The sequence below is a fragment of the Sphaerodactylus townsendi genome, linkage group LG07 (genome assembly GCF_021028975.2).
Source record: "Sphaerodactylus townsendi isolate TG3544 linkage group LG07, MPM_Stown_v2.3, whole genome shotgun sequence".
Classification (NCBI taxonomy): domain Eukaryota; kingdom Metazoa; phylum Chordata; class Lepidosauria; order Squamata; family Sphaerodactylidae; genus Sphaerodactylus; species Sphaerodactylus townsendi.
Genome location: NC_059431.1, coordinates 34,716,225 through 34,820,400, shown reverse-complemented (window position 1 = coordinate 34,820,400; position 104,176 = coordinate 34,716,225). Strand labels below are relative to the sequence as shown.

Sequence of the window (104,176 nt, the reverse complement as noted above, 5' to 3'; positions counted from 1 at the left end):
AGGTGGAACGCTGCCCTGAGGCAGGATGCTCCAGGAGCTGGGCGGAGCAGCGGCAATTGCACTAGCCATGTTCTGAGGCCTCCCTGTCGAATCACCACTTCCAGAGATGCCCTACAGAACCATGAGCGGGGTGGCAAAGAGTACAAATGCCGTGACTACGGTCCTGGCAGGGACACAGCATGGAATTTGGTCTCCTCTTTGGGTGTTAGTGCTAAGTGCTCCCTGGATGATGTTTCATGCCTTCTTTGAACCTCTCCTGCCACAAAAGTGCAACTTGGTGTACTTCAACTGTGCATGTTAGAGACCTGTGCTACAAGCCTTACCTAATGAAGTATGGCCGATCCTGACTGGGATTTATGTAGTGCTGGAGGGGCAGGGATTGGGTACCAGAGAAGGGGTTTGCTGCTGAGAAGAAAGGTGATTACCTGCAGCTGTAGCTGGCATCCTATGTGGGGGCATACATGGGCTATGGCAGCTTAGGGAGTTGACTAACTCCTGCCAGGTTTCTGGGTTGGCCCCTTTCCCTACTGGCATAGTCACTTGTGCTGCACCATTACCACCCGGGCACCTGGCAAGAGTGCAGCACTGCTGAGGCGCTCCATCAGCACATCTTGGAAATACACTGGTGTTGGCTTCCTGTGCACTTTTAGCCTCCCCAAATACCCCCCCCCCGGATTACATTATTAATGTATGAATATGGTATAAAGCTCATCATAGTAGTTAGGGTCCACGCTGCATTGGAAATGACTTGTTTCATGGAGTTTCATGGAGTTTCAAAATGGCTTACAATTCCCTCTTGCCCCCTCAAACAGGCACCTTGTGAGGTAGGTGGGGCTGAAAGAGTTCTGAGAGAACTGTGACTGACCCAAGGTCACCCAGCAAGCTTCATGTGGAGGAGTGGGGAATAAAACCCAGTTATCCAGATTAGAGTCTGCCACTCTTAACCTCTACACGATGACTCTCTCAACAGCCAGCAGTCCTAACAGGGAAGACATGCGATCCAAGTGTTTGATACTGATACAGTTACATGTGGGGGCATGACAGTTACATGTGGGGGCATGACAGTTACATATTAATGTGATGTGGGAAAGTTTGTTCACACCAGCAAATACACTGCCTCAATAACACATGAATTTCATCTGAGGCGTTTTCTAGCTTAAGTGCAAAATTATGAATTATCTATCTGTGTGGAAAAGGAATAGACCAGTAACTGGATCCTTGTACGCATGTGCACATTCTTTGCCAAACCCCATTTGTAGCTGGACGGCACCCAAGATTACCATTAGACTGCAGGCTTCAGATCTGATTCATCTGTTTAACCTGTCAGCAATGAACCTGCAGAAATGGTGGCTCAGAGTTGATGAATTAGTTTCAGATCAATCAGAAGAGCTGATGCATTTGCATGACATTGTACTGAATGTCTGCAGTCACAACAGACACCTTCTGGTGGCTGAGCGTGCATTTTATCAGAATACAGGCAGTGGCTTGTCCTGAGTTTGGACTCTTTTGGACTCTTCCTAGTCTTGTGAATTGTACTTTGCATTTTATTTCAGAGATATACACTGTGCAGCAGAAGGTGATTTTTGTTCCTTTAGAAATTCGCATTTAACTCTTCCTTCTTTCCTTGCATAAGATGCAGAGAGCTACATTTTTTAATCAAGAATGTGTAAACTCCTTACACTTAAATTATGTAGCTTGCAGCTTTGTTCTGATGGAATTGGAGTCACACCATCTAGTGAGAAATGTACATATTCTGCTCAAGGATATAGACTGGAATGAGGATTGCCAATCGCCAGGAGGCACCTGGAGATCTCCTGGAGTAACAACTGATCTCCAGACAACGGCGATCAATTCCCCTGGAGAAAATGGCCGCTTTGGAGGGTGGCCTCTATGCCATTAAACCTTGATGAGTTCCCTCTCCTCCTCAAGCACTGCCTTTCCCATGCTCTACTCTCAAATCTCCAGGAATTTCACAACCCTAAGTGGAATAGATAGCTCTTAAGGTCTCTCAGGTGGGACCTGGACATAGTTAGAGATATATTAACTACAAGGAATAGCTATCTGGCCTGTTTACTCCAGCCTTGGCATCCCTTCTGGATGGAAGTGTGACCTGTTGAAGGAATATCAAACTCATATCTTTCAGCAAGAAGATGTCATGAAAAGCAGAGATTCTAGGTGCCTGCTGGAGTGAGGGAGGAGTTTGGGGTACTTCTGTTTCATGCTGCTTCTCTGTGTGGCTTCTCCTGTCCTCACAACTGGACCTGGATTTTGCCATATACACTAGCTCGTGTTCCTTGAGGATGATGTGGATTATGGGTACAATTAATTGGTGACAACCCAGAACCTGATGTCCAGCCAGGCTACTTGGAACAGCCAAACACTATCTTGGAATACATAAACAGAAGACTGTGGAGAGAATTTAAGGAAACGTCACCCTGATGTAAGCTGCATAGAAGCTAGTCGGCATGACCTTGTTTATGCACAGTGCAGCTAGGAGAGTGTGTCTGGAAGGCATCGCATATGACTGCAGAACACAGTGCAAAATTAAAGATAATGCATAACTCAATTCTACAGGATATCTAAAGCCCAATGCCTTCTACCGCACTTAGAAAGCAAAAAGCAAACACAGTTCTTGGAGTACTAACGTAATAGGCACTGGTGTCATGTGGCACGCTCATGTTTGGCAGCTGCGGTCTTAAAAAATCCATTTTGCACATTTCCCTACCTTGGGTGTGATGGGAAAAGAAGCAGTTGTAGACCCTATCATTCCATTTCATTTGCAGGTCGAAATGCAATGCAAGCTCAGGGCTGTCCCAGTACAAATGACCTGAGCTATCACAAGACCCTTAGGGCATGCCAACTTTCTGCTCTGTTTCCTCTAGGTCACAAGTGCTTGGCGGTAATAATTAGCTCCAGCTTGAAATGGTCACCCACAGGGAGGGGTCATAGCTCAGTCTGTTTTGCATGCAGAAGGCCCCAGATTCAACCTCCAGCAAGCCCACTTAAAAGAATCAGGCAGTGAGTGACGTGAAAGATCTCTGCTGAGACCCTGGAGAGCCCCTGCCTAGAGAATGGTCTTTCTCAGAGTAAGGTAACTTCACTTGTTCACCCAGCCTCAGACTGCTGGGAAGAATTAAGTTTATCTGAAAAAAAAGTTGAACAAGAGAGAAGGCAAGTGCAGGAATACCCTGACTGACCTCCTTCAGTTGGAACTCAGTGAGCAGTAAAGTTAATAGGAGGTTTTATGTTTATATTCAGGTATATTCACACATGTAATAGCATTATGTATAATACACCTGCCTTAATGGTGTTAAGCATGAAGCTAAATCATGAACCATCAAAAGTTCCAGAAATAAGGCTTTACTGGTTGCAGGGGCTCGTGCCCCCTTGGTGTTTCTCTGTGGAACTCTGCCAACAGCAAGTCTTTTATACACTGAAACAAACAAGAATCAGGCTAATGCCTTTCCTTACATCCATTAGTTCATATCCATTCCAGTTGTACTGGACCTGCCCAGTTCTTCTTACAAGTTTTGCAATCTTCTGCTATGCATGTCTGCAGACGTGACTGTCCCACTCAGTACTTATGGATTCCTTAGCGAGCAAAGATTACACAAACTGAAGCCTTAATATATTCATTAAATATGATCCACAGGGGTCACTGTGGCTTAGTCTGTCCTACATGACAAAGGGGATGGTAATATGACTTAACAGCAGCAAGTATTCCTGTAATGGTGTGTGCAAGTGCCCACTGGGCCTGGAAAAGGTCAACGTGGCTGCTGGTTCCCACTCAGGATTCATCTGGACTGTAGCTCCAGCTAGCACTAAGGCAGGGGTGTCCAACTCTGGTCCTCCAGATGCTCATGGACTACAATTCCCATCAGCCCCTGCTCACATGGTTAATTGGCAGAGCTGACGGGAATTGTCGTCCATGAACATCTGGAGCACCATAGGTTGGCCACCCCTGCTCTAGACCAGCGGTGGCGAACTTATGGCACGGGTGCCAGAGGTGGCACTCAGAGCCCTTTCTGTGGGCACGCGTGCACGGAGTCCATCATGTGGAGGGGTGGAAAATCACCCCTCCCCCCCACACACACATCTAGGCTGACTTGGGCACAATAGTTTACCTGGGAGTAAGCTCAGTTGCTGGCAATGGGGCTTGCTTCCGAGTAAACCCTCCTAGGGTCGTGATTCACCCATTTGAAGCATTGCACGGTTGCTTCACCAAGCTTACTCCAGTGTAACGCGTTTCTAAACTGAAACCTCAGTATGGCACTTTGCGATAAATAGGGGGGTTTTGGGTAGCAATTTGGGCACTCGGTCTCGAAAAGGTTCGCCATCACTGCTCTAGACTGATCCTGCATTGAGAAGGGGGTTGAACTAAGTGGCCTATACGGTCACTTCCAATTCTATGGGCCTTTCCCCACGCTCTTGGATCCCCCCTATGCCGTGCGCTTCTCTCAGTGCGTGGCATTCCAGGCGCGCGCCCGAGTGTCCCCTTAAGAAGAACGCCTGGGATGCCACGCGCTGAGGGGGCGCGACAGCGGCAGCGTCGGGGCGGCTGCGCTGTCGCCACCCCTGTCGTGGGGAGTGCCGGGGGACCCCGCGCTAGTCTCCTCAAGTAGCGCGGGGCTTAAGGTAAGTGGGGAAAGGCCCTATGGTTCTGTAATTCTAAAATAAATGTCAGTTTAGGTGGTAAAGTGCCTTGATCCAGAGATCATGTATCTATACGCAGGAGTGGTCTTAACCAGTGGGCAACAGGGTAGCTGCGGGGGGACCTGACTGCCTCTGGCCCTGCACAACAATGGAGGGAGCAGACAGCCTGGGAGCAGCGGCTGCTTGCGCTTGTCCCATCCAAAGTTCAGAAGCAGGCTTCTGGTGGCAGCAGCAGTTTCCACCTGCTTCTCACGGGGAGAATCTCCCCTTGCTTGGCCCACGGCAGCAGGTACTAGGCTTGGTAGGGGATACCTGCTGCAGGGAGGGCAATGATTCTGTGGCCCCATCCTGGGTTTTTGCCCAGAACCCCAGAATTTATAAAACCACATGTTCTATATTCACATGCCCTATAATTCAGTTGGCCAGGTATATCTTTTGATACTAATGAGGATACCTAATGCCATTCAAGGTTTTGTTGGCTGCTCTGCCAGCAGTATTTTGTAGTTCTGGCTCAAGTTGATGTTGACTGTATTGGCCCTAGGAATCAGGTGGTGTTAGGACCCAGCAGAAAGTCTAAGGTGGCAGCCAAAGTTTGATGTTTCAACTTTCCATTGGTTCTATTTAAAGACTCTCCTGAGTCAGGAAGGTTGAGCGGCTGTAGATGACAAGTTTGCTTCGGGCAGCCCTGGGGAGGAGTGAGTAGAGGGGAGAAAACACAGCAAGGGACTGACCTGGGGACAAAAATGGACACTGACTGCAACTTGGAGTATGATGAATCCCCTGATATCTCTGTGGAAGGTGAAGAAGAGGATGAAGATGAGCCCCAAGAAAGAAACCCACTTTCTAACAGGTGTTGTACTTTCAAAAATGTGCAAGCACAGCATATGGGCTGCCTAAATGGCCTGCAAGGACCGGGTTGGGAGATGTGGCTTTGCTCAGTTCTAGCTTGGCATCAAATATATTAAAGTTTCAGAGAACAGGGGGACTTTTCTGATGAGTCTGAACTGCAGCTGGTTGTTATTTGGATAGAGCTTGATCTGTGTACCAGAGGCATGTTCTATTTAAAGCTCCTGCGTTGTACCCCTTGGACTGGCATCTCCTGCTGTTCCTGCCTTGCTGGCTGGCTGGCTCATCATTACATATCGATCTTCAGTTACTCTCAGGGGATGTGTGTGTGTGTGTGGCATGCGTGTGAGTTTAAGTGTGAAATTGTGGAGTCAGACAAGCAGGCTTTCCCCTTAGTTCCCTTAAAGTTGCTGTCATTCTCTGTGTGGTGTGGGGGAGAATTTAAAACTCAAGGGATACATCCCCTTTTGTAAAGGAAATGAGGTGGTTTTGTGTGGGTGTGGAGGCTGCAGGCCATTTGGTTTTAGGTATATTTTCTGCATGGTTAGTTTAGTCCAAATAGCATGTTCTCCCTAACCAAAAAATTTAAAATAAATAAGTCAGCCAATTATCTATTTCTTCCAAATCTTCTGGGTGAATGGAGGGGATCTAAATATAAGACAATCTCTGTATCTATGGATCATAATATTGGAAAAGGGAATCCTGCCTTGAAAAGTTTCAGGCACAAGTGGGTTATGCAATATTAACTGTGAAGGGTGGAGGGGAGTCTTTTCCACATCATTCCATGGTCCTGCTTGGTGGCCATAAAATATTATAATGTTTAGTACAAACAAAAAATAACCTTGAAATCCACATAGTCTGAGTAGGATGGTGCAAGAAGGTTAGCCCTGTAATATATTTACACTTGACCCCACTTACTATTTATTCCCTTGCAAAACTCCCCCCAAAACATCTAGATGTCATGATCTGGCCCTGTTCCAGCCCAATCCTGTCATATCTCCTGGCCAGGATGTGGGTTCCTCTCTCTGGGACTTCTGTCTCTTGCTTGCTCTCTAGTTCCACTTTTTGGCACAGACTAATCTGCTCATTAGGTACCTGCTGGCTTCTACAACTTCAACGGGTTGGGGAGAATGAATTGTTTTGCTCTGGTAAAGGGCGTACCTTCTCCTTCTCATGAGAATGGAGGAGTGCCATTCCCTCCCCTTCCTTGGGAATTAGTGCCGAAGGGTGGTGTCAAGCAACATAGAAGGTGGCGGGGCGGGGGAGGGGATGGAGTGAAGGTCTAATGGATGGTGCTTTGGCTTAATCCTTAGTTCTGTCAATGGAAGTCTGAATACTCAATCCTGTTTTCAATAAAGGAAATAGTTTGAATACGAAGTCTCGTTATTGAACAGTCCAGGGGTGCAACGCTAGATTCATAAAATCACACATTCCATTTTAAAAATAACAGCTTGCTTTTAGAGCACTAGTGGTGATCCTGAAAAGAAAAGGGGCAATGTCTTCTCCAAACTATCCACTTGAGCTGTCCAGTTCTGCTGATCCAAGATTCCCCTTGGCTAAGGAGGCTTTTCAAAATCACCCCCATCCATTTTTATGCTTTGAGTCAATGGGATTATGAATATGGTGGGGTGTATGAAGAAGGTAAAAGGTGAATTGAAGTAACAATGGTTTTATTTTATCCCTTACTAAACTCTGCATTAGTAGTCAGGAAAGTGGGGTTGCTGCTGAGGTCCATGGACCTGAGGGGGGCACACTGACTACCGGTGATGATGGATCAATCTGCCATTACTTAATGGTAGGAATGCTTGACAACCGCTGAATGTTGGGAGGACAGGGCTCCATCTCTTCTGCTGCCATTGGGTGACTTCTCCATTGGGAAACAGGAGATTGCCCCCAAGGCCACTCTGATGACATAATAAGCTTCTCAGAGCAGTTGAACAGGAAGTCTGGGCAGCCCTTGTGCTGCACTAAGAGCCAAACAGCTGAAGGAGTTGGGATGTAAACATCTTAAGTAAGTTTTACTTTGCTAGTCAGGATTACATTTCCGGAACAGATTCTTCTGGCACCCCAAAGCCAAGGGGAAATCCTGGAGAAAATCTGCCTCCAGAGTCTTTTTCCTCATTTTCTTCCTTGTCCTTTTCCTCATTTGGGCATGAGAACTGTTCAAGATAGCTTGTGATCAAGCAAACATATTAGGAAGCTCACAAGACAAGAGCACAAGAGTACAAAACGCTTATACAAATACAGAGGTATTTTTAATTGGGAAGGAAACCATTCTTGAAGCTTGGGGACCAAAGGGGTGTGCATTTGGCAAAAGCTGAACTGAAAACACACACACACACACACACACACACACACACACACACACACACACACACACACACACTACCTTATCAGGAGCCTGATGTTCAGCTTTCGAGTTTATGTTTAATAGACCTGAGAATTTTCAGCTCCCTTCCCCCCAACTGATATGAAAATTTGGCTTTTTTCAGGGTTTTCAAAACTTTCCAGGACTATTAAACCCAACCCCAAAAAATAACGGGGAAAATGGTGCACACCCAAACATCTAATATTTATACTTTTTGCTGTCTGCCAACTTCTTGAAAAAAATCACAGCACAGCAATGCAATGCTATCACTTCTCTCCTCACCCTGCTATCTCAATTTCACAGAACCCCTCAGGTTCTTTATGTCCATGGTTAAACAAATGGCAAATCAAGAATTTAAAATGTCAATTAAATTATGCAGTGTGTATTTTCCCTTCCTTGAATAGCTCATTAAAGCTTCTTCTCCAAGCCTATGATAATCTTCTTTATATGGGCAGGGGAAAACACATACCATTGTCAATATGTTGCTTCTCCTGTAGAAGATTTGATAACGAATTCCCCCGCCCAGTTAAGGCCATATAGTGGTACCCCATAGATGGAAAAATTCTGCAGTGAGATTCAAGAGTCTTTTATCATGTGCACAGTTGTAAAAAAGGAACTTGTCCCTTCCTCCAAGATAACCCTTATAGGGTTGGAGGGGGTCTCTTTCTAGGTTAAGGGGGCTTATCTTGATGTTACATTAGCCTCCCAAATATATACCAGATGGAGAATGCAGCCTCCCCAATCATGTTAAGGTAGGCAGAGTTTGCAGTGTAAAGTGTCTGGTGAAATGTAGTTCAAACATATTCACAATTGGTCCTTGCTGATCAGACAATATTTGAATGAATATAATATTAAGGGCATCTCGATTTTCATTAAATACATATGCAAACTTTAATTTGCAAAATGGATTCCCTTTTTGTGTCACTTATGTAAGCCAATGGGGACGTGATGAATGGTAATAATTAGTGTAGCCTGATCTGTACCTGGCACTTGTCTGGGAAAACACCTGAGTTATTCCTGTGTTCCTTTTCACAGTGAGAGCAGATGAGCTTTGTATTCTTGTTAGAAATTCATTTCCAAGATGATATCAGAGTGGGTTAGGGATGTGAGAGCAAAAAACATCAGACTATTTTGCAACTCATTCTACAAAAGCATATTTTGACCTTGTTGAATTGGCTGTTGTGCTGAGGATAGAGAGACTGCTGAGAGCAGTGCATTATCCCTCTATTGTTATATTATCCCACATCCCCCCAGTAATGAGTAGCAATAATTACTTGTTTTGTGACTACATGTAGTGGCTAATAGTGGTGGGAGGGGGAAAATGAAGTCACATTATAGGTAAATGCTACCTCAGATTCTGGGTAGGAAAGACATATGGGTATAGTTGATCCAGGAATGCCATTTTTGGTGCCACACCTGTTTGCGGGGAAATGAAGGGACGGAGTTTGTAAGCTACTTTGAGACTCCTTACAGGAGAGAAAAGTGGGATATAAATCCAAACTCTTCTTCTTCCTGTGTTGTAGTTCTATGAGCAGGCAAATTATGTTTCTTTGGTTCTTTCTTTTTGACTGGGTATTTTACTAGATGGCCTATTGGTGGTCATTCAGCTGTCTGGCATCTATATCCTGTATTATGTGGCTCTTCCAGTGAGCGGGAAACACTGTCTGTCCCACAGTGTCTCAAAACCCTGCTTTTCTCTTGATTGTTTGCCAGAGCTATAACTGGCCAGCCTGATATCATCCAACACTAGGAGGCTGGGTTCATTCAAAGAAAATGGAGAAGATACACCACTGAGGCATGAGACACTGATTGATTACAGCAGGGCTGGGCAATCTGTTTGGCACTGAACACCGCATTTAAAAAGTGCAAAGATTTGTTGCTATTACTGACCTTGGTCAATATTTCTTCTAGTTAAGTCAAAGCTCTTGTACTTGTGTATTGTGAGGGAAGAGAAGGAAGCTGCACTGGAGTGGAATGTTTCTGCTTATATTGCGGTACACATAATGATTCCTGCCAAAATGTTTATTTCAAATTTTAGGCTTTTTATTCAGGACCCTCAAGCAGATCTCCTTTCTCCCACAAATCAGGTTTCCTTCTCATTCAAACCACATTCCGGTTTGTATGTGAGTTAAAACCTCTCTGCTGGTGCCCTGTTAAACTAAAGCACAGTGTCCTTGGATTAATGCAGGTGGGTCTCTACAGGGCTTAAGGCTCGTCTGCAGCTTACGATTTTTAGCAAATTGCACAGACTAGAATAACCTTGCTCTTCCAAGGCACTCCATAAATCCACTCTCCTGCTCATGAATTTATGGCAGGCCATATATGTAAGTGTTTGCAGATTTTTGGAATGCCAGCTTCCTCTCTGGCTGCTTACATCCTGTAATAGCTCTGCAGCAAAGAGATTTTTGATAGCTGTGACTGTGGCTGCCATCAGTTTGTAATGATTAGAAAAGATGTAGCTGTGGTATTCAATCCTGACAATTCACTTTACAGGCAAAAATCTGTAGTCCCGGGACAGAGGTAAAATCTCTAACAAAAAGTTATTGTCAATACCAAGGCTGGTTCAAGGTTGCCCTGAACAAGGTACACCTATCCATAGCCTCCTCTTGTACTACTGTCAGTCTGGATCTGGCAGATACTGGCATGGGGCCAGAAGACAATAGCAATGTCTCCTGTGTTGCCAACAGCTGGAAGAAAACATAGGCCCTTACACACTGCAGCTCCAGGCAGACATTGAGGTAGCTTGGTCAGAGAATCATGCAGAAATTTTCTGAAGGAATTGTAACAGAAAAGATCTCAGTTGTTCTTGTATTGTGATTTCTATAGCAAGTGAGTTTGATCTGCCACACAAACCATTTTGCCAGGTATTTCATGTCAGCATCAGTCACTAGTTGTTTTTATTAGCTGTTTCTGTGAGTTCTATCCTTTGTGAATATATTTTGACAGAGCTCTATGATTTCTGCATGTATAACTACAAATGTAGTGGTAGGGTTAGTGACAGAATATCATGCTACCCTCCTTCAGCAACCCTGAATTGTCTCCTCAAGTGTAGAGAAAGTGGGGCCAGGGGCCGGGAGAGAATATATTTCAAACCGATATGGTCTTGTAAAAATGTTGAAAGAAAGAGTCAAGGAGGGAAAGGCCCTTAGCCCTCAGGTTGCAAAAGGCCCTTAGCCCTTGGGTTGCCCATCCTTACCCTTGACAAAGAACCTGCTGGAAGAAAGGAAGTACCATAGTGTCTTCCTTGCTGTTCCATCCAGCCTAACACCACCACAACTTGTCCTAGTGAAAATAACATCAAGTTGATATATGATGTCACATCTGCCCCAAATTCCCTATATACATGTGCTTTGGAGGATGGTCTGGTCATTCCTGAAAACTCCATGATATTTACCATGGAGTTTTCAGGAACACCCAGGGTATCACCCAACATGCTTATGCCACATATAGCGTTTTGGGCAGACATGATGTCATGAGTCACACAATGTCATTTCTACCCCTGGACTTTTCTTCCACTGGACACAGGTGGAAGAGATTTGGTAGTGCTTTTCACATAAGTGACTATGCATTTCACAAACCCTGAGTGACTCAGAGGTCACCCCAGCTATTTCGGGCTGAGGAAAGGGCTATCCTGGTCATCTGCTCACCAGTAAAGTCTTGGTGGTTATAATGGCCAAGTGGCCACTGCAATAAAGTAATGGTTTGGGCCCTCTCATTTGCCCTTAGTTTTTGTGAGAAAACAAAACAAAAGAAAACCCTACATATTGAAAATCCCAAGTCTAAAATTTTGGTGGGAGCAGCCCTTGAGTGTGGGGTACACTCCCTGAGAATTTCTTTCAGAGTAGCTGGGTGGTGAAAGTTACTCCAGAAATGTGTTTCCTTTCATGTCTGATATTCATGTATAAGAGTTCAGTTATAACATACCACTTCTTTCTCTGAATCTTCTGTTTTTGCACCTCCCAGATTCACAGTCAAATGTGACAGTAGCATAAAACACACCAACATGGGATGGAGAGGGATCAACCCAGCTCAGCCTACTCAGTTTTGAATATATACCGACAGATGTCCCTCCTTCAAAGTGTTAGAGTATTCTTCCTCTGTATTCTCTCCTCTCTCACTCTTCTTCTATCACTAGGGTTGGTCAATACTAAAAAAATTTGGTAAAATTCGGATTTGGGTATTTTGGGGCATAAAATGATTTGTATACCCAAATCCGAATCATAGCCGATTTGGATATGCCCGAAAATTCGGATAAATCCAAAAAATTTGGGTCCGTTTTATTATTTTTTTGAATTTTTGGTGTTTTTACACGTTTTGGCCTGCAGGGGATGCATTTTTAAAGCTAGCGGCACTAAACTTTCAGGATATCATCTGGAGACTGTCCTGATGATTCTCCCCAAGTTTGGTGCAGTTTGGTTCGGGGGGGGGCAAAGTTATTGACCCTCAAAAGGGGTGCCCCATCCCCCATTGTTTCCAATGGAAGCTAACAGGAGATGGGGGCTACACTTTTGAAGGTCCATAACTTTTGACCCCCTGAACCAAACTTCACCAAACTTGGGGAGTATCATAGGGACAGTACTTGTAAGATACCCTGAAATTTTGGTGACAGTAGCTCTAAAAGTGCACCCTTCACAGTCACCCAAAGAAATTTCCCCAGATTCTGTGCTCTGTAGTGGCTGGCTGGCTGGCTCCATTGCAGCCAATGGGAAATTTCTGTGGGAGGGCTGTGGAGTGCACATTTCTCATGGTAAACCCACAAAACTTTCAGGGTGTCTTCAGGAGAGTTGCTTCATGACACCATCCAGGTTTGGTGACCGTTGCTTCAAGGGGTTCAATGTTATGGGTAGGTTCCATCTCCCACTGCCCCCATAAGCAAAGTTCCTCAAACCTGGATGGTGTCATTCAGAGACTCTCCTGAAGATACCCTGAACATTTTGTGACTGTACCTTGATAAATGTGCACCCCACAGCCCTCCACCAGAAATTCCCCATTGACAGCAATGCAGAAGTCACTGCAGAAAAAAGAATATTGGGCAAATTTTGGGGGGTGCCTGTAGAGGCGCATTTTTAGACATATCAGCACCAAAATATCAGGGTATCATCAGGAGACTGTCCTGATGACACCCCCCAAGCTTGGTGCAATTTGGTTTAGGGGGGGGCAAAGTTATGGACCCTCAAAATGGTAGCCACCATCTCCTTAGCTCCCATTGGAAACAATGGGGGATAGGGGCCCCCTTTTGAGGGTCCATAACTTTGGCCCCCCTGAACCAAACTGCACCAAACTTGGGGGGTGTCATCAGGACAGTCTCCTGATGATACTCTGAAATTCGGTGCCACTAGCTTTAAAAATTCTGGTTTTCATGTTTCACCGCTCCTGCACATGAAGCCTGCTGGAGTGAGTGAGCGGTGAAACACGCAAACCAGCATTTTTAAAGCTAGTGACACCAAACTTTCAGGGTATCATCAGGAGACTGTCCTGATGATACCCCCACAGTTTGGTGCAGTTTGGTTCAGGGGAGCCAAAGTTATGGACTCTCAAAGGTGTAGCCCCCATCCCCTATCAGCTCCCATTGGAAACAATGGGGAATAGTTACACCCCTTTTGAGGGTCCATACCTGAACCAAACTGCACCAAACTTGGTGGGCAACATCAGGACAGTCACCTGATGATACCCTGATAATTTGGTGCCAATACATCTCAAAATGCGTCCCCTGCAGTCACCCCCAGAAATTTGCCCAAGATTCTTTGTTCTGCAGTGACTTAGCTGTATTGCTGTCAATGAGGAATTTCTGGTAGAGGGCTGTGAGGTGCACATTTCTGAAGGTATGGTCACAAAACTTTCAGGGTATCTTCAGGAGAGTCTCTGGATGATACCATCCAGGTTTGGGGAATTTTGCTTCAGGGGGTTTAATTCTATGGGACCCCAAAAGGGTAGGGCCCATCTCCCACTGCCCCCTGAAGTAAAGTTCCCCAAACCTAGATGGTGTCATCCAGAGACTCTCCTGAAGATACCCTGAAAGTTTTGTGGGTTTACCATGAAAAATGTGCACCTCACAGCCCTCTATCAGAAATTCCCTATTGACAGCAATGCAGCTACGTCACTGCAGAACAAAGAATCTTGTGCAAATTTCTGGGGGTGCCTGCAGGGGGTACATTTGTAGATGTATCAGTACCAATATTTCAGTGTATCATCAGGAGACTGTCCTGATGATGCCCTCCAAGTTTGGTGCAGTTTGGTTCAGGGGGGCCAAAGTTATGGACCCTCAAAAGGGTAGCCTCATCTCCTTAGTCCCCATTGGAAAGAATGGGGGATAGGGACACCCCTTTTGGGGGTCCATAACTTTGGCCCCCCTAGACCAAACTGCACCAAACTTGGAGGGTATCATCAGGACAGTCTCCTGATGATACCCTGAAATTTTGGTGCAGATGTGGTTAAAAATGCGCCCCCTGCAGGCCGAAACATGAAAAAACACCAAAAAATAAAAACGCAATTCGGCTGGTGATCCGAATCCCATGGATTCAGATCTGTTAGGATTCAGACAGCTCAGATTCGGACCCTGCTCGTCCGAATCTGTCCGAATCAGTGCAGATTCGGTAAAAATCCAAATTCGGACTGTCCGAATCTCCAACCCTATCTATCACTGCACATTCATGGCTCCAGCTTCAGTGCAGATTTCCATCCCACCTTTGGGTAGAATTTTGGGTGATGGGAGAATGACCTCATTACTCTGCCAAGGTTCAGCCAATGAATAGCAAGATGGGGAAGGAAGAAGGGGGAGACAGCTTTGTAATTTTCACAGGGGCTAGCCAGTTAGAGTCAATCTCTCTCAGAAAAAGGCAGAACTAGTTGCTTCTGCTGAGCTTAATTCCTTTGGGAAGTTTGTATGAGTGCCTAAAGAGGTATTATTGTGGTTCCACACTGAAGGTCTATATACCTGATTCAAAACCATCAAGGGAAAGGACAGTTCCCACACATCTGGTGACCCCTCCCCAACTCTCTCTCTCTCACACACACACACATACACATACTCCTTATTTCTGGCTCGGCACTGAGGTGACAAAGGAATATTTTCCAGACTTTAAATGTGATATTCATGAACAAGTTTAATAAGACTTATGTCCATAGTGTATTGACAGAAACATTGTTTTTAATCCTTTTATATTATTAAATAATGTAAAAGCCTGATAAGTTTTGAGATATTGTTATTTTTAAAAATATTTTAATACTTAATAAAATTTGAATATATAGATAGATAGATATAGATAGATAGATATAAAGAAACATTGTTTTTAATTATTTTTATAAAATCACATGTGTATTGAATGCTTTGATATATATATTAATCTTTAAGTTTTGGCTTCTTCGTTGAAGAAGGTCACAGTTTGTTTTACCATTTGTTTCCTTAGCAGTTTGAAAAACTTTAACCGGAACAGTGGAAGAAGGAAAACAATGTCACCGGATACAATCGACACTGTTCAAAGTGAAGACAATGGACTGACATGGGAGACCAGTTCAAGCCGATGTTCCACATCCCAAGCGTCAGAAACTAGTGCTACATCTGGTGTTTATAGTATGGACAACTCATACGTGGATTCTCCTCCGGGGAGAGTCATGGATGAAGGAAAGGCAGCACAGAAAACAAATAGCTCATTAGATCAGATGCCATCATTCCCAAACCAGAATTCAGGCATGGATAGTAAAGAATTTTCTATAAAGCACAACCAAGTAACAGCTCAAAGAAGAGAACTGGATCCTGCTGATCCACATTCGTGGCCCTTGCAAGTGCAACCATCAAAGATCAAAGACTATTTGATACAAATCACACAGGAAGTGGAGAGTGTGGTGTCAGAAGAAAAAGAAAATGCTTTGAAAAAAAAGGGGGAGCTACCAATCAAGGGGACAGTACGAGCACGGATCGAGCAGATCACCGCAGTGCTGGAAGAGAGAAATAAAAGGATTTTCAGGAGGGCAAATGAAAAAGATTTGCCTTCAGGTGGCACCAGGAAGCCAAAAGAACAACCAAAAATATTCCCCAGGCAAGGCATTTCTGTGTCTTTAAGACATGTGGAAAGAGATACAAGGGATAAGAATAATAAGAAGGAAATTATACGCTATAACCTCAAGCCTGTGCAGACAAACATTTCAAAGTCGGGGGTGTCTACTTCCTATAAAAAAGATGAGAAGAAAATGAGAAAATCTGTTCTGCCGGATGCTCTAAATAAAACTTCAGAGAAACCATCACCCATTCTGTCGCCCCTTGCTAACAAAGCAAACAAGCTGGATAATAACTCCTATTCACCTCTGACTCAAACATCAGCATCAGAACATGCAGAACTTGCTCCACCCGGTGATCAGGATGCAGTGGAGATTAAAGCAAAGCCACCTTTTCTCCCTGATGTGGCCAGTGTCATGTCAGAAAAGTCATTCAGTTCTGTTGAGGAACCAGGGAAGCCAATGTCAGAGCACCGTATTCCAGGGGCCACAGGAGTTCCTTGTACCTCAGATGCACCAGAGGGGCAAACAGCTCAACTGGACTCACCTATTTCTGCTGGGCCTCTTTCTCACTCTGCTAATGAAGAGGGGAACCAAGCTGAATCAGCTCCAGTTGTGTCATCAGAATCTGCAGCTTGGGATGTAAAGTATCAAAATGTTAGGCAGCCTGAAACTGTCCAGCACGAACATGAGCCTTCTCTTCTGGCTGAAAATGCAAGCCGAGATATTGAACTGCATCCTTCAGAACTGGAGAGCAAAGGTTTGGCTTTGCTGTGTTCTACTGAAGAAACTGGAAAGCAAATCATTCCTTCTTATTCACCTGCAGAGTCGTTGCCTGAAGAGGCAGAAGATGCACCACATTCTGTCACAGAAACAGAAAAGAAAGAAAGAAAGCAATTGGAAGTAGAATATTTAAAGACGGAAGATGCACAGAAACAACCAGGTGCAATGCTACCAACAGAGCCAAATCACCTTCCCGTGCCACCTTCAGCGGAAGAATCAGTGACTAGGGAGGCTGAAAAAGTATCTGCTTTCTCTTCCATAGGTCTTAGCACAGAAAAACAGGAATGCCTAAGTGGAGAAGAGCATTTTAGACTTCCAGAGCTCTCATGTCTTATGGGTGAAGCTGAGAAAAAAGAACAAGTGGAATTGAATTTAGACAAGCAGGGCATTCAGACACAAGCATCGGCCACAGCGTTGCAGGAGCCAGAATTTCAAGACGTATCTTATTCGAGAGATAAAGAAGAGACTCAGACAGTACAACTAGAATTTCAACATCTAGACACATCACTCCCTTTCCTCACTGCAGAGAGAAAAGTTCACCAAGATTCTGAATCAATAATACAGTCAGAAAATGAACAGCCAGTTATTTCTGAAGTCAGGAAGGTTGTGCAAGGATCAGGAGACGTAGAACCATCACATCTCAGAGATGTAGAAGTAAGTCCACACTTGTCTATTGAGAAAAGCAATGAGACTGCAGAACAACTACCGTCTGTTTCATCTCTTCTCACTGACATTGCAGAAAAGAAGGAAACTCAGTCACCTTCTCCAGCAGTACTTCAATCAGAGCAGCCAAACTCTGTTGTATCATATGTTACTGAACAAATCGAGAAACAAGACAATCTTCTATGTACTCCTGAGAAAACAATTTTGATCTCAGAAGTGCCGCTTCCTACAGTGGCTGTCCAAAATGCTGACATGACAAAATTAGACATTCAGCCTGACTCAACCACAAAAACTTCATCTAAAGAATTAGTGTCTATTTCAAGAGAGTCTGCTGCTGCTGCTGCTGCTGCTGAAGAGAAGACAATCTGGCCTGATTTGCCTCTGTCTGCTGAACCTCCTCCCAAAGCATCTGTTCAGCTACACGAAGCAGCAGACTTAGAAAATCATAACCCTCCATCTGTAAAAGCAAATCTGTATTCTGAAGATCAGGATGCCTCATTGTCTCACAGTAGAGATGACAGTCAGCAAGAAGTCCACCATTTATTTGGAACAGCACAGCTTGAGACGAAACATTCAGTTACACCTGAAATAAAAAAGCAAAATACAAATGAGTCCACGCAGTCCCAGCTGGAGATGGAAGCAATAGTTGCATTAAGTTCTGCAGATGAAGCAGATACTAAAATTATGGAAAACTCCTTCACTGAACCTTCACATCCAGATTCACTGGATGTTGTGCATGTGCCAGAAAAGGAAGAGACAGTACAGGTGGAGACAGGACAAACTCCTCAACGGCTACCATCCACAAGTCTACAAAAGGTGGAGTCAAATGTATCACAGTCAGTGGAAGAAACGGTGATAAACGGAATCCAGGTTTGTTTGCCTGCAACTGCAAAAGATTCATCTGAATCAATTTGTTCAACAGAACTACAAGATAATGGTGACTTTTCAACAGGACTAGCAGCCCCAGATTCTGGATTGTTAAATATACAAAACTCTACAGCTCAAGCAATGGCACGTGACATTACGGCATCTAAATCAGGCCATGTGGCAAAGCAACCTAGACAGGCTGCAACTGCAGAATTGGAGCCAGACTATGTATCATCCATGCCTGAATCAAGAATGCATCTTGATACATCTTTCCCAGTGATGAATGCTGAGGAAGGAGACAGAGGTGTGACTCCATGGTCAGACCATGAAGGTCTAATTTTATCAGAAGCAGAGGGGAAAGTCACTGAGCATGATTCAGCCATAACTCCAGCATCTTCTGCTGCTCCAGAATCACAAGAAATTCAAAGCTGTTCATCTAATGAGGCATCCGAAAAATCTCAGAAGATTTCATCATTATCTCTAGGTGACACAAAGTCTCTAGAAAATTCTGTGCCAGCTCCAGGGCAATCAGATTTTCTTTTGTCAGATCATAACAACAAACCACAGAAAGAAGAAAATCAGTGCCTTTTGCCCCAGAAATCAGAATCAGTGCCGGAGGAGCAGCTGTCCCTTGCAGCCTTCCTCATGGGTGAATGTAGGGAACAGACCCTTCATTTATCTAGGGCTGTAAAAATTGCACCTGAAGAATCAAAGTTCATTCCAGAAGATGTAACTTCTGAAGCAGTAAAAGAAATAGCTCCTTCTTTTTCACCTGTTCCTGAAGAACACATTTCCAAAGAAACTTTTTCATCATTTGTTGTTGATGGAGGGGAGGAACAGTCAAATCATCTGACTGCTGAGAAAGCAGATGTACAAGATGATCAGTCTCATTTATTTGCCACTGCACAGTTTGAAAGAAGGAATAAGGATGTTGAGCTATATTGCCCTGTAACAGCACCGTCGGAACTAGAAGACAGGACAGCATTGAATACTACTGAAGAGATAAGCAAGCAGGAGATGCCTCAAAATTTATTTTCCGCTGTTCAACCAGCACCCACACGCCAGGGATTATTGCATTGCACAGAAAAAAGAGATAACCAAGAGAGCACACCTTTGGCATCTCTACAGTCACCAGTCTTGCAAAAGGAGGCAGAACATGTGGATTTACTGCCACCAATTAAAGAACAGAAGATGGAAGTCATTCAGCCTTATTCATCTGCAGCTGTTCAAGATTTATGTCAGCCTCTGGGCTACTTGCCTGACAATGCAGAAGTGGATTTTGGAGTTTCAAAGTCATCAGAATCTATGGATGAAGCAGAGAAAAAAGAAATCCAGCCACCAAAGTATGAAGCTGAAAAGTTAGAATATAAACAGCCAGCTTCATCTCTTCTCACTGAGATAGTGGGAAAGCATGGGGTTTGCTCATATTCACCAGAAGCCTCCATACCAGCAGTATTGGGACAAGCAAACTTTGCTTTGATGGATTTTACTGAAGAAGCTAAAAAGCCAGAAGTCCAGCCTTGTTCTCCTGAAACCGTGGTGCCAGAAGAGCCCTTGTCCATTGCTGCATTCCTCCTTTCTGAGGCAAAAGAAATGCAAACATTTTTTCCAAAGACTGTGGAGAAAGAGAGCCTAGATGTTCAACTTCCGTTTGAAGAACCCAATTTGTTGATAGAAGGATCCACAAATGGTTCAGCTTCGCCTTCTGAGATTGATGAAGCAATTAAGAGGGAAATCCAACCTTCTGCAACATATTTTGAAACAGAACAGCTTTCTCATGAATTTCAAGCAGAGGCTATTGACCAAAATAGAGAAAATATCTGTAATAGCCCCACAATATCTAACTTAATTTTGAATGAGTCTTCTGATACTGTCCTATCAGAACATATGAGAGACACTCAGCTAGGGTCAGCAAACTCCGATAAAACTAGCAATAAGGCTATTTTAATTAGCAGTGAAACTGTTTCAGGAACAGAAGACATAAAGAATTTACCTCATACAGACATAACCTGGAAACAAACTGAAAACTACTTAGAAAAAGAGAAAGAATTAAAAGACAATGAAAAGCCAAGACAAAAAGCCATAGCTACCCCTGAACTTGATCAAGGTAAAAACGCATCCATGAATTCTGAATATCATGAGACAGTGAATATTCATGTCCCTCCACCTGTTCCTGCCGTTGATAAAGAAGATATGCACATACCAGAGAAAGTAAAATATTTGGAAGCAGTTTCCTTCCCGAAAACCCAACCATTTCATCTTGTTGAAGATTTGGTTGCTGACCAAAAACCCCTGATGCATAAATTGGGTTCAAAAACTTCAGAGAGCCTAAAAATAGACAACTTTGAAAATAAAGAAAATGAATTAAAAGGACTTGTTAAAGAAAAAGATGTCCAGGGTAGTATAAAAAATGAAAAGGAAAAATTAACTATTCCAGAAAACAAAAATGATGGAATTGTAAATGTCACTGGTTTGGATAATTTTGGAAAAGATACCTTGACTGATGACAGCTCCTTCACCCAAACAGGGAAAGAGCAGTCTGTTCAGGTAGTGCAGGGGCCATTGAAAGAGACAAAGGAAAATGCTGAGAAATCCACACCTCCAGCTGCAAGCTTGGAAAATATTTTGGAGTTTTCTTTACTAGAAAGCAAAATGGACGAAACTTTTCATGGAGTGGAAAAGAAAGAAAATGCAACAACTATCCACCAAGATATCCCAAAGGTATTAAATAGAGACAAACAAGTTGATGTTGTCAGGACAAATGATAAAAATAAGGAGGAGATAAACTTAGTAGGTGCATTTTTATTTCACGCAGAAAATGATACGTTATCCCAAACTCCATTAATTCCCTTGCCAGATGAGACAGTTAACCCTGAGCTGATAGCAGGGCAGCCTGCTCTGGCATCTTGGAACAGGGATCTGTGTGAAAAAGAAGAGATGGAATCCGAAGAAGATAGTTATAAACATCTATCTGATGAAAACATTAAGGATACTGATGTGCCTTTGCATGGAGAACATGGTGCCCCAGATGATGAAATTACAGTTTTCTTTCAAAGAGGCAGTCCTAAACATGGTAGTCCAAATAACTTGGAGGATTCTAAAAGGGAACAAGTTCTGAAGCACCAGAATGTTACTGATGAGCCACCAGTCTTGCAAGATGCATATGAATCAAATGAAAAGGAATGTGAGTCTGTTTATATTCCATCTAAAGTAACTGAAATGGTTAATGATGCATTGATAGATGAGCCAGCAGAAATCATAAGTGATGTAAAAGTTCAGATTTGTCTACCAACACATGCAATACCCTTTGGAAGCAGGTTCTATCATTCAGGTGCAACCAGTGATGATGGCAGTCAGAACAGAGTAGAAGAATCCTCATCTTCTGAAACAAGTCAGATGTTGCCAGAGGAAACAAGCGATGAAGAGTCTTGTCCAATACTGGATTATGCAGCAACTGTTTATCAAAAGGAATCATCAGTGCAAGATGAATCAACTTGTCTTGTAACTGACCAAACACAACAATCTGAAATAACAGAAGTTGATAAAGTAGATAATGATGTGGCAAGGGAACCTTTGGAAGAAGGTGCTCTGTTTCCGGAAACATTCCACCATGAGGGACAATTAGAACAACATTCTGTTGAAGGCCCTGAGCCTGTGGCGCAGGGTGTGTACGCTTTAGACCATGAACATCTTCCATCTTGGGATTTTGAGGGTCAAACATATGAAAAAAGAGTTAATGAAAATATTTCCAGTGATCTAGTTAAGCTCAACAGAGATGATACAAACCAACAACTTTCAGCATCTGAGGCAAAATCTGACAAAGTGTTTGGGGAACTTGACTTCTCTCTTTTGTCACACGATTTTGAATCATATTCATTATACCCAATAAAAGAAGAAGAATACAGTGATGATGAAGATCTAGCTGAGCTCATGGGATATGAAACAGTGACACGAGATGATGTTTTTCAAGAAGAAACAGTCTCAGAGCTAGCTTGCGAAGAGCTACTATTTGATGACAGGAAATCTTTAGATCGCATTAGTGATGGCTATGAATTTATAAATGAAAAAGAAGCCAGTACATATACAGAAGAAGGGGAGTTGATGGGTCTTGAGAAACTCCCAGAGAAAGTTCCAGAAAGCGAGGTTCCACAGAGAGAAACAGAACTGGCACAATTAGATACTTATTGCTCTGAGTGCAAGTGTCTCATATCAGCAAATGACAAGCTTTGGGGAGAGCATAAAGACCACAGTGTGGCAAACCTGGACACAGGTGTGATTGAGTTAAAGGTAAGTTGCAAACTGTAGAATTTCTCTATAGCATTCACACTGGAATTGCCATTCTTAGGTTGTCATTTGACATTGATATTCAGTTGAGGATGTTTCAATGGAATATATGCAAGGTTAAGAGAAAGGCAAATAAGGCCTGGGATGTGACATGAAATTTAGGCCCAATTGGGGCTCAGAGTGGTTTATACCACCCTTTCTCCATTTTATCCTGAGAACAACAAACCTAAGTTTAATCTTAAAGACAATGGGCCTTTCCCCACTTTTCCTTCTGCTGCCGTCGCTGCGCCCTGCTTTCAGCGTGCGGCATCCCTGGCGCGCATCCAGGCGTCCCCACGACCCCGCGCTCTGCGTGGGGTAATCAAAAGGCGCCGTTTTCTTCAGCGCCAGGGATGCCACGCGCTGAGGGGGCGGGACAGCGGCAGAGTCGGGGCGGCCGCCCCTGCCGTGGGGAGTGCAGTGGGACCCCGCGCTACTTGAGCAGAGTAGCGTGGGGCTTAAGGTAAGTGGGGAAAGGCCCAGTGACTTGCCCAAGCTATACTGGTAAGTTTCTATGGATTTGAAGCCAGATTCAAGTCCACCATTCTACTAAACCCTGCTGAAAAGACTATTACCTGTTTTTTAAAATCTGTTGAGTATGTTCGCTGTAGCTCTTTTGACAGGATAGTAAGCATCATTTTAATAGTCACACTTGGTTATAATCCTATGAATTCCAACCATGTTAAGTCAGTTGCAGCAAAAAAGAAATAGAAATCTTGTGGCCTCTTAAAAAGTTTTTTTGAGTGATTCCAGCATAGGTTTTTGCAAAATAGAGCCCAGTTATTCAGATGCTCTCTATGGATCTTCAGTATATGCTCTTTTAGTATGAAAGAAATAAACAATAACATCAAAGGGCCATGGAATGCAGGAAGTAGGGGTTGACTAATTACCCACTGGCAGCGTTTCCTGGCCTCTGCCTGCTCTGGCGTGAAAAGTCGTGCTAGAAGTGCTCTCACTTTCCCCAGGGAAAGCAAGAAGCATGTGCAGGGCAAGAGGAAGCTCTTTGGGACCAGAAATCTTGCCCCAACGTGCCCCCCCTCTCAGCGCACCGCAAACAGGAAGCGCATCAGGACAAGATTTCTTGCCCTGATGTACTTCCTGTCCCACCACACACCAGAGCGCTGGTGGATAATTGGCCATTGAAATTTTACACTGTAAAAGTCAATTTTGATCAAGAAAAGTACAAAGATGCTAAGTTAGTTTACATATGTAAACAGAAAGAAATCCTAAGCATATTTATTTACTTGGATGTAGTCCTATTGAAAATCAGTTCTGCTATAAGTCCCATTTAATTTTAAAAGGCATGCTAAGCTTTCTCTTGGCAGTATGCTATTAATTCCACTTTAAAAGATTGCACATGCTTCATTTATTGAAATAATTTATTTAGTAATTATGGTGCCTCTCCAGGGAACCTGCCTGAGGTGGCTTACAAAATAAAACATAATAAAACTTCCCTTTAGTGAATTTTTGCATTAGAAACACAGAAAAAGAGAGCAGGAACAAATCTCAAGGGTCATCTAGTCCAACCCCCAACACAAAGCAGGAGATTCGCAACTATCCACTCAGTCCTCCAGTGACCCCATCTTTATGCCCAGAGGAAGGCAAAAAATCTCAAGAATCTCTGTCCAATCTGGTCTGGTGGAAAATTACTTCCGGACCCCTTCCTGGTGGTCGGCATTACCCTGGGTGTATAAGAGGGGCCATGAGAGCTGAGAACTGACTCAATTGCTTCCTGCCTTCTCTATCATGATCTCCCTAGATTTACAGAATCAGCATTGTAGCCAAATGGCCATTTAGCCTCTGCTTCAAAACTTCCAAGGAACGAGAGTCCACCACCTCCCATGGAACCCTGTACCACTGAGGAACCACTCTAGCTTTCAGTTAAGTTATTCCTAATTTTTAGCCAAAAACTCTTCTGATTTAATTTCAACCCATTGATTCTGGTCGGACCTTCTGGGGAAATGGAAAACAACTCTACTTCATCCTCTGTATGACAGAGGTTATATGACGATGGCTATCCTATCACCTCTAAGTAGTCTACTCTCCAGGCTAAACATACACAGCTCCTTCAACTTTTCCTCATACAGCCTATCTCATCTATCACCATCTTTGTCACTCTCCTCTGGATACATTCCAGCTTGTCAACATCCTCCTTTAAAAATTATGGTGCCCAAAACTGAACAGAGTACTCCATGTGAGGTCTAACCAGAGCAGAGTAAATTGATACCATCACTTTGTGTGATATGGACAGAGTGCTTTAAAAAGCAGCATGCACCCCCACACCCAGCCTCCACCTGAACTCCCCTGCCCTCTGCCACACACCCCAAACTCCCCCTGCCTGACCCGCAAAAAATTCAACAAACCTTTCTTTGAGCCGAGTGCCCTGAGGCCGGCAATTCACTGAAGGCAGGGACAAGGCCAGGGAGGGCACACTTCCTGTGTGTTGCCAGCTTCGGTGATACTTGGATGGAAGAAAGTAAGGTGAATTTCAAAGGCATAATTCCTTTAAAATTCACCTTACTTTCCTCTGTGTGAGTGGCACCAAGGCTGGTGACATCCTGGGGATGGTGTGCTCCTTCCCTGGCCTTGTCTCCACCCCCAGCGTGTTGCCGGCCTTGGCGCACTTGAAAAAGAGTTTGCCTGGCCTGGGCTGTATGGGGGTGGGGGTTTTCAAAATGTGCCCCCATGTGACTCAGGCAAATGGCACCTGGGTCGTCTGCCCCTTCTGTTCCTCCCCTTGAACACATTTTAAATAGTTCCTTGACCCCAGATTATCGCTAAATTGATGAGATTTATCTGGTAACAAAACATGTCATAAATAAACCTTGAAAATATGTACAAAACTAAATTTACAAAACATACTTTGCATTCATATTGTGATTTCTTAGCCCATAAAGCATTTCATCTTCATTCGTTGACAAACAATCCTTACAATAATCCAGCAAAACCAGATCAGGCCAGGCTAAGTATAGGATAGGATAGGATAGGATAGGATAGGATAGGATAGGATAGGATAGGATGGTATATGGTGTGGTGTAGCGTAGCGTAGCGTAGCACAGCATAGCATAGTGTAGTGTAGGTGCTGGATATGTAGGCTGAAGAAATATGAAGACTATGAACTAGAGATATCCTAGCTCACAGCCATTACACTATTGTGTATTATTCCCATGAGCGACTTTTAAAATATGAACTGGATTCCCATGAATGTCACTCTAAATGTCCCATTGATTTTTAATAGTTTTGATGACTTCTCAGTGACTAGGCCTTTAAGTCTGTGAGTGGTAATCAGTTACTAAGAATATAAATCATGTGCTTCAGTTTCATCCCTGGAGTGGATTCTTCAAAGTCCAAGGACTTGCTCCAAGGATGATCATGTCCCATGACATCATCTCTTGGCTCTGTGACTTGCAGAGAGAGCCAGAAATGAAATCTAGCTATGAAGTTCTCCATGTGACTTTCACTCAGCACACTTTTTTTTTCTGTACTGTTTTCTGCTATTCCTATGTTGTGCTTCTTTAGGAGGCACCCAGATAATTCTGGCTTCAGCACTGCCAGCAGTGTAATATGCTTAATGGATATTTATGTGTGTGTATGTGTGTGGTTAACATTTCCCTGCACAACACAAGTTCACCTTGGAAATGCAGAATGATTCTTCCTTCAAGTCTATATGTGCTCTCTCAATTTAATGTTGCAGTTTAGCATGACTTTTTATAATCCATAGATGTCATCAATGCTAATTTCCAGCCTTGTTTTTTAACCTTTCATTTTAGGTGTATAGAAATCTGATTAATGCAAGGGTGTTTATGAAACACAAACAGCTTATGAACAGATGGCAAAGTGTTCTAGAAGAAGGTCAAGGAGGCCTACTGCATAACTCATGACTGTTGTCTCCATTATTTGAGGAGCCCTGTCTCCTCTAATTTTTGAAGAGCAAGGGGGTCAGGATAACTAGGAAAGAAAAGGTCTATCTACAGATCAAAGATTTTAAACTACGGTGTTAACACATTGAATGCTCTTTCAGAGAGTCCCTTTCAGACAAGGTTGTTTATTCATTAATTTATTTCAATACCATACTTTTCTTCCTAGTGAGGACCCAAGTGGCTTACAACATTCTCCCCTTCTCCATTTTATTTTCACAACAAACCTGTGAGGGTAGGTTAGGCTGGGAGCGTGTGTCTGGACTGAGGTCACCCAGCAGGCTTCTGTGACAGGGTGGGGATTCAAACCTGGGTCTTCCAGATCCTAGTCTGAGGCCCCTTCCACACATTTAGAATAATGTACCTTCAATCCACTTTCACAGTTGTTTGCAAGTGGATTTTGCTTATTCCGCACAGTAAAATCCAGCGTCAAAGTGCATTGAAAGTGGATTGAAAGTGCATTATTCTGCATGTGCAGGAGGGGCCTACCATTCTGACCGCTACACCATAGTGAATGTCAATTGAACTGATAGAGTAGAGGAGCAAGGAGCTGGTTCAAATGATAATGGCTGCATGTGAACTGTGGATTTCTTTTTATGAGCCCTTTGCACCCTGCATACGCCACGACCCCTGAAAAACCACTCCTGAAGATAAGTGGATCCTGTGGAGCTTATAGCCAGAATGGAAGGGAGATTTGCTAATAAAGAAAAATTGCCCTGCCCTTTAATGAATGTTTAATGGGGTTGTATGAACCAGGTGATGTCATTTACCTCCATGCCATGAAAAGTTTCACTTGATCATTTCCACAAATTAAGCCTCTATTAGAGGGCCAGGACAATTTTTCTGCAGCTGTATGGAAACCGTATAACCTGCTTTCTTACTACTATAAACCTTGCACACATGCTTATGCTGTTTGGGATTCTGATCTTAGCTTTAAATAAATTGACTGATTGCTTTGTGACATATTGTGGCAGGCCTTTTCTCCCAAATGAGGGAACCCAGACAGCTTCTTATGATTTTGGAGAACCATGTTTATAAATCTTCTCCTCAGTTACCAGATGTTCTTTAGGTAGCAAGTATCAAGGCATTTCATTTGTGGCCATGAGGTAGGTTTTGTGGTGAGTAAGTAGAATACAGATTAACTGTGGCAGGAGTTGTATAGAAATAACAAAGAAAATTTATTTATTTACTGGTTGGTTTCAAAGAATAGATCAGCAGCAGAGTTTCCTGGTAAAAAGAGAAACTTGGTTGAGGCACATAAGATTTAGCTCATTATGGCTTCAGAGTGTAATTTGAATTCTCTAACAGTGCTCTATCTTTCCTCTGAAGATGCCAGCCACAGATGCAGGCGAAACATCAGGAGAAAATGCTACTGGAACACGGCCATACAGCCCAGAAACCCCACAACACCCCAGTGCTTTTACAGTCTTTTTCTGCGCAGCACAAATAAAACATTTTCAGGACAGAAAAAAGTGTTTGGGGGTGGAATTTGGCAGAGTTTCCCCACTAAAAAATGTTTGAAAATGTTTTATTTGTGCTCAAAATGTTTTTTTAATGCTAAGCTAGCTTTTTTCCCCTGAGACATTTTGAAAACGTTTCCTGCTTGCTATGCAGAAAACAGGAAATGTTTTATTTTTCCCGCCCAACTTTAAAGTTTCCACTTTCATTTTGTCTGCAGCTTGCGCCCACCATTTGCTGGTTGTTTCCTATGGAAGGTAGCTTCAAAGACACCTAATTGAAATGAACAATAAAAAAGGGAAAACAACACGTTCAAGTAATCACCAGGCAACTAAGTTTAGTCATGTACTTTAAACACTGAAATAGCAGGCAGCCACAATGCCAGCTGAGGAAACATCTGTGGGAAATACTCAACAAATGGTGGGCAGCATGTAGGATCCCTGAAATGGCAGAAAATGGTGGGGAAAATAACCATTTTCACTAGAAACACTGAATTTTTCCACACCACGGCCCCTTCCGCACATGCAGAATAATGCACTTTCAATCCACTTTCAATGAACTTTGCAGCTGGATTTTACTATGCGGAATAGCAAAATCCACTGGCAAACAAATGTGAAAGTGGATTGAAAGTGCGTTATTTTGCAAGTGCAGAAGGGGTCTATGTGAACAAAAAAAGGTCAAAACAGTTATTTTTAAAATGTTTTAAATGGTCTGCGCAGAAAAAGCCACTGACTAGCCACTAGACTGGATCCTCTCTTACACACAGGATTCCACCCACACCAGTCTGCTCTTTCTCAAGACTCAGGCTAAATGGTACAAGGGTGACACATTACGAGAGACAGGTATAACAATCAGGTACTGTATTCTCTCCCAGAGGTAGAGCTAAACTACTCTGCGACATTAGCAGGTAGAGCTACCCTTCTGTTTGACCTTTTACTAAGGTATACCCCAAATTATCACTGCATTTTTAAAGATGCAGATCCAAGTGTCCTCTGTTGTGCCTCCCAGCCAGCCGGTGTGCTACGCAGTTTTTCCATTGTCATACATATGAATAAATGTGCACCTTATCAAAATGTTGTTGGGGTTTTAATAAACAAAAGCTACTGCTCATTGTTGGAAGAAAAATACTAATTTTCAGGTTTTATTTTCTCTTTCTATTAACGCAATGTGCTACCAGGCAAGATGGCTTTTTTAAAAAGTGCATCTTTCACACCCCTCTAATTTATAATCACTTCCGGCTATTACCCAAATACATGATTACTGAATTAATCAGATCAAATCATTGGAAGTTTTAATTGCTGAATAAAATTTAGCTTGGAATTGTAGAAAAATTTAGCAGTGCCTCCCATTTTAATGGAATGTGCTAACCCTTTTAGGGCCCTGTCGGTACTTCCCCCCAATCCTGCCTTGTGGTTTATGTTCCAATGAATCTTCCTCAATTGAATCTCAACGTCGGTTACGATGTACTGCATTGATCCCCAGTTCAGAGGTTTTTGGATCCTGGTAGGCCTAACCTTGTATTGTGGAAATGCTGAGACACAGGATTGCTTTGTGAGGTGTTTTAAATTATAGATTGTACAATTATAGATTGTAAATATTTAAAAAATATTTAACAATTCAAAATTGTAGGGTCAGTTGGATGGATTCCTAGATATTTTACAAGAAAGGTCTTTGAAGATTGAAGGCTACGTCAGTGAAATAGAGGCCCTTTTCAATACCCTTGAGGTGAGTGTGATATCTACATTTTCTGCTCATTTAATTTCATTTGCTGTCTGAGGGTGGATCTCTTTTGTGCGAGGCCCTTTACCAATAATACACAGTACTCCAATGTTGGAGAAGCGTGAGGCTAAGCATGGGTCTGGATCTGGTCATACGGGTCATACGTGCTACAGCTCAGCAGGGCAGGTGCCCTGTCCCGAGTTTTGTTCTACTGTGGGGCTCTGCCAGGAGGACGCTCCTGGCCAGAGATGTTCCCCTTCAGCCCAGTTCGGCAGGGGCGGTCACCTCTTGCCGCTGTTCCCATTCCCTAGGGGAAGTCATAGCTCCCTAGCTCCCTTCCCCTTGCCCTTCCAAAGCCATACCCATGCGCCAAACCGCCAAGTATCTGGGCTATGACAAAATGAGCATGCATTAACATAGAAAATTAGGGAGAGGTGGGTGGGCAAATTGTCAGCCGGCGAGCACATGGCCTGGACAAAGGAGGGCGAGCCCCTTTAAGGTCTCGGCTCGCCCCTCCTTTCTTCCAGTGACGCTAGCCCTTCCTAGCTTGGCTCCCCTTCCCCTTCCACCCTTACTGGGCCGGCATCAGCTGTTCTCGCTTTTCCCCAACCCTGAGCAGCAACCGCGCCTCATGGTGATTCACAAGCGTCTTTCTTTCAAAGTTTATGTCTGAACGTTCATTACTTTTAAGAACAGAAAGGAGCTTAGGCTTTCTCTCTACGCAAGATGGTTTTAACTATTTTCCATTTACCCAGTATTAAAATATTTCTCATGAATGACTTTTTGAGAAACCAAAGCAGAAACTGGATGACATTAGTGAACTATGGACTGAAGGGGAATCAACTTATACACACACTTTAAATCAAAGTTTTTAACTTGGATTTTTGCAACACTGATATCAGCACCATGCTCCATGATCCAATATGAATGAATACTGAAATTATTATGAATTATTTTTCTGCCAAGGACGTGTGGAGATGGATCAGAATGTGTATAAATTTATGTATTTAATCAAGGAGGATTAATTCAAATGAAACAAGGATTTAAGAATCAAAATGGAGTGTCTCTGTATAGTGACCAGCAAAAGCCTGCAGTTTGTAACAGGTCAAAGGAATGTAGGCTTGTCAGTGAATATGCAGGCCAGCAAGATAACATCTTTTGGTATCTTGGCATAGAGGGCCTACGTGAAAGAAGACAAGATGCAATTTTATTACCTTGTTTTTGTGGGTAGGACCCGCAATATGGGAGAGTTAAATCAATGTGATTAATTAGATTGCAAAGTATTCTATATAGTTAAATGAACACATAAATGATAAGGAGTGATTCATATTCACATGTATTAGTATTTCACTATAATTCTATTGTTGTTAGAATCATCGTATAATTGTTAGAATCATTTCAAACTGTTGGGAGACGTTTTATGACCCTATAGAATGCTGCATAGCCTAGCTGCATGGCCTGAGGACATTGGCTTTCTCTGAGAGCCAACCAAGAATAACGGGTTTTTCTTGTAGACAGTAAGCCAACTTTATGGCTGTAGTTCTTTGCATATGGGCAAGGATGGCCATAAGCTCACAGCGTGCAGTTTGAATTACAGAAAGCGTGTGACGTAGAATAAGGGGTTTGTCTTTATTCGTGACCAAAGACAGATCTGACCAATGGAGTTTGAACATATATGGATGATAATACGTAGAGTAAAGGGGATGGACTGTGTGACGTCTTTGCAGCTACAAAAACTCAGGTTTTCCTATACGGGGTGTGCCTCTCACTTGAGAGCACCAAGGCCCCTCCTTCGGGAGAGGTCATCTCCTGTAACATTCTAAACATTGGATTGGGGTGTGCCTCCTTAGGGAGAAGGTCACCTTTTGTAACTTATCTGTATTCTGTAACGTTCTGAATTCAGTGTCTATCACTCGAGGGCACTGGGGAGTGTTCACATTCTGTAACTTGCTATATTCTGCTAAGTAAACTGTCTGTTTGTTTTTCTAAATTTCAGATGCCTTTTGCTTTTATTTCTAACTTAGTTTTTCTTAAAACTAACCCAGCTGTGTAGGACCAGAGAGGCGGCTCTGGCCCCACAGACGTGTAATAACAAAAGGGAGTTGTGCTGAAAGATTAAACCTGAGAAAAGCAGCAATGAAATCCCTAGTGATTTGAAGTTTTACCAATTAAAATTATGCTTACAAAATGTGAAAAAACAATGTATTTTTATTTAGGATAACTGCAAGGGAAAGGAACAGCTTTTGGAAGAACAACATGAAAACATTGTCAAAACTGTACTAGGACATCATGATCAAAAGGCGCAGAGGTTTGAAGAAATAAAGAACACAAAAATGGAGTACCTCTATGAACAGATGGTTACTTTTCAAGAATATATTGATACAGCAAAAGAAAACTTGGAGACTATTGTAAAGGAAACTGAAGAAATGGATGATTTTGTTTTCCTAAGGGTAAGTACAAAAACATAAACGCTGGTAAAATGTTTCATAGAATTTTGTAGTTGAGAGGGAAAAGTTTATTTTTAGTTCATATTTCCATGCTGATCACAGAATCCAATCCTGTCATAATATACAATGTGGCCAAGTTTTGCGTAGTAGCACTTGAAGTACACCACAGAATAATCTGTGCAATAAAATAGACTCAACAATTTGATTTGATAGCCACAGACTTCAAACTACCAATTTTATTGTTTGTCTATCCCTCTTTCTTTAGTATTTATACTTTTATTTTGTTTCCTTTATATTCCCACACTTTTTGTGCCCCCAACTTCCTTTTACCAGTAGGTTTTGCTTTTATTCCTTTTAGATACATATCTACTGATTTAATATGTTTTAACCTGTAATATGTGTTATCCTGTTCTTTATTTACCTTACGCTGGGACTGTAATAAAGATTGCCTTGACTTATTCTCTTTATCAATAACTGTGATAAAATGACATAAAAATTCATACGGCCCAACATTTTCCTCAGTTATTTATAAGAGTGAATGAATGAATAAATAAAATATTTGACCTTGTAAACTACCTAAAAATAGACTAGGGGTCATCCGGTGTCAACGGTCCATAATTTAATGGTGGGGAGAGGGAAAAAAGGAGTGATTGCAGTGATCTTTGAAATATATTTGACTACAAAGACCATTACCAAATTTCCACTAGGAGATTAACTGTGCAATCCAAAGTGGGGGAGGGGCTGAAGCCGCATTAGAAACAGCAGAAGGGTTGCACAGAGATGCTGCCAGTGAGGGGCTTACCTAGTGACCGGCTACCACAGCATCCAAACCTGCAACAGCTAGCCACCACGACAAATAACCACACCAGCATGGCGGGGGAGTTTGGAGGTGTTTCCAGAGGTGGATATCGAAGAGATAGAAAAAGTGCAGAGAAGGGCAATTTATTTATTTATTTTATTTATTTATTTATTTTATATTTTAGACTTGTAGGCCGCCTCTTCCCCGAAGGGCTCGAGGCGGCTCCCAACATGGCTGTTTCCAACAGCAACTCAAAAACAATATAACTTAACAAATTTAAAATTCCAGCAGCAATCAGACATAATTTAAAACAGCTCAACAATATAACTGTTCAAACACTTCAAACCGTTCAAACCGCACAGTCTAACAGTTTAAAACAGTTCAAAACAGTTTAACAGTTTAAAACAGTTTAAAACAGCAGCAATCAGACAATGAGGATGATTGATGGATTGGAGCACCTTCCTTATTAGGAGAGGCTGCAGCGTTTGGGACTCTTTAGTTTGGAGAGGAGTCGTCTGAGGGGGGATATGATTGAAGTCTATAAAATTATGCATGGCGTAGAAAATGTTGACAGAGAGAAATTTTTCTCTCTTTCTCACAATACTAGAACCAGGGGGCATACATTGAAAATGCTGGGGGGAAGAATAAGGACTAATAAAAGGAAACACTTCTTCACACAACGTGTGATTGGTGTTTGGAATATGCTGCCACAGGAAGTGGTGATGGCCACTAACCTGGATAGCTTTAAAAAGGGCTTGGACAGATTTATGGAGGAGAAGTCGATCTATGGCAGGGGTAGGGAACCTGCGGCTCTCCAGATGTTCAGGAACTACAATTCCCATCAGCCCCTGTCAGCATGGCCAACTTCCCAATTGGCCATGCTGGCTGGGGCTGATGGGAATTGTAGTTCCTGAACATCTGGAGAGCCGCAGGTTCCCTACGCCTGATCTATGGCTACAATCTTGATCCTCCTTGATCTCAGATTTCAAATGCCTCAGCACCAGATGCTCAGGAGCAGCAGCAGCAGAAGGGCATTGCTTTCACCTCCTGCATGTGAGCTCCCAAAGGCACCTGGTGAGCCACTACGAGTAGCAGAGTGCTGGACTAGATGGACTCTGGTCTGATCCAGCAGGGTAGTTCTTATGTGGAGCCAACTTTAGCCAGCTTCCAAAGGACTTTTGGTCTGGGAAAGCCCCCCTTCAGCAGCACAGACTTACGTCACCAAAAAAGGTGGTGTAAATCCTTTTCCACTATGGGCTTTACCTGTGGAGAAAGGAGTTTCTCCTCCTCCCCTGGTGCTTCGTTGCCAATTGCGTCTTTGAAGTCAATGCGGCAGCACCATCCCTGGCAGCTGCTCTGCTCTTCCCACTTTTAGACTGGGCTGTCCAACATTCAGATCAATAATATGGATACCCCAGGTGCGGTAGAATAGCATAGTCTTAAGTCTATAGACATTCTTCTGAATCTAGACATCATACAGTATATAAAATTGTGATTAATTTTAACTGATTAATTTTATATGATCAATCAATTATATTTAAATATATGTAATATTATAAAGAATATATATAGCTATTTTGTATTTTTAGTATACAGCGACGTATTTGGTTCATACCCAGCCATATGTAGTAGGCAAGAGAATTAAATGGGATTAAATGTTTTCTGAGCCACTCACTTACTAGATGGCCTTAGTCAAGTCATTTCAAGTCATTTCTCAGCAGTGGCGTAGGAGGTTAAGAGCTTGTGTATCTAATCTGGAGGAACTGGGTTTGATTCCCAGCTCTGCCGCCTGAGCTGTGGAGGCTTATCTGGGGAATTCAGATTAGCCTGTGCACTCCAACACACGCCAGCTGGGTGACCTTGGGCTAGTCACAGCTTCTCGGAGCTCTCTCAGCCCCATCTACCTCACTGGGTGTTTGTTGTGAGGGGGGAAGGGCAAGGAGATTGTAAGCTCCTTTGAGTCTCCTGCAGGAGAGAAAGGGGGGATATAAATCCAAACTCCTCCTCCTCCTCCTCCTCCTCCTTCTTCTTCTTCTTCTTTGTTCACACTTCCCATCTTTAGTTTATATTATTGACTTGTGGCAACCCCAGCAAGGGGCTTTCAAGGCAAGTGAGAAGCAAAAAGTGATTTGCCATTATCTGTCATAGACAGGCCCTTACCAAGCAGAGTCAAAAACTGGATCAGCAGCTTAATGGAATCAAGCACCAAGTATAGAAGGATGAAACAGAACCAAGTCCAGAGTCCAAAGCAATAGCAAAAGCAGGTCCAGGCACCAGAAACATAAACAGTGGCTTGCAACTCAGCTTGACTATCCCACCCCCCAGTGCAAACACTTCGTTTGGCTGTGTTACTGCAGTTTGGCTCCTGCAAAGACTTTTTGCCAAGCCCAGCTTGCCCCAGAGCTGCTACTCTGCTGCTGCATCTTCTTCCATGCAAACTGGCGTGCAGCTTCCTCCACAACTCTCCTGAGGCTCTGGCGACAATGGGGGTGAGAGGGCTGGCGAGAGGGCTCCCCTGGTTTGGGGTCAGGAGGCTGGCGAATCTCAGAGCTGGGGCCTGGCTGTGGCTCCCAGGCCCCAGTTGGAGCCTCTGGAACTGGACCTGCAGAGACTACTGAAGGTTCTGCCTGAACCTCTGGGCCAGGTCCTGCAGGTCTTGCAGGAGGCTCAGGCTCAGAGCCTGCATGCTTTACCTGGGACTCTGGGGCCAAAGCTGTGCTCTCTTCCCCATCTGATTCCGAGGGGTCCATAGACATACTGGACTGGGCCCGAACATTGCCTTCCTTTGCGGAGCCTTCCATGGTGGCCTTCCTTTCAAGTAATGATCATGTTTAGCTTCCAAGATCTGATGAGATCGGGCTTTACCATGTGTCCTTCCCTCCCTTCCCATTAACTTCTATTAAAGAGGCAGAACATATTTCCACATGCCAGTTGGCAGAACTACTGCATGACAGTGCATTTGAAGCACTTTTAATAATGAAATCATTATGTTAATGCTATGTACTATTATGTACAGATGTTTTTTCTGAGGTATTGCAGAAATTCAATAAACCAAATTTATCACTCATTTTATTTTATTATTTGTGCTCTAACACTGTAAAACAGTCACATCGATTACATTGTGTGACTTTAATTTGCAGCCCCACTGGTCAATATTGGGCTGTACTAATTAACCAACTAAAACCTCAGTCCAAAATAAGTTCTTTATTCTTTATTCCCATTGAAGTTGGTCCAAGTTGGTCATGACAATTTAAACCTTCTTGATTTAGTGGGATCTAAACTCAATTAACATTCTCTGGGATTGGGACCAAATGTTTTTGCTGATTAATCTTCAGATTAAACCTCACAGCCCTAATGTAAGCATTAAAAATATCTACACTAGCTATCTTCACTTTATTGTGAATGAAGTTTTTAAAAATGTTTAGGTATGTGACAAAAGAAATCAGATTAAATACAGTTGCATATGGTGTCATTCACAGAAATAGCTTGACATAGCTCTAGGAGAGTGTTTGTGAAGTAATCCGATTGGGTGTGGGACCCCCTCCTGTGTCCAGAGTATAATAGTTTTAAGTGGCTTGCAGATTCTCTGGAGTTCCTGTGCACCTGATTTATTTTTATGTATTTATTTTCAAATTTATATCCGTCCTATCCCAGCAGGGCTCAGGGCGGGTAACAATTAATTACAATATTTAAAACAAAAAATCATACTAAAATTAAAAGAACAATACTATACCTACCCGATAATAACTGTACAATACTAAGTTGTAACAGAGAACAGATGGCAAAAACTTAGTCCTGTCCAGATGTCTCATTTGGATTGACTGCAGTACACATGGAGAAGAAGTTCAGGCTTACCCCGCCCTTCAAACACACACATACAATTTTCCTGATTTAAAATGATTGAGTGATGCGTTATTATATTTAGCCTGTTGAGGAAACCCTTGAATGTGTCCATGGATTTCTCCAATGGGTCATGTAGCATACCCAAAGACCTTTGCATAGGAAAAAAATGTGCTGTATAGCAGTAGGAGGGTGAGGTTCATAGAGAATGGAGAATCAGCCATAATCGCCCTCCACCTCACAGAGCTGAAGCTTGTACCGAAGGGAAGCAGAGCAGTTTTGGCCAATTCTTGTGGCCAATTCTTGTGGCCAATTCTTCTCCTGCATGACATCTTGCCCTCAGAAGCAGCTTTTGGGAAGCTGCTCATGGCTGCTGGAAAAAGGCAGGAAAGATCTGCTCTCATGACCTCATCCATTTGCCAACATACACAATCGTCCGGAGGTATTCAGGCATCACAGCCTTTTCGGGTTGATACAACATTGGGCCACGCATTGTACATTAATGACATCTTGTAACTTTCATGTCATGTATCTTTTATAACAGGCATTAATCTGTTCCTTCCCTCCCTTTCCCTCCCTTAGTCATCAGAGGAAATAAACAAAAGGTATACGAAATGGAGCTTTGTTGCATTGTTAGTAGTAGGAACAGCATGTTTGAATGTTTTAATACTCTGAAATGCTGTACAAAGCATGCTGCCAAAATAAATGCCTCCTTTCAGAAATGCCCAAGTAGGTACCAAGGAGTCAATTGTGTGGTGCAGCTGCAAATGTTTGAAATGTTTTGCATGCATTCATAACTACAATATTAATACCTATAGCATTATTGAAATCTAGCCCTTTTGCAGTGCCATCTGCATAGTTGTTTTTACTCAGGTGTTTGTCGTGGTTGTGTAAAACCATTTTAAGATTCGAAACACATTTTGTTAAATGCAATATTTGAGAATGTTCATGGTTTGCTGAATTAACTTCCCTGTTAGATGAAATGTTAATAAAAGTGATTTTCAGTGGCAGCTTGTTGGGTTGGGCTAAATGTAGATCATAGCAAGTGAATGCTGCAAAGTCCCCGCCCCCACCATGAAGTTTGCATTTATCTTGTTTATTTTGTTTCTTTTTTGCATGAAAGGTTTGTGGTTGCTTTTGGAAGGACTCCTCCCAAAGTAAGAATGAGTTGATCTAAGGACCATTGTGGTTTTTTTGGCTTTGAAAAGGACCTTTGGTTTGAGATAATCAATCTGTAGTTGAAAGTGGTATGAGAGAACTATTGTTTTCCATTATTTTACACACATATTTCTCTTGTATTAAAAAGCAGTGTACATGCAGCATAAGTACTGATCTCAGAAGAACCTATTGTCCATTTCCAGCCTGTTTCTCTATCCTGTGGGATCACTGCTTTTGCTTATGCAGAGCCACCCTTCCTGGTAGGTCAGATGATACCAGTTAAGGATGCCAGCCTCCAGGTGGGACCAGAGAGCCCCCAGAATCATCTCTAGACTATGGAAGTCAGCTCACCTGGAGAAAATTGATGCATTGGAAGGTGGACTTTGTGGCATTGTACCTCATTGAGATAGATCACTTTCCGCCCCAGGCTTCATCTTCCGAGTCTTCAGGAGTTTCCCAACCTAGATCTGGCAGCCCTACCTCTTCATCTCCCAACAGGGATCAGGGAGGCCCTGGCAAACCTAAACCCATTCAACTTATTCATTCAAATATTTTAACACACCTCCTCTCCTAAAAGGTGACCTACAACTACAACAACAAAAACAATAAGACATAAAATCATGATATATGTGCCATCCAGCAGCAACTGGCTTACAACAACCCCCAGCACGGGGGTTTCAAGTCAGGTGAGGAGAAGTGGTTTGCCATTGCCTCACTCTGCAGAGTTTTACTTAGTGGTCTCCTCTTATCCAAGTACTGACTCTTCTTAGCTTCTGAGATCTGATAACATCTGTCTATACCAGTGGTCTGCAACCTGCAGCTCTCCAGATGTTCATGGACTACAAACCCCATCAGCCCCTGCCAGCATGGCCAATTGGGATTTGTAGTCCATGACCATCTGGAGAGCCGCAGGTTGCAAACCCCTGGTCTATACCATACCATTCTACTCCCCCATGATATAATACACAAATAACAAGTATGATATAAAGAATATAATAAAATTATATAAATATAATGAAAATCCAAAGTCACTGCTAATCAAATGCAGTCACCAACCCCCAGCAAAATTCTAGCTTGAATCCACCAGATTTTTTTTTTCTGACAGAAGGTATTTTGATCAGCAAAGAACGTCTCCCACTGCAGCCCATTATGCCCTCCTAAGGAACAGGGCACCCCCAGGAACATTAGGACATTAAGAATGGGGTTTTTTTTACAGCAAAGGTAATTCAGCAGTAGAATCAGCTGCCCGGGGAGATGGAACCTGCCCCTCTCTGGCAGTCTTTCGAAAAAGACTGGATGAACATTTGTCAGGGATGCTATAGGCTGAGCCTACATTGAGCAGCGGGTTAGACTAGATGACCTGTGTGGCTCTTTCCAACTTTGTGAATCTATGAATAGTATAAATGAGGATTTCGAGGTCTGAACTGCCTCTCCATTCTTTTCAGCAGGAATCCTCAGTTGCATCCAAACTAAGCTATTCAGCCTCAGCTGTGGAAAACCCTCTCAGATAACACAGCTATACACACTTCTCTGAAAGCTGGCAGGGAAGAGATCCTCCTAATCTCTTCTGCAAGATCATGTCATAGCTATCATTGAAAGAAGTCAAACCTGTCCTTGAAAGAAGTAAAAAATAAAACTATACCAAAGCTATAGCCAAAAAAACCCCCTTCAATTGTTTACACAAATATATAAAGTATAAAAGTGCTATATGTTTTTAATACTTCTGTGCAAGAGTGTCTGCTGAAGCGCAGAAACTGAAAAATAGTTATGAACATATTACTCAAGAATCTCCAGAAGTTCACCATAAACATTCAGGTGGACTATGCCTAATTCTCACATGGCGTCCTCTAGGAGAGAGGCCCTTTCCCCACTCTAGGAGAGAGGCCCTTTCCCAGTGCGCGCAATTCCTGGCTTCCCCACGACCTGGCTTCCCCACGACCTGGTCATCAAAAGGCGCCATTTGAAAAGGCGCCAGGAATTACGCACGCTAAGGGGGCGGGAGAGAGGCTCTTGTCCGGGCGAGGTAGCTCGCGTTCGCTGTAGCCCTGAAGTAGAAGTGCAAGCTGGACCCAGCTACTTTAAGGAGAGAGTAGCGCGGGGCTTAAGGTAAGTGGGGAAAGGGCCATTGTCACAATGTCCGCCATTCAGAAACAGTCCATAACATTAAATTCAAAGACAAGCTTCCTGGTTTTATGCCTGTTTTGTGAAACAAAATCACTTCATCGGCATGTTACATCTTGCCTGTGTGTTTAGGGAGACACTATTCTTCTGCCTATCAGTTATATCTCTAAAGCTATATCTACAAGTAATAAATTACTTAAATAAGAATATTAAATGTATACATTCAAAAATTAAAATAATATAAGATGCATAATGCCAGCTATAAAAAGTTCAACATAATGCAAAAGTTAACAGCAATAGTCGAGCAGCCTCATCTTAGGGACCAGGAGCTGACTGTGGCACTGCGGGTGTGCTGCCCTGCCACTCCCATAGAGGCTTCCCAGTGTGTGTGTGTGTGGGGGGGGGGGGGCTTGAATTGTGAAAAAGCCTCCCCACCACTGAGAAGCCCCCATTGGGCTTAGTAGACTTACATCACCTTTTGGGTGCCATAAGTATAGAATCATTGAGTTGGAAAGAGACCACAAGGGCCATCAAGTCCAACCCCCTGAAGTCTAAAGTCTAAAGCCCTGGCCACTGGTATAACAGGGCTAATGGCTGGCTCCTCCCCTAGCCGTGCTATCTAAGATCATAATTAATTATACAGCAGCAGGAGTGCAATGAGCAATATTGTTTTCACCCTTATAAAATAATTCCATTTTGCAATTTTAGAATCATATAATCCTTTGCAATTGTTTACACCTCCTAACAGACACAAAAATTTTAATTTCCATAATTAAGTGTGTAAATGCTGCTGCTGGTTCGTAGGCATTTCATTTTTTCAGCCTGTCTCCTGGAAACTTTGAATAATTTCCAAACTTGGTAAAACAAAGCATATTGAAAGGCAAAAATGTAAGAAAGGAGGGCTGAGGCATCATCGGCATGTTTATTTACTTCATTTATAGGTCATCTTTCTCACTGAGACTCAAAGTGAATTGCAAAATACAGGAAACTATTTGATTAGACAGTATAAAATATCCAATAAAATGCAGTAAGACTAGGATTACAGAACTGGAAAATAATGCAAGCAAAACAAAAGCACAAAGTGTGAGGTATGACACGATACTAGAACCAGGGGGCATACATTGAAAATGCTGGGGGCAAGAATAAGGACTAATAAAAGGAAACACTTTTTCACGCAACGTGTGATTGGTGTTTGGAATATGCTGCCACAGGAGATGGTGATGGCCACTAACCTGGATAGCTTTAAAAAGGGCTTGGACAGGTTTATGGAGGAGAAGTCAATCTATGGCTACCAATCTTGATCCTCCTTGATCTCAGATTGCAAATGCCTTAGCAGACCAGGTGCTCAGGAGCAACAGCCGCAGAGTGCCATTGCTTTCACATCCTGCATGTGAGCTCCCAAAGGCACCTGGTGGGCCACTGTGAGTAGCAGAGTGCTGGACTAGATGGACTCTGGTCTGATCCAGCATGCTCTTTCTTATGTTCTTGTGTTCTGTGACATGCCATGATGCAGAAAGTGGGCTACTGAGGTTGAAGACAATGCAGTAAAGGCAAGGCGATACATAAAATAGTCATTGCAATAGACTACAATCCTATTGCCTTATAAAAGCCACCTACCAAGCTGTTCTATTATGTTACAGTACTAATCTCTTTTTTGTAATCTGGAGATCTCTTTATAAATATGCCCTTATGAACATTTCTGACTCGTACATTCTGTGGAGGAGGCCTTCCTGACCTCCTCAGGCATGCTATTCCACAAGATGGGAGGTGGGACATAGAGATCTCCTGGAATTACAACTGATCTCCAGATTACAAAAAATCAATTTCTCTGAAGAAAATGGCACCTTCCGAGAATAGTCTCTATGGCATTACTCCCCACTGATGCCCTTTCCCAACCCAAATCCTGATGTCTGCAGACTTAGATATCCAGATATTACTAGATAGGTATTTCCTAACCCAGTTGGCAACCCTAGAGCCTTGCCCCTCCCCCAAGAAATGTGTGTGAATTGAGAGTTCCTCAGTCTCACCAAAGTAGCAATTCTGTACATTGAGTGGGGAAGCAGCTGGGCATATAGCACACCTGAATGATAAATACAGTATGAATGATATAGGCAAATGCATGATACTTACCCCTCAAATCTATGTGTGGAATCTAAAGAAAGTTAAGACTCCACTTTCTTTTTTCCTGTTCATGACCTCAAAGTTTGAAGACCGGCTCTGGATTTTACGTAACATGTGCTTTGCAAAGTCATTGTATTGTGCTTTCTAAATAAAGATCGCTGTGATATGTGTATTTTAAAAGATGATACAGCATTCTTTTGCATTAAAATCTTTTCAGACCCTTTGATATATTTTCTGTATCTGGGTTAAAAATATATTCTCTTCTCTCTCTGTAATGAGCTCTGCAGTAGGAGCTAATTACTTCTAATCTATTTTGCTTTCATTTTTTCCTTCCTTTTATGTGTGTGTGCGCACATAGTGTTATTAAATTTTTAACAACAGCTGTGCTATGTCTTTAGAACCCCTCAGTTTTCTTTAAGCTAAATGATCTGTTGTGTTTAAAAATACTTCAAAGGATATTATTGAGACCTTTTAATTTTTGAGTATTTACTGAGTACTCTTTAGGGTTCCCGGGCCTGGCCTGGAAAACAGCAGGAGTCTGGGGAGGGAGGGGAAAAACATCACTTCTCGGGAAAAACCAGAAGTGACATCAGTCCTCTCTAAGAATCACTGGGAAGTATATGGTTTTATTTATTTTATTAAGTTACTAGTAGACCCGGCCACGCTTTGCTGTGGCTCAGCCGACCTTCGCAGTTCTCGACGGGGCGACTGGCTCCCTCCTTCCGCCCCTCCGTTGGTGGCGTTCTCCGGTGGCATGGGCCTGACCATCTGCCCCCCCCCCCGTCCCATCCCGGCCCGGCCCCACTGCTCTTGATGGCGAGACTGGGCGCAATCAGCTGGCCGTCCGCATGTTTCGGCGGATTCCGGCTGGCTTCGTCATTCAGACCCTCCGCTTGTGCTGTCCTCTCGTGCCAGCGCATGGGCTGCGTGCAACAGCTGTGAAGTGATATGCATGAGCCCCGGATCGCAGCCCTGTCGCTCGTGTTTACCTGGCTCAGGTGTGTTCCCTGAGCCTTTTCAGGGGCGGAAAACACTCTTGGCCGGGTGAGCAGCGTTTCCTGAAAATTTCAGGGCGTTTGCTCCAGTGGTTCGTGAGTTAGACCGTGAGGAACAAACGCATGGTTAGTTTTATATATAGATATAGATAGGTCACCATTCCCTGTTGGTTAGGCTCAGGGTGGCTTACATCAATGAAAACACATCTTAAAACATGGGTTCCCTACAAAGTTCCAGCACCTTAATTTCTATTGTAGAATTTCCAGCAATTTCTAGAGAGGCTTGATGGAGAGGCTCCCCTCACTTGCATGCCACCCCTCACTCACTCACTCACTCACTCACTCACTCACTCACTCACTCACTCACTCACTCACTCACTCACTCACTCACTCACTCAAAGTATGTTACGACATCACTGATGGCTCATGGCTGCCCCTATATCCCTGCCCCCAAGGTCTCCTAGTCGCTACCCATCTAGCCTTCTTTTCTTCTTATAAAGATAGAGGCAGGATTATCAGGCTAAGACCTGGAAGGCAGCCATGTTTTCAAAGTGTGCCCTGCTTGATTTTAACAGTTGTTCCTTTTTCATATGGGACAAGGTAGACATGACAAGAGAGATCTATGATTAGGGTCTTCTTCAGCTTTTAAAAGTAAAATTAACTAACAGCCCAATGTGATTACTTTGAAGATTGGGGAAAGACTGTCATGCCTAACACCAACGGCTTTCCCCTTCTTTGAAGCTGTAACTCATCAAGTGCCTTGCATCATGTCAAGCCACACCATATTACATTTGTAAATAAACCTTCCTGTATAGCCATCAATCAATTCAGATAGGTAGTACAAGCTCATTTAATTAAAACCACCTTTCTGTTTTGATTTTCCCCCACATGTGCTCACCAATTAGGGAAAAAGGCTGAAAAGTACTTTAAATGTCCTGATTGGATTCAGCCTTAGTTTTTTAAAAAAAGAATCTTGGAAAATCCTAATCGCAGATCATATAGGTCACATTTACTTTGACCTGTAGTCTATTCTAGACATGCTTCCATCTCCTTATGGTAGGTTTGCCAACCTCCAGGTAGTGGCTGTAGTTCTCTTGGAATTAAATCTCCACACCAGAGACCTGTTAACCTGGGGAAAATGGCCGCTTCAGAGGGTGGACTCTATGGAATCATATCCCTGCTGCCCTCCTTCTCCTTCTCAAGCTCTGGTCTCTCCTGGCTTCAAATCTTCAGACGTTTCCCAATCTTGAGTGGCCTCACATAACCCACTAAATGAAAATTAACTCACTAATCTTGAGGACTTCCACCTACTCCCATATGAACCTACCTAGTCATTATGGTCCTCTTGAAGTGCCCCATCATCTGAATCTAGCTGGGAAGCAACTAGACAACCAGTGGAAGACCAGGGAGTAGGGACATGGGGGTGAGCAGCCATCAGTGACAGTGTGACATCTCTGCCAGGAAAAAACTGGAACTGACATCATGTCTCTTTAGGAATCACTGGGAATTCTGTGGTAAAATCATGTGAAATAACTTCTGAGTTTTACCATAGAGTTTCTCACAATTCTTAGAAAGCTTCCTTGCTTTTCTTAGGAGAGATAGCACACAGTTGACCTTATGGCTATGGACAGCCCTATCCAAGAGGCCAGTCTCCCACAGAGGCTGCCAGGTGGCGTGGGGAGGTTCGAAAAAGTCTCCTTGTTACTGAGATGCCCCCTTTGCACTTCATAGACTTATGCCACCTTTTTTGGTGCCATAAATCTAAATTTTCAGCCTGCAGCTAATGACCAGGAGGAAGCCGACTAACATCGGCTCTTCTCCTGGCCCACCCCCGCTACATCAACAGGGATGCATTGCAGGGGTTGGACTCGATGGTCCTTGGTGTCTCTTCCAACACTATAATTCGATTCTATGATGACACTGGTACCATGTCCCAGCAATGGGGAGGGCCATGATGGCAACATGCTGCTCCCATGGGTGAATTTACCCTCTCCCCTTTGGATGGGGCCAGCAATCGTTTTTTCTTCTATTGCAGCTTGGAGCAGTGGCAGGAAACAAGTAGGGATGGGGCAGTCCTAATGGCAACCAGTTAAAGGTCTATGTAATTCTCTCCTCTGGAAGATTAACCTGTTCCCCTTGGTCATTGTCTTTCTCCAGCAAGTGGACACCTTGCTGTTTTGCTTGATGTTTCCTCACTGACCCTTCCTTCCTGCAAATGTGTTGACGGGGTTTTGTTTAATTGTTTTAGTACATGTATTTTAAAGCTAATTTTAATGTTTTTTTGTGCTTGTTTGCCACCGTGGGGCTCCTAAAATGTGCTTGTTTGCCACCGTGGGGCTCCTGAATTGGGTTGAATGCATCATAAAATGTTTTAAATGAAATTATATTAGAATTAAAAGCCATTCCACATCCTTCAGTCTGATGAAGGCTATAAAATGAGAAACTCTGTTGGAACACTGGGGAGGGGTGCTGTCATGCGTGGTTTGGTGGGGCACAGATAGTAAAGAACTTGAGTTAGGCCCCTTCCGCACACACAAAATAATGCGTTTTCAAACCACTTTCACAACTGTTTGCAAGTGGATTTTGCCATTCCACACAGCTTCAAAGAGCACTGAAAGCAGTTTGAAAGTGCATTATTCTGCATGTGCGGAATGAGCCTCTGGGAACTGCAAATCTTGGATTTTTCAGCATTAGCTTTGGCAACTGGATATTATTAGTATGTACTTCAATGAGTATGTATTTGTCGTTGTATAGGCTACTTTCTGCTGTGGAGGATATTCAGACTCTGGAAAAAATTCCCACTGCGTTTTCGCATTTTGAACATTTTGCAGGCAACTCAGCAAGTGGCAACTGGGCCTTAGAGCACATGTCTGGTAAGAATCTGCATGAGCATTTGCTGGAAGGCTTAAAAATGTATCAAAACCTAAAAAAAAAGGAATGTGCTTGAGAAAGGAAATTTGGTGTTGGGAGATGGTACATATAATTAGTAATCAGCTGAGTTTGAAGTGAAGCCTGATTGTAAGTTGTTTGGATTATGGTGCAGGAAACGAGAAAAAGCAACTAACATGTCTTGTTTGAACTGAAAAGGGAAGTCAGCTGCAGGTCTGGATTAATCACTATGTTAAGTGAACTGAAGAAAGAATCTAGCAGTAATGAGACCGTGCCAAAAAAGGAAACACAGTCTCGTGATTCCAGAATAATGCGCAAAAGGAAGAAGTTGTGCCTTTCCCCTGTGATCTGGTACATCATGAATCCCCACAGCACAAGTCTTTTTCTTCACGTGTATCCTCAAGATATTCATAAAATGATAAAATAGATAACAAAAACAGGAGTCCAATTTTTAAAAAATGAAGTCAATGCGGGACCGGTTTTGAACGTTTCACTGAGTAAAAGGCAATACAATGAAATCCTAAACTTCGTATCCACGTATCCACATATCCACAACCGCATAGGGTTGTTCTGTGCATGCTCGCAGAGACGTGGATCCGTCAGTTTGAAAATGAAAAAAATTCCCGCCCCATCACAACGCAGCAGCCAATCAGGATAGCCCCTGAGCAGATCACACGTTTGATCCACCGACAGTGGGTACTCCTGCCTGGCTGCTGCGTTGCTGCCACTTATGGGGCAGAAGTTGTAGTGGGCACCTTGAAACCGTGCTCAAAAGGCATGTGCTCAAACCAACCCAGTTTGTATCTAGTTTCATTTTTGAAGTGCGGAATCGACCAGTCTTGTCAGTAAAAGCACACAACCAAGCCAACATGTCCCAATCAGGTTTTGGCAGACCCATAAGCTTGTCAAGATGACATGGGCTTCACCCAAACATCCTTCTGGAGGGCATTCCACAATCTTGGTGCCACCACTCAAAAGGATCTGGCAACATATTGTCGAAGGCTTTCACGGCCGGAATCACTTGGGTGCTGTGTGGTTTCCGGGCTGTATGGCCGTGTTCTAGCAGCATTCTCTCCTGACGTTTCGCCTGCATCTGTGGCTGGCATCTTCCCTCTGAAGATGCCAGCCACAGATGCAGGCGAAACGTCAAATGCTACTAAATGCACTACAACTTCGAAACTAGATCTGGCAACATATTGCTACCTACTTTACTTCACATCGTGAGGTTGCAAACAGAGGATGACCTTTTGGAGGAGGTTCATTTGGCAGAAGCTGCTGCCTCTTATCCTGTTCCCATGCCCTTTACAACTAAAGTTCAGAGCTAGCATTCTATGAATATGAAGCGGTCTTCCAGATGGAAGAGATGTGATGGAGAGAGCAGCCAATTTCACTACTTCTCCCTCCCCCCAAATCTTATGAACAAATACATTGAAAATTGCTCTGGGAGATAAAACTCCATCAGCCACATGGGAATGGTTTGTGGTAGAGAACACAGATGGGCATGAAGCATGCTCACTTTGAAGCACACAAGCAAACAAAAATCAAAATGCCATTATTATGTAAATTTCAAAGCCAAGGTCTGATTTCTGTGTAGAGTAAATATAAGACAGTGGTAGAAGTTGGCTTTTCCCACCTCAACCTTCGTTCAGTAGCAACCTCTTACAGCAGCCCAAAATGCCCACCAAACCCTGTTGCCTAGGGAGATAGGACTGCTAGGAACAGAATTTCGGAGGATATTTCAGGTTGCTGTGGGAGGGGAAGATGAAGGAAGATCATGTGCCCACAGAAGCAGTGCAGTGATTTTAGTGCACACAACACTAGCAATTTCCACAGGGAATTAGTTGATTCTCACTAGCTGTACAGTTCTAAAGAGAGTGACTGACAGCCTTCTAAATCTGTTGAAGTCAATGACCTTAGAAATGTGTAACTCCACTTTCAATTACACTATAATTCAAATATCAAACTGAGGGATTTACAGGGGTCAGTATTAATAGCTTAAAGTTCAAGCTTGACGAGATATTGGAGTTTTGTGCTTGGCAGTCAACAAGAATTGGGGTACAGCCGTGGGGAAGAAAAAAGTTAACTTTTTCTCTATGCTCTGTTTTCCCAGTACAAAAAAATGTCCCATTTCTGCCAATTGTAAAACCAGTACCTGTCTTTTCCTTACTGAGCTTACAAGTAACCAACAGGAGCAATTTTCAATTCAGAAAATGAGGTGTGTATTTTTTGGGGAGGGAGAAATTAAAACCCTCTTTTTCATTGCTGCAACTCTAATCTCGCGGCCAAAACAGATATCAAGAGATTTGGCTATGGAACTCCATTGACACATTCAGTCAAAATGTGGGATTCCCATTCAAAACTCTGTGCTGTAAACCTTTTTTGTGGCCAGTTGTACTATCTGCATTTCCAGTTTAGCATTACATTGCACAACTGAATGTGTGGAAAACTTCTCAACTGACAAGTTGTCTGCTGGATAGGCGCTTCTCTGAAAATCCTCCAGCTTTTAGCCCAGTTAACTACTACAAACTTCAACAAGACCAGTGCTTGGCCTGTATAGACTTTAATGAAATCACATTCAACATGAAACAGGGTGTTGGTTTTAGCCCTATGAGATGCTGATAAATATTGCAAATTTGCTTCATCCTCTGTCTCTTCTTTTATTATTTATTATTATTTTTTATACCACACTTTTCCCCCAATGGGGATCCAACAGCCTTCAAAAGTAGGTTAAGCTGAGAGAGAATGACTGGACCAAGCTTCCATGGGATTTGAACCTCTTAGATCCTAGTTCAACAATCCAACCACAGAAAGCCCAAATGTATTTTGTGTGAGGTAATTTTGTCATAACGTTTGTCCCTGTTCAGTAGTGTGCCCCTTTGCTGGGTGCAAGCACTGAAAAAAAAGTCTGGAAGCAGACAGTAATAGGATGGAGGCATTGGTAGCTATGATGTGTACCAATTTATTTATTTTGAGCTGTTTGTTTCTTCTCTTCAAACTGGTTTTGCAAGTTTCTTAAGCTTTACAAAGATCTGTTTACCAGAAATGACTATGGGACCAGCAAGCACTGTACAGTCTATGGTGCTTCTTGCATTCTCTCTTCAATGCTCTGAAATAATTAAGTCTGTCTCCAGCCTGAGTAAATAACAAAATAATCTAGTTTGTGTTCAGTGATGGGAAGGATGAATGTTTCGAATGACAGGCAGTTCTTTTTCTTCATCATATGAAAACTGCCAGCATCAGCATTTTGAGTTTTTCCCCTCTGCCACAGCAATTCATGACTGCCTCTGAAAATAACTGAAAAACAGAAGGTGGGGGAAGGGGGACATTTTCTGTGTTGATCTTAATACTCACACAGAATAAAGAATCTGAGAGGCAAAGCACAAACAGGAGAGAAGGATGAGGGATTTTGTTTGTTCTACCAAATCATTGTTCTATCAAACAGGGATATGTTTTTGATCCTTCTTTTGAAGGCATCCCACTTTTACAGTACAATCCTAAGTAAACTTACATGCTTCTAAGGTCCCGGATTTCAATGGGCTTAGAGGGCAGAACTCTGCTCAGGCTGGCACTATTTGTGAGTTTTGTTTGAAATCAGTAGCTCTGGTGTTTGCATGCATTGCTGGAATGGATTAATAATGGGTTAATAATGCTATTACAGCACTGCAAAAGATCTCCATGAATCAGCTTTCTGAGAAGCTCAGGCTCATTCCGCATATGCAGAATAATGCACTTTCAAACTGCTTTCAATGCTCTTTGAAGCTGTGCAGAATAGCAAAATCCACTTGCAAATGTTTGTGAAAGTGGTTTGAAAATGCATTATTTTGCATGTGCGGAAGGGGCCTCAGACTCTCTAGTAGTGGGAAGTTTTAAGAATTATGCCCTTTTTGCTGGACAAGGAAGTATATGAATTGTTCTCGCTTAACAAGAGTCTACTTCCTGGACACTTTGCTTCCGAATGTCATTATAATCTCCCTACTAGAGAATTCTCAGCAGTCTCATCAAACTACAATCCTCAGAATTCTTTGGAGGAAGCCATGTTAGTTAAACTGGTGTAACAATTATGCTGTTTTCTGCACAGCACAAATAAAATGTCTTGAGGACATGAAAAGAAGCATTTTGGAGAGGAAAGGAAGTTCACACAGCTTTTCCCCCTAAGATATTCTAAGGATGTTTTATGTCTACTCAACACAACTTATTTTGAAAACGCTAAACTGGTGATCTGTTTCCCCAAGATAGGCTGAATAGAAATAGGAGATAAACTCTTGTTATACAGTGGAACCTCGGTTTTCATTGCCTTCGGTTTTCATCGGTTTCGGTTTTCATCGATTTTTTCAGTGAAAAATTTGTCTCAGTTTTCATTGATTTGCCTCGGTTTTCATCAATTTGCAGTAAGGTGCAGGGGTTCGTGAAGAAAAATCACCCAGACAAAGCTGCGGCAGGCCGTGTCTGCAACTGGTTTAATGACAATGTCTTGCCCCATTTCAGACAAATCTTAAAGAGGCGTCAGAAACAGACCTCTTTGGACAGCTTTCTGGTGCGACATTGGTCCACTGGCTCTGAAGCTGGTCCTAGTGTTATTGTTTGTTACTGTTTTCAGCATTAAACACTAATGTTTATTCACCAAAAATGTGTTTTTGGTATGTTTTTTTGGAGTGCCTAGAATGGTTGAATTGGATATACATTGATTCCTATGGAAAAGTTTGCCTCGGTTTTCATCGGTTTCGATTTTCATCGATTCTTTTCAGACAAGTTCTTTCAAGGAGGTAGTTTTGTCAGTCCTTTTAAAACTTGCCCATCTGCATGCTGATCATTGCATGTCCAAAAGATCAGAAGCATCAGCTTATACCAGTCTGTGACTTGACTGATAAACCATCAAGGTGCCTCTTCTTTTCAACAACTTCATTTCAGATTGAAGCCACAAGAGCTGTAGCTGTGCGCTTTGCTTGACAACTGCCTGTATGTTTTCTAGTTCCACAGACCCCCAAATTGCAACCTCAGGAACCAAACTCAGCAACAAGCACCTCAATTGCCGTTTACTGGACTGTGAGTGAAGATGATGTCATTGATTTCTTCCAAGTCTATTGTATGGAGGAACACCAAGGAAGGCAAGAACAAAGTGGTATGTGAATGGGTAAGGGTGGAGCAGGACTGAATGGAGATGAAGTTTCTAAAATAACACACATTTTGAATGACTGATTTTAAAAGTGTAAATATGATATCAGTAACTTAGTAGGGACAGTTTTTGTGTGTAAGCTGTGACAGAAAATTGTGCATCACAATCTGTGATCCATGTAATTTCCCTTTCCTGGAATAATGTTCACAAAAACGAGATTACTTGAATGACATAACAAAATAATTCAAAAAATCACTCCTTTCAAACCTGCAACAAAAGAACCAACCTCATTTAAACTTCCCCAAAGGCTTGAAAACCTGCCTGTCAGAATTGTTTGTGAAACTTGTCCCCAGTCATTGAGAGAAAGGGTTACTGTCAGTTCCAAGGGGAAGTTTTGAAATACAGGAGGCAATGTCACCTGTCTAGATGCTACTTCATTCTTCCCATGGGATTTTTTGTCAGGAAGAAAATCCTTCTTTGAGTGATAGAAAAATGAAATTTCATGCTCACATATCACTAAGAAGGCAATTTGAGTCTGACTAAAATCACAGGTGTATTATAAAAGGCAGAAAGGTTAAAAGGTGAATGTTAATCAACTTTCCTTCATGACTGTCAGTGGGTTCATAAACCTAGCATGCATGTGCTTAAAACTACCTGTCTTAGGCATGCCCGTGAAAAGCAGGATGGGACAGAAAAAGTGTTTTAATTGGCTTGTGGAAATTTTGTCTTAAGGGTAGGGCGTCAGATAAGTCAGATCTGGCCCAATTCACTGACAATTTTGAAATTCAGCTAATGAACTAAATTCTTTGATGTCAGTCTCCTGCATTTTGACAAGCTTAGTGCCCATTCATTGTGTCTAATGGGTGTCCAGTTAGCTTCTGCATTTATTATTGGGGGTCAGAGGCAGCTTCAGATACCAGAAAGAGAATAATAGGGGAAAGATAAAGATTACCAATGGGATTGTGAGTGATGAAGCACAATTAAGTGAAATCTGGCAAAAAGTGTGGTCTGAATACAATTTTAGGGAAATAAAAATTGCATATGAGGGAGGTGTCATATTGTTGCTTATCTATATGCCAAGTCACACTTGAGACCTCCTTCTAATGTGCCACTGTACAAGTCAGTGTCAGCGAGGTGGCAATAATGCAGTAAATATGTCCCAATGTGCTGTTCCCAAGAAACTGAGGAACAGGAGGGGGGGGGGGAGGTCTTCCCCAATGACACTCTAGAAATTTCCCCTGGTCTCGGTGGTAAAGACTGTACAGATTGGGGGCAGCCTGAAGTGTCACTGTGAAATGACATCACATCCTCCGCAAACCCTGCCCGCCCTTAGACATTAACCCAAAATCTCCTGACATTTGCTGGACCAGCCCTCAGATTATGGGCACCCAACTACGTCTGAAGTCATACTGGTGTTTTCAAGATTTCGATTTCATTGCGTCTACTGGCACCTGACAGAATACATCAGAAAAAATATCTGGTTATATAACACAAGGAACACATTCACTTTGCTCATCCCAGTCCCAAAATTTGAACAAACGTGTTATTAATTCAGGTAAATGCTTTTGTGTGTGGGAGTGGTGGGGGTGGGTTAGACATGTTCTTGCAAAGGTTGGTGGTTAACTCCTGAGCATATGTTAGAGGAACATATAAAATGTAAAAAAAGGTTTCCATTAGAGAAGCCTATTTGTCATCGCCTTCTGTGCATGAGGACCTATGCATGTATTTGTTTCCTTGCTGTAGGGTTAGTAGAAGAATATCGTGTTACTGTGAAGGAGAGCAACTGCATTTTGGAAGACTTGGAACCTGGCCATTCCTATAATGTGTGGATTATGGCTGTAAACTACGCAGGATGTAGCTTTCCCAGTGAGAAATCCACATTTAGAACTGGTAAGTAGTTTGCATTTAGGAAGGCAATTTTCTTAATATTGACAGTATTTCTATTTAAAGAACAGAAGAGATACTACAGAATGATAGAAGAAACAGTCTCAGCTAGGCGATGTATCTCAGCTAGGTGAATCTTTGTCACGTATACTTTTAGGGATGGTTCATATAACTGGAAAATCTCAGCTGTCTGTGCAGTAGGTTGGTTCATACATATAACTTAATCACTCAGGCTGACAGTGTATGAACTGAAGCTTTCACTACTGTCGCTTCGTGATTACCTTGCAGCTAGTCATATTTGATGCTTTTGTGTGATTGGTCCATTGCACTATTGAGTTTGTTTCCCCCCTCTGAAATGTATCTGGGCACACAATGGCAGAATGCTGACAGTCCTGCCTGGGCAGTTATGACAGTCCGTCGGGGTTGATTTTTAACTGTATAAATAGCTTTTGCCAGGACCTGGATAGCTCCAGGCTAGCCTGATCTTATCAGATCTCAGAAGATAAGCAGATTAATTAATTACTTAATTACCTGATTAATGTTTGGATGAGCAGCCTCCAAGGAATATTATGTCCTTACACTAGGGCCTCTTCCACACATGCAGAATAATTCACTTTCAATCCGCTTTCACAATTGTTTGCAAGTGGATTTTGCTATTCTGCACAGTAAAATCCAGCTTCAAAGTGTACTGAAAGTGGATTGAGAGTGCAGTATTTTGCATGTGTGGAAGGGGCCAAAGACAGGCAATAGTAAACCACCTCCCAATGCTATGTTGGCTCTGAGTTGATGGCAGAAAAAAAAAAACACCACCCAGCTGTCGGAGGGAACAAATCAGAGATTCTGGGGGTGGAGGGTTTAGTTAAAAGCTGGTGGCAGGGAAGGCTGAAACAGGCTTTATGAGTGAGCAGATGTAGTAGAAACAGAAGTTCTGCATTCTAGAGCAAGAAACAATGGGACAAATTGGAAACTTACCTATCTCTGTAATCTAAACTTGGAATTTTGACATTTCCAAACCTACCAGAATTGAGCAGTTAAAGGGTACTGGTGACACTGGGAGAAATGTAAGCATGTGCGTAGCTCTGTTACTGAAACAAATGGGACTTAAAAAGGGCTTAATGCAGCTTGGCTTGTGCCAGATACTTTCTTATATCACGACTTTACATTACTACATTGATATTCACGCTATAGGGCTGCTGTTAAGTCTTTCTGGAAATGTTTAATAGATTTGAGCCGACTCACAGGTTGCCATTATTCTATTCTGAAATGGATAAGATCACAGAAGGAAGCATAGGACGGAAACTAAATTACCTTCCGCCTAGGATTACGGGCTATTCAAAGTCCCCATTTCACATTGTTTGCACCTGGTGTCCTTCTGCATGTGTATTTTTCCTCTGCCCGTTTCATATGGTCCCTTGAGCTTAGGTGTAATAAGCCACAAAACAGCAGAATTGAATTTGAAGCACCTCTGTTGTGAAGATAAGCTGGGAATAGTTAGGAGCCCAGCCATACATACTATTAAGATGTGCTTCCACCCCCACCCCCCGTTGTTCATTCAGAGGCTGCAAAGGACAGAATTCCGATAAGTTTGCTACATAATGTATCCCAGCGTCATTCCTCAGAGCAGAACACAAATTAGCACAAATGTGTTGGGGACAAAGAAGTGAAGCCTGGGAAGGAGATAAAACAAATAATCATGTTTGGCTTGCTAAGTAATTCCAGATGCAGTGGAATAGATATATATGATACTATTCTCTTGTCAGGAGGGAGAGTATGAAAGGGCAGCTCTCTGCCAAGAAACAACATGCTTTCTACTCATGCTGCAAGAGCAGACCACAATTTACCTTCTATTTATGTTGTAGCATTTTGTACTGCTTCAAGGCAGCATTCAAACAAGATTTTACAAGCATCATGCTGCAAACCACCTAGAAATCTGTTTGCTTTAGTACCTTGTGAGACTAGTGTTTCCTGTCCCAGACACTACCTTGAGATGCCCAAATAAACTTGGGTTTAAAATTCATTCTTTGATCAAAACCCAGATTAGGTGTGAATCTAGATGGTCCCGCATACCAGAGTTTGCTGGATATCACCAATCTGGGATTTCAGACTTAAATTTCGATTTGGCTTGTTTAACACAGCTGATGTTTTTGTGGTGATGCTGAGATTCACCAATTACGTTTTTGTTGAGTAGCACTGTCCTTCGTAGTTGCCCGGTTGCAGGGAATACAGTATACTATAAAGAAGATGTACTCTGAGCTGTTGGTGGGTGGGGAAAAGGCAAGAAACAATAACTGAAGTATATACACAAACTAAGATTTGTTATTGATACCTTACAAGGTAAACTGAAGTTCATTGAAAACTCCGGTTTGTACAAGCCATGGTTTATCATGACATCTGAATACAATCATAAACTAGTGAATAGAAGCTGTACCTTCCTAAGCCCATTTTCTTGAAGATATACCTTCTCCACTAGGACACCCATCCACCATTAAAACAATAGATTATTTCACCTTAGTCTATTGTGATCATGATATAGGTAACGTTGCCATTTTCAAAAACAAAAGGATGTTTTGTGGCATTTGAACAACCAGTTATGTTTATTGTAGAAGACGCTTAGGATGCACTTCATCAGATGCAAGAAATGAATTTTCAGCTGGCTGCTATACCCACTCTTAGACCCCTTCCGCACACGCAAAATAATACGTTTTCAAACCACTGTCACAACTGTTTGCAAGTGGATTTTGCTATTCCACACAGCTTCAAAGATATTTTGCATATGCGGAATGAGCCAGAGATGGAGAAAATTGTGAACAGTTGTTTCATTAAATACAAGAGGTATAATCTGTTAAACGTCTATGTAAACCTCCAAAGGAATGCAAGACCCTCATTTAGGTGGAGTTGTTCAGAGGGCCCATGGCTCAGTGTTAGAGCATCTGTTCTGCATGCAGAAGGTCTCAGGTTCAATACCTTGCACCTCAAGTTAAGGAAACAAGGTGCTGTAAGAGATCTCAGGTAACAGGCCCCATAGAGCCACTGCCAATCAGAATGACAATACTGCCCTTGATAGATAGGGTTGCCAGCTCTGGATTGGGAAATACCAGGACACTTGGGGGGATGGAGTTTCGAGGAGAGCAAGGTGTTCAAAGGGAAAGGAGGTCAGCAGGATATAATGCCAAAGAATCCACCTTTCAAAGCAGCCACTTTCTTCAATTGTAACAGTGGGAGAATTCCAGGTACCACCTGTTCTGGATGGTCACTGTGCTTATGTTGTACATTCTGTAGCTTGACACAGAAATGTCACAGATATAATTTTGTGCATTTTGTGATTCCGGGCCCCCCATATGTATTTCCGCTGACTGAGGATTCACTTTGTGCACCCGACACAAGCTGCTCCCCTACATTGTTGGATAAATGTTGGATAATGCTCGCTCTCAAAACACTGTTTTGAGCTCTAGGCCTACAAACGCTTATGCTTCCATAGATCTATTGTTGTAGCAGACTGCTGTGGCTACCCTGGAACTGAGCTTTTCATTTATTCCGAATTGTGCCTATTGTAGCTTTTATGGCATTCTTGGCAGTACAGCTAACATCCCACTGTATCCGCAGCTCCCCCAACCCCTGTAATGAAGGCTGAAGACTGCACTGTGTGCTGGGATACTGCCACCATTCGCTGGTGCACCGGCCATTCAGAAGCAACAGACTCTTTCACACTCGAGTACTGCAGGCAATATTCTCCAGAAGGTGAAGGCCTCAGGTCAGTATGCTTTGAAATGCAGATGCAGTGGAATGGGAAGGGTGTGTGTGCGTTAAAAAAGAGTTTTCCCAAACTAAGATTATTTAGGAGAAAGATGATTGTGTTGGCCTGGATGTTCCAAAGGGAGATACCAGCTTTTGCTTTTGTGATTAATATTTGTGCCAGATGCTAATCTCTGAGATTATACTCAGAAATACCTTTAATTTGTGCTAGTAAAAGTTGAGACTAAACACCAAAGCCTTATTTGGGTCCCATCCAAGCTATCCTGAGCTGGATTTACAGACCCAGGGCACTAGAGCATCAGCATCCTCTCTGATGTGTTTTCTCTCCTGAAAGTACAAATGCAGCCCTGATGTGTTTTATCTCCAAATGCAAATGTGTTTTATCTCCAAGTCCAAATGCAGCCATCTTCCTCACTGCTATCCGCCCTCTGTGCTGGGTCAAGCAAAATCAGGGCTGAGAACCCTGTTTGGGCATGGCGCTCACCATGTGGGTTTAAGGAATAACCTCATGTATATTGACTGCTCTGAGCTTCTTGTATAACAGCTGGTCACTGTCCTTTTTTCTCAGACAGCAAGTGCTGTGTAGCTGTGGGGAAAAGGGAGCCAGGCCTGGGCAATCTGGACCCGACGTTAAAAATCCTATTCTGCAGTTTGGCCCTTTGAAAGTGTGAAATATCCCTGTTTAAAGTAGAAAATTTGCTATTGTGTGCCAAAAGCCTGTGACGCTGTCTGGTTGCATCCATCCCTCCACCGCTGGAAACTGAACGTTCGTTGTTCTGTTAACCACCTTTTCAACTAGGTTGGTTGGTCCAACCTAGTTAATCCAATTGCAAATGATTGTTGCGCAACAATAGTGCAATTTCCAATGATGTGTGGGTCAAGAGTTTCTCTTTCATTTTGGTCCTGATGTATGTCTTACTGAGCAAAAATGTTATATTGCTTATGGTAAGCATTAGTAATACTCAAGTGGGTGGGAGTTAGAGTCTCATCTGGGAGAGGGGGGGAAGGTGAATCCGCAAGTGGAAGTGGCACACAGCAGCTCTTGTGGATTTGCCCTCTCCGAGGCACTTATCCCGGGGAGCTGAAATAATTCGGCTCCCTCCCAGCCATTTGTCCCGTTACGCTGGTGGCTGAGAATTGAGACTGAAGTCATCCTTTTGAGTGACGTAAGCCTATTAAGCCCCAGAGAGGCTTCTCGACTGTGGGGAGGCATTTTCATGTTTCAAGCCTCCCCACCTCATTGGGAAGACTCTTTTGAAGCAGCAGCCAGGTATGATTGTGGTTCTGCGCTCGGGCGCCCAGCTTGTGCCTGGGCCTGCTTGTCATTGAAGAACATCATTATATATTCCTGAATTCCTGAATATGTAGAGGAAGACAGTGAAAGATGTACTTTTCACACATCATAAGAAGTACTTTGTGAGGTTTTTCACGACTGTTAGAAAGAGGGCTTACTTTTGCTTGTTTCCCCTGGGTTTATTTATTTGTATTTATTATAATTTTGAGTAGCTGTGGACTGACAGCTTTGCATATTACTTTGCATTGCATTTCCATATCGTTAACATTATATATTGTTTCCCGAGTTGCAGTTACAGTAACTTTCAGTCCCTGCGCTATAAAAAACCTGCTCCTTGGCTAAGATATTTGTTTCATCTTGTTGCAAGCAGCTTTTGAGAAAATTCACTTTCTTATTACTTGTCTTGCTGCTTTTATGTGTTGAAAGGAAAATAGATATTTACACAAAGGGAGGGAATTCTGAATCTTTTGCCCCACCTTATCAGAGAGTCTCTCTCTCTCTCTCTCTATTTATTTATTTAGAATTGGGACTAGTTCACTTGCTATTTGTAGAATAAAGAACATCGTGGACTTTGGTGAATTATCATAGATGGGGTTTCCGGTGGGAGGATTTACAGTGTGTTGAAGCCTTTGCTAATTGCGGAGGAGCTTCATGGAAAGAATACCAGCTGGTAGGTATAAATCACCAGCTGAGTAATCACTCTGAATAAGGAGTGATGGTTACCCCACAATGCCTTAAGAAGCTCTCCTCATGAGTAATTCATGGAAACGGAGGTTTCTATGACTCAGTGCGGGGTTGAGGACTGGAGGCTGGATTGACGATCAACAGCTCATATGGGATGTAGCTGGACTTTAAATATGGCCTTCTATTTCTTTACTCCTGGAGGATAATCAGTGATTAAAAGGGATTTTGTCTGTTCTGAGAACAGATTTGGAAGAGGGGAACAAGTCTGAACCAAAGCGGGAGAGCTGCCTTGATTATCAACCTCTACAAAACTAACCTGTCAGGTCTGAAACCCAACATCATTTCCCAAATATATAGGAGAAGCTACAACCAAATCTGTTTCCCTGTTCATCCCTACTAATTCAAGGATTTATGCTGCAAACAGCAAACGTCACTTTACTGAACACTAGAAAGATTTAGTGAATACATGAAGTTGCCTTATAGGAGTTCTGTTCACAAATGACAATGATTGTATGCAGGATCTGTGTATTTGATTTTTCTTTAAACACCTGTTGAATGTGTAATTGAAACTGCACATTTACCCAGAGACTAATTTCTAGTTTCAGATGCAAAGTGAACACATGTTAGGTCTTTCTTACAGGATGTATGTGCAATCACTGTAATATGATCAGAGAATTTCATGCGTCCACTGAGACTTTTGTACACCTCTACTAAGTCAGTTCATTGGTCTATCCTGATCAGTATTGCCTAGTCCAGTGGTATTAATTCCACGATTCGAAGAGAGCCACATTTACAATTATCACCAACCAAAAGAGTCACACCAACCAAAAGAGTACCATAAGCTTTATGTGCCACCCCATAGTACATGCACATACAGTAATATAAGACATAAACATTAAATATATAACTTAACTGGATTAATTGCCAGACTCCTTTTGAACATGCAAGGTTTCCGCCACCACTATCTGCTAAATTTTAGCCGGCCCGTGTTTCTGTTGTGAGGGGAAGAACGTTTTACTCTTCTTTCCTGCTCTCTCCTCAGTGGGAGGCATTAGCAGCTCAGAAAAAGGAATAAAAATGTTCCAGAAGAACGCAAGTTGGCTGGCGGAAAAGGGGAATAAAATGACCACCACCTGCCCCATCACTGTGTCCAGCTGGCTCGTTCCCTGGGTGGCTGCTGTGGCAATCTCTCTGCTGTGACCAGCTGGCTCTTCTCTCGACAGTTGCCCAGGAGCTGGGATGAGAGAAGAGTCTGTGGAGAAGAATATGAATTTACTGGGGAGGACAGGCCCTTTACTTCCATCACTGGTACAAAGCCTGCCATTTAGGGAAACTTGCATCTTACCCATCTTCCAGACCCAATGGTGGCAGTTTGTTTCCAAGTGGGAACTATCTGCCAACCACAAGCCTCTCTGAGAAACAGTCGTGCTCTCAAGATAACATGGGCTGGTGACACACTGTGGACTCAGTACTCAGAAGAGTCACAATAGCATGCCAAAGAGCCACATGCAGCCACTAAGCCACTAAGCAAGTATCCTCACTGGTCCACTCTGACCAGAAGTAGCTCTCCAAGGTTCAAGGTCAAGATTTGACATATTATCTACTACCTGGTCTCTTCAATGGTGGGGGCAGTGCTGGGATTCAAATAATTTAACAACCGGTTCCAGTGGTGGGATTCGAATAATTCAACAACTGGTTGTTTAAAAGCACCATTTTAACAACCGGTTCTACTGAAGCGGTGTGAACCTGATGAATCTCACCACTGGATGGGGGTGCTGTGGATTGAAATAGACCTATTATGCATGCAAAGCAGTACTGTACCACTGAGCCACAGCCTTTCTTCTGAGTAGTTCACAGTTGTTCAGGTGGATTAAAAGGGAAAAAAAGATAGGTTAGATGACAACAGAGGTGACTTAATCCTCACCAGATGCCTTAGGAATCATTAACCGAGGGGTTGAGATAGAAATATTATGAATGCATAAACAAAGAAGTCCTGCTACTGATGGGTCATAACCCAAAGCAATGGGAATTAATTTCCCACACGTAGAAAAAGGCAGGAGTCGCGTATTCTTGGGCAGATGCTATTTTAGAGCAGAACTATTTTTTAAAGAATCAAATGTATTTTGCCCCTTTCATTGACAAACCCAAATACTTCCCTGTAGAAACAGCATGAACAAAAGGAAACATCTTGAAAAGGTGCCAGGATCCATCACACTGTCCTCAAACAATGGAGCGATTATCTTTCCAGCACCACGGAAAGCGTGTCACTGTGTTTCATGGAGTCTGCTTTGTAGATCATCCGTAACAGTCAGCATATTTTTCAAGATTGATTTCCCCCTCCCTTTCTTTCATGATAGAAATTATATGGTTCAACAGTTCATGATAGCGGGAGATACTTTAAACGCTCACGTTGATCACGGAGTCTGAGAAACGAATTAACCCTTTCTCTTTGTCATGATCAATATCTGGTAGATTATCTACTTTCTTCCATAGCAGTGTTATAGTTATGCTAGCGAAAGGTCTGCTGACTCTGGTGGGCAGGGAACCTAATCTTCTCCCCTCACTTTGACCCTCCCCCTAGTTCGGGCTTAAATTTGCTACCACAGACACATCTTGGGCATTCCCAAACCTAGATCTGCCCTATATTTTCCTTGCTCTTCTCTCGACAGTTGCCCAGGAGCTGGGTTGAGAGAAGAGTCTGTGGAGAAGAATATGCATTTTCTGAGAACGTAGCCTGAGAAGGAAAGACAGGCTACTGCCCTCCCCCTTTTTCATGGGTTGTGGGAGAAATACTTGTCTGATATGCTGTTACCACTTGGGTTTGGGGCTAGAGGAGCAGATTCCTGCTGAGCAGACCATGGTGAAGAACAGTTGGTCTCCAGAGTGAGACTTTTGAGGTTTGGAGCTAGCTGAGGAAAAAATGATTATCTAGCCATAGAATCCAACAGTACAGTTATGCTCTGAGATGGGAGAGAAGATGCCCCTGTTCCTTAAAAAGAAAAAAAGGGTAATATAGGTATTGCTGGGGCACTCCTGACCATTGGCAAGGAGTCTATTGTCAGTATTTTCCCTCATTTGCTGCAGATTCAGGCATTAATCTTGGCAGTGGGCTGTCTGCATATGAGTTTTGTGTACATGTTTGTCCATCAGCTGCCATTTCTCCTGACTTTTAAGAACATAAGAACATAAGAACAAGCCAGCTGGATCAGACCAGAGTCCATCTAGTCCAGCTCTCTGCTACTCGCAGTGGCCCACCAGGTGCCTTTGGGAGTTCACATGTAGGATGTGAAAGCAATGGCCTTCTGCGGCTGTTGCTCCCGAGCACCTGGACTGTTAAGGCATTTGCAATCTCAGATCAAAGAGGATCAAGATTGGTAGCCATAGATCGACTTCTCCTCCATCAATCTGTCCAAGCCCCTTTTAAAGCTATCCAGGTTAGTGGCCATCACCACCTCCTGTGGCAGCATATTCCAAACACCAATCACACGTTGCGTGAAGAAGTGTTTCCTTTTATTAGTTCTAATTTTCCCCCCCAGCATTTTCAATGAATGCCCCCTGGTTCTAGTATTGTGAGAAAGAGAGAAAAATTTCTCTCTGTCAACATTTTCTACCCCATGCATAATTTTATAGACTTCAATCATATCCCCCCTCAGACGTCTCCTCACCAAACTAAAAGAGGTCCCAAAGCGGCTGCAGCCTTTCCTCATAAAGGAAGGTTAGCTCCAGTCCCTCAATCATCCTCGTTGCCCTTCTCTGCACTTTTTTCTATCTCTTCTTAATATCCTTTTTTGAGATGTTGGTGACCAGAGACTTCCAGACACAGTTACTCAGGGTGTATTGGTGCAGCACCACTTGTGTGTGTGTGCTTTATATAAGGGGGCATGACAATCTTTGCAGTTTTATTATCCAATTCCTTTCCTGATTATCCCCAGCATAGAGTTGCCTTTTCACAGCTGCCATACATTGAGTTGACATTCCCATGGAACTATCAATTAAGGCGCCCAAATCCCTTTCCTGGTCTGTGACTGATAGCACTGACCCCTGTAGCATCGGCAATGTTGAAGTTTGGATTTTTTTTGCCCCTATGTTGCATCACTTTGCATTTTTGCTACATTGAACTGCATTTTGCCATTTCTTAGCCCACTCACCTAATTTATCAAAGGTCAGCTTGGGAGCTCCCTCGCTTAATCGCTTTGTGGTTCTCACCACCCTACATAATTTGGTATCATCTGCAAAACTTGGCCTCCACGCTACCCACCCTACTTCCAGGTCATTTTATGAATAGGTTAAAGAGCACTGGTCTATCCAATACGGATCCTTGGGGACTTTCCACTCCCCACATCTCTTCATTGTGAGAATTTCCCATTTACACCCTCTTTGCTTCCTGTTTCTCAACCAGTTTTTTAATCCATAGAAAGGACTTCCCCTCTTATTCCCCTTCATTGCTGAGTTTTCTCCAATAATAGTCTCCTGGTGAGGAACTTTTGTCCAAAAGCTTCTTTTGGAAATCCAAGTAGAACCAATGTCCACCTGGTTCCCCCTTATCCACATGCCTATTTACATCCTCAAAGAACTCTAGTAAGGATTTGTAAGACAGGATTTGCCTCTGCAAAGAAAGCCATGCTGACTCTTTCTCAGCAGGTTTTGCTTTTGTTTTATGTTTTATAATTTTATTGTTAATGACAGATAAAACTAGTTTACCAGAAACAGATGTCAAACTGAATAGAATGTAATTTCCCAGGACCCCCCTAGATCCTTTCTTAAAGAGATTGGTTGTGACATTGGCCATCTTCAGTAGTCTTCTTCAGGGGATGGAGCCTGATTTCAGAAGGATAAGTTGCATATTAAAAGGTGAGAACATCAGCAATTTCATGCTTGAGCTCTTTAAGAACTCTTGGGTTGAGAATGCAATCTGGGCCAGGGGATTTGGTAGCATTTAGTTTATCAATGGCTGCCAAGAACTTCTTCGCTTGTCTACCACTATCTTCGTTAGTTCCTCGGATTCACCTCCTAAGAAGCTTGGTTCAGGTGCAGGAATTTTCCTCACCTCCTCTTGGGTGAAGACAGATGCAAAGAATTCATTCAACTTTTCTGCCCAATCTCCCTGTCATCTTTTAGCACACCCTTTTGTTCCTTTGTCATCCTAACGGGCCTACCGCTTCCCCTTGCTGGCTTCCACTGCTTTTGATGTACTTGAAGAACTGTTTGTTGCTGGTTTTGATGTTCCACAGCCATGCATTCCCCTCATAATCCTTTTTTGCCTCCCACTTACAGCTAACTTGCTTCTCTTTTGCCACCATTTTGTGGTTCTCTCTGAGGTTATTCTTTATCAGTTAAGTTGGACTTCCATTTTTCTAAAAGACATCTTTTTTTCCCTAATAATTTCCCTCAAGCGTCCCTTGTTAACCATGGTGGCTTTCTTTTTTGGACTGGGCGCTGCCTTTCCTAACCTGTGGAACACACATTTCCAGTTGAGCTTTTAAGACTGTGTTTTTTAAATAACCTCAAGCATCTTGGACATTTTTTGACTCTCTTGATTTTTCCCTTTCAGCTTCCTAAGCACTATCCCCCTCATCTTTGAAATTTCTACCCTTTCTGTGGCCGAATGTAACTACATTAGTAGTTGTCACTTGTTAAGCATGCAGAATGCACTGAAATCTGACTTTAGCATTGTGGAAATTAAGCTGTTCCCTATCGACTCAACAACACTGACTTCCTGCACCAGGTCCTGGGTCCCACATAGAGAATTAGATCTAGGATCACATCTCCCCTGGTTGGTTCACCACAACCATCTGCTCTAAGCCACAGTCATTTAGCATATCCAGGAATGTTCTCTCCCCTTACTATGACCTGAACATGCATTTTTCCAGTTTATATGGGGGGATAGTTAAATAATCGCCCATTACCACAACATTTTTGCTTTTGTTGGCCTCTCTAATTTCTTTTCCATCTCAGAATCCTCTTGTTAGCTTTGGTCAGGGGGACGATAATATATTCCCTAATGTTAAACTATGCTTCACCCCTGGGTATTGATATCCCACAGTGCTTCTGTGAAGGAATCAGCTCCCCACTGCATTTGTCTATTTTATGTGAGGCACTATGCTCTCTTTGATGTAGAGGGCCACCCCACCCCCAATACGCCCTGTCCTATCCTTCCTGTAGAGCCTGTAACCTGGGATAACAGCATCCCACTGGTTCTCCTCATTCCACCATGTCTCTGTGATGCCCACTATATCAATGTCCTCCTTCAAAACTCTGTACTCCAGCTCCCCCATTTTAGGTCGAATGCTTCTACTATTAGCATAGAGACACTTGTATACTCTGTCTCTGTCCCTAACGTGGGATTTATGTGTTTTGCCCTCTAGCCTTTTGTAGACACTATCACTTATCACATTGCTATGTTCCTCACTTGTATGTGGTTGATTTTCTACTCCCCATGCCACCAGAAGCCTTTTGAGGACCTTTAAAAATCAATAATTGCTATTGCACTATTGTGAAATAACTGTACGACAATGTAATGGTATGATCTACTAATTCCTCCAAATTTCCAACTTTCATTTTTTTTAAAGTAAAAAGAATAATTTAATGAAATTGTTACCTTCACACTTCTCTGCAACCACTGAGGAGGTTTTCCTGTGCCACTAGCAGTTCTGTTTCTATCGCGTTTCCGTGAAATACATTAATCTTAAGCATGTGCAAGGGCTGGTGCTAGAAAGCAAATGCCATAGCAGAGGAAAGCCTCCTCAGCAGCACAGAAAACCATGAGGGGAAAGTTGTCATAGGATCCAAGACATAGTCTTCAGCCATTTTTATTGCTGAGATACAAGCACAGAATATGGAGGAGGACACCCACGAATATTAGAGTTATAATAAGCACCAGTTCTGGTACATTTCACGTTAGAAATTAAATTCTAGGTATTGAGAGTGAGATTTATTTCTCTCAACTGGTTTTCATCTTGGGGAAAGAGGGCTTGCAGTGCCATGGTTTAAATTTTGAACTATCTTGCCCCCAAGTGACTTGCAGCATTAGCCTGAGTCTGTATGTGTAATATGATTGCTGCAGTCTGTTTGTAGAGTCTGCTAGTTTGTTTTCCTATGCATGTAACTGCATATGCTGGCACTTCCTTGAAGAACTGGAACAGCCTGCCTTTGCCAGCATTTGTTATGTGAAAATAGTGTATGCATGTTGATAGTGGGTAGGAAGGCACTGATAACAGACTTGCCAGGATTTATCATTTATTATGATGACTTATTATGGATATAGAGCAGTGGTGGGATCCAAAAATTTTAGCAACAGGTTCCCGTGGTGGTGGGATTCAAACTCTGGCGTAGCGCCAATGGGGCTTGGCGGGGCACGACAGGGGCGTGGCCGGGCATTCTGGGGATGGGGCATTCCTGGGCAGGGCTGTGGCAAGGACGCAGCCACTGCGCCGGTCCTTGGGCGGGAAACGAATGCACGCAGGCGCAGGCTGCCATGCACGCTGGTGCACCTCCTGCTACACTGCTTCAAGTTCTGCGCCCTACTGCTGAGAGGAGGGGTGTAACTAAGGCAAAAATCACATGGCAAAATCACCAATTAGTAACCCCCTCTCGGCACACACAAATAATTAGTAACCTACTCTCGGGAACCTGTGAGAACCTGCTGGATCCCACCTCTGATATAGAGTTATGAATGTACTTGATGATTAATAGAAGACAAAAAACAGATAGATTCCAGCCACACGAAGCTTACAATCTAGCATTGCACATATAACTGCTCTTATCGTAATTAGAGACAAGCTGAAGATTCTCTAGTATTGATTATATGTACTCAAAATGACCCAGCCAAAAAAAATACATCTTCAGACACTTGCGTGGTTTCAGTACCGTTTGCTGCCTCTTATTCTTTGGGCTGCTGTTTTTCTCACTTTCATGTTTCTTTGCCTTCATTGTCCTTGGCGCAGTTGCCTTTGGTGGTGGAAAGGGCCATTGAATCATAGCTGACCTATGACTACCCCATAAGGCTTTCAATGTGGTTTGCCATTGCCTGCCTCTACATGGGCTGAGAGAGTTCTGAGAGAACTGTGACTGGCCCAAGGCCACCCAGCAGGCTTCATGTGGAAGAGCGGGGAATTGACCCCAGTTCTCCAGAGTAGAGTCCACCTCTCTTGACCCCTACACCATGTTGGCTCACCAGTTGCCTTTACTGCTTTTTAATATGATTAACTGTGGTAAATCTGTGTACGAAATTCTGTAATATCGGTGCAGCAGGCATGGTGTGAAAGTATCATGTGAGTTGCTGTAGCTAGTCATTTTAAATAGCAGTGAGGGTTAAGGGAAACAATGAAAATATCTGACAGTTGTCAAAATTAGTCTGATGCTTGAAACCTAATGGGATGGTGAGTGACTTCTGAGTGTCTTCTTAGTACTGGTTTAGTTCCAAATATGTCCCTGCATAACTGGAAAGCACATCATTTTGAGGAAAGGGGTTCTCACTACCCTCTGAATGCCTGTAGCAACTAGAGCATAGGTGTCAAACTCGCAGCCCTCCAGATGTTATGGATGATGGGAACTGTAGTCCATAACATCTGGAGGGCTGTGAGTTTGACACCTGTGAACTAGAGCCCTGTCCTTCACATCTTACAGCTACTTTTCTGGGGGTGCAGAGGGATGAGGGAAAGACTGAATGAAGGTTTGAAAGGAAAGGAAGGCAAAGGAGACTGAAACCAGAAGAAAAAGGAGAAAAATGAAAATAGCGCAGAGAAGAGCAGTATTGAAACAACATTAATAGGTTCGTAAGGAGTGTTGAAAAATCACTTAAGCCAGGAGGAGCTTTTCAGCACTCACAAGCGAGGTTGAAATAAGCAGTTGCACGTCACTTCTAGTCTTAATTAATGTGCCTGCAGCTTTGCAGAAGTCTGGGATTATGGGGGTTGTAAATTAAAGTCTGTCTTCCTGTGACAGTGTTTCAGTGCATTTATCTGACTAATTTGCTTTTTAAAGTGTCTTTCTTAGCACTTCCATTAAAATGAGGAACCAAAGCACTATCAAAGACAACATCGACAACCAATAACAAACCAAAAATAAATATACCAAAAGTATAGAAATTTTTAGAAATATCATTTTTTCTGTTTTGTAATATGCTGAAGGAGTCTATTGTCAATTTAGTATTCTAGCATTACGTATTCAGTGATCTGTCTCCAAAGTCCATTTGATACTTGAAGCATAACCAAGTAGGTGGGTTTCCTTCTAAATACTGGCTGGGATTCAGATGTTGTGTTTAAGAGCAGCACACTCTAATCTGGAGAACCAGGTTTGATTCCCCCCTCCTCCGCATGAAGCCTGCTGGGTGACCTTGGGCCAGTCACAGTTCTCTCTGAACATCTCTTGCCTTGAAAACCCTAAGGGGTCAACATAAGTCAGTTCTTCTTAAAGGAAACTCCCCGTTTTCACTCATTACCCACATCCTGCTTCAACCTTGTGCCCCAGGAACAGCTATTCTGATGGTCCCAGGGTGAGTGAAATAGCCACTGTGAGCAGACTGCAGTTAGAATCAAAACCATTGTCATTTTTACTAATGCAATGAACTGCTAAACCATCATTAATCATGCCTTTTTCCGAAATGTTTCCAGGATATCGTCTCTATTTGTGTTCTATCCTTTCTTCCAGGAAGTACATTTACCATTCATATTAGACATGTGCCTTATGGCATTAGAGAATATTGCCACTGACATGCTATTACAGTCTTAATTCAATTGGATTATAGATAGATAGATAGATAGATAGATAGAGAGAGAGATGTATTGATTCTAATGTGGGAATAATCAATCATCAAAGGGGATCAGCTCCATTCAGAACAAAAGGACCTTAGAACCTTTGAAATCTGCTACAGCTGGATAAAAAATCAGTATATTTGAAGTTTTTATGTTGTAAATAGGAGTCATAAAAGATATCAAAGTGGTTAGTCCTTTAACCTCTCTGATGCAGAATGGTGTGCACATTAAGTGGCTACCCTTTCAGCATAAAGAATAAGAGAATTTTTACTATACTTCATAAAAAAAGATGCTTAAAAAGATTATAAACATCAGCAACTATGAAGACTGATTATTCCTCAGTTTCTAGCACTCTCTGGTGGTAGATTGATGAAAAACAGTTTTGAAGGATGGAGTTAGGTGATGCTTTTAAAAAGAGCTGAAAGTGTTAGGATGTATAAACAATTGAAAGAGTTGCCATGTTGGCCTGCTGTGCAACAGGTAGATTTGAGTCCAGTAGCACCTTAGAATCCAACAAGATTTTCAGGGTATAAGCTTTTGAGAGACAAAGCTCCCTTCATCAGACATGAGTAGAACTTGAGATCTCTGAGTCCTTCTATCCTTGACAGAAGGTGGGAGGGGTGTTGCAAAGAATGCTTGTAAAGGGTGCAAAGGTACAATGCATATTGTAATCAGCTTGGCTAGAGCAGAAGGAAAATGCTTGGGGCAGAAAAGTAGCATCTGCAGTGAAATACAAATCCTAAGACTGTATTCAGCAGTGAGAGTCCATTGTTCTGAACTTGTGAATGCACAAGTTCAGCAATCTCACATTGTCATCTCCTCTTGAAGTTTCTTTATTTAAGGACTACCACTCTTAGGCCATCAATGGAAGATTAAAATGTTTTCTCACTGGTTCGTGTGTGTTGTAGTTTTTAATGTTGGGTTTATGTCTATGATGTTTCTCACATAACTGGGGGCTTTGATGGCATCATGTATAGAGTAGCATCCATGTATCAAGACAGCCTATGCCTCAGACAATAGAATATACTGGGTTGCTGGGCTTTTGTATTTTGGGCAAAAGATTTTTTTTAAGTGCCTGGTCGAGGTTCTTATGGTGTATCTGAATAGATTTGTTCCTATAAGTGTGTGGTTAATTCCTTCATAAATTTGTTTCATTCTTTTTGGTATTCTTCAGTGAGGTCTGAGGAGATTCACTTGTAGAAAGTGGTATTAGTGATACTGGAGGCACTGTTGCCTGTGTGGAGTTTCTTGCTTCTTCCTATTGTTTTTGGTCAAGTAGGGATTTCAGGCTTTTGAAGCAGTGCAGAAACTTGCAAAATCTGTTTTCTCAAAGTGAAAGCAAGATGTGTGCCTATCGCAAGCAGACTGTCTTCAAGGGTCAGTGACTGGCTTGTGATTCAGATCAGGAGAACTATACAGTGGGTTGGTTGTGCCTCTCAAAACCACCACCACCAGATTCCTTTGTTATTAGCCTGTCTTTGTTCCCTTCTCTGTAGGGATGAGTAAAGGTTGGTTTCACTTGCTAAAATGGTATCCAAATTGGGATCTAGCATATGCTACTCCAAATTTAAAACTGTTAGGAAGGTGCATTCATGGCTCTTCTAGCATCATTCCTGTTTGGACCTGACCTCTTTCTGTGCAGGGGAAAATCCTGTTGTCTGTTTCTAGTTTAATGGGATGTTCTATAAGTAAGGCGGAGGGGAAAAATAAAAAGCAGGTGGGAGGGGGGGAGAGTGAAGTGGGATGGATGAGGGAAAAGAAAGAAAAGAGGAGAAAGGGAGTGGCAGAGAGGAAAGGGGGAAAGAAGGTGGAAGGGGTGAGGGGGAAGAACAGGAGAGTGAGTGAGTGAGTGAGTGAGTGAGTGAGTGAGTGAGTGAGTGAGTGAGTGAGTGAGTGAGTGAGTGAGTGAGTGAGTGAGTGGAAAAGGAGGGGGAAGGAATGAGGGAGGGAGGGAGGGAGGGAGAGGAGGGGGCAGACAGGGGAGGGGAGGGAGAGCTGTGGAAGGAGGTTGGGTACGTGGCTGAACTAGCGGGTGGCGAGGAGACGGCAGAGGCAATTTGCCTCCACAGTCTCCCTTCGGTCTGCCCCCACCCCCGCTCCCCATGCTCTAGAGGCGCATGACTGCAGCTGGTGTGAAAGAGCTGCCTGGATGGAGAAGGGCCGGCACTGCTGCTTTCACGCTCTCATTCTTTCTCCTCCACCCATTTACCAGCCCGTCTGGTACATTGCCGAGCTAAAGTCAGTCAGGAGTTGTCACTGAGCCGCTTCGTTCTTTATCTCTCTCTTTCACGCACACATTTCTTGAAGTCAGTGTATGGACCTGGGGAGGGGAGGGAGCAGGGATGAGGGGGTCGATTTGCCGCCCCCCATGACTAAATGACCTCTGTCCAGGGACATTTGACCCCACATGTCCCCATGGGTGGTACACCCTGTCAAACTACTTTTTGTGTATCCTAGAGCTTGCAAACATAACCAGTTTGGACTTTTGTGCTTTCCCTGTTGAATAGTCCGCCATTGTATCACGATTGACTTCTGAAATCCCTGAATGTCAAAAGTTGTTCATATAAAGAGAGCCAATTGATGTTCGAAAAATACAAGCCCAATAGTCCACCAGCCTTCAAGTGAAGACCAAGTGTGGTGAAGTCTTGAGTGTGTTGGACAAGGAGATTCAGATTCTGACCCCTACTCATGAAACTCCTTGCGCTTTTGGTCAGTCATATTCTCTCAGCCTAATTTTCCTCAGAGGGTTGTGTGATTATAAAAGGGAGGAAAATTGGAACCCCAGTGGAACCTAAAAGATTGTCTTTAAGGTGGCATTGGACCTCTGTGCAGTTTTGTTGCAACAGACTAACGTAGTTGTTGTGAGTTTAGAGAGAAACACATCTTACTGTGACATGCCTCTGAAAATGTCAGCCATACATGCGAAATGTTAGGAGCAAAAACTGCCAGACCACAGCCACGCAACCCAGAAAACTCACAACAGCCAGTTGATTCCAGTCATGAAAGCCCTTGACAATAATAGACTAACACAGCTTCCTCTCCAGATTTATAAAATGGAGGAGGTTGACTTGAGCTACATGGTGGTAACATATTAGGTAAATAGAATCTAGTTTCTTTCTCCTCCTTGCCAAACTATATTTCAGTTTTCTTAATATGGTTGTGGCTCATTCACAGCCTGTCAGCCTCTGGGATGAAAGCACTCTAGTGATGTCACTTTAACAGAACATGTACTCTTTGGTGGGAGGGGATGAAAAAAGTCTAATGCAGGATTTAATCTTTGTTTACTTTTATAAATTATTGCCTTTTCAGGTCTCTGGCTGGAATTAAAAGAACTGAACTGAAAGTGAATCTAGAACCAAATATAAATTATTTCTTCTATGTGAGAGCTGTTAATGTCTTTGGGATGAGCGAACAGAGCGAAGCGGCCCTCGTCTCGACAAAAGGTAGATATCCATACTTTCTGATGCTAACTAGCAGGAAAGCTGTGGAAGAGGGAAAACAGGCACAGACATTAAATGAATTCCAGAGAATTCATTATTAGATTCCATGTCTTGGTGTCTAATGAAGGCCCAGTAGTGGCATTGACTGACATTTGTAGAAGTCAGATATAATTCACCATATCGTTGAAAATGTGCTAGTGGACAACTGGTATAGAATCAAACTCAATGAGACCGATCTATTTTTTCAGTGTTTTGCAAGGTAGGCATCTTTCAAATGATTTATATTTGGTTGGTATTGCCTGTAGCCTCCTGGGAGTATTTCAGATGCCAGTCCAGTGGACTTGTGACCTGCCCAGGATTGTGTGGAAACATAGAAAAGCAATATAAGAACCACATGATTGGCTTCATTTTTGTACTGAAGAACAGATTCTCGAGAATGTAATATACTCCTAATAGAAACTCGCTGCCTTGAGGGAAGCCGTGTGCGGATTGTGTGCAACAATGCAAAACAAATTGCATTCTTGGCACATAAACACAATTGTGCAGAAAGGGCTTCCAAGAACCACTAAGAAGGAACAAATATACACCAGAGAGCCTCCAAACTGCATACACTAACTTGTCCATCCGGATTGGCTTTAATTCCAGCATTTTTTTAGTCCTCGCAGATGAACTGAGAAATGGATAGATAATGTATGTATCGGCATGCTGCAGCTTTGAAGAGCTGACCCTTGACTCCCCATTCAAGCTACTAATGGTTGCACTCTGAAAGGAAAGCAAGCTGATTGGGAAGAAAGAGGAATAAATTCACCTTCCCAACACTGTGGACAACTTGCTTTTACCCTGCATGGTCGCTGTGTGACAATGATGGCCATCTCCCTCTCTCCTCTGCGACCAGTGTGCCCTCTTTCCTGACGCCCAGATGCTGGAATAAGAATCCAGAGGCCACAGAGAAGGGTGGGTGTAGGGCAATTGGAGAAGACAGCATGAGGCTCGCAGCTTACCTGTCCTTGCAGTTGTGGGTGTTTCAAGGTTGGAACCACCTGCAAACCACAACCCATAAGGCAATGGTCTTACCCAGTTTCCTAAAACTTGAGATGGGTGCCACATTGGGCAACAGAAGAGCCAGAGGTGGCTTGTCAAAGAGCCCTATATGGCTCCCAAGCTCTCAGTGACTATCATTGCTTTAGTACAAAATGTAAAGCAACTCTTCTGCTAGCAGCAAACATCTTCACGTATGGAAGGGCACATTTGAATTCTTTCCACACATGGAAGGATAAAGTGGGCTAAAAGCTATTGATGCAGTATTCCTACGTGCTGATTCAGCGCTTGGCAGTGGGTGTATAATTCTTTGTTATCCATTAGAGAAAGAGAATGGATCAAAGTTGGTGAAAATGCCATCAAGTTGCAGATGACCTATGGTGACCTCATAGGGTTTTCAAGGCAAGAGATGAACAGAGGTGGTTTGTCATTACCTGCCTCTACACAGCATCTCGTCTTTCTTGGTGGACTCCAATCTGAGCACTAACCAAGGCCAACACTACTTCTCTTCCAAGATTGGACATGATCGGGCTAGCTTGGACCATACAAGTCAGGGCAGATCAAAGTTGCTCAGCTGAAGTAGAATCGACCAGTGCAGGGAAAAACTGAAATTCACACACAAACCCATGGATTGCGTTTCGCTATGTTGACCTAAGCTTCTCCCTCAACCATACATCCCTCCTTTGCTTTGTACCAAGCTGACCACATACACACATGAATCTGCCAAATACTGAATCCAACCACGGGTCTATCAAAATCTAGATTTTCTATTCTGATTGGCAGTGGCTCTCTAGCATCCCAGGCAGAGATCTTTCAAATCACCTACTACTTGATCCTTTACTTATTTTGATTCATCCCATCCCCATATGGGCTCAAGTTATCCTACAACATCAATATGATAAAATACAATAAATATTCATACACTCTCATCAGTACCAGCAGTATAAAATCCAGCCAAGAGAAGGGTAATTGAAATAGACTGTCCCCGAACTCGCTCATACTGATCTAAAGGGGGGGAAGGGCAGGGGAAAAGGAAAGAAGAAGAAGAGTTTGGATTTATACCCCCCCCCTTTCTCTCTTGTAAGGAGACTCAAAGGGGCTTACAATGTCCTTTCCCTTCCCCCCTCACAACAAACACCCTGTGAGGTGGGTTGGGCTGAGAGAGCTCCAAAGAACTGTGACTAGCCCAAGGTTACCCAGCTGACATGTGTTGGATGGCACAAGCTAATCTAGTTCACTAGATAAGCCTCCACAGCTCAAGTGGCAGAGCGGGAAATCAAACCTGGTTCCCAGATTGGAGTGCACCTGCTCTTAACCAGTACACCACACTGGCTCTAATGCTGAAGAACAGGGAAGGAGGGGAAGCCAAACAGATGGGAAACAGTTGCTGTCCTCCAACCATAGGCCTGGTGGAATAGCACTGACGTTTGCCACACAACACAGGACAAAATAAAGCATTTCCAGCAACAGTGGTTCTTTCAATTTTTAAATTTTCTGTGAGGTATCTTCAAAGCTTTGGAAGTATGAGGAGTCGATTCTCACATCTTGTCTCCATAGCTTCGAAGATAGCTCACCAAAACTTTGAAAATGGAAAAACAACATATCTGCGTAATCAGCTGGCAATAGTTTATTCATGTACTTAAATCACTGGCATGGCAAGGAGCTGGGATGCCCGCTGAGGATACATTTATAGGAAACATTCAGCAAATGGCAACATCAGGGAGAATCCTGAAATGGCAGAAAATGGTGGGTGCAAGCAGCGGAGAAAACGGAAGTGAGAACTTTAAACTCAGGTGGGAAAAATAAAATGTTTCTTGCTCCCAGTACAGCAAGCAGGAAACATCTTAAAACAGTCTTTGGGGGGAAAGTCGCTAGTTTAGCATTTTCAAATAATACTGTCTTGGGCTGAAATAGACAGTTTTCAAGACATTTTGGCGGAAAAGCTGTGCAGAGGGACTCCCCAAGACCTCAGTCCTCAAGTTTCAGTCCTCAAGACGTTTTATTTGTGTTGTGCAGAAAAAGTCTCCGTCTTGCAGGCCCCGCGGAATTGTGCTAAATCCCTCAGGACCCTGGTCTCATTCGACAGAACATGGCAATGCCATGGCGTGAATCTGGGACCTTCCCTGTGAAAGACAGATATTACACAACTGAGCATGGCCCCTTCACCAAGTTTGGAACAACTTCTGCATCTAAATGAGCATTACATTTTTGACATGATGTAGACTCATATCCTGTATCCCCATAAGTGAACATCAAGAGAAAGCTTTGATAGAAACACTAATACTTTGCAGTAAATTCTCTGGTGCGTTGTCTCAATAACAACACTTGCTACAGTCATCCCTTAAGTGGTATTCATTCTTCACCTCTGAAATACAACAGGAACTAGATTTCACATCATGAAAGAAACAGCTCACCCGGCATTGCAAGTGTCTCCAAGTGGAACTATAATATGCCTTCCCAAAGAAACTCAAACCATTGGGTAAGTACAACCCTTATGTAGTCCTATGTATGATTTAGAATTTTTCCTGCCAATTAGATGTTAGAAATTGTACAGTTACTGGAAAATGTATTAATTGGTTTCCTTAACTCAGAAAAAGCAGAGGTGAAGGAAAATGCACTGTGTTGCTTTCCCTTTTTCTTTTTGATTTTTTTCTTCCTTCATGGCACTTAAGTTGTAAATTCACAAAATGAGGCCAGCAAATTGTCAGTTGCAAAACTGTCGGTTCTACCTTATTCTTTGTGGCTAGAGGACTTGGATTTACAAAGAACAACAATCTCACACTGAATATTGGTAACCTTTCGTTTGCATACATTTGAATGCACTAAAATACGCTGTTGATATTTTTCTGTTGAGAAAGTGAACTGTCATTGTGCTTTGTGGAGTGCAGAGTACACAAGCTGCGATCCTAAAAACACTTTTCTGGCAGTAAGCCCAAAGAATTAAATGGGAATTTCTTCTGAGCAGACTTTTTTTAGGATTGCTCCCTTGGCCCTTTTGATGTTCATGCTTTGAAGTATTCTTGACTAGTCATTATCTGAAAATACCAAATTTGCCTCTCTCTGTGCATGTAGAATCTCACCGGTTTTGGGAGAGCTTTTGTCTTCTCGAGGATGGCATTACTGGGAAGTAACTGTGACTGGCTCTGAGACTTACAAGATTGGGATCTGCTACTCCGGTGTTCCACCTGACAGTACCCTGGGGCAGAACAATTCTTCCTGGTGCTTGTATTGTTCTAGCAAAACCAGGTACCCAAAACAATTCAGTCCTGAAACAAAATGGCTGTGAAACGATAGGCTTCTTGACTGAATTCTATTCATTCCCCAAGAGCAGCTGAGAATTGCAGCAACAGACCAAATAATGTAATCTTGACCTCTCGCAACCGGCAAGAGCCTCCCTGTATTAAAAGACAGTGAGAATTATTTGATTATTCTAATATTTTCCCTTTTCCATTCCTTATTCTTTTGATGTCATGCAGACCATAATCAGGGCTGCTGTTGGTTTCCTCATACCCCATTTAACTGAGCACTGGGCATTCTCTAAGATTAAATCAATTAATAATAATGTAGATTTGGACCTTCCAGGAAACAGAAGGGACAATATGCAGCACTGGTGGTGAAAATATGCAACCTTTGCCTGTAGATTTTATACTAGTAAAGTGGAATATGGAGACACATGATTCACTGTGCAGCTACATGATGCTGTGGACTGTGACTTGAGTTCTTTTTTATACAACCTTTGATACACAAAGTGGTTTTCTGCCCTTTTTTTGAGCTTGCCTTCACAATATCCTTACTTCAGTTTTATTGATGGGGTGTAAAGGACAGCAGAAATTTGAGAGTCGGGATTTTTATTTTTTATCTTTTGCTGCGATAATGAATACTCCATCCACAAAGTCCACCTGTCCTTTCCCAGGGCTGATTTTACAGTATAAATGATACATTCCTGCCATAGCAGTTTCACTGGAGGCCAGGCCAATGATTTAGCTAGACAGCAAGCAGGTGGAGGAGGCTTTTTTTTTGGAGTGAATCCAGAACTTTGAGACACTCGGGATGATTGGTGGCTGGGAAGAGTGCTCAAATGATAGACTCTCTGTCCTTCGTGTTGGCAGCTAAGGTTACACTGTGGTACTTGGGAGCCTTCCACGTTTCATAATCCTATCAGGAGTTTTAGTGTAGCATGGAACAGTCATAATCATCACCACAGCAGGTGGTGGCTAATGCTGGTCGGGTTGCTCTGTGTGTCTGGCCTGCTTCCTGAAATACAGCCATAGGAATATTTAACATTTATGCTGCATATTTCAAGTGGTCAAAACACACTGCTTACATTTGATGAATAATCCATTCAACAACTCTGTAAGGTAGGCTGGCACTGTTGGCCTTGTGGAGCAGTTTATTTCCATGTTAGCACATAAAATGAAGGACCTAGCCACTCGCCTAGACACTTACATTTGTTCACATGGACATGCTTAGATTATATGTGCATGAGTGATTCTCTGCAAAAACGGAGGATTAGGATTTCAGAAGCAAACACAGAGCTTCTTGATCCCTGTCGGGAACCTGTATGGAGATAAACAAATGCAGGTCAAAGTTGCAGTCAGCAAACATAAATCCTTGCTTTAATTACTACATGGAAACAAATGAATGCACAGGACTATAGGATTTTAAAGCTGAAGCTGAGAAAATGGTGTTTATTTGGGACTAGGAACAGGAATAAAAGACCACGCACAGCGGCCAGGCACTTGTGTTCTCTTAGAGATGATGTCTTAGTTGATGAATCATATGACTTTTAATCAAGAACACTGAAATAAGTAAGCAGAGGATTTTGCTGGGGAAAAAAATCCTCTACCAATATAAAGTGAAAACAGTGCACAGGCTATAAAACAGTCCCAGCAGAAGAGAGAGAGATTGAGACTGACGTTTGGGGAAAACAGACATAATAAAGGGATGGGGAGGGTAAATAGGGAAAACAGAAATGTTTTGTTTCTCACAATTAACCCTTTCCCCTTGAAGAGTCCACAAGCCTCCTGAAACAGAGTTTGTTTTATTTTGTTTGCTCTGTAGTGCAGAGAGAAGAACATCCATGCTCCCCCTCCCCCCCCACTCTATCACCAGTTCCAGGTTGCTCCAGTATCCTAAATGAGATAATAGCCTGGCCACCAACTTCCTTGTTTTTGCCTCCAATCCCCAGCAAAGTCTCTCCCAGATCTTGGGAGTAGAGGAAGGTGATGAAATAAAGTCCAGCACAAGGAGCAGCTGGCGAAAGAGCTCTTCCCAATGGTGGGCTTGAGCCAGGCACAGCCTGGCCCCAGCCCAACTGCAATAACAAGAGCTTCAGCTACTGCTTCCTCCATCCCAGAGATTCACCCTGTGCTTCCCTCCTCATAGAATAGGCAGTGGGGCATCAAAAGAAATACCCAGCTTCCTGGCACTGAGGTGTTCAGCACAGATGATATTGCGCCAGGCAAGGTGGGGAAGGGAGCAGCCATCTTGATCCCCATATCAACAGGGAAGAATGGGGGTGCTGCCTTGGGGGCAAAGATGATACGGCCTCCGTCTGGAGCCTGTCAAGACAAGAGAGTACAATGGCTTGCATGACCCCACCTACTTTCTGAGAACTTACAGTAGAGTTGTCAATCTCCAAACGATAGATGGAGATCTCCCATCTGTCTCCATAGGACAGAAATCCATTCACCTGGAGAAAATGGCCACTTTGGAAGGTGGACTGTGTAGCATTATATCCCACTGAGGTCCCTCTGCTCCCCAAACTTCAGGCTCCACCCTCAGAATTGCCAGGTATTTCCCAACTCAGAGCTGGCAATCCCACTTGACAGGCACCAGGAAATTGGTCCACAGTTAATGATCTGGAAAACACAGACAAATAAATAAAACTTTCTGACCTGCTTCCAAAGGCTTTGCAACCTACTTTTGGTTGAGAAACACTCCTGTAGAGTACCCTTGCAATGGTAACCATCGGCCAGTAAGATACAGTAGAAAATGCTGCAGTGGATGACATCTTATTTACTTTACATTTTCTATTCTGTGCAGTCTCATCTATACAGTTCTCCACAACAGCAAGATGAGTGACGTTATTGTGACAGAACATCCTGCCCGGATTGGCATTCTGCTGGACTATAACACTGGAAGACTTTTATTTTTCAATGCAGAACGAGGACAATGCCTCTTTGCCATCAGGCAGAAGTTCACTGCTTCAGCACACCCTGTCTTTGGTTTGGAACAGCCAGGAATCCTTCAACTGCACACAGGCATGGAGCTTCCAGAATTTGTGAAGAATAGCTAAAAGTTTTCTTTCTGTCTACCTGCAAGACAAACCATAAGAATTTCATTTTTAAAAAGGCTTAGGATGATCTTTTTCACCTCTTTAATATATACGGTGGTAGAACAAGACTGCTTTGATATGCAGGTTCTATTCTACCCTGCCCTCTCCCAGGGGTTCCCAACTCCTCCTGGAGAGGCTTCTGCCCCACCTCTCAATAGGGCTACTGCTACACCACCTGACCTTTGTAGAAATTTCCCACTGAGGATGGTCAGGACCCCGCCCCACGCTTCCTTTTCAACTTGCCTCTATGTCTTCTGCTTCCCCCTTTCTGGGCACCACAGAGATAATTTACTGCCTAGTACACCCTGGAGGAATAGCTGCTTTCCAACTGCCAGCCTTCCACCCTCCTGGCACCTTCTTCATAAAATAGCGTTTCCAAGACAGCGGAAGTCTGTAATACAGAGAACTGCTACCAGGATCCAACCTATTTGATGGTCCCAGCCAGTAGAGCTCCCAAGAGTCTTATCAGTTCCCAGTCCCCACCCCTTGACCTGGTCAGTCTGGATCAAGGAAGCTTTTTCTGCTAGGTATTCTCATCCTGAGGTCATTCTATCCTTTTGAGACCTCCTAATCTGTAATACCTGCTTGGAGAAACGGGGTGGGGGGGTGGGGGGGAGAGAGACTTAACCCATCCCATTGTCTCTCGCTACCTGTATTGGCATTTCTAAGAAGGTGGCTGGGTGAGGTGGCTGAAGCCTCCTGCCCCAGGGGGTGGGGGGAAATGCATAAACATTCCCTTCAAACCTCAAGGGAAGGGGAACCATTTCTTCACATATGCTATCCACAAGAAGCTTAATGACCTAATGGGCCTGCACCATCTTTCCCCCTTCTAAGAGCAGCTTCCTTGCTGCAGAACCTTCCAGAATGTTTTTAAATGGGAGGATGCTTTAGAAGCAATTTGCAGCACATGTCAAAGAAGCTCCCCTTGACAATGATAATTAAGAAAAGACCTGCAGATCCCAACCGATGGTCCAGCTAAGCAGCAGTCTGTTTTCCACAAGAACCTACCAGGTGTTGTTATCCAAACCAGTTGCCATGTCATGAAGAGCACCCCCTTAACATGAAGAACTAGAACAGGAGTACATGGTAAATGGGGAGACCTTGAAGTTTGTTTCTATACTGCTCCCAGTTTGACACAGTGAAGCTTCCAGTGAGGGAAAGGTGGAAGTGAGACAGGTATTTAACCAGAAAGTGTTATTATCCTCAACAAAATACACACTGGAAAATGAGAAATCAGTACAAAAGAACAGACAAGCAAGTGATTACATCACAGACACCAATAAAACTCACTTTGCACAAACTTAATGTGTAGCTGTGTTCCTTGAAATTAAATATCCAATTAAAGTTGCTTTTAGTCCAAATTATGTTCCTCTCATATGGCTAGCCCAGAGAAAACCAACCATAAATGCATACAAGAGAAACATAAGAGGGAGTAGATAGGGAAATGTGGAGAGTAAATTCCAGAAAGGGAAAAAATGAGGGAAGGAAAATCATACTTCAATGATTTCATTCTCATGAACTTATGCACCCAAGTTTATCTGGATGACAATGGAAGAAGGTTGCTATTGGCCCAGTTTTGAGAAGATGGTAGAACTGAGTTACCTAGTGGCAGCATTTGAGCTGTATCCTGACTGACTCAGTTTTAGACTCTGGGACTCCTGAGTCAAGGACTCAGGCCACAATAGGAGGGTTTATCCTACTATTGTAGAATGAGGTACTTTTTGTAGAATGGGGTACTCCTAAGAAATGAACTGGGAGGAATACTTGAAGTGATTCTGATTGTAAGTGACTGAATTAGAATGGTGAACAATTTTTGCCCCCCTAATATTCTGGAGATGGCTGGTGGCCCTTCCTGGGTTTATGAATCTGTCACTCATTGTCACTTGTGAAGCAGCTTTTGAAAGCTTTGGTTATTGGCCAATGGAAATGGGCTGTCCCAAAGGAACCAGGTACTCTGGGAGTTTAAACAAAAGAGCTTGATTGCTGTCCCCCTGTAGTAATCAGGAGCTGGCTGCTTCTTCTTGAAAGAGCTTGAGGGACTTTAATATTAAATGGGGTGCTTTTCCCTTTATCACTCTGAGGGCAGGAGTTATATATAAGAAACACAGCCAAGAATAATGACTGAGGTTGATGGGATATTGTGAAACTTCTCACTAATCAGAGCATGGACGGCTAAGAATTAATCATGTGGTAAACAAAAAAACATAGCTGAAAGGGAAAGTTCTACATCAATCCATATAAATTTTCTTTAAAACTTTTTTCCAGAACCAAAATATTGGTGTTCACTTAGTGGTCAACTCATATTATGTATGGATGTCAATGTTGGACAGGGAAGAATGTTGATTCATTTGAAATATGAGGCTGGAGGAGAGTTTTATGGATACTGTGGACTGCCAAAAAGTCAAATAAGTAGATTCTAGATCAATTCAAGCCTGAACTTTCTCTAGAAGCTAAAATGACTAAAGAGGTTTTTTAATAATTTAGTCACTTTATCCATCCATCCATCCATCCATCCATCCATCCATCCATCCATCCATCCATCCATCCATCCATCCATCCATCCATCCATCCATCCATCTGATATGGACATATAGTTTATAATGTTTTAAGCCATTGTATTTAATCATACAAGTTATATGAGAGTAATTTACGGGGCACCAAGCACTTCAAAAATTTACTTTCATTGGAAGAAACGAAACTCATAGAGCAGCCTGACACTGAGCTTTGATTTGGGAAAACAGGGCCCCTCAGTAGAGATAAGAAGTTAGCAGAAGCTCGCAAATACAGATAAAGATGAAGTAAAATCTTAGTTGATATAGCAACCAAGGTCTCTGAACGGGGCAAGATGACATAAAGAATACACGTAATTGCTTGTGGGAAAGCAAAGATTAAACTTTTGAGAGGAGTGGAAATTCAAATGTGTGCTTGTGTATGCATTATTCCAAATCTAGCCAATGGTCAGAAGACAAGGAGGGATGTTTGTAAGAGGGTATAAATTATGTTACACAAGCAACAGCCCCTTTGAACCTCCTCCCTGTTGCTAACAGAGGAGAGTTCCCTCTTCTGGGCAGACTTGAAAGAAAACAATAAATCTCTGAACAAAGAAGCTTTTGGATGGTTATTTTTGTAACCAGTCAGAGCTTTTGCTCTGTGGACAAGGCCTTTGCCCTTGTGCCTATCACATCCTTTTATTTATGTCCTGCCCTTCCCAACAGGGCTCAGGGTGGCAACAACATAGAAACCAATACAAAATAAAATATGCTTAATTATTATTATTTATTAAATTTCATAGACCGCCCAATCCCCGAAGGGAATTAAACATTAAAACAGTAAAAACCAACCATAGATGGCGTGAACCCGCCCCCCCCCCCCCATGCACACATGGGAGGCCAGTGATAGTAATGGTCAGGCCGGCTGGCTAGATGAGAATGCCTGGTGGAAAAGCTCCATCTTGTAGGCCCTGCAGAACTCATTCAAGTCCCGCAGGGCCCTGATTTCACTATGGAGCTTATTCCACCAGGTGGGGGCCATGGCTGAAAAGGCCCTGGTCCTTGTGGAAGCCAGCCAAACCTCCTTTGGGCCAGGGACCTCCTTTGGGCCAGGGATCTAGTGGGGCAGTACGGGGAGAGGCAGTCCCTTAGGTATGCAGATCCAAGACCACTGAAGGTTATCACCAACACTTTGAATATGGCCCAGTACTCAATCAGCAGCCAGTGAAGTTTATATTAAGAAAAGGCAAGGCTTGCTAGAAAAGGCAATAATGCTAGGAAAAGTTGAAGGCAATGAGATAACAAGACCCAACATGAGAACATGACTGAAGATGGCTCCCAGTTCCTGGTTCTGAAGTTTGTGAATGTTTGTAAATCCAGCCACAAACATTGAGAATAATTTTAAAAATCTGAACCTCAAAATAAGGCTTGGAGAACCATACATCATACATCCAGATTCAGGGAACAGTACCCTCCAAGGCAGGTTGCCTTGTAGTCCATGAATATCTGGAGAGCCACAGGTGGCATACCCCTGCTCCAAGGGGATGTAAACTATTTCCTAGTCCAAACCCCAGTCCTCCAAAGTAGGACAAATGCACATGCAAACACTGGGGTAAGTATGATGGTGACTCAGGATCTATCTATTGGTATTCAGTACTGAAAAATCCTTAGCCACTGTCCTTTTAATGAACAAACCTTTTATTTTACATCACTACATCCTAGTGGCAATTATTTGGCAGATGAAAGGCTTTAGCTAAATAATGTGTTTTGCACAAAACCATGTAGTGAGTTCAAAGTCAAGGAATAGGCATGAATGTCAAGAAACTACCTGATTTATAACTTGGATAAAACTACATCTGCCTGAAGAGTAGATGTACTTGCAAAAGGCTGCAGACTAATGTACCATTTGCAGAGATTTCCCCACATTATGCCATTTGACATGATTGATGGCATAGGCCAGAAGTCCCCAACATGGTGTTCGTGATCCTCCTTGGTGTTCGTGATCCTCCAGATCCTCCTTGATCTGAGATTGCAAATGCCTTAACAGACCAGGTGCTCGGGAGCAAGAGCCGCAGAAGGCCATTGCGTTCACATCCTACATGTGAGCTCCCAAAGGCACCTGGTGGGCCACTGCGAGTAGCAGAGAGCTGGACTAGATGGACTTTGGTCTGATCCAGCTGGCTTGTTCTTATGTTCTTATGTGAGTCCCATGGCTTCTGATTGGCCATTGGCCATTTGACTGGCTGTGAAGTTTTTAAAAAAATGTTGTTTTGGCAGCAGCTGCCACCACAGCTCAAGGATCTTCACTGTTTAAGTGAAGGTAAGCTGTAGCAGCCATTGTGTGTGTGTGGTCACCACACTGTCAGAATTTCAAGGAGCCTGCAGGCTCCAATAGATTGGGGACTCCGACCCTAAATTCTAGCCAATAGACTTCCACAGCAGCCATATAAAGATCTTCTCAGAGGTTTTCTCCAGTTCAGCAAGAATCAAACTGAAAAAGTGCAAAACTGGTTTATTCAAACCCAACTAAAGGACAGGAGAAATCTGTTTGGATTGCAAACAGCAATGGAATTATTAGCCTCTGTCTATCCCTTTACATATCTGACTGCAGTCAGTGCTCTGAATTCCTAGAAAACTCGAATATCCCTTTAAAGAAGGATATCTGGGCTAACCTTATTTTTTTGTACTGCCAGTTTCTCTATTGTAAGGTAATTGCTTCTAGTTGAAGCAGTAGGCATCAGAAGCTCTATTGAAGTCAGTGGAAAGCCAGACTTCAATAGGCTTGGATTGACCTCAGTAATCCTTAGGTCCTGAGTGGGAAATCCAAGGGAGAAGCATTAATTTCTGCTGTCAAGAGAGAGCTGAACCAGAATCTTAGCAGTATAGATGCATCGATCTGCAAATGACACTTTGAGCTTCATGTTTTAGTTCACTGTCATGTACATGTTTTAGTTCACTGTCATGCACATTTTCATGCACTGTATATCAAATAGAGCCATGTTTTGCAACTGCATTGCATAGTATATGCTGATGGATGGGTAATTTCCCCCCCTGCTCCACTACAGACAGTGGGATGATACATTTAAAACAAAAGCTTTATTTCTACCTCATTTCTCCAAACTAACATTTCTAATCATGTTAACAGCCTCTATAAAAGAAGGATGTACTTTAAAATAATAATAATAATTGTTGTTATTATTATTATTATTTATTAAGACATCACATCCATTGATAGACAAAGTCACAATGTATAAGAATAAACAACTTCTGATTTCTTCTGCACCAATTACAGTTTGCACCAAATATAATTGATCTACGGTATTTGATATATTTCTTCTGCACCAAAGGTAGTTGATTTTAATATAGTTGAGATATAGTTTACCACTTGCACCTTAATTACAACTAAATAAAACATTAAATCTTAATTGCTAACCTTGAAAAGATTCACACCTTTTCCTAGTAGAACCAAATCCTTAATTTTTACTCCTCAAAACCATAAGTCATCAGTTCATTCTTTTCTTTCTTATGCAAAATTCCATCAAAGGTTTCCAATTGTCAATAAATGTAGATAGATGCTTTTCTCTAATTAGAAAAGTGAGTTTTGCTATCTCTGCCAATTTGCTATCTCTGACTTCATCGCTGGGAGTTAGCCCAGCAATCCTCTCCAGTCAGAAGGCTCCCTCCCATTCCTTTTGTTCCTCTGCGCCCCCTCCCCCGCTTCTCTCAAACTTTTCTCTGCCGTGCGCTGACCCTATCTTCTGACCCCGTCCCGCTGCTTGACCCAACTTTTGGCTCCTCGCCCCTTCTTGTCCCTTTCCCGCACAGCTGAAGTCTTGCTTGTGGGGAGGTGAAACCCATCCCTGCGAGCCACCTTCCCACCACGCCAAGTTCAAGTTGGCTGACTCCCAGGGCCTCGAGAGGAAGGCACACCATGCGTAGGTGGCACCAGAGAGGGGAAGGAGGAGGGGTGTGGGGGCAATTTTCCGCCCCCCCCACATGACCAAATGGTTGCCGTCAGGAGGCATTTGACCCCACATGTCCCTGTGGGAGGTACGACCCTGCATCCGTGCAATGCCTCTTGTGGTAAGAGTCACACAGGTGTTTTTAGACATAGATCTGTGGTGGCTTATATGTATTCCACATTCTCAGAATGGCACACCTAATATCATTATTATTAAAATTAAATTCCTGCTTTCATTAAGCACTCCTCCCACTTTTATGGAAATCGTTAGCAACCAAATAAGAGAAAGGCAGAAGGTTGTTGATTCAAGGCAACTGATGATTTACAATTAATTGGGGAAGTCCTGCACATTAGCACACTTTTCCTTTAATGAAAACTATATTGATTTTGCGTTAAGTGCCTTGATATGATCTTCTACAGTTTAAAACAGAAATAAACCCAGTTCTTAGCAACTGAGATGAGGATTAATTGTACTGCTTACAAAGGGTAAGAAAGGGGTGGTTAATTTGACTGTATTATCTGTGTTATGTATACCTGTATAGCACAGGCACGTCTGATCTTGTCAGATCTCAGAAGTTAAGCAGAGTTGACCCTGGCAGAGTTGACCCTGGATGAGAGTCCTCCAAGGAATATCAGGGTCATGACACAGAGGCATGCAACGGTGAACCACCTGAACCGTCCCTTGCCTTGAAAAATCCTGCCAGGGGTTGCCCTAAATCAGATGTGATTTGATGCTCCCCCCCCCCCCTAATCTGTATTATGGAATACAATAAAAACCAGCTTTTTACCCCTTTGGTTGATGTTGGCATACCCTGTTTATACCTGGGAAGTAGAAGAGAACTTGGATAATACACTTGTCTGTATGTGGCCCATATTGCCTGTTCTGCAATTTGAATCCAAGCTGTGCCTACCTGCAGTCCAAGGATAATGGAGAGGATTAATGGCTGCAGAGTAATACACATAAGGGAAGCTATTGCAGACAGGTATTTTAATGAGACACCAGCAAGGAGGCATTATGGGATGGGAGGCTAATAATAATAAGAAAAGTTGGATTTATATCCCCCCCTTTCTCTCCTGTAAGGAGACTCAAAGTGGATAACAAACTCCTTTCCCTCCCCCCTCCCCCACAACAAACACCTTGTGAGGTAGGTGGGGCTGAGAGAGCTCAGAAGAATTGTTCTGCTTAGAAAACCTTCTGTTTAGGAATCCCTCTCAAGTTACCAGACACTACCCTTCTAGTTGAAATCCTCCAGCAAAGTCTACTCATTCTAAAAGTCATCATGAGCTGACAGCATGGCTAGCCCATAAAGCAGGTTCAAAATCAGAAGGTCCAAGGTTGGATCAAGGAGCCATAAGTAAAGCATTAAAAGCAAAGCTAGACTGAAAATGTTGAATGTTAAGGACAAGGGTCTGAGTTGGCCTGAGCTCATTTGCCCAATCAGATCTCTGGCTGGTGATGTCAGAATGAGATAGAATGCTGGGAGCTTGGCTGTAGACAAGTCCTCTCATGTCTCTCAGGTATCAGGGATCATGATTCATTTTTGCTAATTGCATGGAATGTGGCTCGATACTCGACCTGAGAGACTTAGGCCCCTTCCACACATGCAGAATAATACACTTTCAATTCACTTTCACAGTTGTTTGCAAGTGGATTTTGCTATTCCACACAGCTGCAAAGTGCATTGAAAGTGGATTGAAAGTGTATTATTCTGCATGTGTGGAAGGGGCCTGAAAGGGGAGTTGGGGTAGAAACTGCCTCCTCCCAGTACTTGGGTTCTTATTTCAGTTGTCAAAGGTCACAGCTTTGCTTAATTTCAAGCAACAGCCCAGGTATTTCCCAACAATGTTTCTATTGTAGTCCTGAATCCTGAACCAATGAATAAGAGAACAAGAAACTGCATTAAGGGACAAAGATGTTTGTTGTTTATTTATTTTAAACATTTGTTAGCCACCTTTCTACCTTGTAGAACTCAATGTGGCTTACAATATAAATAAAACATTATTAAAAAAAACACAATAAAACAACAATTATAAAACCCATCAAAACCACAGTTCAAAAACTCCAAATAGGATGTTAAATAATAAAAGCAAAATCAATCAAAATGTAGTCCTAAATAAAACTGGTTAGTTACATGTATCTTTATCACTTAATGGGAAATCAATGGAGAACTCTCAATAAACAATAGACACACACTGTGTACAATGATTCACCCTGCTTCTAAATTTCTGTAGTATTTTTTTCTAACAAAAAAATTTCTATAGTATTTTTTGCTAACAAAAAAATTTCTATAGTATTTTTTGCTAACAAAAAAGGAGCCCTAATAAGAATAAACTGTTGTCAGCAGCTTTTGCAATTCCAAAGGATTTCCATTATTAGGTCATTTAAAAAAAAACTGAGGAAGGGGCAGTCTGGAAGAAAAGAACAACTAATTCAATTGTGCTTGCTATATTTATAGTTGCCTTTGAAAAAATAAGAACTATGACATATTTCACTTTCTAAAACAGCTTGCTAAAAATGCTCAGTTAATCTGTTTTATTTCCTTGCTCCGAATTGAGTCTTTATTCATGGTATTTGATACATGGCTGTAGGGTCGTCAACCATCAGAAAGAAAAATGTCCCATCCATTTAATAGAAGCGTAATTTGTACAAATGGGCAGGTAAACCATGATACAGAGGTAAATAAAATCACCTGATACATCCTTATAAGCCTTTATTAAGGGAGCAGGACAATTTCCCCAGGTTGTTGGTTTAACTAGTTGCTGCTGGCTTAATTTTAAAAATCTTTCTAGATAACATGGAATATTTAAAAGAGATATATCAGGGCTCAAGACTGTGTTGAACTTGAAGGCCCCTTTTTCTAATCTCAAGTGCAAGGTAGGGAAGGAGGGCTACTTTTGTTTATTTTATCTTCAAATTCTCAAAGCCAAGCTCTTCTTCACAGGTTATATATCTGTATACCAGAGATGGGATCCAACCAGTTCTCACCACTTCTCTAGAAGTGGTTACTTCTAGAGTTTTTCTGAGTGCCGAGAAGGGGTTACTAAAGCAACCTCCCTGCCCAATAGGGACTGGAGGCGCCACTGTTTGAATCCCACCACCATCGGAACCTGTTATTAAAATTGTTTGATCCCACCACTGCATGCTGGCCTCAGGGTTAAGAGACAGCCCCAGTTTACAACAGATCTTCCATGGAGAACTATAGTGAGTTTTAGGAGTGGTTTTAAAGCAAAGTGTGCAAATTTTTCTAAGCCCCCCCTCATCTCCTTTTCATGCTAAGAAACAAAGCTTCAGGAGTTTTCAAGCTATGCAGTGGGGCTGTCACAGTTCAGTGTCTAAGCTCTCATTTGTGCACACAGAAGGTGCTGGGTTTAATCCTGGCATCTCCCCTGTGAAAAGATCTCAAGTAGCAGACACTAATGCATGAGTGCTGCTACCAATCAGGCTAAGTAGTGCTAATGATGTGACTCAATGTTAGGCAATTTTGTATATTCACATGCAGAAATTCCTTTAACCCCCCCCCCCCCCCGAAAATGAGAACAAGATGAGGGATACTTGAAAATCAATACACTCTTCACATTTCCAGATTATTACATACTGCAGAGAGTTGTAAGCGACTATGTGTGTATCAGAACTGCCTGTAGTTATTCACTTATGCACCTGATATGAACCCTTAAATATATGGTGGTTTCTGTCCATATCTATAGGACAAGTGAGAAGCCACTAAGAGTTCTTCCAGAATGAAGGTCAATTCTTCTTTAACTTTGGAGTTCCTTAAAAAGGTAGTACACTGCAGTATCCCTAGGGACATGAATCAGTTTCAGTTGGACCATCTAGTACCTGTGAATCATAGCCCTCTACAGACACTCCCATCGTGTATAATTGACTCATGACACAGGGAGGGAGAGCTAACACAAGCATACTAGCTCTGCTTCTACCTAGTTAATGTGAGGAATTGAATCATCTGTACTGAGCTTCTGGGTTTCTGGCAAAGAATATAAGGCGATGCTCATCTTCTCCTCTGATTCACTAAGTTTTTAATTTTTTAAAGTGTCAGGATTTGTTATAGTTATGTGTTGCCTTGTAAATTTAAGAACCCCTTAGTGGATTGTGCAGTTGCTAGAAAAACAAAATTAAAAGATGGAAAACTTAAGTCCCACCACTGTCTCAAAGGAGACTAGCCCCACCTGCTGACAATTAATGAAGACACGACTTTTAAAGCTAGGGTAATAGAATTCACATAGCCACCTTTTTAAAAAAATGAAAAACCACGCAGAGAACTCTTGTGTGCAGGGATTTCAGTTACTGCCTCAAGTAAAAAGACAGTCAGCCATTTTCTCTTCTTGATGTATATATTAGAAGTATTTTAATACAAGTGGATTCAGAATCCAGACAGTCAACAACAGGATATGTTTTGTGTGTGGAGAAACTGTACTTCAGAAGTTCCGCTCTTATTTGGCTGACCAATTCCAGAAGGTAGTGCTGACAAACTGCTACTTAGCCACATGACATTTATCCCCCATGAAACTGCTATAAAAGACTGTCCAGGGATTTAGAGTGAGTTGCTGTCAGTATTGATGGCTGTAGCTGGCGTATCAGCCAGCGTTGATGAAAGATGCCTTCTCCATCCTCAGGCTACTTTGCCATTGACTAGTAGCACCTCAGCCTTGTCTAGATTGAGTTTCAGCTTATTGGCTTCAACTATCTATAACAGTGATGGCGAACCTATGGCACAGGTGCCAGAAGTGGCACTCAGAGCCCTCTCTCTGGGCACGCATAGAGTCACACCCCCCCACACACACATCTAGGCTGGTCTGGCCGCTGGGATCGATTATTAGCATTAAACCTAAGACCTAGTTTTGGGGAAGTAGTGTAGGTAACCCTGTTAAGCGCTGTTAAGTCCCGCTGATTTTCATGCGAAGAACTAAAGCGCGATCCTTTACCTGGGAGTAAGCTCGGTTGCTGGCAATGGGGCTTGCTTCTGAGTAAACCCTCCTAGGGTCGTGATTCACCCATTGGAAGAGTTGCACAGTTGCTTCAAAGCAAAGCCACCGACTACCACCAAGCTTACTCCTGAGTAATGCATGCCTCAGAGCCAACTAAACTAAAATCTCAGTATTCAGGTTAAATTGCCTTGTTGGCACTTTGCGATAAATAAGTGGGTTTTGGGTTGCAATTTGGGCACTTGGTCTCGAAAAGGTTCGCTTTCACTGATCTATAACCTTCTCCAGACTTCTTTTCAGGACTTCTACAGACCCACCTCAATAATCTGCTAAGGAGAAATACAGCTCAGTATCAGCCCTTGATGGAAAGATTTGTACTGGCTGCTCATCTGTTTCTGGGGAAAGTGCTGGTCCTATAAGGTTTGGAGCTAAGGTACTTGAAGGAACATCTCCTCCCATGCTTCCTACCAGTTCATATCTTCCTGCTTCTTATGCCCTTGCCCACTGATTACTCTGAGGTAATCAGAGGCAAGGTTTTTTCACCAGGCATATATCCTGCTCTTTTCCAGGCACCGTGCCAAAACATTTCATTTCAACTAGAGTTTTAACTAAGGGATTGATCTTTTAAAATTGTTTTCGTGGTCTGTAGTAGCCCAAGCACTTTCTTCTGTGTTTAACGGTGTGTTTTTGTGCTCTGGCATATTTTATTGCATTTTTAATGTTTTGTCTTATTTTCAAAGTTTGTTTTAATGGCTGTATGGTTTTATTGTATTATTTTCATTGTGAGCCACTTGAACAGGTCTCTGAAGAGGTCACATAAAAGTTTTAAAATAAGTAAATAATGATTACACCACACTGGTTGAGGTATATCATACAGAAAGGCATGTTTAGAACTGTGCATACTTGGAAGAGAAAATAGAAAATCACATTATATCTACTGAACTCGTCTATCCATCCCCCTTATTTTAGTATTTGGGTAACTTCTGGTCAATTTGTTTATTTAGCATCTTCTTCAATGCGCCAGCCAATTGGTATGGTCAGTAGTGTAGCGCCAAGGGGGTGGGGCAGAATGCACCGTGTGGGGGCATGAGGGGCATGGCGGGGCATGGCGGGGTGGAGCAGGGCAGGCAAGGGCGTGGCAGGGGCACAGGACACAGGCATGCCCCAGGTGCAGTTCCCCCTTGCTCCACCCCTGGGTATGGTGGCTATACCAATTTCTACCCACACTTTATGGCATTTCCAGGTTAGGACGTCAGAGAAACTGATGTAATGCTTTATGAGTCACACAGAAAATCCCACACATTTCATATAGTCACAGGTACTTTAGGTTAGTGACATGAAGAAATTTCATGATGTTCTTTCAAGTCTTTTGCTGGGGTAAAGGTGATTCCTCTTTACTATGGAACAAAGTATGAGTCTCGATATGTAGTCCCTGTGGATGGAATTTCATTGATGCCGACTTTCTTTTCCTTTTAAAACCTCCCCCAACTAATGAAACACACACAGGTCGTTTTTGCATGGTCCAAATATCCCAGGTTGAGCAAGGGAAATATCCTGGTCTGGCCAAGAAGTTTGCACGGTTCCCGGTCCTAAAGCAGGTTTGTCCTGCAATATTTCCCTCATCCTGGGATTTTCAAAAATCCCGTGCTTGAACCTGTTACCGTGCAAACACCATGGGAGCAGAACCAGTTTATTTTTCCTGCCCAGCCACCTGATCTTCCTGTCCCACTGCCCGCCCCCCTGATCTCCCCACCTGCCGTGTTGAGGATTGTGCCCAGCCTTATCCAGAACTGGGAAAGGGGGGTGCTTTGTTTTCCCCTGCTCACTGTGGGTCAACCAATCAGAAGTGCAGCCTTTTTATGGGGGTGGCAATGGCCCAAAATGGACCCTGAGCAGGAAACGGCCAGTTTGAGTTCAGTGTTTGCAAATGCAAGGATACACTTATGGTATAATTACAAAAGACCTGGCTCGTGCGAAACATACGAGTATTTCCTCCCAGTCTTCACTCGATTCCTTCACAGAAACGGGCAGCCATGCGATGGGAGAAACTGGGATAAAATAGACCCAGATTGTAAGATACCAACTGTAACCCGGTATAATTGTGCCATGCGGAAACAGCCATAAACACCTTCAGCTGAATGATAAGTTTAATTGCAATATTTTGGATAAATCAAACTCAAGAATTTTGCAGGTCTGATGCCCACATAGTTACTCAAGCAGCCTGCTTAGCAACCAACAGCAACTTCCGGAACAGAAAATAGTCTACTTTTCTGTATCATTATCTAGTAGGTGTACAGAAATAATTATTTCAGATGAACATTTCGGTCCCAACCCCCATGAAAATGTTTGCTAGCCAAAATTTCATTTTACCCAGTTTATTTGCTGAAAGTTTCTAGCATATGAAGATAATAAAATTACACATTCGATAGAAACATGCATGAAGTTTCAGGTGTGCATTAAATATTGTTGGGTATTTGTTCAGTAGATTCTCCTGCTTTGTGACTGGTAATTACAATATACTTATTCTTTCTAGAGTGTAACCCATCCATTAAGATCATCCTCACAGGCTTTGCTCTTGGTGCCTCCACTTGCAAAGGTGAGGCAGGTGCAACCAGAGGCAGGGATTTTCCAGTAGTGGCACCTTGCTTGTGGAATGCTCTTTCCCTTGAGATTTGCCTTGCCCCTATCTTTCCTCTGTTAGGCCAAAACATTTCTTTCTATCAGCCTTTTAATTTAGGAGTGGATCTTTTAAAGTGGCTTTTATAGTCAGCTTTATGAGACTTACTGAAGCTGCAAAATGCTTTATTTTTTATGCTCTGACTGGGATCGTAATACTTGGTTTTTAAAATTTAACAATTTTTATGCTGTTTTATTTCCCCCTCCACCATCCTCTATATAGTAAACCACCTCAAGCAGTTTATATGGAGAAGTAGCATAGACAGACGGACGGACGGACAGATGGATAGATGGATGGATAGATGGATAGATGGATAGATGGATAGATGGATGTTTGATGGGTCATTCTTCACTATAGGTGTATACACAGAGAAAGCTGTATGCATACACAAAAGCATCTGAGACTTGGTCGTTGCTGGAAAGGGATATAAACACACAAGAATTGCTTGAAGGACCAAAGAAACATTGAATTTTTCTTCTTTCCTGAGCACCATGGTACTGATTCACTTAATCTCATCCCACACATCTCTAGCTGAGTCAACCACCAAAGACCAAGAGAAATCATAATCGTCGTTCGGAAAGAGGATTCAAAGAGGATAATGATTCTGCATAGGTTGCAAGAGCAGAATGATTCAGAAAAGCAAGTCTGAAAGAAAGCAAACACAGGAAGTATTAAAAGTGGAATGGACTTAAAAATAGAAAAACAAAACTGCAGGGGGGAAAAGAGTGGAAAAACCAGGGGGCTCCAAAGATTATTCAGAAGTAAGACAAGAATAAATACTATGTGGGACAAAACTGGGACAAAAGTTATATTTTTGCATTCGCAGAACTATGCGAGGTGGGATATATTTCTGACTAAAATGGGGTGTGGACATTGTAAGGTTTTTTCTGTTTTACTGATTTTGAATAAGTCCTTATATAAACATGGCTTTAGGATTTGGGTGGGAGGAGAAAAAGATTGATTTATGTGACACAGGATGTTCTATATGGAAATTCTTATTTATTTAGAAAATGTACATAGTGCTTCTCCAAAGGACCTGCTCAAGGTGACTTATGAAGTGAAACATCGCAAAATTTTAAAATATCTAAAGCCCTTTCCGCACGGGCCAAAAAAGGCGGCCTGGGGATGGCAAAAACGCCATCCCCAGGCCGCTGTTCGCACAGGTGGTGCTGGTGAAACGCAGCAGCGCTGACCTGGCTCCCTTTCCCCTCCCTCAGGGCGGCGTCAGGCCGCCCTCAAAAACACCCGTTTAAAGGGTAGGGCAGCGTGGGCGGGGGCTTAGGAGGCCAGCAGGGCGACGACAGCAACAAGGTAAGTGGGAGAGGGACGGGGAAGAGGCGGCTCCGTGCGGAGCCGCCTCTCCTGCGCCGGCCTCTGCTGGGGCCGCTAGCACGCTTGCGTGCGAACGGCCTCCACCCCCACGCCGGCAGAATTCTTGCCGGTGTGAGGGCGCATAGAGGCCCGTGCAGAAAGGGCCACAGTTTGTAAAATAAGTAGACAGCAAAAATCTCAGGATATAGTAGCAGTCTGTGAATTGCCAAGGAAAGGTCCACCTGAGTCCATCTTGTCACTACATACCTTCCTCTCCAAATGACCTTTGGCTGCCCCTGAGTTAAACATCAAAATAAGTAGAACTGTATTACGTTTCTCATCCCCTGAAGTACCGGCATTATAAGAATGGAAATATTTCTAAGAAGACTTTAGGATTGTCGGGCACAGCCTGGCAATCAATGGGAGACTGGGGGATGGTGACATGGGGGATGGCCATTAGAGATGGCATGACATTGATTCCAGGGAAAACCCCAAAGTGATGCCGTGCCTCACTAGGAGTCACTGGAGACTATGGTAAAACCGTAGAGTTTCCAGTGATTCCCATAGAGACATTGCTTCCAAGGAAAGCCCATAATATGTGTCAAACTGTTGGACCAGTAGCCATTTTTTTTTCTCCTACCACTGCTGATGCCAGCAGAGTAGCAATAGCAGTGGAAAAAAGTAGCTGGGAGGTTTACAACCCGGAAAAGCAGGTAGACAGCTGTCTTTTCAGAGTTAGTGACCGACAGGAAAAAGTAAATAGGAAAGACGCACTGTTTCATACACTTTGTGGGGGGGGGGGGGGGGGGTGTGTGGAAAATCAATATGGAATTGTTTCTGCAGTTAATATATTCCAGAAAGCAGTTAAAAATATCCATAGTTGGAAATAAGCCAGTATGATTCAAAGCATTTTTATGGAGGATCATGTTGTAGTTCCCTAATGTTTTAAACTCTGCCTTTCCTATTGGTAATAGGTGTATGGAAAAAAGGTGAGATTTTATTGTGAGCCCCACACTCCAATTCTACAGTGGCACAGTGACAGAACATAAAGCATGACTTGAGGAAAGCTGAGGGCCATGTTGTGCCAATGAGAATTCCAGATACTGCATGACGTTAGAAATATATATATTGTGTTCAGGTTCAAAGCAAGCAGCAGTTTTAAAGTCTGGATTTCCTTTCAGCTCCCATGATTTTATTGACATAACACTCAATGGAAAATATTCAGAAGTAACCAAGACTGGGATCTGGAGTTATGAGGAGTTTTAGCTTAAATTTATCCTATTTCTTGGTAAAAACAGCAGATGTTTCATTCCTGAAATGTGTATTCATTGTCAGCTAGGGCTACTGTTAACTCTGTGGTGTTTGTTTCTCTTACCATATTAGATTGCAGTATACATGACAGAGTGCTTCCTATTTTCAGAATCACCAGAAAAGATGGCTTTGACCACAGCTACTGCAGCTTTCACCCACCAATAAAAATCATTGTGCAGGGTTGTAATGTAGCTTATTGGCTTGTTACTTAGAACATACCACTGCAAAACAACTGCTATTGAATCACAAATTATATTTTTATGGGTTCAGTTTATTACCATTGTAAAAAGATCTTGCCCTGGTTAAACCTCAGAATGCTCAAATCATTATGTTATACACATTTCTGAATTTTCCCCATGCTTATTTTTAGAAAAAAATGCTGGTTTACATTACATAGCAATAGTTTTTCAAACTGAAATGTATTTCAAGGTGTTTCTGTTTTTAAAAAACTAGAATATATAAATATATATGAATTGGTTGATATTAACGAACTCATCCTTAAAGCTGTAAAGCTTCTAATAGTGCCTTATTCGAAGCTGGCTAGAGCAAGCAAAATAGCAGTGAACGCTCCCCAAGATAAAAATAGAATTCCATGACATCTGAACACACTGGAAGAGTGGGAAGATGTGAACAAGAGGCAATTCAACAAAGACAAGTGCAGCGTTCTACGTCTGGGTAACAAAAATGAGACACACAAATACTGGAAGGGGGATACAATTCTACAATGCGGTCTTAGGATGTATCAATAGGGACAAAACATCCAAATCACAAGATGTAATAGTCTTGCTGTAAGTTGCATGAGTCAGGCTGCTGCTGGGCCGTTTTTGCACGGTCACACCGGGATCTTTCATACCACGGCTGATTTGTCGTGGTTTGTCCTTCCGCATGGCTCCCCGGTGCTTCCAAGGAGTCGAGGCAGGACCTGGATGTAATTCCCCAGCTGTTTCCACACTAGCCCATGCCTTTTTCCATTTGCACTGCGATCTCTTCCACGATCTCTTCCACGCATGCGTGGACAACCTCCACAACCCACATTCTGATTGGCTGATTCTCTCTTTCCCCTGCCCCATTCCCCCACTCGCTTTTAGTGTAATTTTAAATTACTTTGAACCCAAAACTTCTTTTGTGTTGATAAAAGACATGGCTTTGATAGCAGTGGGGAAAAAACAAAGAGGGAGAAACCGTGGATTTAGACAGAAGAAACGGGCTTGACAAAGGCCAGAGGGAAACTGCTCTCCCCCCCCCACCCCGCATTCCCCTCTGCCATCCACACATTTGCCTTCTCCAAAACAGAGAGGGAAATGGCTCCCCCCCGCATTCCCCTCCCCTCTGATCACACCAGTGCAATTTTGCCATGCAAAAATGGCCTGGAGTACTATGCGCAGTTCTGGAGGCCTCATTTCAAAAAGAATGGGGACAGAACAGAGCAGGTGCAAAGGAGAGCAATGGGGATGATTTGGGGGTTGCAGATCGACCCCTATAAGGAAAGGCTGGGGAACTTGGGAATGTTTAGTCTGGAAAAGAGGGGGGACATGATTGCTGCCTTTAAGTATTTGAAAGGCTGTCACTTAGAGAAGGGCAGGGAGCTGTTCCTGTTGGCAGCAGAGGATAAGACTCGCAATAATGAGTATAAATTACAGGCAGAAAAAGACCAGCTGGACGTTAGGATTTTTTTTTTTTACAGTAAGAGTAGTTCAGCAGTTGACTCTGCTGCCTAGGGAAGTGGTACGCTTTACCTTTCAGGCAGTCTTCAAGCACCAGCTGGACAAGCACTTATCAGGATTAATTCTAAGGCAGCTGATCCTACAGTGAGTAGGGGCTTGGATTAGAAGGCATGTATAGTCCCTTCCACCTATATGATTCTAAGTAATAGAAGAAAAAAACTGGAACACATTTTACATTATATTGGTCTGGGGCTTTTTATTTTACTTTCTCAGCTGTGAGTTAGAATGACATTTCTCCAAAGTGAGAACACTGTGAATATTAATAGTATAATTCAATGTTTGTGCTAGTCATGTTTCATACTATTTATTATTCTGATCCTGACCCTTCCAAGAAGCTAGAGTTGGTGCTATATGTGCCCCCCTTTTATCCCTATACCAACCCTCTGAAGTGGATTTAGCTGAGAGACAGAGACTAACCCAAGGTAAACCTGGGCTTTTCAACAGGGTTTTTTGTCAATTCTGATCCCACGATGCTTTCGTTTATGCCTAATTTCTACATGCATATTTGTGCCTTTAGTTTTCACTTTGGGGTTGTTGCTTTTTACCATCAGCCCCCCCCCCCTCCCCGGGGTAGAGAGGATCTAGTTTTTTGAAAACAACTTTTACCCTGAGGTTTTCTGGAAGCTAATTTTAAGAAACCTTTTCCCTTGTTCTTAATGTTCCTGTTGGTTTTCTTTGTCAGTCTACTCCCACCCACCTCCAGCCTACTTTTTAATGGTTAGACTGTAGTCATTGCTAATCCACTTTCCCTCTTCCCTTTGCACTGAAGATGAGTAGATTCAGTTTTTAAAGGCACTAAAATAGTGATATATCAATAAACTGCTGTAATGATAGGTCAAGCAAATTCTCTGACCTCCCAGCTTTCTTTTTTTTCTTTTAAAGTAGGTCTTTATCCCTTTCCCTTACATAGATAAAAGGAAAAAGACATGCCTCTGCAAGGGAAAGGGCTAGAGACTTGCTCATTTTTTCCTAATGAAAGCTGGGAATTCAGAGAAACTGCTTACTCTACACTATATTGCTGTACAGATATTTTAGTGCCTTTAAAAAAGCAGCAGCCATGATATCAATATATTGATATAAACATCACTGATGATAACAGCACCCTCACTTGAAAATACTGATTATTTTAAGGCACATGTAGAAAACAAAAACACAAAAGGTGAATTTAGTGTGCAAGGAAACAACAACAAAAATAGTTCTATCACTGGAGATGAATGCAGTGCAGTGATACTGAAACAAAAGCCATAGGCTGTGAGTGGGCAGGTAAACAATCGAAACACAATTTTACAAACATAGAATAAAAGCTCCTATAACAACATATGAGGTACCCTAATACCATAAAGGGTGTATACAATCAATCCAGATTGCTCAGTCAAAATCAGACAATCAATATTGGTGAAACAGACAAAAAGGAAAGTACAGTGAGGTGAACTAGACCCCCCAAAGGGTGCAAATAATCAAACTAGCTCATTCAATTACTCTCCATATGATATTAAGTAGTCAGAACAAGACAAACGGTATAATCAATCCTATTTCGCAGGGAACCAAGCCCCTTGTTCAGCTTTCAGACATGTAGTTGTCATTCTGCTGCCGCCTCAATCTTTAGGGACTGTGATAAATGGATATCGCATAACATTACAGGTTAAATATTCATCAAGTAAGTAATTGGCTATCTATAAATATATAAATAGTTGTATACAAATCCAATAAAATATTATAAATACAAATTGGACAAATATGTAATAAATATTCCATTTTTAAACATTGCATATTGATCCTTAAATACTGTATATACTCGTGTATAAGTCGACCCGCATATAAGTCAAGGCACCTAATTTTACCACAAAAAGCTGGGAAAACTTATTGACTTGTGTATAAGTCTAGGGTGGGAAATGCAACAGCTACTAGTAAATTTCAAAAGTAAAAATAGATACCAATAAAAATGTTTTTAAATATTTATTTCACAGAAAAAAACAGTATGGTATCAACAATAACTTTAAAAGTTCTGAAGTGGAATATATAACTCTCGCAGACAGTATCTCTTCAGAGTTTCATAGGGAAGATGCTCAACAAGATCCCCCTTTTAAAAAGCCCCTACAGGTTCTCCTTCAACACGGATAGCTTATCATTACACAGTGAAGATGCTTGCATGGGGATGGCACCGCTGCCCCAAAGCAAGTCTTTTTTGCAGGTCTGCAAGCTCAGCTGGACAGAAGTCCCACCTGCTTTCCAAAAGCACTGAGTGGGGGCCGAGAAAGGTGCTGGCAGTGGCTGCACCCTAGGGCACCCTGTGTGTGTGTGTGTGTGGGGGGGGATTCCTGCCACCATGGGCTCCAATGGTGCGGATTTCCCAATGAGTATGGCTGCCTAGCATTCATGGAGCTTCCTGGCCTGAACAAAAATTCTGTAACATATAAATTTAATATTTAATATTCATACTTATTCACTGAATATTCACTGTGAATGAAGCTACTGGCCACCTGTAGTGCAGCGAAGCAACAGCCCAAGGCTTACCCGGGAGCTGCCTTTGTGTCCACATAGCAGGGAGCAAGTGAGGAAAAACACCCTCAGCTCCCAGCCTTTTTTCACTCGCCACCCATTCCCCCCACCCGCTCGCCACCCGTTCACTCGCGTATAAGTCGAGGGGGGCTTTTTTCAGCACAAAAAATGTGCTGAAAAAGTAGACTTATACGCGAGTACATTACTAGATATTGTGAAAACCTCTTATACTCACATCATAAAAGCAAAAAAGGGCATCTATTGTCTTTCCTTAAGGCTAACTGTGCTACAGCAATCAGTCTGGCACTCAAGAACCACCTGGGTGTTGCTGTATATATGTCAATTGCCTTCAGCTGCATGTATAGAAAAAACTCAATGATACTTTTCTAGTTTTATTTTCTAGATCCTGACACAACTTATATATAAATTCTCCATAGGGGATTATAAAATGTTATGGAACTCCATATTCCATTTAATCCTGAAGGCTGAGCTTATTTAGCCTAAAAATCCATCTAGTTTTGATCTGAAGAAAATGCTTTCTAATGTCTGTTTTCTTGTATAAATTTATTTCTTATCTGGGCAAAAGGCAAAATTTGATATCATTCTCTGTATTTTGAATAAAATGAGTCACCAAGGGTGCATCTAATGGTTTATTTTTAATCTTAGCTCTGTGTTCCATAGTTTGTTTTGACCGATCTTTGGCACTTGCAGAGGCAAGTCCTGTCTCACAAACTTACTAGAGTTCTTTGAGGGTGTAAACAGACATGTGGATAAGGGGGAACCAGTGGACATTGTCTACTTGGATTTCCAAAAGGCTTTTGACAAAGTTCCTCACCAGAGACTGTTGAGAAAACTCAGCAATGAAGGAATAAGAGCGGAAGTCCTCCTATGGATTAAAAACTGGTTGAGGAACAGGAAACAAAGGGTGGGTATAAATGGGAAGTTCTCACAATGGAGAGATGTAGGGAGTGGTGTCCCCCAAGGATCCGTTTTGGGACCAGTGCTCTTTAACCTATTCATAAATGACCTGGAAGTAGGTGTGGGTAGCATGGTGGCCAAGTTTGCAGATGATACCACAAAGGATTGCAAAGAGCTCCAAGCGGACCAAAGGCACCTGGTGGGCCACTGCGAGTAGCAGAGTGCTGGACTAGATGGACTCTAGTCTGATCCAGCAGGCTAGTTCTTATGTTCTTACATTCCTATGTACATTTTTGAACAAGGGCATAAAATGGCGTAAACACAGTTTAAAACCATTTCTTGAAACACAACATAACTAACTGCCTGACAAATCTTTTCATTGTAACAGCTCCTAAAGGGGAAATTCTAACATGCCATTTCTCTCTTGTTGGGTCTCATCATCACATACCTGCAATGGCAGTTCCATCAGACAATATCTCTAAGCCTTTGCTCTCCTGCTGCAAACCAGACTGGCTGAGGGGGTGGGTAACTCATGAGCAACCTTACGAACCGTCCATGCTCAGTGAGTTCCTTCTCCCTACGCCCTAAAGTCCAAAACCCTCCAATGGAAATAAATGCAAGTATGAAAACAGCATGGGTACATGGACATCACAATTTATTCTGGCTACTGGTATGGTTGGCCCTTTTAAAAGGCGAAAGCTCTTCTGCCTTAGTTTTTTAGAGAAAGAATTAGTTGTCTTTCAGGGTTGAGTTTAACAGATTGGCCCTATGGACCACCATGCACTCTTAATACTGTAATATTTAGTACATTAGACATTTCTGTTACATCACATGAAGTTGTTTTAGGACATTAAACAACAAAGCATAACAATGTATGTCGAAGGCATAACAAATTCACTGTTCAAAAATAAAACTATGCCATTTTGAGCAAAGACCTAGAATGGAATTAGAGGAAACAAATTTCTGCAAGCTATAGAGGCTGGGGAAGAACATCTGGAGCTTGGAACTGGGCCAAAAGGAACTGTGGCTTGGAGGAATGATCAGGCAGGCAACGCTGAACAATCCTGGAGTTTTTGGTGGCATAGAAATAATTATATAAGAAGCTGTAGAAGCCAGAATGAAGAAAATGGCCTCTAAACATGCTTAAACCCCAGACTGGGTTGTTTTTTTTAATGTAGGAAGGAGTTGGGTACAAACAGATGTCCTGTTAGGGTTGCCAGGCCTTCTGCTATAGCAGGAGACCTGCCACTGCTTGTTAGGAAGGTGAGGGGAAAATGGAAAGGCCATTGTATTGATGTCAGTTCTGGAACGAATTTCCAGTGCTGTTGTGCCGTTCTAGGGTTCAGTTAAAAATCTGTGGTAAAAGGCCACAGAGTTTCTGCTGAATCCTAGAGCAGCAAGACATCATTTCTGGGTTTGTCCTGGAATTCATATAACGTTGTTGATATGATCGCACCTCCTATGTCCCTGTTCCCCACTCTATTGCCAGGTTCTTATGTTCCCATTAATCAAGTAGGACTATGCACCCACAAGTAAAACAGTAATAGAACAACATCATACATATACACCTGAAAACAATTATGTTGTAAAGAAGCCAAAGTTAAGCAAAACTTCCATGTGGAAGTAGCCTCCATCAGGTAGTAGTCTTAACAGATATAGCAAGCATCTGTTTTGCTTCATTTCAAGTAATTTTTGTTTGGAAAAAAAATAAAGCAAAGGAAATCATTATCTTTAGTAACTGTAAAAAAGCCAAAATGAGAATCATCTGTAAACTTCAAGAAGTCATTCCTTTAATTTCCTGTGTTTTGTGATATTCAACTGTTAGCAGTGATTTTAGGAGGGAAAAAAGCATCTACTCGTTTGCTTTGACGATAGCACAGAAGCGTACATTTCAGAAATATGCACATTTATATGAGGAAGATATTTACAAAATCTGTATTTGTTCCAAATAGTTAACTGGTTTTGAGTCAAAAGGAGACAAACTACTTCCGCCTGTTTTTTTAAAAGAAAAATATTAATGTCTTTCTGTGGAAACGGATCAGAATGTGTATAAAAATGGTATTTAATCAAGAAACATGAAAGTCATAGAACCAAAGAAGCAAAATGGGAGCTTCTGTGTAAGTGACCAAAAGCCTGCATGTTTTGCAACAGGTCAAAGGAATGTTACCAGCAGCTTGCTAGTGACTATGCAAGCAAGCAAGATAACATCTTTGACATCTTGGCACTGAGGGCCTACGTGACAGCAGACAGATGCATTTTATAACTTTGGTTTTTGGGTTAGAAATGAATGTGATTAGTTAAATCAACAAAGTGTTTTTCTATATAGTTAAATGAGCACAGAGAAATGATAATGAGAGTAATTCACATGTATTAGTATTTTACTATAATTCTATTGTTTTAGAATCATTGTATAATTGTTAGAATCATGTTTTAACATTTCAAACTGGGGAATTGTTAGAAACATTTCATGCTGGGAAAAGTAAGTTTTATGAGCCAAAGGAATCCTGCAATGCCCTGGAGGTATAGCTCTCTCTGGGAGAAACCTAGCAAAACGGGTTTTTCTTGAAGACAACAAGCTACCTTTATTACTGTCCTTTGCATATGCGTAGAGGGCATAAGCTAACAGCATGTAGCGTTTGAATTACAGAAGGAATGTGAATACGTAGAAATATAGGCTGTCTTCATGTGACCAGTTCTGACCAATTAGATTTTTAAGGTATATGAATCATAATACGTGGAACAAAAGGGGAGGACTGTGTGACGTCTGTACTCTTTGCATCTACAAAAACTAAGGCTCTTCCTCTACTGGGCGTGTCCCTTGCTTGAGAGCACCAGGGCCGCTCCCTTGGGAGAGGTCACCTTCTGTAACTTATCTGTATTCTGTAACGTTCTAAAATCCGTGTCTCTCAATTGAGAGCACTGGGGCGTGTCTCTTCCTCGGGAGAGTTCACATTCTGTAATCTTATCTACATTCTGTTAAGTAAAAACTGTCTGTTTCTAATGTCAGATGTCTTTTGCTTTATTTCTAATTTTAAGTTTTTCTTAAAACTAACTCAGCTGTGTAGGACCAGAGAGCGGCCCTGGCCCCTCA

General features: G+C 42.6%; 1 protein-coding gene across 2 annotated transcripts; it reads left to right on the top strand.

Annotated features, from left to right (window-relative positions):
- The first annotated feature begins 5,320 nt into the window (after positions 1-5,320).
- CMYA5 (cardiomyopathy associated 5) lies at positions 5,321-80,554 on the top strand. Of its 2 annotated transcripts, none has more exons than XM_048503828.1 (13): positions 5,321-5,503; positions 15,277-22,459; positions 29,500-29,595; positions 31,806-32,039; positions 37,258-37,280; positions 45,825-45,943; positions 50,929-51,078; positions 52,816-52,962; positions 56,560-56,707; positions 71,749-71,882; positions 75,297-75,396; positions 75,990-76,163; positions 78,963-80,554. In XM_048503828.1, the coding sequence occupies exons 1-13, from the start codon at positions 5,397-5,399 to the stop codon at positions 79,213-79,215; spliced, it is 8,868 nt and encodes a 2,955-aa protein (XP_048359785.1). In that variant the 5' UTR covers positions 5,321-5,396; the 3' UTR covers positions 79,216-80,554. The 2 variants fall into 2 exon arrangements, with proteins under 2 accessions (XP_048359785.1, XP_048359784.1); XM_048503827.1 differs by having other exon boundaries at positions 15,274-22,459.
- Positions 80,555-104,176: the final 23,622 nt, after the last annotated feature.

What these genes read in the sequence shown, in the direction of transcription:
- CMYA5 (XM_048503827.1), top strand. Translation starts at nt 5,397, where the DNA reads ATGGACACTGACTGCAACTTGGAGTATGATGAATCCCCTGATATCTCT. An exon ending in AGGAAGGCAAGAACAAAGTG is followed by an intron (nt 51,079 to 52,815) that starts GTATGTGAATGG and finishes TCCTTGCTGTAG; the next exon opens with GGTTAGTAGAAGAATATCGT. An exon ending in CCAGAAGGTGAAGGCCTCAG is followed by an intron (nt 56,708 to 71,748) that starts GTCAGTATGCTT and finishes TTGCCTTTTCAG; the next exon opens with GTCTCTGGCTGGAATTAAAA.